Below are 130,939 nucleotides of genomic sequence, written 5' to 3'. Positions count from 1 at the left end.
CGAACTGACGCTCCATTGGTTGGCACCAGAGCCACGGGGATCCTGTTCACGCCACCACTCGAGAAGAAATTCAGAGGCAGCTCCTGCGCTGAAAGGGAAGCCGACCAGGGCGATGGCCCCTGGCCGGGAGAGCCGAACGACATCAGCTCACCTGTTTCCCGAGCCTGCAATTTAGGGGAAGCTTCACGTTAGAAAATTTCACTTAAAGCACAGTAAAAATTAAACCCAAAATACAACACCCTTGGCCAAACCCCGAAAGGGAAAGCAGAAAATCGAAGCCAGGAACCGAAGACACGTCAGCGACAGTTGCTCCCGGTCTTGCGTTCCGTCATCCGACGTCTTCCTCCTCTTGCACGCCCTTCTGGCACGCTGTGCCCTTCTGGCACATACCCTCGTGCGGGTGATTGTCCTAGTTTTTTTCTCCAGTCTTCTCCTCCTTCTCCTTCCTCTTCTTTACTCTTCACCGGTAACTGGCGTCTCACTACAGTCTGGCTGCTTGAACCCTATTGTCACTGCCCTTACATGGTGTCGCCTAGAAGACACATGGAAGGTTGTGCGACCGGCAGCATCAGGTACAACACTGGGGCCTAACGTCGTAACTACACTGGATTTTTTGCAGCACTTCCTGCCTCACCATGTTATCACAAATGTGCGCGTAGCACAAGCAAAAAAAAATGCGCTGCAGTGCAGTATTGCATCAAAATTCTGCACCACGCCCTTGCAATACATGCAAATTAGGTAAGAACATTAGAGAAACCAAACTTAATTGTGTGCCTGCGATTATCTGCAAGGGGGATGTCCCCCTCTCAATTTCAAACATTTCAACAAAGACAAAAAAAAGAAAATGCACGTCGTGAACTTGTTTGCTCTCTGCTGCAGAAAACAATATACCATCTATTGTGCTTGTCGTTAATGCAGTGGAACCCCGCTGATACGTCCCCCGGACTTACGACGACCCGCTTCTTACGACGGATCACCGAGGTCCCGGCAAACTCCCCATAGAAACAATGTATTAAAAACCCCGATGATATGACGCTCGGGTGCACGCAGTCCGCTTCTTACGACAGAACCTGGCGCGGATAAACCGGCATTTTTCCCATATTTTACACCGCTTCGCCGCTTCGCCACATCGTCCCGACTTTCTCTATTCTTAACCCCCGTTTGACGCTGCTTGATGTGCAAAGATCCGCAGGCGGGCCAGACCACTTGCTGAATATACGCAAGCAAGCAGGCGGGTATTCGCGAGCGGGAGTTAAGTCAGTTAACCCGCGGCGGCCCCACGCGGCAGCAGTACGCCAACGCGCCAACCGCGATAACTCGAAGTTCAGGTGGCAGGCTGACTAATTTTGAAGTTCCCGTCGAGCCGGCGACGAACGCGAAAACACCCACGACTCAACCCCACGGCGATGGCCGAACACCCGCTTTTCCAGCCCGCTCGATCCAAGTTTCTTACTTTAATGACGCTCTCTCTCCCTACATCTTTGCTCTCTGCTTATCAGTGTCTTTCAAACCGAATTGTCACTCGGCCCCTATATTTGCTAGAATGCCTAAATTCACGCGCGTCTGCCGCGAGGGTAGAGACATGTACCCGTTGGCACCGCCATTTCGGGTCACTCGCTGGCCGCCGCAGCAAGTCACTGTAGGAAGACGGTTTACTCGCGAAGTTTGAATCATCTTGTATCTCTCGCGTTGCTAGAATGTCTACCGGAATTACAATAAAGAAAAAGTAAACGGGGGAGATAAGTCAGCTTTAACACTGAACTTCCCGAAACACAATTGAAGCATTCAACCAAGAACAACTCAACGTGTGGCGCCGCGGATACATGTTGGTTAACATATTTATCAAATTTACCCCTGCAACTAACAAACTACTCAGCTACTTACTACCACAAATTAGCAAAAGCCATGCGGGCAGCTTGACAAAGCTTGGGGCACGCTTGGGATATGCCAGCAAAGGACGAGTGATTCGAAAGGGACAGCGCAAGCCGCGCTGGTCGCGAAGCAGGCGAAGCGGTCGAAGGCTCGAAGGCGTGCGAACAATTTTTATTTTTTGTTTGCACGCGGCGTGTGAACTAAAAATAAAATTTGTTCCCACGCGGCGTGCGAACTGAAACTAAAAATTGTTCCCACGTGCCGTGCGAATAGGGACACCCGCCAGAGAACGGGCCTACCAAAGAAACGGCTTCGGAGCACATGGTAAAACAACTAACGAAGCAGTACAGGGAGGTATGAAAAAGCGTGGACACGCACTGGTTAAGGAAAACTAGAAGACTAACGATGAAATACGGAAAGAACCGTGGAGAAGCAAAGACAGCCAAGGTAACCAGAAAAGAAGCAAGGCAGATAGAAATGAAATGAATAAATGGAGACCAAAAATGGAAGCTAAAACATCGTTAGAGATGTACAGGGCAGAGAAATTGGGCACCAGAAAAGAGCATTTCTATGATAATTCCAAGGGCAGGGCTTTGCTTTTTGAGGCTAGAGCAGATTGCTTGTAAACTAGGAGCTTAGTGGGGAAGTAGACCGAAAACGATGGGGTCTGCGGAAAAGAAACAGAAACTATGCGGCACATAGTTTTAGAATGTGAGTGTATCCATCCAAATCTTCAAGAGGGAAATATTTGGCTTCCAGAAGCCCCAGGACTTAAAGATAGAACAGAGGGAGTTAACTTCAAGGCTGTCGAGACGACTAAAATAAGATTAGAATGCTCTTGGATGATGAGCAGACAGGAGAATAATGCCTCGGACAGCTACTACCTGCAACAGAAAGAAAAAAACTGATTACAATCTACGCTGTGAAGGTGGTTGGAAAGCAAAGCTGTAAATGACACCCAACAATTTCCCATGCGACGTCACACACACACACACACACACGTGGCTCTACGAAGTGTGAAACCAGAGATTCTTCCTGCCGTTACCTAGAATTCGCAGGGGCGGCGTCCCGAACGCTAAAGCGTCGGCCACGGCCGGGCTAGAGCGGCGGACGCCGCCGCTGTAGCCCGGACGTGCGTTGCTAGGAAGAAAAAGGCGAGGAGCGTCATTCGAAGGGTGAGACAGCGGAACCTATAGCCATCCTGATGTGCTAGCCCGAAGTTACATCACCGCGCATCACAATCACAGACACCGAAACAATTAGGCATGGATTCCCATTTATACCGATTTAAACTAGTTAGTAAGTTTGATAATTGCGAGAAAGCTGGGGGAACTCTTACAATCGCTATTTATCGGAACCAGTTGCTCCTTTCGCCTTTTTTAATAGTACGTGTTAAAACACAACCGAATTGGTAATCATCAATTTAGAAAACGGAGTACCATTCGTGGCAAGCAGTCCGCAAAAGGTAGTGTTAGTTTAGCGGCCAGATGTCTGTATGTGGTCTCTACATTTTGTTTTCGTGCTCTGCAAACCAATCTTTACCGTATCTTTGCCGTACGACCACTTGATTCCGTCGTGTCCTGGTCACCAGGGGGTGCTGGCGAACAATTTAATCAAGCCGTGCGAAGGAAGCGCGCAATGGACGCGAAGCTACGCCCAAACAGGCCCAAAACAACCGTCGCTAAAGCAGACGACAAAGCCGGGTCACGGCAATGCGCCCACCGGCGTGAGCGCGCGGGGAACGCTGGGTAAATTCGCCGCGCAATCCACACTGTGCTGTGTGTGTGAAAACCGCAGCCTTCCGCAGCCGCGTTGGGAGTTTCTTGTCCCGCACGCCACGAAAAACCGTTGGCTGTACGCTTGCCCTCGAGCAACGCTAGTATTAAACGAAGAGCATAAAAAATGGATATATTAGTTTTTTCTTGGTAAAGGGTGTGACACGTCATCACCCCGTTTCAAAGGGGATACCACTAGCAATCAATCAATCAATTAATCAATAAATCGTATTCCCCCAAGCGCCTGGAAAAAGCCGTCCGCCAGTGTTCTGCACTACCGCTCGTCCGCGGTAATAGCTCTTCGGCACTAATGGCCATAGGTGACAGGTAAAAAGCGCAAACGGGTACGTCGTCTGCTCCGGCCTCTTCCGGTTCGAGATCTCTCCAGCCCTCCTGTACGCCGGCGGCTTTCAGGCGCGTGCGGCGTGTGTGCGTGTTTATTTGTCACAGGGTGCTTATACCTGTCAGATAAACCCCTAGTAGCGTCAATCGTTGCCATTTATGGAATTCCCGGTGCATGAGCGTTTTTTTTTCCCCGGTAGAAACAGATAAACAAAAAGTTCACACATCTCCGCGAAGTCAATCATGACGAGCCGGCGAAGCACTTGGAGGTCGTTCTTACCGTAAATCACCCGTGGCATTTCCCACTCGCGCATGTAAATGAGTGACAACGCGTGTGTACAGTATATACCATTCCAATCCAATCCGATACAATTTATTTATTTATTTATTTATTTAAAATCTCTTACAGGCCCCTTTACAGGGCATTGAGTGAGGGGGGTAATTGGTGAAGTGTTACAGATCATACAAAATTAATTCACGCGTTACAAAGCATAGCAGCACAATGAATTGCGACGAGGTTTGCAATATAAGTTCAAGTTAGCAGACGATAACAAGAAAAAAGAAAAGACGATTTCATAGTGCCAACACGACAAAGTGAACCGAATACAATCATTATAGTATATGAAGGCGACATCAACCAAAGATAGCTGGCTTTACCGACCCAACGCGCACCAATGAGAATTTATAATTTGCAGAACACACAATAGAAAGATCACCAGAAAAAACACATAACCTATGCCCATACGCCGAAAACATTTCCAGTATGCAACAATCATAATCGGGCACAAAATGCGACACTGAAAAAAGGAAAGAAAAAGATAAGAAAGCACCTGCTGTGCGACAGAGACGACAGGTTCTGTGGTCTTCAAGTACATTTTTGGGGGGTACACAGGGGGGGATACAGGGCATAACAGAAAAAAAAAGAAAAAAAGAATGTGCAGAACAGTGGTAAGACCTTATTGCGAAAAGAGAGTAAGTAGCAACTGACGGAAAGAATTATTATCTGATACAGATGTGATGTTATCTGGAAGACTATTCCACAAACGTACATATGGCGCGAGGAAGAGCAGATGAGTTGAACGCATCAGTTGCCCCGTATAATCGCGTGAAACTGAAGTGATTATGCAACCTACGTGAAGTAATGGAAGGAACATCGAGATGAAGTGGGAAGGGTCTGTTGGTGTACACGTATTTGCGAAAGAGGCAAAGAAGGGAAATTTCGCGACGAGTGCTCAGGTGTTGAAGAGAAAGGTTGTTTTTAATTTGCGTTATGCTGCTGTGATAGTCATGATTCCGTGAAATGAAACAGGCCGCCCTATTCTGAATCGCTTCAAGCATGTTAATTAAGTAGTTGTGATAAGGGGACCAGATAGGAGCGACAAATTCAAGCTGTGGGCGGACAAAGGTTTGATAGGCTAGTTGACGGACGTGAGCGGGACAGCTATGTCAGTTACGGCGTAGATATCCTAAAGACTTGGAAGCTTTCGCGCGAATGGTGGTGATGTGGTGAGACCAGGAGAGATTGGGTGTGAAATGGACACCAAGGTACTTATATGAAGATGCCTGTGGCAGTGCAGAATTATTGATAATGTAGCGGAAGGTGTAAACGTTTTGCTTGCGCGTAAAGGAGATTATTTTACATTTTTCCGTGTTCAGGGACATTAATCATTTGTTACACCAGTCACTAATGCGGTGAAGGTCGCTTTGTAGAGTTAATTGGTCGTCGGGGGATGATATAGGACGATATATTATGCAGTCATCTACGAAAATTCGCATGCAGGATGATATGTTATTTGGCAGATCATTTATATAGATTAAGAACAATAGGGGGCCGAGGACGCACTCCTGTGGTACGCCAGAGGTTACGTGGGAAAGAGGGGAATGCGAATTGTTAATTACAGTAAACTGCTGACGAAGTGAAAGAAATTTACGAAGCCAAAATAGGGTTAGAGAGTCTAATCGGAGGGCAGATAATTTAAAAATCAGAGGGCAATGGGCTACACGATCGAAAGCTTTAGAAAAATCGAGAAAGATACAGTCAGTCTGAAGGATACTGTTCATATTGGAATGCAGCTCAGTTGTTAGTTCTAGCAGCTGTGTTTCGCAAGAAAAACCCTTTCGGAATCCGTGTTGGTTCTGAAAGAAGAAATTATTTGATTCTAACTGTCGGAAAACATGTGAAGCGATTATGTGTTCGAGAAGTTTGCAGCATATACATGTATGAGAAATTGGACGGTAACCTTTCGGTGAATGCTTATTGCCGGATTTAAACACAGGCACTATTTTACCAATTTTCCAGTCAGAAGGGAGTGACCTGTCGCTAAAGATTGCCTGTAAAGGTGATACAAAATTTTAACAGAAACGGAGGCGGTGTTTTTAAGAATTTTAGAATTGATGTTGTCAATGCCGGCTGAAGTGGATAGCTTGAGGTTATTAACTAGAAAAGCAATACCCTCGGCAGTTATTTCTATCGGTTCCATGTATGCAATGTCAAGTTCGGGAACGTATGGTACGTCGGAATGGTCTTCCAGGGTGAAAACGGATGAAAAAAATGCGTTAAATGCGGATGTGCAATGACTATCTGAAAGGGGGACATGGTCATTCTAGCAAGGATATTTGTTGGCCATTTTGTTCAGGAGAAACAAGGGTCCCGAAATTCTTACAAGTTGATTTCAAGAGGGAAGGTAGATCGACAGAGTAATATTTATGTTTAGCAGATTGTACGGGCAAACAGTAGTTTTTCATAAAGTTTTTGTATGCCTGCCACGCAGAGGGCGTGTCATGGCGTTTAGCTGTGCGGTACAAACGCTTCTTTTTATTTCTAAGTTGCCTGAGAGATTGCGTAAACCACGGGTTTGATTTATCGTTTTTCACTTTTACGAGAGGGACATACTGATTAGTTAGTGCACATAGTTTATCTCTGTACAGCTCCCAGTTATCATCTACTGAACGACGGTCGAAAAATGGTAGGAATGTGTCAGAGTAAAAAGTTTCGAGTTCGGCGTTAATTTGGCTGTAGTTGGCCTTACTATAATCGCGAATTTTTTTGTGGTCGGTGCCGGAGAAAGGTAGCGGAATGTTAAGAGTTACTTGGAGGAGGCTGTGATCGCTAAAAGCATCTATGTTAAGAACGGTACCTACTGTTTCAGGAACTGTCGTAAGAATTAGGTCAAGGATGTTAGAACCGCGCGTGGGTTGGTTCACTATTTGAAATAGGTTAAAATCTAACGCAAGGTTTATAAATTCTGTGGAACTGTGGCAAGAGGAAGACAAGTTGATCCAGTCTATTTCGGGAAAGTGAAAGTCGCCGAAAATGTAAATGGCGTCGGTACGACATAACTTGGTGGTCTGCGTTATGCTACTGCGCAAGTCGTCTACAAATGAATGGTAACAATCAGGAGGCCGGTAACAATTGCCGATAAGTAGTGTGGTGAACATCGTAACACAGGCTACCCAGATCATTTCTAAATCAGAGTGGACATTGATAGCGTATGATCGCACAGTCTTTCTTACTGCAAGAAGTACACCTCCGCCACGCCTATTTTTACGGTCATTTCGATATATGTGAAAGTTGTTACGATCGGGAAAAATTTCATTATCGGTGATTTCTGGGTTAAGCCACGTTTCAGTAAGGGCAAGTATGTCGCAGTCGCTGTCAACTAGAAATGAACAGACCAAATCCCGTTTCGGCATTAGGCTACGGATATTAGTAGATGATAGCGATAATGTTGGAATGGTATGAAGTCACGTTGGGATCTTGCAAGGACTTGTTCGACTTTAGCTATCTGCTTGATAGCACAACTGCGTCCGTGTTGATGTCATCGACTTATGTTTTTTTTATCAATGTGCAACCTGTCAACTGACACTTTGAAAGCCTTGTTTTGGGTTTTCGCAAAGCCCACCAATTTTCACCTGGCCTGTCGCGTCGCCGGCGAAAAATCTTCACCGATTGAATACGTCGTACCTTTTAGTTTCCGGGCCGAGGACAAAATCTGCTGTTTAACTTTGAAGAAGGTTAGTTTGGCAATTATTGGTCGTTTTTTTCCCCGGTAAACTTGCCAAGCCTGTGAACTCGTTCAAACTGTGAACTAGTTGTTATTTCGAGTCGGTCAGAGCAAAAGTGAATTATTTTTTCTTCGGCCTCAGCCCATTCCTCTGTTTCGCTATCTTCAATTTCAAAGAAAAGAAGATTAGACCGCCGCTGCCTATTTTCAGCATCGTCACATCTAGACGTGATTTCCGTCAACCGATCTGAAACTTGCAGCAGAGCATTGCCAGTGGATCCTTCGGCGTTATTTTGCAATGCAAGTGTTGCCTCGAAGGCAGCGATTTTAGCATGGAGTAATTTAATCTCATTTTTAGTCGTTTCGTGCTCGCCACTTAGTCGTTTCAGGTCATCTGACATCACGGCGTGATCAGCTTCAAGTTTTTTTATTGTTTCTAATGCAGAAGCAAACGAATCAGCTTCAGCTTTACTCATTGGTCCCGGATTCGACTCGACGTCACCGGAAAGCATAAGCAATGTTTTCAAGGCGTCAGAACACAACTTATTCGGCAAACACAACACTCGCTTCAGTACATCGCAAAACTCTGGTAGGCACGACACCGCAATAAGACAGGGATGACTACACTTGGTACAGGAAGCACCCTTCATATAACTAAACTGTAACATCAGTGGTCGTGAGTCACCCATCCCAGATGCGGCGCCGTACCCAAAGTAGGCGGCTGAAGGATGGCGCTTATATGCTCCGCGGTTGACGTCACGAGCCGATACGGGAGTTCCGCGTTGCCAGATTGAGGCGCCGATTTCATCCAAGTTTGGCCTCGGAAGGGTTTCGGTAGGCGAAGGAAGAGGCAGGCGGTCGGTGCCAGTCAGCTCGCAGGATCCGGGGACCCAAGAGAAAACAGCCCAGATGACCGCAGCCTGTAACATCAGTGGTCGTGAGTCACCCATCCTAGATGCGGCGCCGTACCCCTCAGTTTAATCCAATCCCAGATGCGGCGCCAATTCAGTTTAATCCAATCCAAATCCAATCTAATCCAATTCAATGCTCCTCGCGCATGCGCAACACTGTGTACACGGACGCCAAGGGACAAGCCACGGACAAAGCGAGGTTCCAAGGTGCTTCGCCCCAAATAAGCACACACGCGCGTGAAAGCCGACGGCGTACGGGAGGCCAGGAGAGCTCCCGAACCGGAAGTGACAGCACTCCGCTGGAGAAAACAATGTACCCATGAGCCTTTGCGCTTTTTAACGGTCACATCTTGCCTATTTACGGGTCACCTATTGAGTTAATACGGACCATTGATTGATGAGTGAACATCGTTGCATACGCGTCATTTGTTTTTGGTAACCCAGTTAGAGCGGAAGAAACTACAAGGACATCCTTTTTTTTGGCCCGGTGGCAATATGGCACGGCCGCTGGCTGCAACGCGCACCGCCTTCATCCAGCGATCGTGGCAATGGTGACATGAGTATTTAATGGCGTTCACCACGTGGCCCGGTACGACCCAACGGGAATCAAACGGGCTCATGCGCGCATGCCGACCCCTCGACTTCTGATCATACATGCCGAGCTTGTCGTCCTCCGGATAGGCCCGACTACCTCCGATTCTATTCTCGACGCAGGCAGGGCGAGCACTTCGTAATGTTGGGCGACACTACAATGCAGCGGAGTACTTCCATTCTACGGCAGCCGCTCTCTTTTATTTCCCGGTGAAAGTTCGATGGCGCCCCATCACAAGAACACGCACGTGGAGTGCATGAATCCAGCTCGTACACACGCGTGTCTGCCAGGTTAACGGGAAGAACGCATTTCAACCATCACCAGAGGTGAGATCTGCCTGCGTTTTATTAAAGAAAACCTTCACTAATCTCGTCGAGAGGTTTAGCCATCGCGGTAATTTGACCTTCATTTGACCGCAGCGGCGCCGTACCCTTGGCACGCATCACGTCACTCGCCGGGCCGAGCTCCGCCGAGGGCCGCATTTGCTTTCCGATGCCACCGTTGCCAACGTTGGCCGTTGCTGCAGGCTTGGCGCATGCGCTCTCCGAAGCTGATTCGCGCCTGGCCACGTGACTCGCCGCGCATGTGCGAGCTTGGACATGGATGGGAGCGAGACGGGGCCGTCTTCTCTGAGCACTGCGCTGGAGCAGGAGTCTTTGAGCCGTCGTCCGCAAGTGGCGTCTGACCACTCCGCGAGATCGCCCGGTGAGCTGCTTCACTGGAGAGTAAAGTGTATGCCAAGCGCGCGAAGCTAGCGTAGGAGGCTATAATAGAGGGCGAGCGAGACATTCGACTCGGAAAACGCCGGAAGCAGGACACCACAACCGTAGGCAAAGGCAGGCTTCGTACGAATATGTATAATAATTGCAGCTAAGTCAAAGGCTATAACCTAATGAAACGAAGACTTAACCAGGCTAAGCCAAGCTTTTGCTTTGCATGTCCAGGCTTATCTGAGCTAATCCGCAGACATTTTTATTCGCTTTTTTTCTAGATCAAATCCGTTCCTAATGTAGTTTGCAACGAAGCCTCCACCCCCCCCCCCCTCCCCTTTTAAGCAAAACAGCGCCGCACCATTTAGCCATGCTGTAGGAGGGTGCGACCAAGCCTCGCTTCCCCGCCCTAATCCCTATCCCATGCTTTGGGAGAGAGCCTTGGGCCGCTCCACCCTCGAGGATCAGCGTCAGCTGGATGGGCGCGTGCTCGGATGGGACGGGTTCGGACGTGGCTCGTTCGGCTCCTGATTTTTTGCCAATTTTCCGGAGGTTTTTCGAAGGTGTTCCCCTGAACTTTTCTGTATTTTTGGATTCGTGAAGTCAAGAGGAACACGCCGATACCCTACTTTTATGGGTAGGTGGGCTTTTGTGACTTTTATGGCCGCTTTTCTAGCGACCACGCCGTGACTGTGTGCAAACGCTAACCGCGTTCGTGCGGCGAGGCATTGCTCGCCTGCCTTTTCTCGCCGGGAACTTTTTTCACGGACTTTGTGACGGAGTGCGAGGTGGAAAGGGAGCCCTTAGCCCCGAGAACTTTACTAAAGACTTCGGGTGGCAGCACGTTGTCTCCCGACGTTCTTCAGTGAGAAACACGGCCATCAACCAGATTGGCGGCAATGCGATCGACCTTAAGCCTAACCCCGATTCGAACGCTCTGGGCCGAGCCGACCGAGCCAACCTTAAAAGCAAGATCATTCGAGGGGGCAGGATGCCTCCGCTGCCCAAAGAAGCGAAGATCGTCGTGCGACCCCGGGGAGGCCTGTGTATCAGCAAGGTTGGACCTACTGTCGTCGCCGACGCCATATGGCAAGCTGCCGGGCTCGGTCTGGCGACGCGGGACACCGACACGATGTGTCCCAACTTTCAACAAAATATCATGGTGATAAGCAGACCCAGCAGGGACAACGCTGCATGCTACGTCGGCATCGAGGGCATCTTCGTCGCCGGTCAATGCTTCGAGGTCAGCGCTTACGAAGCAGCACCCCACTCCACGTGCAAGGGCGTCATTCGAGGCGTTCCTCTCAGCGACGGACCCGCGGAGATTAAAAAAAGCATGTCAATTCCAGAAACCCCACGGCGCTGGGCGCCAAAAGAATCAAGAAAACTGGCACCGTATAGTGGTCCTGTTCGACGGATACAGGGTGCCCAATTTCGTCTCCTACGGCGGCACTATGATCAGGTGCACTTTATTTCGCAAGGAAATGGACGTGTGCTACAGCTGCGGACGTCTCGGGCACCGCTCCGATGTCTGCCCTTCGCCTAACGATGCCATCTGCAGGGGATGCGGAGAAGCAAACCCCGACGCTCAGCACAGATGCGACCCCAAATGCAAGCTGTGCGGAGGCGGTCACCTTACGGCCGCCAAGGAGTGCAAGCGAAGATTCCAGACGCCGTATACCTCGTCAGGCACAGACGGGGGGAACGCTCCCGCGCCGCGGTGAGTTCGTGACAGACCGTCACCTTCAACGACGACGATTTTCCATCCATTGAGCCCTCGAATCAAGCCCAGCAATCACCGTCTCGCAACGCCGATCCGCCCGCAGCCGCTCCCGGTCCAAGGGGAGATCCAGATCTCGTGGCCGCTTCCGGGGCCGTACCAGGAGCCGTTCCATCTCCAGGACCCGGTCCAGGTCGAGATCCCGAGTCCGATCCAGTCCCAGGTCTACATCCGGTTCCAGGGGCCGTTTGGTTTCCAGAACCCAGCCAGCATCTGGACATCAGCCCGCTTCTGTACGTGGTGGGAGGCAACCGCTCCTCGCTTGGGCCGATTTGGTGCGTCCCAATCCCAGCGCCAATACTGGGGCCGCTCCGGACGCTCGTAAAGACCCGCTCCCAAAGCAAGCTAGGGACGCGGAAGTCATTCGCTTACGCAAAGAGAACGACAACCTTAAGAAAATGATCAACACTCTAGTCAACGAAATAGCAGAAATCAGAAAACTCGTTTCGAATACGTTGGGTTACGGTGATGCAATCAGGGCCACCGAGACTCCAGTCCCGGCTCCGGTAGACGGTACTCCAACATCCTCCAAACGCAGGAAAGTGGTAGATCACTCATGCGAGTCGGGAGTGTTGTCCGCAGAAGTCAGCGTGATTAAGCAAACGCTCACTGCGCTGGCAGACGGCCTCGAACAGGTAATTGCTATAGCGTCAGCCTTCTCACCGACAGCGTTCGGCAAATTCTGGTTGCGCTTGGGGATCCCAACAGAGGCCTCGGAGCTCTCGCAGATCGCATCGACGCCATTGAGGCGCGAATGGTTTCACCTGCCACCGTCGTACATCCTCTAACCGTTCCCACCATACTGAGGGAAGCTGAAACGCTTAGGTATCCCACAAACGCGGTGACAGAATGTCACCGCATTAGCGCAACCTTAACTGCCCAGCTAGGCGGTATTCAGTTCAGTCAGCCCCATAATGAATAGGTCCAAATAACTTTTTCGCATCTGGCAATGGAACTGCAGGGGGTATTCTACCAAAAAAGCCTCGCTGCACAGTTTTTCAGGTCTTTGGCAGTTAAACCGCAGGTCGTCGCACTCTTAGTCTCTGCCGCATCGCTTCAAGGCTACAGAGCCGTATCGGGCCAGCCTGGGGGCCGTGGTATTTGTGCTTTGATCAATAAAATATTTACTCATCTTACCCACGACCTCAAGCTGGCAAGCTGTAGACTCGAATACGTCATGGTTGAGGTACTGCTCGACGCGTCGCAGCGGAATCGGAGAAAAAACAGCGTCTTCGTCCTTAATATCTATAGTAATCCTATCAACTCGCGCCAACAGTTCAAGACCATCCTCAAGAAAGCGACCGGCCTGGCCGGTCCTCGACCCTTGGTCGCCGTAGGTGATTTCAACGCCCCGTACGGCCTCTGGGTTATTTCTATGACACTACCAAGGGGCGCAACTTGTGGCAGGGCGCCAACGAGATGGACCTCACTCTGGTAATTCGACAAGGCTTTTCCCACGCGCATCGGCAACTTCGTAACCCGAGACTCTACACCCGACTTCGCCTTCGTCAAGAACGGGGACGACGTGGGATAGGAGAACACCGCCGTGAATTTTGACAGCGACCACTACATTATCGAGACCCATTTCAAGGTCGCTCGGAGTAGGGTCAGGAAATTTACGTTCGCCGATTGGGACCATTTTCGCAAGATTCGGGAAGAGTCCGGGAGAGCGAGTGCACGTGCCAGCCTCGAGAAATGGTGTGAAGGCATCCACAACGACGCTTCCGCGGCCACCAGGAAAGTGGTAACCGATCTCGACGTCAAGCAAATGAATAGCAGGCTCGCCCACCTGATCGAGGCCAAAAAAGCCCTGCTCCGCCGATGGAAAGGTCAAAGACTCAATCGCAGACTTCGAAAGAAGATTTCGGAGCTCAACTAGGTTATCGATGACCACTGCAAAGCGCTCTGCAAGCAGCAGTGGGACGAGCTCCACGAATCCATCGACGGACAGATACCTTACGGCAAGTCCTGGGGCATGCTGAAGCACCTTCTCGACGTAAGCGGCCCCAAGTCAAATCAGCAGCACACATTGGCCCGGGCCCTTCACGAGGCCACACGGACTCACACGGTCGACGAACTCGTCTCCAAACTCCTTCAGAAGTACCTGCCCGTCCGACACGACGGGGATCTGATGACACAACTGTCAGACTACCGCGGCCTTCCTCGCCCCGTACTGAACGAAGACTTCTCCGTTGCCGAGGTCAGACAAGCCATCTTCGCGCTCGATCGCAAGTCTGCGCCGAGCCCCGACGGGGTAACTAACAGAATGCTGAGAAACCTTGACGCACCATCGACTGCCTTTGTGACCGACAAGATCAACGAGGTCTGGAAGAATGGCGTTGTTCCTGCAGAATAGAAAATGGCCTGCACGGTGCTCATCCCCAAACCCGGCAAGGCCCCGAACATCGAGAACCTCAGGCCGATTTCTCTAACGTCTTGCGTCGGCAAGGTAACGGAGCACGTCGTCCTTAATAAGATTAACAGGTACCGGTACCTCGAAGATAACTAGGTTTACCCGTTCAACATGATTGACTTCCGAGTCGGACTATCGACGCAGGATGCCACAACTAATCCAGCATCAGATCGTCGACGGCCGTTCCAGAGATGTAAAGGCTATGCTCGGCCTGGACCTCGAGGAGGCTTTCGATAACGTGCTCCACACCTTCATCGTCAAAACAATTTCGGACCTGGGTCTCGGTTCCAGGTTCCACAGCTAAGTTATCTCTTTTCTAACGGTTCGGAAGGCTAAGCATCGCATTGGAGACCTCCGCTCCGACGATGTGCCCCTCGAAGGAGGGGGCACTCCTCAGGGCGCCGTAATCTCCCCCATGCTGTTTAACATCTCTGTGTTTGGCCTTTCGGAGAGGTTGGCACGAGTCGAGGGTGACAAGCATACCATCTACGCCGACGACATCACCATGTAGTGCTCCGGCGGCTGCTAGGGAAGGGTTGAAGAAGCCATTCAGGAGGCGATCGATGTGACCTATAGCAGTACCTGCGCCCCACCGGACTTCGGTGCTCCCCCGCTAAGTCGGAGCTTCTGCTTTACAGAAAAGAGGAGGGAGGCAGACCCAAAGACTGGAAGCCAGTCTCCGAAAGCAACATCACTCTTCGCACCAGTGACGGGGGCTGATACCCAGGGTCGACGTCATTCGGGTCCTGGGCATGTTTGTCGAATTTGTGGGATTCTATATTTCACACACTAGTTATTTCCCACCCCGCAGCCATCAGCGCTCAGCAAACATGCCTTGCAAGCGCCGGCTGCGGACGGGTCCGTTGTTTGCGGAGACAGACAAAGGCAGGAGGCGGAGAGGGCAAAACACCAATTGCAGTGCTCATTTATTGCAACGTGCAAAACAAATACACTGCATACAGACTAATCGTAGGCTATAACGGTAACACTGTGAGCGAGGCATTAAACAACGCTAGAGATCGAGATGGTTCGACTCACCGATGGCATACCGGAGCAGCGGAGCGCTGCGCGTACGAGCGGTTGCAGTCTCCCAGCTCGCCCGGACGCGTCACATTGTGGCGCGGCCCCCAGGTCCGGACCGGCGCGCCGAAACGTCCGCTCGCTACCGCATCCCGAAGACAAGAGCCCGTCCCCTCGTCATGCTACGTCCCACCAGACTTCGCCTTACGGTGGCGCTAGTGCAAAGGAAGAACTGTTTCTCGGTTAAGGCAGAGGGGAAAAGGGTCAACGCCTCCACCCTGGCGCCGACGGACCCTCCGGTCGCTGGCGCCCTCCCAATGGCTCCCGTCGCGCGAGCGAGGCGCATTGTCTCACGCCGGCCGCGATGAGAAGCTAGCCAGAAAGGGGTTCGCGTGAAAGTCGCGATCCCCACAAATTCAATGGCGGGAATGAAACGGCTCTCCGCAGAATCATCGCAGAGGAGGAAAACGCTTTCCACCTCGTTCGCAGAATTGCAAACCGACACCGAGACATGAAGGAGGACAATCTCCTAGGCTGATCAATGCCTTCGTACTGTTTCACTTCACGTACACGATTTCTATGCACAACTGGCTCAGAGCGGAACGAGACAAGCTCAACGCTCTCATCCGTAAAATATTCAAAAGGGCTCTCGAATTACCCATCAGGACCCATACAGAGGATCTCCTCAAGCTGGGGGTACACAACATCGCCGAGGAGATTGCCGAAGCCCAAGAACGCGCGCAACTCGCTCGTCTGAACACCACAGCCGCAGACAAACGCATCCTCGAAGAGCTAGGTTACCATTCAGCAGGATCCTCGAGGAGCAGTACCCCGATCGCTAAGTGCATTCGAGAGAAGTTCCTAGTGGCCCCCGTGCCCCGAAATGTACATCCTGTCAACAACGAGGGCAGACGCAAGGCGAGAGCAGTAGCGTTCCTCAAACAGATCAAGGAAAAAAACATTAGAGCAAGCTTCGTTGACACCGCGGAGTACAGCCATGGGAAGACCTTTGCCGTCGTTGTGGTCGACTCCAGCGGCAAAATTTCTAACAGCGCTTCCATTCGCACTTCAGACCAACAAGTCACCGAGCAAGTCGCCATCGCCCTCGCCCTGCTAGATGGTCGTGGGTCTGAGATCTGCAGTGATTCCAAAATGGCAGTCAGGGCTTTTCAGAATGGCCTCATAGCTCATGAGCAAGCTGCTCACCTTATTAGCGTTTTGAGTCCAGATGCTCTCACGCATCATTCAATTCACTGGTTTCGCGCTCATGTAGGATCTGTCGCGGGTGCTCCCCCGAACCTCAATGAGTCTGCTCATGAGGCTGCGCGCGACCTCACTGACCGCGCTTCCTCAGTAAGGAGAGCTGACTCCCCTCCCCCTTACGGCCACAGGGATGCTCCCGCTACTTATAACGGGGTCACAAAATTCTTCTACATGTCTAGAAGGGTCTTTCCACTCACTCACCCCAAGTTGAATAGGGCGCAAGCCGTTTCCCTCAGACTATTACACACCGGCACATATCCTTGTCTGGCAGTTCTACACGAAGTTTACCCCGACGTATATAGCGACGACGCCTGCCCGTCCTGCGGACAGACCTCTATACTCTAGCTCACATGCTCTGGTAGTGAGGGTCCGCATACCCGAAGTTCAGCAAGGAGGAGTAGGACTCTCTTCTGCGCAGCCCCGCTCTAGACAAGCAAATCCTGGCAGTCTGGCGTGCCCGCGACCGGACCGGTGGGCTAGACCTGCCGGTCCCGACGTGGGACTATACTCGGATACAAGTCAAGAAAAAAGGGGCGTCGCCTAATCCCCCACTTCCACCACCCCCTTCCAGCCAATAGTGTCGCTCTATCAAGGTGACGTCGTGGCCGACCGCATTGCACCTGCAGGCAGCGCTCGGAGCCACGCTTTCCTTAATGCGTCCGTGCCGAAAAGTAGTTCGTAAGGGCGCGTTCACTTTGAGCGGAGATAAAAACCTTAGCTAAAATTCTTTATCTGCCCGTTTTAATGCAATGCGTGAAAGAATTTATCGTCAGCTGCAGTAGCGAGTTTCAATTATATTCCTGATGATGAATTTCTGCTCTTCCGGGTTTTCCCTCAGCCGCTTGCTTCTGGCAGCTTCTGGTTTTATGCATTGCCGGCCCATTTCCCGCCATGGATCCCGAAGAAGTCGCATCTGAATGTGCTTCATCGTTCTCGACTGAGAATTGTGGTGCGTTGCCATCTACGCCACGCCGATGGTACAAGAAAAACAAAAGCGGCCGTGTCATCTGCAGCTGCGGACGGGAGATGATCCGGAACGCGTACGTTCGTTTGCGGCATCTTCACCCAGAGCGCAGCGTTGAAGAAACGGCCGCGACCGTGAGCGATCTTCTTGGAGTCAGCGTGAGCTTGGTGATGGACGTGAAGAAGGAGATGAAAAATAACGACGGAAATGTTGCGACGCCCTCCCGAAAGCGCCCGCGAAGCGCCGGAAAGAGATGACGCACAGAAGTGTACGACGACTTCACGAAGTGCGCATTGCGGTCGTCCGTGCATCGTTTTTTTCGCAGCAATGAGATTCCGACAGTGAAGGCAATTGCTGCGGATTTCAACGCTAGCGGCGATGTTACTCCTCTCAAGCCATGGACTGTGCGCCGCCTGCTGAATGACATCGGGTTCAGGTATGAGAAGAGGGGCCGGAACTCGCTGCTGATCGAGCGGGACGACATTGTCGCGTGGCAGCAGAAGTACTTCTACGACGTCGCCAGGTACAGGATGGAAGGACGAAAAATCTTCTACCTTGATGAAACCTGGGTGAATGCGGGACACACGCTATCGACTGTTTGGACGGACACGACGGTTGCTTCCCACCACGACGCCTTCATGCGTGGTCTGACGACAGGTTTGAAGCAGCCGTCAGGGAAAGGACAGCGCCTGATTGTAACGCACATCGGCAGCGAGGACGGCTTCGTCAGTGGTTGCCTGGATATCTTTCGGGGTACGAAGACCGGCGACTACCACGAGGAGATGGACGGCACCCGCTTTGAAAGGTGGTTTGGCGCCGTTTTGCCGCAACTGCCACAAGGTAGTGTAATTGTCATGGACAATGCCTCGTACCACTCGCGGCTGGAAGAAGCAGTGCCTACGACGTCTTCGCGCAAGCAGGTCGTTCAGGACTGGCTGACGTCCAAAGGACTTGCTTGGGATGAAAAAATGCTTAAAAAGGAGCTCCTCAGCCTTGTGGCCTCTGTAAAGACACGGTACATCAAATATCGTATTGACGGTGCAGCTGAAAGGGCAGGATGTATTGTGCTTAGGCTCCCACCCTACCATTGTGAGCTCAATCCCATTGAGCTCATATGGGCGCAGATGAAACGAGGTGTCGCAGCCAGAAATGCCACATTTAAGCTGGCAGATGTAGAGGTGCTCCTGAGGGAAGAAGCTGCCAAGGTAACAGCTCAACACTGGGCAAACGCAGTTCAGCATGTGATCAGCATTGAAACAAAGTTCAGGGGAGACGGTGGAGCAAGTGCGCATGTTCAACCTATTATAATCCATCTGGATGAAGATGACATGGACTCCGACAGTGACCTATCTGGTATCGAGTCCTTTGAAGATGTGTAAGGCAACCAGCTATTCGCCAGTGCCGCCTTTGCCCCTTTCAGTTAGTGTGGAGTGCGCAATTTAGCTTAAGTAGGTGTGTTTCCATAGCTGCAGGAGCAAGAAACTCCATCAGACAGCAGAGAAGACCAGACATGCTGTTTGTGTGTGTTATTAAGACTTCTTTCTGGAGTTAACTGAGCAGCCTGTGTGTGCAGCCTAACTTGTTCATGGTTGATTGCTTTGATATGTAGCTATGAGAATCAGAAGATGCAATTGCAGTGTTTGGTTTTTATTTCATTTGCCATTACTGAATGTTGTATGCTGTGTTGTAGAGTCGACAGGGATTTTCCAGTATGACAGTGAGGATGACAAGTTATTTCAACAATCGATGCATGATATCATTTGCTGTAGTGAACCGAGCGGTGTATTGTGTGGTGCTGGCTCAGGACTGGTTGCCTTGATATGTAGCTCTGAGAATCAGAAAAGGCTGTAGCAGTGCTTGGTTTCTGATTTCATTTGTTGCCAGTGTGGTGCAGGAATTAGGCCGAATGAATGCAGTCCTGACAAGACACTGCGTGGCAGACGTATCCATAAAAGAAAATTGTACATCTCGAGCTAGAGGAAACCCACACTGTTCCAAACTATTTTCTGGAAGCAGGGCCACGCTTGCACTATGCGATAGTTTTCGCTGCACAGGGAGGATGGCTATTCGCATGTGTAGCATGAGGTGTGTGCAAGCAGAGTCAAGCGAGTTCGCAAATTCACTTCAAGCAGAATCATCTGCAGTGTGTGGCTCTACGGCTGCTCCTTGTGCGACACTATATAAATGGCTATAAAGGCAAGTTTCACCTACAGGAAAAGACGCTAGCTCGAGTTTTCACCCCACGTTTTTTACATTGTTTGGACACTTATGCGTGTATTGGATGCAGAAACAAAGTTGCAAATTAAATGCCTACGTGAAAGCATGTAACTGAACATTGTGTGTCCGTGTGGCTGGCTGAGCCAAGTTGTCTTCTTGTAGAACATTGAGAACAAATAAATCTGTTTAAGTGTCTTATTGCTCGTTTCATTTGCTATGCATAATTCAGCAGTGCGTCTGTTTAGCTGTCTGAGCCAAATCTGACAGGATACAGCAGTGAGGACAAGAAAAGTTGCTTCGGTGTTTTATTTCTAATTTAATTCTATTTAGCTATCTGCTGTCTTACGCAGGACTTAGGATATATAGGTTTTATCTGTTGCCTACTCCACTGGATAAAATGCAATGTTAAAAACAATCCCCAAAGCTTTGGAAAGGGGAAACAAGGTTGGTTTCAATCGATCCTCCCATGTATGGGAATAATTTCATGTAGTGCATATTTGGTGAGAATATAAATTTCCTTCTGAACATATGATCCGATTTTGCCTTTGCGTAGCAAGAAAAGTATGATATGCATTGACCAGTTTCAGTGCAGCGATGTGTACCATATGTGTGGTTCCATGCATCAACTCAACCGACATGTCAATAATCAGTGCAGATCACTACGTAACCCTTCAAACAGACTTCATTGCCTGTGTTATGAAGTGGGCATCAATTCATGTTCTGTCATTGTGATTTACACTCCTAATATATGTGTAGACATTGCACGAGTTGAGTTGCGAACAGTGCTGTGGCAAGCAGCAGCTTGCTATTTGACTTGGAGCAGCGAGCTTCTAGCTCCAGCGGCCACTTGTGACGCAACAGTGAGAATGGATGAAATGCTGAGCTGTTTTCCACCCTGAATGCTCTATTTTGAATTTAGAGCACGTGCATGCAGATGACCATTGCAGCAGCAGCTTCTTACTTAAGAGACAAACACAAGGCGAGCAGTGTCTATATAGCTTCAATAATGCACATCTCATGCAAGAATTTGATTTGGTGAACAATATGCATGCGCATGTGTAGAAAAAGCTGAAAGGTGGTTTATTTGATTTCAGTGCTGCGTTTCATGTCTTCACATGCATTGTTGCAGCTGGTCATACCGGTGAAATCTAGCTAATGCAATGTCACTATCGCGAACCACAGCTCATTCACAAAGCATAAACGGGACAATGAAATTGAACTTACAGTGGTAACACTCCTGTGGAATCTTAATTATCATAGACAATGCAAACTCAAAGCAGATGCCTATTCGTATTTAATTCACAAAGGTTTTTGTCCGAAACAACAACTTAAGGCACTCCAACAAAAAACAGGCGACAAAAACATACTTGTTGCAATTAATACATTTAACAATGGTATCTCAGCGTAACCGAGAAACAAAATAGAAAAGGTGGCATATTAAATCCCATCACGTAGCTAAGCTACAGCTCGTACGCATTCACGGTCAAAAAGTGCGAAAATTCTGCTTCTTGTATTTGGCAACTTGATCACAATTTGGGCGAATACGCTTGCGCCCGACATGGACTTGGGACACACGGCTCGACATATATGCTTTCACGAAATGCAGCGCGCGCCGTCGCGTGGCTTGCGTTTCGCCCCGTGCATACTGTCCATGGCGTTAGTAACTGCTGGCGTAATCTACGAGAAATAAACAAGGAGTTATCGCCCCCTGTCGCAGACACTGGTGCGATAACGTGGGTAGCACAGACACAGGAGGGACTAAACGGTAGAACGGTACTTCACGCTCAAGGCCAAACGCCCGCACAGGATGACGACGACAGCTTCGTATCACACAGCGTACTGCAGTAACTGCAGCGGCGGCTGCTTACCGGCAACGCGAGCGCTCACAAAGCAGAAGAAAAAAACACCGTAGCGATTGTCATTACCGAGCATGTTAAGAACACTGCACACAACACGCAAACAAGGAATACGACTGAACGGCACTAAAAATCGTCGTCAGAGAGCCCGACGACGCCGACGGTTTGACGCGAACAGCGGAGGCGGCCATTTTGGTAGAAGTCCGGAAGCGCGGAAGAACATGTTTTGTGATTTCTGCCGTGAGCGCGGCGTGGAGGCGGTCTACCGCGACGTCACGTTGATACGGCGACACCATTGGCTGGAAGGGGGTCCTTTGATGAGGAAAAGCCGCACTTTTCTTGAGTTGTATCCGAGTATAGTCGGGTGCGCGACGAGCTCGCTTCGTCGCCGGACCCCCAATAAAGTTTTTTCACTCACTCACTCAGCGTCAGCTGGTCGAGAGGTCTGTGGACGCGGCCCGAGCTCAAGGTGTCCTGGACTAAGGAATAAACAACCCCGAAGAATCAATTTTATTTTTTTTCTCAGTAAAGAAAGTTTATTCTCTCTCTCCCGCCACGCTGCGCGGCAAACGCAGCCATTCCAATTTTTCCAAAAAAGTTTTTCTCAAGTGGGGGCACTGCATGTCTCTCGTAATTTCACTAATCATGCACTGCATTCATGCCTCCGCTAGCATAGACGTGCACACAAGGGGGGGGGGGGGGGGGGCGATCATTTTAGGGGGGCGCCAAATTTGCCCCATACCTTCACCCAATCGATCCTGCTCCGTATGTTATGACCACGCCTGTGTTTTCACGATAATGGCAGCCGAAGAACCCTCGTGTAATCTTACAAAGGCTGTTTATTTTCCGAGCCCCGGCAAGGCGGGGACCAAAAGGCAGGCCGTTGTGAGAAACACGTTATCACTTAATTTTCATTTTTGCATATATTGCGGAGCTTGTCCTCTTTCTACTTTTCCTTGTAAATAACGCGCGTAGCACCGAGCAAAACAGCCGCGTAAAAAGAGCTTCAGAATCGACAATATTAACTCTCGGGTGTTGGCGGGCGGTGGGGGGCGCTGCGGTAATATTAGCTTGTGTTCGTAAGCTTCTTTAACAATAAAACCACAATCAGACTTTGCCAATCCCCCAGAGGGGGTACGTGGGATTCTTGTTATGGCTCCAACCAACCAAATGAATGACTGCAGCTCTTTATTGCTCCTGCATGAATATACTAGCGGACATAGGCGTGCGCAGGGTTGTCGCTTAGGTAGGGCGAAGTCTTGCCAATATATTGCGTACGAGCAGCATGTCAACTGCCGCGTACTGCAGATAACTGAACCTAAATTAGTCACACAAAAGATACGTCAAAACATGTACACTTGTGGTGAAAAAGGTGAGAAGATTACATTTTGACAAGGGCAACAAAAGGGTCACTGTCAACAAAGTGTACATTTATAGAGGTCGCCCATTCTACATGGCGCGAATTTATTTGCAAATTCGCTGCTGTGACGCCGCTTGTGTGGGTCAGGATATGTTTTTTTCTTTCAGAACCCCGGACTTTGGCGGTCCTTTGTGTGTGTGTGTGTGTGTGTGTGTGTGTGTGTGTGTGTGTGTGTGTGTGTGTGTGTGTGTGTGTGTGTGTGTGTGTGTGTGTGTTGTGTGTTGTGTGTGTTGTGTGTGTGTGTGTGTGTGTGTGTGTGTGTGTGTGTGTGTGTGTGTGTGTGTGTGTGTGTGTGTGTGTGTGTGTGTGTGTGTGTGTGTGTGTGTGTGTGTGTGAGAGAGACAAAGTTTATCAACAACAACAGATATTTTTGTAGCTGCGGCAATAAACCGTTTTGCCGCATGAACGACGCCACAGCAGCGAATTCGCAAATAAATATTTTCGTGCCACGTAGAATGGTAGAAAGGCGCTTAGAACCTAAGGGGGGAGTCCACGATAAACCCGACCGGCGCAGCTACTGCACGACCGCTGGATGAGGACGCACTTTATCCAGCGGCCGAGCGCCCGGCCTGCGGGGCAGGTCCGGGAGGTGTTCATGAGCAAAATATCGCGACTCCCCCCACTCTTCCACCGGGATCGGGTGCCACCACCTATGAACAAAATTACGGCAAATGCTTTAAATAAGTGACGTCACTTGAATTCACACACGTGGATCTACAAAGAGTGAAACCAGAGACACTGCGAGGGAGACGTCCCGAAGTCCCGAACGCAGCAGCGTCGGCCATGGCTGGGCTAGGGCAGCGGAAAGATGAGTGAAAAGGGCCCGAAACTGTCTGGTGTAGGGTGCCAACATCTTATCAGGCCCGTGGGGGGTGGGGAAGGAGACATAATAGGAGTGGATAGCGGGAAAGATTAGAAGGAAATTTGAATAAGGTAGGAGACAGAGCTTCAGATTGGGGAGGGCGGAGACTGCAATGTGAGTGCGCGCAGAAAGAGCGGCCGTGCGAAATGGATGCCAGGGAGGCGAAGAAAAGAGCAACGACGGCTCGGGATAGAGGTCGATGACTGGGGGGAATGCAGAATGAAGGAATGAATGAACGAATGAAAGCTTTATTCCATATATCTTTTGCCGGTATAGGTCCCCTCTGTTCGGAACCTCTAGGTTGCCTGTCGTGGCTTCCTAGGCGGCGGCGTGCGGTGGCGTTCCAAGTTTTGTTTGATGAAAGCGGCGAGTGCGGTTTGGTCTTCACGTGACGAGAGTCCGACAATGGTTTCTGTAGAGGACGCCACCTGATGATTGGAGTAACTGGGAGGTGGCGCCCCCACTCTGTATAGAGGCATTGGGGTGGTTTAAACGGGGCTTTTTGCTGTTCGTGAACTGCGCGTTGGTCGTTCGTTCTTCGCGGGCTTCACGACCACATTCGGCCTGGCTAGCGGAGTCCGCGCTACCCGGGCGCGTCTCTACAGTTTCTTGCCCTGGTCCCTTGTTGCATTGGCGAATAGGTGACGCTGCGTCCAGCACTACCAGGCATTTCGAGCACTGTGGGAGTCGTCGTCCTTGGTAAAAGGCCATTCGTGCTGGAGTTAGGAGGGTACCCGTTTGCGCCTGCCTCACTCTTTGGTAGGTGTGTGTGTGTGTTTTAGGGTAAGCTTCCGGGTTGTGTCGTAGATTTTATTAAGTGCGAATAAGCGACCCCAAACCATGCACCGCCGGCGTCGGCGGCGGCGGCGGCGTCCGCAGTGCTCCTCTATATTTAATAAAGAAACAGCATCCGGTGCCAGATTTCGATCCGAGGACTTTCGGGCCGCAGCCCGACGCTCTACCGAATAAGCCACGGACGCGACGCTGATATCGGTGTCAGAACGCGCCTTATATCTTTAACGCATTCAAACTACGTCGTCAGCGGCGTGCGTTGGCGACTCAGCGGCGTTATAGCGGCTTGATAACTGCGTGGTGTACACGTGATACTACAAACCCGATGGAAGAGATGGAAGAGAAGGCGGCGAGGCGGTGGGCTGCGGGGGCCGAGCGCAAGCGCCGCAAGCGGGCCGACAACCGTGCATTCGCACTTTCACATTCTCCCCCTCGGGGAAATGCGGGGCAATTTTTTTCAGTGTGATGGGTTTTGGTGAGATGCGATCTCTCTGCGGCTGGTTGCGGTTGCAGGGAGCCCGGAGTGCGGCGTAGACGCCCGCAAGGCGTTGTCTCGTGGACGATTTGGGAAACCTCAAGGAGGGGGCAGGCCCTCAGTGGCTCCCGCCCACCTCCCCCCGCATAACAATTCAATAAAGTCTTTCTCTCTCTCTCTCTCTCTCTCTCTCTCTCTCTCTCTCTCTCTCTCTCTCTTTCGCGGGTGAGTCGGTTTGCTCTTTCGTTATCCTGCATCCCGACATGACCAGGTACCCAGAAGAGCCTAATCGTTCCTTTTATCTTTTCATAAAGCGTGCGTGCTGTGGGGGGTATTCGATTGTATAGGATGCGTGAGCATGCTTGTTGGGAAGCAGTGTAGATGTTTAGAGGTTCGGTGGAATGTGCGTATTTTTGGATGGCTTGGCCAATGGCGTATATTTCTGCTTCAGGGCTCTGTGTGCGGGGACAGGTGCCCGTTGCTTCAGTTCCTTCGAATTCGACGGCGGTCGATGCCCATTGGTTCTTATGATTGCTAGCGTCTGTGAAGATGTGTCGTTCATTTGGTGTGCGTCGTATTTTCTTCGTAAAGTATGATGCTCTAATTTTTCGTCTTGTGTCGTCCTTTTCGCTGGTTATTTGTCTTGGGATTGGTGCTACGGTAATTCGGTTGTGGTCTTCGTGGCTGATTGGTTTCTCTTCTTCTGGAAGATGGTTGGTGTCGAATTTGAGTAGTCGTAGGCAGTGGCGGTCTCAAGGGGGGGGGGGGGCGATCACCCTTTCCCCAAAGGGGTCTTCAGCTTTTTACTTTTTGCTTTTTTTTAAGCATCCCACTTGTGCGAGGTCGCAAACATGTTGCGACCGTCAGAAATGCGGGCTCGGGCCAGCTGCTGTTCCGAATAAGGGGGGCCAAAAACCACTTTGCCGCAAAGTGATTATGCGCAAGCGGGTTATTCGCATACCCGCGCACGCCGGCATGGTTATAACCTCCTCCGAAAAACTGGTGCAAGAAGGTGAGTGGTTGTTTATTAGCCCCCCACCTCCCCCCCCCCCAAATAATTCGCCCCCTCCAAAACCAATCTCTGGGACTGCTACTGGTCGTAGGAGTCTTGTCCTGGGGTGGCGGACTCGACCTCAAGTCTGTCTCCCAAGTTACTCTGGCCGACACCGGGATGCATCAAGCGGGCATTGCGCCAAACCCCATGGACCAAATCCACATTCATCACGTATCGAACTATGTTCTCGTAAGCACCCCTTGGGAAGAACGAGCCCACAAGTACGCTGCAATTAATTTCCTTGCGCTCCGAGGGCAGCGCTACGAAGTAGCAGCCCACGTTTCAGCGCCTGCTAACACGGTCACAGGCATAATATTCAACATTCCGGAAGAAGACACGCCCGAGCAAATATTCGACAGTGTCCACAACTACAACCCCGACTTGAAGATCCTCAGAGCTAGACGTCTAAAAAACATCGTGCAAATCTTGTTTGATGGCCCGAAAGTTCCTTTTTGGGTCCGCTATCGTTCTGCGGCCGTATACCGATGCAAGCCTTTCCGTCGTAAAACAGAGGCGTGCTCCCTGGCTGGCAAGCCGGTCACAGGCCGGGTGTGTGTCCCAGAGCCCAGTCAATCACCCGGTGTTCCACGTGCGGTACTGTTAACCCACCAGACCCCCACCAGTGTTTCCCTCGCTGCAATGTGTGTGAGGGTCCGCACCTGACGGGCTCAGCAGACTGTCCTCGCCGTTTCCAACCGCGCAAACGGAATCCCACCTACGCCCGGATGGCAGCAAAAGACCAGGACCACGGACCCACCGGCAGCAGCAAACCCGCTACTCCTCCGAACTCCCGACAAGAGGGGCTCGCAAACACCCTTCGATCACAACCCCGAGAGGGGCGGGACTCGATCAACAGCCCGCCTGGGAGCTCCAAGGTCCGGAAGCAGCCACCACCAGAGCAAGCGAACTCCGACAAAGAACTCAAGAAGGTGAGCTACTCTAGCGCACTCTCTCAGAGCTCGTCACAATCAGCCTTCCCGCCCCTTGCCCCCTCTCCCGATATATACTAAAGGAACTCGCTGCCATACGAGCAGAAATCACTCTACTCCGCCAGGAAAACGCGGCGCTTCGCCGAGAAAATGCGTCCGTCCGACTTAACCCGACGCTCACGCCGCTGAATCCTCAATCAGTAACCCACCTCCGCCGAAACCCAAGGCGAAAACGGAAGGCACCTGTTCCGCCCCTGCGATCCCTCGCCAAGACGAGAAAATAGATGCTCGATTTGAAGCTATCGAGAATTCTTGCAGGACGGCGTTACTCGAGCAAAAAACTGAGTACACCAATACCTGTCAAACCCTCCAGACCAGCTTCTCGACGCTGCAGGCGAACATCGAAGAAATGCGCTCGTACATTGGCGGGATGGTCACTGGAGTATTAATCCAATTCCGTATGCCCCCGTTGTCGCCCAGCAGTATGACGAGACCCTTGATAACACCACAGAGTCCCTACGCGTCTGGCAGTGGAACTGCAGGGGCAATAAACAAAAGCGCAGTACCTTGCAAATGCATTCCCAAACGCTAGAGAAACCCCCGGACATCGTAGCTTTGCAGGAAACCGGCACGAACGTTAAAGGGGCACTGACACAAAATTTTGAAGGCGAGATAACTTCGGAGATAGATTGGTGGGAACACATATACATCATCTGCAAAATATCAACGGCGAATACAGCCTAGAACATATTCAAAATCAATTTTGAAGTGTGCGAAACGCAACCGAGCAGCCAGCAGAGGACCACGCGCAATTGTAAATAAACAACATCCAAACACGTCACGAGTTTGTGTTTGCCGCTTCCGCACTGCCGGCGCTTTTCGCCGGCTCTCCCGGCTCGCCGCTCCAATCGGAGGGCCGGAGGGCGGAGCTTCTGCTCTCGAGAACGAACGACGCGATCGTTGGCGGCGGCGGCGCCGTGAATTCGTCAGCTCATCGGGCAGCTTGTAGCGACCAAAGTTCTACAGCGATTCCAGGCACTCTGTTTCTATTACTTTTGATTTACATTGGACGCGAAAACGCGCCGGAGGTACGAAAAGCCCACTGAGCTAGCAGCACGGTCGCTGTGCAGGCGGCGGCCACGGCCGCGAAGTGGCCCAGGCCGGCGCAGGTAGCTCGAGTGATAGCTTGTTACCGCTGCACGAAATTGTCCCCAAGTCCCGACCATGGTGGCTTACATGAGAAAGGAGTTAATGATGCGATGGCGGGTTGCCTTAAAAATTGTCATCTGCACCGCTTACGAGAGCGGCACTCGAATAACCGCCGCAGTGCTGAGCCGAACACATCTGTAGGCGGACCTGTAGGCAGACCGGCCGGCTGCTCCCAGCGCGCGTCTTGCCACCCACCGTCTCGAGCGTCGCGCGTCGTTCTTCAGCCGCGGTAGCATTTGCACTAGCAGCGCCTGCGTCACATCCACGGTCGCTTTTTAATTAAGCGCCTCGCGAGATCAGTACGTGGGGGCATTCGCAGAAACTGCCGTCGATGCGGATTCGACAGTGCTACGGCGGCTCTGCTCTGTGATATCCCTCCGACAGTCACGTGGTCAGCTTTGTTCACACAAAATCCGCAAAATCCATCGTTTCGCGGCACTCGCTGAAACCGAAACTGCGACTGGCCGCATTGAAAATTCCTCTAATTAAACAACCGTCGCACGCTGAAGCAAATGAGGTTTCTACAGGTTATAAGTAGGTCACTAGCTACTTATCGCAACAAAAAAAACAAGATGCAAAATTTTTGTGTCAGTGCCCCAAACTCCCCCGGTACAAAGCTTTCCAAAGCTCTCATGACCCCAAAACGGCAGTTTTAATTCGACGAAATATCCCAGCCGAAAGGCTTGAATTCGAGAGTATTAATATCCCTCATGATTTTGTTGTTCTGTACCCCACGAAGCGTTCCGCAACCAGAGTTTACATACTGAACGTATACAGTAATCCTAAGGCCCACAGTCACAATTTGAATCTCCTATTTTCCCTTGCTAAAAAAGAATTTTAAAAAACATATAATTGTGGGTGATTTCAACGCGCCTCATACTGCATGGGGATACTCGCACTGCAACAAGAAAGGCCGCCTCTTGTGGGATCAAGTACAAGCGCATCGTCTCACTCTAGAAACGGATCCCCTCATCCCGACCAGGGTAGGCAACAGCGTCCAACGCGATTCCACTCCTGACCTCACCTTCACTCATCACGTCACCAGTGTTAATTGGCACTGCACCGACCATTCGCTTGGTAGTGACCATTATATCATTCAGATTGAGCTCACTCTCGCTCAGCGTATGAAGCCGCACCCCAAGCAGTCATACATCACCGACTGGGATGAATTCAGGCATATTCGCACTCAAGATGATACCGTACTTGAAATAGATACTAATAACCTCCAAGGCTGGGTTCACCAGTTACTGACGGACGCGCGCAATGCCAGCAAACAGGTGGATCCTGACCTTCCATCAGACGCTGTGGACTCCCGTCTGCAACACTTGTGGGCGGCATACGGAAGCATACAGCGCCGGTGGAAAGCAAAAAAGCACAATCGCAAACTTCGCCGAAAATTGGCAGAATTAGACAACAAAATCCGCGATCTTGCTGACCGTCTCGCCCGCGATCACTGGGGACAAGTATGTCACCGAATGAGAGGGAACCTGGGCATGAAGAGAACATATGGGCCCTACTTAAACACCTGCTTGTCCCCGGTCGCTCTAAAACAGAACATAATCACCGCCTCACCACGATCATCCACAACTTTCCCGGCACGGATGAGGAACTCCTAGACAAAATGTGTTCCCTATACGTACGTATACCGGTCAAAAACAGCCCCTACCGGAGTATAAATGTCTCACCAATGACAGTCTGGACTCTGATATTACTGAGTCGGAGGTGCGGGGGGCTCTTCTCCAACTCAGACCCGGCTCGGCACCGGGGCCGGACTGTATCACTAATAAAATGGTTCGCAACCTTGACGATAGTTCAATTTCTGCCCTTACAGCATACTTTAATCATTGCTGGAAGCAGGGAACCCTGCCTCGGGATTGGAAGCACGCTAAAATCACCCTCATCCCCAAGCCGGGAAAGCCACTTTCCATCGAACATCTCCGGCCCATTTCCCTCCCCTCCTGTTTGGGAAAAGTCCTCGAACACGTCATCCTCACGCGTCTCACCAATCATCTAGCTTCCACAGACGCGCTTCCGCATTCTATGATTGGCTTTCGCCCCGGCTTATCCCCACAGGACGTCCTCTTTCAGCTATCCCGCGAAGTGATAACTCCCCCCAGTAGGCTCGATTCGGCCGCCATCCTGGCCTTGGATCTCACTAATGCTTTTGATTTTCACACACCGCCATTCTGCGTGGATTAGAATCTGTAAACCCATGACAGCGCACATACAACTACGTTCGCAGCTTTCTCACGGCACGCACGGCAATCCTCCAAATCGGACACATCACATCAGACACCTTGAATTTGCCATAGATAGGTACGCCGCAAGAGGCTGTGCTATCACCCATGCTCTTTAATCTGGCCTTGCTAAATAACCCCAAAGAATTACAAAAAGTTCACCGTCTGCGCTTCAGTATGTACGCCGATATCACTCTCTGGGTGACAGGTGGCAGTGATGCGCACATTAAAGAGACCTTACAAAATGGTGCAAATATAGTTAGCAGGCCTTACATGCTCCCCTAACAAGTCCGAGCTGCTCGTTTGCCACCCAAAAGAGCAGCCCGCACAACGTCAGATATCTCTATCTCTATTAGTGGTTATTCAGTTCCGGAAGTTCAAACACTAAAAGTTCTCAGGCTGCTTATACAACGGAATCGAACCAATACACAATTCGTCACCCAGTTCCAAACAATTGGTCTCATGAAAAGGAGTGCCAACCGCCGGCATGAGCTGTGTGAGAGAGAGATCGCGACTCATTCAGGCCTTCGTGATCTGCAGAATAACATACTCCCTCCCCTACCTTCATGCCGGTGCTGCTGAGTTTCAAAAAATCAATTGCCTTATCAGAAAAGCCTACAAAGCGGCCCTTCAGATACCCCTGTACTCTTCCACTGCCAGATTAGACCGTCTGGGTATCCATAATAATGCCGATGAGCTTGTGGAGGCGCACCTGAGAGGACAAATAGCCCGCCTATCCACTTCCTCAACCGGCCTGCACATCCTAGACCGACTCGGGATTCGTGCCCCTACTTTGCCCGCTCATAAATCCCCCATTCCTCGCGCTATTCACGCTCGACTTGTCGTCCGTCCTGTACCACATGTACCCTGTGTATCATGCGGGTCACAGAATGCAACGAGCGCGGGCTCTTCAGCGACGCCTACCTGTAAGACCAGATATTTTATATGTGGTCGCAGCAGAATACCGCCTCCACGATGCTTATGCTCTGGCCATCGTGAATCGGCCGGACGAGCCCCCGTTATGCTCCCTTACAGTTTGCACCCCTTGCCCTGCCACGGCGGAGGAGGCGGCAATTGCGCTCGTCCTGTCACAAAGGCCGACCCCCACGATCGTAATCTCTGATTCAAAGACGGCCGTTCAAAATTTCGCCCGTGGTCTCATTTCGCCACTGGCACTCAAAATTATCGCTCAAAATCCTCCAACTTCCCCGGTAGAACTGCTATGGACCCCGGCGCACTCGGGACTCGGGGGGAACGAGGCGGCCCATGTCGCGGCTCGAGGATTCACAATCCGAGCGGGCGCCAGCCTAGATCCTTAACACGGGGCCCAATCAGCCAGAGATCGCTTAATCCGCCTCGCCCGCCGAAAATACCCTCCGGCGCATCCCCAGCTCAGCAATGAGCAAGCGCGCACCTGGCGACTTCTCCTGGTTCATTCCTTTCCCTGCAGGGCGGTGCTTCATCCCATCCACCCTTCCCTCTACCCCTCACCTCATTGCCCCGCATGTGGCCAGCGCGCCACACTTGCCCACTCTATGTGGGCATGTCCTTCCAATCCCTTCCCTTTAATCACCCGTGACGAGCAATGGGAGGGTGCGCTGGGTAGCTCCGACCCGGGCGTTCAGATCGCCTTGGTGGAACGAGCTGCCATCGTCGCCGCCAACCTCCAACCGGCGGCCACCACGCTTCCCTAACCCCAGTCGCTCAATAAAAGTCTCTCTCTCTCTCTCTCTCTCGTGGTGTTTCTTGGTTAGCGTGCAATACGGTATGGCGTACCTGATACGTGACGTGATGAGTACGCCATGAAGTTGTAGTAGATCGGCTTCTTTGAGGCCACTATGTCTGTTGGCAATTCTTCTGCTGACTTGGAGGAGCTGGTTCCCTTGTCTTATTATGTTAGCTACCGCAGCGCCTCCTTTTCCTTTGGTGTGTATGTGTAAACCCAGAATTTTTGTCTCCTTCACTGTTGGCAGGAATTGTTGGACGATGTTTAGGTGTATCGGGGGTGGATGCCGTCTTGGGTGATGTACTGGTAAGAGGCTAGACTTTTCAGGGCTGCACAACAGTCCGATTCCTGCAGCTGCCGTTTGAAGTGCATCCAGTGCCTTTTGTGGCGTATCCTGAATCTGTCCTGGCGACCCCTGCGTGACCCATAAAGTAATGTCGTCTGCATACAGGAGGTATCGAAGCCCTTGGATGTCTTTCAGAGCTCGATTTAAGTGCTTAAAAGAGTACCCCGCCTCCGTTGGTCATCATCATCATCATCACCAGCCTATCTACGCCCACTGCAGAGCAAAGGCCTCTCCCATTATTCCCCAATTACCCCGGTCCTGTGCCAACTGTGACCAATTTATCCCTGCAAACTTCTTGATCACATCTGCCCATCTAACTTTCTGCTGCCCCCTGCAACGCTTGCCTTCTCTAGGGATCCACATTGTTGCCCTTAATGACCAACGGTTACCTTGCCTTCGCATTACATGCCCTGCCTCCGTCCATTTCTTCTTCTTAATTTCTACTAAGATCTCCTTAACACGCGTTTGTTCCCTGACCCACTCCGCTCTCTTCTTGTCCCTTAATGTTACACCTATCATTTTCCGCTCCATTGCCCGCTGAGTCGTTCTCAATTTAAGTTGAACCCTCTTAGTGAGCCTCCAAGTTTCTGCCCCGTAGGTGAGTACCGGTAACATGAAGCTGTCATACACTTTCTTCTTCAGGGACAATGGTAGGCTGCTATTCATTATCTGAGAATGTCTGCCGTATGCACTCCACCCCATTCTGATCCTTCTATAATCTCTGCCTCATGCTTGGGATCCGGGGTCACAATTTGGCCTAAGTAGATATATTCGCTTACCACTTCCACTACCTCGCCCCCTATCCCAAACTTCTGTGCTGTCCCGAGGATATTGAACATTACTTTGGTTTTCTGCATATTAATTTTCAGGCCCATGGTTCTACTCTGTTCGTCCAGTGCGGAAAGCATGCTTTGCAATTCGTCCCCCGAGTTACTTAGCAAGGCAACGTCATCAGCAAATCTGAGGTCACTGAGGTATTCTCCATTAACCCTTACTGCTACCTGTTCCCAATCCAACGTTCTGAATACTTCTTGTAAATATGCTGTGAATAACATGGGAGAGATTGTGTCTCCTTGTCTGACGCCCTTCCTTATAGGTATTTTACTGCTCTCCTTATGGAGGATGATGGTAGCTGTGGACCCATTGTAAATATCCTCTAGTATTTTTACATAATGCTCGTCTACACCCTGGTTCCGTAATGCCTGAATGAGTGCTAGGGTTTCGACCGAGTCAAATGCTTTCTCATAATGAAGGCTATATATAGAGGTTCAGTATACTCCGCGACTTCTCTATCACCTGATTGATGGTGCGAATATGGTCCATGGTTGAATAACATTTACAGAACCCTGCTTGTTCTTTAGGTTGACTGAAATCTAAGGTTGCAGAAATTCTGTTAGCGATTACTTTGGTAAGTACCTTGTAGACGACTGACAGTAAGCTGATCGGCCTGTAATTTTTCAAGCCCTTCATGTCACCTTTCTTATGGATTAGGATGATGTTCGCGTTCTTCCAAGATTCCGGTACACTTGCGGTCATTAGGCATTGCGTATGCAGGTTTGCCAGTTTTTCAAGTACAATTTCTCCGCCATCCTTCAAGAGGTCTGCTGTTATCTGATCCTCACCAGGTGATTTGACCCCTTTCATTTCTCTCAAAGCCTTTCTTACTTCTTCGGTCTTACTGGTGGGATGTATTGGCGGTGAGATGTTTGAGTGGCGCCCTCTGGCTCTGACGTCGGCTTAGGGACTCGCGCCTCTGTCGTCTGCTACGCTCCGCTTGTGAGGGGCAGTAGTGCCCAGCAGTGCCTGCGCTAGAAATCGCCCGCTTTGATACTTTAGTGCATTAAAAAGCCTATTTTTAGTAATTCAGTTATTTGTGTCAGCTTCTGACACATCTGAATAATTTCAAGCAGTATCCCCCACAAGTTTGTAACACACGAGGAGAGAGAACAAAGAGCATCGGTCAGAAGACCGTGTCTAACTCGTTCTTTCAAGCTTATTAACGATTGTTCAGCGCCCAGAGCTCCTCGGTAAGCATTCAAAATGCGTAGGCTTCCCTACAGTATTTTTGAGATGCTCTTATGAAGACTAAAGTCGAATGCTACGTACCAAGTAGCGGGCCCCTACACACGCATCGCACAGCAGGAAATAAAGCGGCTGTCTTCTATTTCTTTCGTTGTTATCGACTTGTATCAGATGAAAATTTTTTACTGTGCACAACGCATTAATTTTTCTGCACCGTCACAAACATCTTATTAATAGGGTAGGGGTGTTTGGGAGGCTCACAAAGGTAGTGTCGATATTTTCTTCAGGCTGTGTGGCGTACGTTCCTTTCTTCACAAATTGGCTTTCGTTATGGCTGCGTGCAAGAAAATACATATACGCAGCTGCGGTGTTTATTCACATGCAAATACCAGGAGAAGGTTTGTACTACGCCATCGCGATCTCGCCCCAGACAATGGTGTCCAGAGTACTCGAAGGCGGCTTTCGTGCTCCGAATTTCTATTGTAATTAACCACCGTTATCATAACGAACTGACTCTCAGCCGAACAATTATGACATGATTACGGTGATAAAGGCTTTACACACTCGCTAACGCACGTAATAAAAAGTATACGCGCATATTTTACAAGAATCAAAACCGATTAATATTTCCAAGCAGCTCTTAAAGGGGCCCTGAAAGGCGTTTTGAGCACACTAAATGAACTAGCGCAATCGTTAGATTGGGTCGTCAACGTCATCTGTGCCAAGTATTACTCTTTTACGCGCAGCGGAAAGCTCACACTTTTGTTGCAAAGTTTGTCGCTTTTTTCTCACCCTTTCCTTCGTATTTTTGGACGCCGCCATCTTCACATGTCTACATCACCGATTCCCAGATGTTCGTCATGAGCTAGACATCCTGCTATTGGGCGGCTTTTTCACGCACTTCCGGCAGAGATGAGTCGTCTGCTCAGCGTCGGCTCGCCGGCTGATCTGCCGGCGGAGTGCCGGAGTGCTTGGACATTTTACGACAAACGAAACAAGTGTAAACAAACGTTTAACCGTTTGTATTAAATGCAGCACGGCCATAACACGACATGGATATTCCCTTACCTGAGTACGTTCCGTAAAGAAAGCGTTGAAGCCCCGTGGCACTTCTTTCGTGCAATCGCAGAGAACGCCCTGAGGCGAATGCCCGGGTTTGACGCATACATTTTATTCTACTTCAAAACAATCCAGAGATGGGTTTCGAACGAACACAACGTCACAACATGCGTTGCAAGTCTGAACCGGGATTGAAAGACGATGGGTTGCCTCCTCCTGCCCGTCGTAACTTCGGCACTCACCTCGCGCGCGGTTTGCGGGGACGAACAGCAAGTCACTTAACTCCGGCGCACAAGCCGAGATGGCTTTTAGCCACGCACACTGCACATACCCCATGCGAGGTTGAGTCGTACGTCGCTCGAGAAAGATAATCCAGACCATGGGAAGCACTATCCACCCGCAGAAGCACAACGTCGCATTGCATCGCGAAACAAAGACGTCCACAACACACATACACCATCGCCTCCTGTAATGTCAAACGCATCTCGCACTTCCCAATGGGAGTGGGTGGTACGCCTGCAGTGTCCACATGTCGCGAGGTGGGGCCCCGAGCTGAACCGGGAACACGCAACTGTAACTGAGTTCTACAGTGGTTTGTGCCTTGTTGTCAAGGCAACCGATGTTTGAGATTCTCAAAGAAGTGGCGCTCGCTCCAGCGCTAGAAAGCTCAGAGCCGCGGTGGAGCATGCTTTGCCAACGTTGCCGCTCTCCACCACGCGTCGCCCCAAGCTGAACTGGTCACATGATTGAAGGGTTTTGTGCACGGGTTCTGTATCGATTTAAAATGTCTTTTTCACATGCCGCCGGCAGGAATTACGACCGCCGCAAAATAAGACCCGGCACCAGCGGGGCCACATCTGATACGGCACTTTTTGGATAAACAGTGTCGGTGCATCAAAGGGAACGAGCGCACGATCTTCCCCGTACGGCTGCGAGTTCGCCGCCGATAAAAAGTCACGTGCCACCGATAGCAACTGCACCAACGAACACCGCGAAAGGGCAAGGCCAGGCCGCCGCACACATGCGGCCAGATTTTTCGTTCGGTTTTCCAGCCTTGAGCGAAGTGCGGGATTCATGGTGTCAACAAAGCTTGCCCGTAGCAGACGACGTAGCAGCGCAATAGCGGAAGTACGTCACCGCTGCGGAGCGCAGCATCATGGGAGGCAAAGCTCGCGCGCCGTCAACAGCGGAGAGTAAGTCGAAAGGAGGAGGAAACGCGGAGCGACGATAATGCGCGGTTTTTGATTTACGATTTCTCAGCTAATACTCATCGCTTTAACAAAATTCTTGCGGGAGGAGATTGCAAATACATTGCTTTATTTGGGTACATGTACATCCATGCATCGGCGGAAGGTATTTCAGGACCCCTTTAATTGTTTTCCAACCCTTCCAGGCGTAAAGAACAAGTCCAGGTCTACTTGGGATGGCGTTTTATGAATTGAAGAAAATTACCTTTACTCCCTTGTCCTGGAGTGAGGACCCGGCCCACTAATCAGTTCGACTGTAATTTTCAATAAAGTTTTCTCCTCCTCCTCCTCTTAAGTGCAGTTTTCTTATAACGCATATCCGGCCATAGGGGCGATATGGCTGTGAGAAATGAAACCGAAATATCACCCCATGTCTGAACAAACATAGTGTTACTGTATCTTTACCGTAGACGTGACTCGTTTTGCTCAATAAACCGTCAGAAGCCTGTTATAAAACGAGCACGCGCCTATGCACACATATTTGGAACTCAACTTACATTTTTTGCGCGCTATAGTGCATATCAGCATAATTTCATGCCATGACAACTTAAACTAATGTGATACAATACATTCGAGCGTTAGGAAAGGTTGTAAAAACTGTTTTACCTTACAAATCATTACTGGGAATCGTAATGCCTTTTGCCAAAACCGACAGCCCCGAAGACCTGGAATTTGTTTTGGTCTTGTATTTTCGCTGTTGTCGGTTACTAGCAGCTGGCTGTTACCTTTGTTCGCAAGATTGCTTAAAACAGAAGCTTACGCCCAGCTCCGACTCTTCACGCTCCGCACAGGACCGGCTCCGCAAGGAACGGGGTGACGCAGGCAATGTTTCTTCCGTGGCGGTATCCAAAACTATACTTCAAATCACGCCTTGAGTTAGTGTATGCGATTTTAAGTCTATTATTATGATAAAATTTACGCACACGCAAAATAAGGTGCGGAGAAGCATCAGACGTGAACCGAGTGCAAAGAAACAGCAGGGAGAGCGACCCCGACTGAAGCAGACGACAAATGCGAGAATCCCTAAGCTGACGTCACGGATGCGCGCTTCGCAGCGCCGCCCGTGGTCGCGCTCACCGCCAATAACTCCTCTGAACTACTTTCTCGTTCGGCGTTATCCTGGATGTCCCGGCTACTGTACAGATCCCTATAGAACTCCAAGGAAACTGTGACTATTTTATCCCTATTTGTGATGACATCGCCTTGCTTATCTTTAAGTGCATACATCTGATTTTTCCCCGCGCCAAGACGCCTCTTCACTGCTTTCAGGCTACCTCCGTTCTTTACAGCGTATTCGATCCTCTCCATATTATACTTCCGTATGTTTGTTGTCTTACGCTTATTAACTTCGAAAGTTCCGATAGTTCTATTCTGTCAGCTGGGGTGGAAACTGTCATGGTTTGCCGTTTCCTAATTAGATCTTTCGTCTCCTTGGAAAGTTCAGTCTAGCCATCGTGCCCCCGACTTCTACTGCACACTATGTGATAATGAGTGTAAGGTTGTCGCTGGCTTCCTGTGTCGTAAGCTCGGTTTCATCGTTAAGAGCTGAATATCGGTTCTGCAGCGCGATCCTGAATTCTTCTGGCGGTCATGGCGGCGCGCAAACAAAGCCTCGGGTACAGTGCACTAGAGAGCGCCCCTCTAGTGCACTGTACCTCGGGGGCACGTGGGGAGGGAGAGAAGAGGCGGACGCCGGCCCTCTAGCCCGGCCGTGCGTCGGCAGAAAGAAAATGAAGAGCAGCGTCTTTCGAAGGGTGAGGAGGAGGGCGGCACGCGCGGCTACTGCGTCATCTCTGTCACTGCCTTTCCCTCACTATTGTTTTATGTGTCGCCTCCAGAAAGCGCCCTCCCCCTCTTCGGTCGCTGAGTCAGACCGGCGTCTGTTTCGCCGCCTCCACGGGTGGGCCGCTAAATTCGCGGGGGCGGCGTCCCGAAAGTAGCGTCGGCCACTGCCGGGCTAGAGCGGCGGACGCCGCCGCTCTAGCCCGGAGACGAAGTCGGAAGCTTCGTTAACGCACTGGTTTTCGGCGGCGGCCCTGGTTGCATGGAGGTGCTGAATCAGCCAGGCCTGCGATTTAGACCACGAATCTCCCCTACTTTGTTATGAGCGGCGACTCTCCGTCTCGTAGCGGAGCTCACGCTCAGAGCACCCCCGTGGGTGAAGGCCTTGCATAAGAGTTAGGTAGAGCCTCTAGTGGCTCTAGAGTTAGGCATGACAGAAGGGAGACGGGCCACCGAGGGAGAATAGGTGCACAATCTGGACAGGATTCATTGAGTTTTATACAAAATCCTAGAATAGCTTCCGGCGCATGCACGTGGTTGCCTTCTTGGTCGCCGTACCTGACAGCGGCACAAAATTTCGGGGAGGGGGGAGGGAGAACGGGGCCTGCTGAAGTCCCATAAGAGCCCCCTCGACACGTTCCTGCTTCCTTTTCAATAAAGCTCGCAACAACAACCACCGCCACCACCACTACAACAAGCTCGTTAGGCCACATGACGACCCGCAACCATTGGGAATTCACGGGCCGCGGTTTGCTGCGGCAAACAACTCCCAGTTTTCCCCCAGTGAGATATTTATTGCTTCCGCATAAAAAAAAAAAAAAAAAGAAACGTATGGAGCACCAGCACGCTTGAGGCTTTAGTTTTTCCAGTCCACGCTCTGCAATGATTAGGAGCCGACGCAGGACCTTTCGAACGCGGACAGCTGGCACATTGCTGAGAGACCTGGGTCTGTGCTCTCAGGCTCTTCAGCAAGGCACTTCGAGACGCCGTAGTACAGGCACATGTGGAGGACCGCGCCTGACCAAGCAGACGCGCCGCTTCACTTATCTTCTTTTGGTCTTTCGTTTCTTTTTTTTCTCCCACCGCGGCGCCCGTGCTCCGCCAGCGTCCAAGCCCCAGCAAACGAAGAAGCGAGTGCCATCACGTGACCCACGTGCGGCGCCGGACGCCAGTGTCTAGGTGCTAGCGCGCACGGCGACAGACGAGTCCAAGAAGCAGCGCAGCCGATGCCGACAAACGCGGAAGCTGAACCAAGAACCGGAAGTCCACTGAAACGTTGCCATGGACTCTGAAACCGTCGACGCTCCGCCGGAGCCGTCCGCCGCGTCTTCGTCCCAAGAGACGCAACAGAAACCCGTGGCGACGTCGCGGTACCAGGGAGTACACTATGAGACGGCGCCTCCGCTGTCCACGGGCAAAGAATGCCTTTATCTCCGAGGGGTCCCGCTCGACGCCCAGCCGGAGACCATTATGGAGTTCCTGGGCCCAGACGCGTACGCTGTCGTAAGCCAAGGCGTGCACATAATCTACAACGCGGGAGGACAGCCGTCAGGCGACGCGATCATTCAGATGTGCTCCGAGGAATGTGCCTTTTGGGCTGTCGTGAATTCCCACGGCCGCTACATGAAGGGACAAAAGCCCAGCTGCATAGAGGCCCTTCTGTGCAGCGTGGACGAGATGAAAGCCATGCTCGCGGGTGCCCGGCCGGTACCATTCCCAGAGAGTGGTGCCGGTGAGCCGCACCCGGAACTGGACGGCGGCATCAAACCCGACGACCAATCGCCCGTGTCGGCGCCGGAGCCGGCTGCGGTGCCCACCCCTTCGACGACGTTCAATTCTCCCGGCATGCCCAGTTCATCCTCGACGGTGTCGCCAGAAGCCTGCCGCCCCAACAAGGCGAATCTGATCACCATGGTGCTCGTGACCAACCTGCCGGAGTCCGCTACGGTGGACGACATCAAGGCGTTCTTCGGCGGCTTCCCGGGGCTCGAGGCAGACGCCGTCTACATGAGACACCACGCGGATCCCAGACTCAAGGGCAGTGCCTTTGTGGCCGTCCCGTGCCTTCCGACAGCTGTGCGAGCCGTCCTGGACCGACAGTGCCATTACATCGCTAACCACAAGGTCAACCTCTTCATTGTAGACACTGACTGCGTGCTACGTTGGCTCAGGGCCCCGAGCAGAGCCCACCTGTACAGTGTTCCTGAATAAAACCCGGTTGTGGCCACACTGGGCTTCATAAAAGTTAATTCTCGCTGCACTCCGGCTAACTGATGAGCCAGTCGTTTGTTTAGAAGACGATAGTCTTGCTTGGTGTAACAAAACGCGGAATTTTTTTGTGTGCAAGTCACTCAATTCGGCCGTCCGTTGCTCAGGGATCCACAATCAGCGACCCACAAATTACCAATGCGTCAATGACCCACACGCAGATTCGCCTAGACTGACTGGGCCAAATTTCGAGTAGCGCGCGAAATTTTCGTCCGACAAATGAGGTGCTGGTTCAAGGGGTTCAAGCGCGCGCGCACAACTAGCGCTGGGCCACGGTGTGCTTTGGAGTTTGGACTTCTGGACTGAGATGTGACCCCGACGCATAGAAATGCTCAATAGAAGTTTTATTTTATCTCTCTCACTACACGCTAACATTTCTTTTTTCTATCTGCACGCTAGCAGATGGCGAACGGGCGGAGGACTGGGGAACTATTGGCGCCAATTCTCGACTGCGCCCTCATGCGCTTTCCTCGTACAACCGCCGTACGGACATTTTAGAGGAGGCGTAGTTGGTGCCACTAGGTTTATTTATTTGGAAAGCGCGGCCGCTGCATGAAATGTGCGAATGGGCCGCGATCTGCTTTGCTGAATTGTGCGCGGCTCATCTGTCGGGCTTCGTAAGACAAAATGAGCAACATATACATTCAAGAGCCGCCGACCAGCGGAAAGGTATGTCATCAAGCGCATGGAGCCTTCATAGATGCCACTGGATCGGTATCGTGGTACCGATTTGTTTACTGCGAAGATCGGAAACAGCGCTGTTGTAGTTTGCCCGCAAACACGAATGTATTTTTATACATGCTGAAAAAACCCCTTATGAAACGTTTTATGTGTCAAGTCAAGCGTCGTAGCTGCACTATATGACTGGAGCCCGTTTCACAGCACTCAAGAGCGGACTGTTGGGCAAGAAAAGTACCAACTCGCTAGTATCATCACTTGTCTGCAGTGTTTCTAAGATTACTTTGCCGAAAAAACGACCTTGTAAAATCAATTACAGAGCTCCTGTGTTCAGTCTTTGCATTAGTGGAAAAACGAAAGGTAGACATTAATGCGCTTGAGACACTCACTAGTCTTGAGCGAAAGAAGAAAGCGCTGATCGACAGACGACCTCTGGCGCCATCGATGTGGCCTTCTTCAAAGCCATGTCGCACCAGTGAGACATACATCACACGGAAAAGCACCTTTAGCTTGGAAGCTGCTTATGCCACTGTTGGCCAGTGATCGTGACTTGACACCTCTTGGTGCAGTACACATCTTGTTTGCTTAGTTGTGTGTGAGCCGATGTTTTTGTGATGCTAACACGCTGGTGCGGTGGGAACAGTGTGCTAGCAGCATGTCCACGAAGACAAAGTGCAAAGCTGTGGGTATCACCTAACCTAGGTTAGCTAGCCAAACGTATGTTAGCTAACATTAACTAACCCAACCAAACCCAGCCCAACCTAGCATAACCCAACTCAACCCAGGCTAACCTAACAGCTTGCAGGAAGTGGACCTTCGTGATGTTTGCAGTGGGTCCCATTGTGTCAGTCTGCAGTCATAACTGAAGTGAATCTATTTGGTAAATACCAAAGGAGCAAAAAATTTGCCCCGTATCTGCTTGCTTGGCTGCAAATAATATCAGAAATGTGCTGGAATGGCAAACCACGTGACGTCTTAACACGATTAAGGCTGTGAACAAAGTGAGAAAGGAATTAAAGGGACTTAAAAAGTCTGGCAGATAGTGTTCTTTTCCAGGCCAGTTGGTGCATGCTAAAGGGGAAAAACATCTTTCCTGTATCTGCTCCCTTTGCTGCAAATTATCTCACAAACAAGCTCGCACGGCTAGTCATGCAACCACGACTTCTGTTGAGGCTGGGAAAAACGTACAAAAGGAACGAAATTAATTGAAAAAGTTGATTAGGAAGCCATCGCAGTTTTCTTTTTCTTCTATCGCCCCACACCGATGAGCTGTGTTTGGGCACTGAGATACAATACACGGCAGAGGGCTTTCAAGTTGCAAAGCGTTTGCGACGTTTTAGAGGTTCCTGAGCAGTGAGGTGATACCACTCAGCTTTCATTTCATTCCAACGTCCCTTGGCCTAGTTTGTTTGGCTCAAATTGTGGTACTATAAACATTGTAATAAAGAGAGGAGCCTATCGTGAGATTTGCAGCCATAGCGCTTTTTTCCCCAGCTGTATGGTACGGGTCTAAATAGAAGATCAATCTCTCTCTTCAGGAACACACGTGATGACCGCTTGCTTACTCGCTGCTCAGCATTAGCAATTGGCTTGCGGAGATAAGGCTGAAGCATGCTACAAGCTACACTATTATATGGTCCAGATGACATCGCATCCTCTGCTTTGAATGTTTCCGCATTTGCACATACCCCTACCAAACACCGACGGCTCACTAACACGCGTGTCTCCTTTCTTCTGTGAGGCGTTCATTTTTGAGCGTTCGAAATCAAGGAGAAAAGAGACGCGTGTGTTTGTGAGCTGCCGGTTTCACTTCTGGAAAAGGAAATGGTATGCTTATCACGAACGTCTGACTCTCTACTGGCACGTGGCGGATTATGTTTTGTCATGGGATATCGTTTTTTTCGATGTGATATCTTTCTCCGTTCTTTATCACTCTTTTTGTTCTTTCTCGTTCTTCTATCTTTTTCTATATATGCGTTCCTGCTGCAATAAAGTGCTCAGTTGTTCCTCAGCGCCTGTGGTTTGTGGCTCCTTTCTTCGTCCTGTCGTTTGCGCTGTTTTTCTCTTGTAATTCTCTATATCAGTGTTCGTTATAACGATGTTCGATTGTATATTGAAGAGCTCGGCCTTTGCCACCCTTGCGCCACAAAACCCTGAAGCATCATCATCATCATCATGTGACTTCACAGGTGCTACTGGTGACTTCTGTGGGGGACATTGAGGTGGAGCTGTGGTCCAAGGAGACGCCCCGTGCCTGCCGCAACTTTGTGCAGCTCTGCCTGGAGGGATACTACGATGGCACCATCTTCCACCGCGTCGTGCGGGGGTTCATCGCCCAGGGTGGGGACCCCACGGGTACGGGCGAGGGCGGGCAGTCCATCTACGGGGCCCCCTTCAAGGTGATGATGCCTTACTTTCGTAAGTCAGTGTAACCAGAGTCCTTCAATGCTTTTCTGGTCACGAAACTCTGGCTAAAGTTTCATTCCGGGACAAAGCTGGCCTCTGGGGGCACCCCTGTCAATGAGGCTTGGTAAGATGATACGTAAGGTGATATGTCATTGCCCCATTTCAAAGGGGATACTACTAACAATCAATCAATCAATCAATCAATCAATCTGTGCCGGCCTTCTGCGATGCTTGCTGGCCAGCTGTTTCTGCATCGGCAACACGCCTACATTCTTCTTTTCACTTCCACTAGTAAAAGTGCGAGCAAACTATGCATATTTTTATGTCAGTTATTGTCGCAAAGCTTAGTAGCGAGATAGAGGCAAGACCATGTGTGTTACAAAGGCATGTTGCGGTGCTCGTTAGTTGCGACAGGCATGGCTAAGTTTTCGGTTTGGGAGGGCGGACGTTTAGTGTTTTCAGTTTTTCACTAGCCTTTGATTTGCCGCCTAGATGATACGAATAACAGGGCATCTGTAGGGGCTAGTTGGTTCTGCATAACTTGAACGGAGAGCGCTTAAACTCCTGTGTTATAGTCTTTCTCGTCCTAGTTTACTGTCAAAGTTTAAGCACTCTCCATTCAAGTTAGGTGATACGAGTTAAGTAGAACCAGAATTAAAGTGGTATACAACGCTGGGTGACCTGGTGCGCCGAGCAAATAGGTATACAAACCCAGCCTTCTAGCATGTAGATTTAGTGCTACATCTGTGTGATTTTATAGCGAGGAAGTAATATTGTAGTCACAATAATAGAAATCTATAGTTTGAAAGCGAGCGTGAACAGCAGAACGAAATGCTAACAAAATGGAAGGAGCATAATCGGCATGCCAAGAGGGTGTGGAAGTGGTGGGGGGGTGTGAGCGGTCGACATTACAGTCTTGGGTGACTGCTAGGCCGAGCACATAGGTAGGGTGTTAAACTCAATGTGCGGAGCACCTGCCACCCACCCAACCGAAGGGCAAGATAAAACACAGGCAAGGCTAGCCATGCACAGCTTTTCAGAACTCAAATTAAGACCACCGCAGAGTTTGGGTGTGCAGCACAGGTGACAGGAAGCTGTGACTGCTGGCTGGTTGTAGCAGGCAGCTTCCAAGTGCGCACAGAAGAGGCGACATAAGGTCACCACGGCTGTCCTGTTCACGTGTTCATTTACATAAGTTTGGGGCAATAGTGGGATGGATGCCGGAAAATGAGAGACATACTAATATCTTAGAAGACATCATACATACAGTAGCTCCCGTTTCTTCGATGTTAGGCGACGACAACCAATGTCGTTGTGCAGGTAGGTTTTTACTCTTTGTGGCAACGATCGTGTCTTTGGCTTCGTCATATGTGCTGGCGGTTTATCGGGTTTCTGGGCAATGGCGCCGGCGCGGAGCTTGGGCTTTTTGTGCTGGAGACACAGACTGGCTGCTTAATGGGAACCCATCGGCTGGAATAACATTTGCGGAGTCGAAATGTTTTTCACATATGCGCCCGTGCTTCGACTTGAAACTGAAAGTGTCGGCCTGTGTCATGGAATGGCTCACTTCCACCTTTAGCGCTGTTCGCGGTTGCTAGGGAAGCAGAACAGCGAAGATTTTTCCTATGCACTTCGATTTCCAGAGCGGCAAGCAGGCACACGGCACTTCTGAGGCATCGTAGTTAACGTGGTTTGGCCTTTGCGGGGAATGAACCAAGGGGAATGAACAAGCACCACAGCAAGATAGTGATTGAACGCACTGTGAATGCAGCCGCAGTTGTCCAAGCCACCCGCAGTGGACTCGCAGTACTGCCGCGCGAGAGTTTTGGTCAACATATGAAGCTCTACCGTAGCGTTGTGCAGAAGTTTCGTGACCAGGAACGCATTGAAGGACTCTGGTGTAACTAACCAAAGGGCTAAGTGTGTGGGCTGCTGAGATATTTGTTTTTTAAGTCGTAGCCATCATTGATGTAAACACGAACGGTACCAAAATGGCACCACTGTAAAGGTAAAATAAATAAATAACACTTTCGGGTTCGTGTGGCATTTGAACTTAGGCCACCAGAGTAAAAGGCAAGTGTGCTAACCTGTCACTACACCAGAATGGAACAAGAATTCGTCTGATGCGTCCCTCGTGACAGGTGAATGTGATGGCACGGGTCTTGAACATGTGTGTGACCAGTCTGCCTGTGACCAGTCTGCCTGTAGGAGTAATTTGCGTCAAAAGACGAAGAAACAAAAGTGACGAAAGAGATGCAAACATCGTGCAGCAGTGGGCAAGTCTTTGATAATCATTGGCTTTCACTTCCAAGTCACATGAGGAGTCTTACAAGGTTGATTTTGAAGCGAAGCTTTAGTTTTCTCACTAATGGTGTCTGTAACATGAATGCGCCTTGCAGGAAAGCCAACTTTCTCTTCCAGTGATCATTGTGGGTGAAGCGTAACACTTCCCTGCGAAGCTTGGCGACAGCTCCGTTACGCCCCCCCCCCCCCCCCCCCTTCCCTCCCTCATCACCCCCCTCCGCTAAAGATTGATGTGCAGCAGAGGGAGGAAGTGTTGCAGGCAAGCGACAGGGCGACTTATATACGCCTCGAGTGCGGCCTGTAGGGGCGCCACTGAAATCCCCCTAGCGGCCCGTTTCGAAAGCAGGCGCGGGAGTCTCCGGCCCGCTCCCCCACGTCGCCGTTGCTTTTGGGGCTCGTTCAAGACAGCGATTTACCGTTTGTCCGCGTTCGAAATACCGAATAACGTGGAGCAGGCACTCCGTTTGCAAGTGTAGTATGTTCACGAGAGTATAAACGTTTATGACGCGATCTTAGTGAGATGTATATGAGCGCCGCGCGTGTGTCACAGGCCGGCGTCCCGAAGCCAGCATTTGCATGCAGCTGATTGCAATTCCGCTGCCCTGAAATTTAGTGACTGTGTCTCCGTAAGCAGTGTTTCTACCGATGGTCATGTTGCGGCCATACACACTATGATGTAAATCGACTTTGTGCACTTACAAAATCGAGCGGAGCACTCATACCTGACAGCACGCAAGTTACGCCTGCCAATATCACATATCAGATATTGATCAGTACCATGAACAAGTCAATGGGGCATAAATTTCACAAACATTGTACCAAAGAAGTACGATGGATAATGCAAAATTACACTCCATAGTCAGAACACGACGACAAATTTAATGCTGGGTCGTCTTGTCCCGATGTGAGCGCTCGCAAAGATTCATCTGTTACATTTATCCTCCACGAGAAGCGCGAAGATGGGCTTATAGAGTAATCCGCGTCCGTGACCAAACTCTTCTTCGAAACACCGTCATATGAGTCATGACACAGGGAGACTGCAGATCTAGCATAAACCGAAATCAGAGACCCTTATGAGATACGACACTCTTCCAACGAGCCCGTGTGTACGAGATTTCGGCGCGCGTTAAGGCTCTAGGTAGTCAAAATTAATCCGGAGCCCTCCACTACGGCGTGCCTCATCGTCTCCGTTGCGTCGGTGCCTTAAACCCTGCAATCAATCAATCAACTCTTCCAACGACACCTCGTATCGCTTGTGAACTGCCTACCCTGTATTTTTCAAAAAATGAGTCCGCCGAGTGATAAGCCGTTTTTCAAGGCGAAAAACAAACGAAAAGTGAACACGCAGCTTGTGTGTGTGATTACTAGAACGTTCATTCGTTGATTTCGCTCCGCATTTGTAAACAACGATAGTTGAGCGTCCTCCTCCTCATCGCCCCCCCCCCCTCATGTCTAGCGAAATATCAGTGCATTTCGCATCTAGTTGGTCTGGTGAATACTACCTTGCTCAAACAAACGTCTTTAGCACATTTCAGAAGCTGCACTCGTTTTTTTTTTTTTTTTTTCATTCCCGTACGACTATTCTATTTACTCCTTACTTGCAGACCATTCATTTTCCCGTGATTTCATTAACATATACCTTGGTTCTTACTATAATTAGGGCATGAGTGGGCACATATCTGACTTAACATTTTCTTTTCTGTACTAAACATTTTCGCGTGGCTTATATTCCCATAAAAGGCACAAGTTTTTGTCAGCTATTGGGTTATCACGTCCCCGAAACATATTTTTCTACGACGTACATATTCGAAGCAAAGCCGCATTTGTTGTCTGCGCTGCAAAACGAACCAACCTCTTACAGTGCCAATATCAGGTCTAAACGAGGCGACAATAAATAGAATTCACTTGTGCTGACGTGTTCGAAGGTGACAGCGGTGATATGCTGCTGCCATCGCCGACGCCCGCAAGAGCGGCCAAGATGCGCGCAGAACCGCCTCCCCGGGTAGCTCTTGTTGGCGTTAGAGCGCTCTACCAAGACGCAGCTGTTTTTTTTTAAGTGCCCTAAACGTGCAGTTAGCTTACAGACGTCACCATAACAAGTTGTTTAGAGCGCGGAAAGGCAAAGAGAAGCGAAAGAAAACCAAAACACTGCATGACCACCTATCAGCCACGCAGCGCTAATCCCGCAAACGCCGTGGAGAAGCGGCGGCAGGCGGCGCAGCGATCGCGAATCTCGAGGCGTATAGGCCTAATGTCATGTTGTGTGGTGAACATCGACACCTATTACCCACAGGCCGACGTAGGACAAGAATGGCGCCGCTCTGTGTTAGGCCTAACGTTAGGCCTAACACCATATCTTGGGGTTTAACGCCTCAAACCGGCACCCACTAAAAAAAAATTACCCCATCTTCCCGCGAGGGGAACCCTGTGGAGATGCAACGCATCTTGGGGGTTCACTTGGTGTTTCCGTTGGGTTGATTCTCTAATTGCGTGAAATGTGTGAGGAACGCGTATGATGTATTCTTTATTTCTTTGGCTGGTGCTGGAACAACCGCGGCTATGACGCAACGTGGCGCGGCTATGACGCAACACAATTAAACACAATCCACTTTAATCCAATCCAATGCCCCTCGCGAGAGAGTGTTCGCTATCGGAGAGGAGAGGGGGTGAGTGGCGGAGAGTGCAGCTCGCGCGGCGACGAGAATGGGGGAGGGGTGTGGACGGACAACAACGCTGTATGGAGGGACAAGGCGAGTGAATGAGATGCAGTCGCATCTAAAAAACACACACTGGACGCCAAGCAGCGTGGACCGATTGGTGCCGTACAACCCAAACGCAAAGGTTAGGCCTACGGAGTGCACACCTGAGTGTTGCTGTGGGTATTCTAGAAAAAAGGTGCGTACCTCCAGAGTAGCACATACCTGCAGTGTGGGATTGGCCAACCAAAGAACCCATCACAGGAAAGCTTCGCGTTCAACCATCGTTGTCGTTAGGCGGAGGTGCGCATGATTTTTTTTTTCCATTTACGGCGTTTGGCAAGTTATATGAGGTAACATTGGGAATTCTGGGATTTCTTATTTTTGTAATTTTCCATGTGGTTTTTTTGTAATTGTGTCTTTTTTCATGAACATTAGCATGCTGTATTCCATGTTGTGGCAGAACTAATACTTTATAGAATTGGTTTTTATTTTTTCGCCCCCAAGTACAATAGCATGACAAAAGAAATTCCATGACATCACATCCTTTTTTTATTTTTTCAATACTTCATACAGTGAATTTAAGTTCATTGCACAGGCTATAAAAAGAGCAAAATGTTGAGACAGTAGAGCAAGTGAATTGTATCGCTGCCTGGTAGCAGGTTTCACACTTTATGTTGACATCGTTAGGCACAGTCATGCACAAATGAAATGCAAACATTAAAACATGAACCAGAACACACAAATAGTGCAGTTTCTTCCCATGCAATCGTATAATTACAAGAACAAAGTTAAGAAATGGGCTTTTCAAATATACCAACAGCACGAGCTTTTTAAACCTCAACAAACAGTATCTCTCAATTTGGCTTGTTCTGGTTCATATTTTAGTGTTTGCATTTCATTAGTCCATGACTGTACATCTGCTCACTATTGAAATTGAGATAAAACTGATTTAACTTGGTAAGGTGACGTGAGGTAACATTAAAAATTATGCTGACAGTCGTCGCTGTCATCACAATTCAGGTCCCTGAACCAGCCTAAGCCGAGGAACGAAGACATCTTAATCTGCCTTTGATTGGAGGGTCTGTTGGGTTTGGTTTCCCTGTTCCTTTTTATTCTGCCTTCCTTCTGGTCTAATTGGTGACTATTGTGCAGCTGTGTCTGTCTATGTGTACATGATAAGACATTGTCTACCTATTAGTTGCTGATTTGGCTACAGGTTTAGTCCTCTGGAGTAAGCTTTTAGTGCATAGCCGGCAGCATCAAGTCTCAAGATATCGAGAGTCTTTCACTAAAATGGGGCAGTTATGTGGGGGCCTGGCTACCGTATACGAAGTGGCCACTGACGAGAGTGCGCCACGATGGTCGTTGCAGGACGAGTTCCACTCGCGGCTGCGATTCGTGCGGCGCGGCCTGGTGGCCATGGCCTCGGGCGGTGCGGACGACAATGGCAGCCAGTTCTTCTTCACCCTGGGCTCCTCTCCCGACCTGCAGAACAAGCACACCATCTTCGGAAAGGTGGGGGCCACATGCATTGCTGAGAGAACCCACGCACCCTTGACTGTTGCGTCCACTTTCTTCTTGGAGGTGCACTGTACTCATGAGAGGTGGTCAGTTGGGGGTTGAACCACGTGACGTATGTCGCCTTTCGCTGCAAGTGTTTACCTCGAGGGCCACAAAAGAAGCAAGGGAAAAGCGGGCTGAAAACAGAGAAATAGGAAAACACTAGAAAACTGGAAAACACATTCACCATGAGACTTAAGAAATAGAGCAGGTGGTGCTTTAGGGCTGTAGTGGTTGATAAGCCTTTTTGTTATTCCACTCACTTAAAACAAAGTTTGTGCACTCAGGCTTGACATTTCTTGTGTTTCTTTTTTTACACTTTTTTTTCTGAGACCTGACCTAGGGCAGCCAGGCAGAAGCAATGTGGCTCAGGATACCAGGCAGCAACACAGGGGTCGCATCTGAAAAAGCGAGTGGATTGAAGTTCACCAGCGTTGTGCTTGGGGACCTGCCACTGAGTGCGCTCAGTTGTTGCCGAGTCTGGCGTAAACGTGTTCTGTTGCCCCTCTTCTTCACCCAAACTCCAGTTATTATTTGTTACCTGCTCCTCCTCCCATCAGGTGGCGGGGGACACTCTGTACAACATGCTGCGGCTGGAAGAAGGCCTGGTAGACGCTGACGACCGGCCGCTCCACCCGCACCGCATCATTTCCACGCAGGTGATCACATCCCTCTCCTCCTCCAGTTCAGCGTTGCCACGAATTCCTTAACTCTGTGGCTGATTCAGAACAGCAAACCACAATGGCTGCTGTGCAGCTTTGGTGTTGGTATTTTTTTTCTTTACCGTGACTACTGGTTGAGGAAAAGCATTGTGTAATAGACTACTCCTTAAAAAGGGGCCGTGCAGACAAAATACAAATTCGTTTTATTCTAAAGTTTTCGTGTTTTATAGTGCCCCCAGCGCTTGTCCAGCACCAAACGATGCTTTATTCATTGAGCAATTAATCAATCTAAATTAAAATTTTGGTCCTCCCGCCAAATCGTGTATTTCAAGATGTCTCGATGACGTGTCCAGGACAGGAGTTCAAGAAAACATTGGTAGTTTTTAGACTGCAGCAAACTGGGAAACGCCTTGTTTGCTGTCAGTCCTCCTAGATGGCAGCACATTACTGCTCAGAACAGCTGTTCGCACTCACGTTGTCTCTGATCGTATTTGTACCTGGCTTGTCATTGCTACGGTAGAAACTAATCGTTTCGTGAAACATGGGGTATGCTCGACAAAAACCGAGTCGCGTAAGGCAATGTCACTTACACCAATCAGCCAGTGTCGTGTGAGACAACGCCAAAGCGCCGGACTGCTGTGCAGCTATAACAAGCATGGTGTACGCAGTACCAACAGCGGTATGCACTGGAGCTTTTATGTGTACGTGTGTGTTCATAACTTTCATTTTGTTACCCCACCATTCTTACTGCTCTAAAACGAACATGCATTAAATTTAAGCGCAAATAGCTCGTTCTTCAAGCTTATAAGCCTTGCCTAACTTGCGTTTGCTTTTGCTGGCCTTGGCCAATTGCACAGCCATGCATATTAATATTGTCATAGGTCCTAGTGCGGGAAATGAGCTAGTGGGTCACATGGTTGTTCCCTTTTCTCTAATTATGTAGCTTATTGGAGCGAAGTTTACATTAAAAGTGGTGTCGGTTTTACTCTAACGAGTCAACCTTTCGAATAAACCAAACTTGTATTTTGTCTGCATGGCCCCTTTAAAGGCAGATGGAAGTGCTTCTAAAAAAATTGATGTAAGAGGTGGCATTTTGTCATATTTCACTCGCTGATTTTATTGTGACCAGTTATATTGCAAAGTTGGGGTAATTAAGCGAGATAACAGTAAGTCAATATTGGGTATGTCAAACTCCAATGGGATTGCTAAACGTAAATTAGTTCGATATATCAATGACACGAGGATGCGGGTTCGATTCCTGGCTGCGGCGGCCACCTTTCTGATGGAGGCAAAAAGCGAAAACACCCGTGTGTACAAGATTTCGACGCACGTTAAAGGGACACTGAAGTGAATTTGTCAAGCTCCCGTTTTTGCTTGCACTGCGTAGACTGGCTCAAATTAGCACACTTTTCATCGTTTATCCGGTTGACAAATCGGTAATTATTTTACAAAGCGCGAAAGAAGAAAAACTACCATGCGCGGTTTGCGGCGGCCGCACCAACTAAGGCTGTGACGTTGGGAGGAGGGGCGCCGTGATTGGACGATGCCCAAGGTTAGCAATCACACAAGTTTCGGTTTCGGTTTCGGTTCTGTAAAACATAACCAATGGCGTTGTTGGATGGGCATTCTCAATATCTCAGTAATCATCGTACCGCGCTTCTGCCATGTTGTCGGCTGTAAAATGCACAAGATAAGCCTCCCAGGACGGCTTGTAGTCGTAGCATTCACTAGCCGAGACCTAAGCAGTGCATGAACGCCCTCCGCGTACCCGCAGACGCCCAAATGTCATGCGCTTTTCCCCCATATTTGGAGCTTGCCTCCCTCATGCCTGTATCGTAAAAAGCGTGTTCGCACCAGGCCAAGGGTCTGTTCATTCTGGCCTGTGCCCACTGCCTGCAAGCAGTCGGTGCTTATGGCAACAGCACGCCAACGAGAACTCGCTAGCGCGCCAGTGCCAGCCTGCGCGCGTTTTGTGAACTAGTTCGTGTAGCCATGAACATTGCGGCCCTAAAAAAGGTGAACTCAATATAGAAAACATCGGAAGAAAACAAAAAAAGTTAACTTACAAAAAAAAAAAAAAAAAAGCACGCACCCGCGGGGATTCGAACTCGTGACTTGCAAAACATTTGCGGGGACATACCCGGCGCCCCAAACCACTGAGCCACGGAGCGGGACGCGAAGGTCTTGCTAATATAGGGTATATATTGTACAACCGCTTTACACTTTTATTTAGTTTTGGCATTTCAAGCAGTTTAGGTGACTATTTGTTGTACTGCGATCGTGCAGTAAGCATCGCCCGAGTTTCCACAGTAGCTCACGTCTAGCAATTGCACTTCGTAGACGGAAACGCGTTCGCAGATGCGTAGTCGTGCTGCTGACCGCTGTGCTTGTTCGCCCAGCGCAAAAAAGTGCTTCCCGCACCCTAGTTTTACGCTGTACGGTAAAAATATCAGTTGATTTTATTTCCTTAGTACCTATATTGACTTCGCTGACTCTTCTCCCGCCTTCAAGAGGCCTTATATTTTCCTACTGGCGTACCAGTCAACGAAGCGTCGCATGTGCGCTTGTGTGAAGCGACCTTGACTTGGAGCTAGATACAGTGTACAAACAAACCAAGTAAAGAAAGGCACATTCTTCCATTCACAAACGTGTCCTGGCTTCGTTTCAACTAAGCGAACGAATTGCGACCAAGCAATTTTTTTTAACCTCCTTGATTGCGACGACCGGCCGGCGGCCGGCGGACGAAACGCTGGGCCGACTGACTCTGTCGGCCGGGGAGCCGTGCAGTAGCGCAGCCAATTGCCAGCTCATCCCCTCCTGACGTCACACGAAAACGCCACAGAAAATGGGCGAGCGTAAAGAGAGGAGGACAGCATTTTCGAATTAGTTTTTCTACTAAATAAAATCGCGTAAACGCGCCTAGAGTGGTCGAAACATGGCCTGGGGACTCCGGACTACAATTTGCGCTAGTAATCCCGCAATGTTTACATATCACTTCAGTGTCCCTTTAAAGATCTCCACGGGGTCAAAATTAATTTGGAGCCCTCCACTACGGCGCACCTCATCGCCTGTGTTGCATCGGCGCATAAAACCCTACAGTCAGTCAATGTATCAATAGTTTTAAATATAAAATATGCCCATCTGAAGCTTATCTGATAACTGCACAGCAGTTAGAGCGTTCCTAGATTGCGGGAAGCGATACTTTATGTATTCATTCCTCAAAGCATAGAAAATTCGAAATGCAGTGAGGTAATCCCTGCACTTTACTTGGCATGCAAAAACTTTGTGAGCTCGGCTTGTTTCTTCTGTGTCATGAAGTCCAGCAAACCGTATTTAGCTTTGTTGACGCCATTCAAACGAGAAAGTCCATCAGCGTCCATTGTGCTGGGGCACCCGCGAATGACGTTGACTGCTGGCGCAAGATCAGCTGCTACTAGTAGGTGGTTGGCAATCGTCAGGGTGGCTACAACGGTTTTTTGACATCGGCAGTGTCTGCCCCGGTCCCTGCATTGTGGCGATCCGCCAGAGCCTTCACCTTGTCATCAGCACTTATGAAACCGTGTATTGCTGCGCCATCTGCGCTTGACGCATTGCAAGGCTGGTAGCTCTTGAAATTCACTCTTGAAGCACTAAAAGCCATTGTCCTTAGTGTTCAAACACCTCTCGTCTGGAGCCACTACAAAGCCACTCGGCGGAACCAACTGCAGGAACGCACGCATGACACACCAGAACAGCCGAACTGCAGGGCGCTTGCCTGCCTTTTTATCAGCTTTGCAATGCAGTGTTGTGCTCAAAAGCGGCGTGAGGAATTTCAAATACCTTTGCAAGCGATGACTTCTTTCACCCAGCTTCCCCACACACATGTAACACACTCCCACCTGCTCGTTGGGCCTCCAAGATCCCTATGTAGCAGGTGTGGAGAGGGCCCATCTGTAACCCACTTGCTCACTCAATGCAAAGCACTCGACACAACAAGGCCCAAACACTTCCCACAAGTATAGAGACAGCACATTCCACTACACCGATCGTGCTTTTTAGGTGACGACCCCATAATTTTCCTTAGGCACACTTTTCAACTGCTTAGCAACGTAAAGTTTTTGCTTCTCATTTCTTATCATGCATATTAACAACCTGGACATTTACATCGGTCATCTTCATTGCTTTTTGTTTAAGTTCACTTTTTTGTTAGTGACAGGCCTTAGTATGCGTTTACACCACCGTCATTAAATAACTCTCTTGGCATTCTTTGCCCTAGCTCGCCTTGCACCATTGAACACAAACCATCATCATCATTTCACCCGGCCTCCATTTATTGAATGATGTCCGCCTTTGTCGATAAATCCAAATTCTTCCGTTTTTTTTTCCTTGACCATGGCTCCGATACGCGTGACTTGGTGCAGAAAACAAAGTAAATTTGCACTACGGCACACTGGTATCTTTGCACCAGCAGAGCCACCACTGGGTCACAGCTCAAGCAGGCGGAAACTGACCGCCTCCGGTTAATCTCCCCTCTTCCTCGGAAGACATAATGAAGAAGGCGCCGACCACAAGTGAAAATAAAACAGTGACGTTTCGTTTAAATGACTGTGAACAAGGCTCCCGTTTGGGGGGCCGAAACAGCATTGTTTTACTTTCTCTTGTGGTCGGCATTTTCTTTGTTATGTCTTCTGTGATCATTCCCTACCCGACGGCTGTCCGTCGAAGCCTCGATTTCATTCCCCGTTCCTTGATTGCCCTTTGCACTAAGTCACTCCTGGTGTTCTTGTTACCATGGGACCATCCCTTATATGGTTGTTGAAGGCTGCCCAAGCAATGCGACGAGCGCGGCAGTGTGCGCCAGCAGTCATTGCGGGTACCTCATCAGGAGAAGCGCACTTGCAGGGGCGAGACGTAAAGTGGGAAATGCCGAATGCTCCGGTGAATGAGAGTTTGACACACATGTACGCAAGGGCTACACTTCTGCGCAGGATTTCCAGAGGGTTGTTTATAGGTGGTTCGATGTACACAATAAGTAGCCAAGCTGAGTTCCTACATTGACTTGAGGGATTAAGGTTGACTTTTTTGTATAATTCTGTTGACAGCCGGTTATGGGGATGCTGCGATACTGCTTTAGGTGAGAGGGTTTTGGTGGAAACAGATAATGCACTGATGCTGCTATTCCAAACGTATTGAAGTAACATGAGTGGGTGTGGTGACGCCTCCTCTCATCTTCCTGCCTTGTTCTCCTTTTTGGGTGCAGGTTCTGGTGAACCCGTTTGACGATATCGTGCCCCGCACCACCAAGACACAAGAGGCCGCCCAGGAGGAGAAGAAGCCAAGATCGGCCGCGGCTGCCACCAAGCAAGTAACATGGAAAACTAAAAGGAGGGGGAGAGGGTACTGAGCTCAGTTCTAAAGGAGCAGTGAACCGCTCTCCTCTTGGAAACCAAGAGGGGGCAAGTGAAGTTGGAGAGCAAGAAAAAAAAATATGAGGGCTTCTCTGTCCAGCTGGCGGGGGTGTTCCTAAACACTGTCATGTGCCTGGGTCTTGGTTATTGTGCGGGCCTGCTTACACAAGAGCACTGCTTAGAGGTTACAGCTTCTGCACTCGTGGGTTCAGATCAAGCTGGAAATCATCTCATTGGCAGGGAAGAATTTGGGCCTCTCAGAATGTCACCCCCCTTGGGGCGCTGACACGAGTGACTGTTTTTGGAGCTTGCAGGAAGGAGCACAGAGCCCAGCCTTGGTTAAAAAAAAAAAAAAAAGAGCGCATTGCGTTATGTAGATTGACTTCAGATTGACTTCATCTTTACTGCTACAAAGTCCTCATCGTGTAACTTGAATGCACGTCTTTCATGAACATTTGCGCACTTGAAATCCTAAATGCTCCCTTAAGGGGGTCCCGAAGACAAAATGCAACTTGTTTCACTTTGAATTAAGTAGCCTTTGGTCACTCACTCGGCTCCATTCCACCCATGAAAATGTTTTTTTTTTTAAATTTAGAAAAACAAAGAAATATTGAAAAACTTTAAAATATTGCGCTACAGTAACGTATTGTGGTGGGGAGTTAACGTACTATGGGCCAGCACTAAAAGCATAGTTGTTCAAGTTGTTCAATCAAGCGGAAGCGTACAAACGAGAATCTGTGACGCCCTAGAGAAATCGCTCAAAGTGACTGCGAAGTCTCCACTGCCTCATTTGTTTTCTTTTTAATATCTCTGTTATTCTTCTGAAGTTTTCAGTAAGATTGGCGTCACGGTTCTTGGGACAAAGTAGTCGTTTTAACGGACTAAGCTTGTACTTTGTCCGCATGGGCCCTTTTAAGTGCTCGAGGTTCGGGTACTCCTTTCAGTGTTCTGTAGTGAACCTCTGTCGAGTGTTCTTGTTGTCCTTCATTCTTATTTAAAAGAATGGTAAAGTGTGAAAGCTTGCACCCTGTATCAGCAGATTGCAGTGCCGTCAGTGCAGATAGCACTAGCAGCAGAATGGGATGTGCACTCCTCAGCAGGGTACGGGGCCACTGGCAAAGCCTGCACAGGAGTGCCGCGTAAACAGAGCCTACGAGGTTACAAACGTCCAGCTACGCACACTGGCGTGTCATCACGCTGTCTCATCCCGCGTACTACAGTTGAACCTCAGTGTAATGAACTTCAACGTAACGAAACCCCCGATATAACGAACCATGTAATTTTTTCAAAGTTCAAGTGTATGCACACCGTGTATTTTTAACCTCGGTGTAACCAAGTCCCGTTGCAGAAATTTTAATATAACGAAGTTTCACGGACAATTAGGCACAACATTTTTGTTGCAGAAGTAGATTTTAGGAGACGCAAGTGCCGAAACACGGTCTCGATAAACCGCGAACGGCGACATGCGAGTCACGGAGTCCGTGAGCGAGCGTAGTGCCTACAAGCTCCTTGCCTGTAAACTACGCCGGCACCGCCGCCGCGTGCTGCTGCTTTGTTCTTCATTTGGGTTCGCTTGCTCTTGTTTGGTTTCATCGTTCCAGCAAGTACACAGCGCAACATTTGTGGGTCACAATGAGCTTTGTGCGTGCGTTTTTTTCACGCCCGCGTGAACAGGCCCCACCAGATACAATTAGGCTTAGCACTGTGGAAGTTATTTGATGGGCGCTTTCTTAAACGGCGTGTACGACGTTTTACAGTGCAGTTTTCGCCCACATTATCGGCTTCTTTCCCGTATGAAGAACTTTGTTTGCCCCGCTTATTGTGTTTCAGCGAGCGGTCGCTGGAGCTACCCGCACCACGCGGGTAGTTTTTGCGGCTGTGTCAGTGCGCCTGTGCCTTTTGCGGCATGTTCTTGCATGCAGAAAATGCTCCATGCAGTTCACGCTGGCATTAAGCTCCGACGGCGCGTTGCCCTCTTTTTTTTTTTAAGCGAAGAGTTACATTCTGGCAATCGTAAGTAGTTTGAGCTACCTGTTTCGCTTCATGGCTGCAGCATCGTGCAAGGGTTACCCAGAGCGATGTCAGTGCGCCAGCCGTGTTTGCGCGCCACGTTTTCGCTTGCATCTACTGCTTCACGCAGTTAATCGTTCATTTTAATCGCGAATTTCAATGTAACGAAGTAAATTATGAATTTTACTGACTTCGTTACATCGAGGTTTAACTGTATATATGCAGGAACTTCAAGCTGCTCTCATTTGGGGAAGAGGCGGAGGAAGAGGAGGAGGAGCTCATGATCTCCAAGGTGATGGATCGTCTTTCTTGTCTTTGTCTTTTCTTTGCACTGAGGTCTGTGTGTTGCTGGTGTGCAGCTGGTGAGTTGCACTTTTAAGTGCGAGGCTGTGGCATCTGCTGTGCAATGCTGAACCCTGTTAGTAGCTCGGCGGAATCAACCAACCACTAATGCATTCAGCGACCTTGCCAGAATGCCACAGCAAGTTCATTGGGTCAGGGAAAACATCACAAGAGAGACAAGCTGAAAGCACGTAGTCATTGACTCAATGCAGATTCCACTAAGGTCTGCAAGTGCTATTCAGCAGTATTCAGCATCCCAAGAGAAAATATTCTGCTGTTTTCTACTGGTCCCCGTTCAGGTGGTTTATGGCCAAATTCCCAGTAGGGACCAGCAAGCAGCTGGGACCAGCAGGCTGCTGGTCCCAGCAGGCTGTTGGTCTCCGTTGGGACCCACAGGCTTGCTGCTGGGTGGGTGAAATATATATCGCCAGTGGCATGTGCCTCCAGCTAGAACAGCATGATGTACACATTACACATGATGCACTCAGATACATTTTATTTACCAGCAAATGTTGCAACTGCCATGCACACTTCCCTTGTCGCTTTTACAGCGACTTAATTTCCTGGCGTCTACAACTACTCTGGACAACTTATACAATGGCCATTGAATAGCATTCCCATTGTGAATTTATATCACAACGGCATTCACCTTTTCACAGCAAGCGATGCAGGTAGCGTCTTTTCGTCGTCATCAGGCACTTAGTACACAGACACACGACCTCTAACAAAGACCTTCGAAGCAGCGAGTCCTACGTACCACATCATGACGCCGTGAAATGCGGCCGTGTTCACGTTCACAAAAGTTCGGTGGGCAAAGAAAAACGTCTTCGGCAACACTCGATGACATGACACCGACTGTTTTGATGTCGAATTACACTACAAGAAGCTCAGTTGGCGCCGGGTTCGTCCCGCGCAAGCACACGATCACACCACCGCACACCGCATTTTATAATCGTCGCCATGTTGGCTAGGAAACAACTAGCTTGGCATGGCTTCAGTTGGCTTCGCGGCCGGCTTATTAAATAAGACGTTGCCAGTATGTTAACGAACAATCAGCGACAAAAATACATTTATATCTTGAAGCTGCAAATTCAGGTGCCTTGTACAATTGCCAGCTTTTAGGTCCGCTCCGACTTGGCTGATTTATGAAGGGCAAAAATGTTTGTTAGGGCATGGCCGATTTTTGCAGTGTTGGTGGGCTACTAAGGGGTCCGTTTTTCTTTCTCTTTCTCTTTCTCTTGGGTTAGAATAGAATATTCGGCGAGTATATTATGCCTAGATATAGCTATAAAACCAGGACTCAAGAAACGAAGTGGGCACATACACTGCACCTCTCCAATTATTTCGGGACCAGGCTTAGATTTATTCGTTTTAGGAGCAGAAAGTTGAGCTGTGGACGTCCTAGATGACCTTCGGCTAATGATTTTCTAATTCCAGTAGGTCCTTATAGCAGAAACCATCTGGGTACCAAGGAGTCGTCCTGGGAGCAACTGTTGGTCTCAACAGCAGCCCTTATGGTCCCAACAGCATCCCAGCTGGTCCCAACTGAAGCCTTGCTGGTCCCAATAGCAGCAGTTGGGAACAACTGGAGCCATTCTGGTCCCAACTGAAGCCCTGTTGGGACCAACAGTGGCCTAGCTGGCACCAGCAGCACCCTAGCTGGGACCAGCTAAAACCAGCAGCGGCCCAGCTGGGACCAGCAGAAACCAGCAGAGACCAGCTAAAACCAGTTCAAATATTTTCTCTTGGGATATCAGCAGGATTCAGCAAACCACTTCTTCCTTGCCGCTTATAAAAGTTCAAGCATTTCTCTTATTATTTTTTGCCAGTGCATTTCATTCTGGTGCATATGTACCTGCATAGCTCAGTAAGTCTCTCGAATGCAGAAGACACCACACCCTCCTTAGGCTGGCTTCGTTTTTTTTTTTTAGTTGTGTGCGATTTTTATGAAATCTGTAGCTCAGCTGGTCTGTCGGCTTTGTCTGTGCAGTTTTTATTTCCAAGGATTCTCAGTGCAGCACATACTTATCCACATTGTCAGGTGTGAGGCCCTTTAGGATAACTAAAATGCGTGACATCGTTAGAACAACTGTGGCACTAAGATGCTCAGGTGGACACTAGCAATCGCAAATATTGGGGTGGTGAAAGTACTTGGACAAGCTCTGTTCAGGCATAGAGTTTCATACAAATGCATACTCGAGGAAGATCTGTCGCTCCAATCGTGTGCCGTTGTGGGTGCTGCCATAGCACCTAGCAGCTTTCCTCTCCTACTGGGCTTGGTTTGCCACATGGCTTCTTTATGCTCTTGAAGCAAAAATCAACAAAAAGATGTAACCCCATGCCTTCACCAGAAACGCCACATGACAATATTTTTTTCTCGTTCGTCTCAAAGTTTCTGATTAATTGCAGAAAAATATTTTGGAGCTCCTCCTTTCTATTGATAAAACAACTTTACACCATCTTGTACAGCAATATTGCTGTTGTTTTTTTGTAGCCACAGGCAATATTTCAGTTTGTTGACGAGCCATGCTGAGTAACAAAGGACTCTTTCACTGCAGTACATGACGGCACACTTGCTTATGTGCAGCTTGCCGAGATGCTAGCGCTAGGTTTTCCACTGGTACGTAAAGTCAACTCTTGTTATTACAAAGTCCACGGGGGCCGCAAGAAACTTTGAATTAACTGAACTTCTAATTAGTAGACAGAAAGCCCATTGTTATTAGTCTGCAACACGTCTCCTTTCTTGGTTTTGTTCAGAATCTCGGCTTTCGTTGGCAGTTCGAGTGTACGACAGTGTTTGCCCCGATAGTTGAGAGTTACTTATCACTAAATTTGAAACCTGAAGTGTCCACCATGCAAAGGGCTCACACAGAGCTACGCGCAACAAAGAAGGTTGAGGACCTGAAAACAGAGAGATGCGTACACCGGTGCGAGTATCGGCTGACCTGCCCCTTCACGACTGTGCACTGCCTCAGTTGCAATGGCGTCGACACAGTGCAGAGCACGGCGGTGTTCCGGCGCTTCAAAATTTTGAACTTCATCGAGAGATGACAGTCACCTTGATGCTATTTCAACCATACTAACCCCTCAAATATTTTGTCGCAATTTCACACACACACAGACACAAAGTCAGCAGCAAATAACGCGATAATAACTTTTAAATCTTGTGTATGTATCTGTGTTCTTTGGTGAGTTAGTTTCTGTGTAATTATCTTGTGTAATTACCTTTTTTTACATTTGTTTCTCGATTTTAAATCCAAACATCCAATTTCGATGTATATATGCGTTGGTGGTAAGGGAAGGGTCTCTGTGCACGAGCCCGTTTAATAGTCACCTTGATGCTTTTTATTCAAAATAACTTCCGATTAACTGATACAATGGGTTTTAGCTTCAAATTAGCGAGTGAGTTGTTCAATTGAATTTCGTGTAAAATTGCTGGACCGGAACATCGCTTCCAAACTGGAAATTCCAATAAAGCGACTGAATTATTGAGAGTCAGGTGTAGTACTACAGTGTAGACCATTTATAACGTAACCGCTTATAGTGCGGGACCGGATATAACGCGGGTTTTTGCGACCACCGGTTTGCCTCCCATAGAACTCAATGCATAAGCATACCGCTTAAGATGCGGTTGGTCGAAGCACAATACCGTTTATAGTGCGGTTTTTCGGCGGGTCTGCTGATCGACCGGCGCAGCTGAGGCATCGTTTTAGGGTAGCAAAAGAAAAAAGAAAGGATGAAATCGGCCATCTGACACAGCGTGCACCCCTTGCCCTCCTCTAACGTAGACACCTAAAGAAAAAAAATAAGCACCCCTCGTGCGTACCTGATAACCACAACTGACCTTGCTTGATGCACCTTGGGAGATAGCGACAGACTCCCCATCCGCGCGCGGCAAGTTGATTTTATTAATCGTGAACCGCATGGCCCGTTTTCGAGCACGAATCGTGCACATCGGCGTTGCGTGTGAGTTTTTCTTTCTTTCTTTTTTTTTTTTTTTCGTGCTCGTATCGACGATTTCGCGCTCGCGGTGGCTTCGCGTGGCAGTGGGAGGAGCTTGACGACTTGCACCAATGGGGAGACGTGTACCTAATGGCGGGAGATTCGAAGCGCTCCGAGCCGGCTAGCCGCGCCAGAGATGTTTAGGCTTACCACCGCGGTATTTTTTGATGGGCGCTTTCACAAGCAGCGTGGATGGCAGTTTATATTCCACTTTTCGCCCACATTATTAGCTATTTTCTTGCATGAGCATCTTCGCTTGCGCCCCGTGCGGCATTTCAGCGAGCGGTTAGAAGCGGTCGCTGGAACTCACTGGAACTGCCTGCACCGCTTCACGGCCAGTGCCGACGCCATGTTGCCGCCTCTTACCGCGCCGCCCACACCATGCCAGTTGTATCCGCGCTGGCGTGCACTGCACGTTTCCGCGATACCAAGTCTACCACGCGGTTCACGCTTTAGAATGTTGTTGCAGATAAGCCACCGCTCTTTCCCTTTCTGAACATTCGAGCCGCGCGAAGCCGCAGATTTCCACCACCAGTACGTTGCGCTGATAAGCAGCCGCCTTCGGCATCGTGAACACAAGGTGGGATAAAAAAAAAAAAAAAAAAAATCCCGCTGGCGTTTTTATCACGTCTTGCGGCATCTGTTCATAGACTCTAAAAACGCAGCCATGGTCTTTCAAAACAAACACAACGGAAGTTAAAGCCGCGCTCGCCGTTTGTGACACTGCGCTTTTGCCCTGCAGCAGCGGCTGATGTTAAAAATAATACGAAATATAGACCGTGCCTTCGTTTTTAAGTGCTGTGCATTTGAGTGATGATAAATATAGGTTGACTTGAGAGATAGGTGGCGATGTGGTTGAATTCGCGCGTGTTTTGGTTATAGTGCGGTACCGCTTATAGTGCGGATTTTTGCGGCTCCCGCGACATACGTTATAAGCGGTCTACACTGTAGTAGTAACTCTTTGTTTCCAGGTATGCACTGTTAGCTGTGGAACACTCACCTACCTGTCGTGTGCAGCACTCAATGTTTAAGTGCTTCCTAGTATGGTGCTGAACTTGATTAGGGGGGTTAGCTGTTTGCTACTGCCACAACACGTTTCACTCCCGATAGTTTGTGGTGTAGTATAGTTCCTGCTCCTAGGTTTCAACGCCTTGTTTGCTGGGAATGCCTTGCATGACTTTGTACGTGGTATCTCTTCACAGAAAAGTGCCAAAGCAACAAGCGAGAGAAATGCCTGCTGTGATCATTTACAGTGTAAACCATTTAGTATTATAAAGTAACCGGTTGAATTGAAGGACAGGATGTAATGCACGTTTTTGTGACCACTGGTTCGCCTTCCATAGATTAAATTTCCATTGCCTAAAGGACAATATTGGTTATACTAGTGTGGTTTCCTGACAAGCCCACCGCTCAACAGGGGAAGATGAGGCATCGTTTCAGGGCAAGGAAAGAACAACAACAAAAAAAAGTATCACCATAACAAGCAACGCGCACTCGCCTCTCCCCTATGATTTGGCTGTGGAAAAGTGAAGATAAGAAACCCTTTTACTCACACATTCTCTTTGAAGCCATGTGATAACCACAACTGTCTTTTTCCCCTTTTGCACATGTAGTGATAGCTGGCCGGTGCGCCGTAGTGTTCTCTGTCTGGATGTTGTGCCGATAAGCAACTGCCTTTCACGTCACAAACGAAGAAGGTAGGGCCGCAGTCCACTCGTCTGAAAGATGGAAGAGATGCGAGGCGTATTGTGGCTCGTGGCGCATGCTGTCGTCGCGGGAAGCCGGCAGCAGCTTGCATTTTTGGCGCACGCTGTGAGCGGATTCGATCGTTATATCCGATACCGCGGCACTGGGGCATTGCAATAAGCAAATTTTTTTACTACAGAAAACATACAAAAGTGGACGGTGCCATACCTGTTCATTGTCATATCCGGTATATTGTTATAAACTGTATCGTTATAAGTGGGCTCAACCTGACGTGTGGGTCTCAAAAAGCCCTGACGATTATTAAATCATCAGGGCTTTTTAAGACAAACACATAAAGTACTTAAATTTAATTCACAGACAAGGGTGCTCTTAAAAAGGCCTGAGAAAAGCATATTGTTGTGTTGTTTATATGTTTGACCTAGCTCTCGTTGATGGGCGTGCAATGCTGCTTCTTAGCTGAGAGCTGAGGGGTTGGTGGAGGTGTTCTTGGAAGGTCCGCTTTGCCGTCTAATCAATGAGACAAACTGTGTTGTTGTTGGATTGTCTTGACTTGGATTGACTTGGCTGTGCAGGGGCCTAAGGGGCGCAGCAAGAGCAGCCACGACCTCCTCACAGATGACGCCACCCTGAGCTCAGTGCCGGCGGTGGTGACGATGGACATGTTGGACGCACCCGCGGTGGGACAGCAGTCGGGCGCGGCCGAACGATTGCGTCAGCGATTTAAGAACGCGGCAGAGCCCAAGGCGTCACCCAAGGCGGCACCATCCAAGGTGGCAGATCCCGAGATGGCGTCCGAAGAGAGGAACCACTTTGAAGAGGAACGCCAGAAAGCGTCTGCGCAGCGCATGTGAGTCACACCCCCTTGGGGGCTCGAGTGGGAAATATTGCAAAGAAAGCGCTCCGATTTGGTTTGTAACAAACTGTTGTAGTTGGTGTTATAAAGATTGTTTTACCGTCAAGTTCCGAAAGAACACCCACCCAAAGTACAGAGATTAGCGAGTGAAAAATACTTGATTGGCAATCTTTCGGGTCAGGTGCGAAAAACTAGAAAAAAGTGGCCGCACCGCCAACCAAAACTGTGGAGATATCAAGAGAAAATACTAGGTGGGTGAACTTTCGGCTCAAGTGCGGGAAGGACAACTAGGTGACTGCATCAAGACATGAATAGTCGATTCGCGTATATTTTGTTCACTCATTCGCGCTAAAGCCATTGACTGTAGGGAGTGAGCGATCTTTGGAGTCTTTTAGTAAATTGAATATTTCACCCCTAAAGGGGGTGGGCCATGTTTCGGGGGTGGCCGTTCGCTCCGAACTTTACGGTAATACAATGTAAACCACTTGTAACCATGGGTCAGTGTTGCCGCCACTTGTAGTGCTCTTTTTGTTTTGTATTTTTGACTCATATTCTTTGTTTTTATCATTGCGTCTATGTGCAGCTCGACACATCTTTTTTTTTTGTGTGTGTGTGTATGAATATATTTCGTATTTACTTGATTCTAATGTGCACCTTTTTCCAAGAAAATGAGTCCTAAATTCGCATCCTTTATCTTTCGTGTGCACTTTTTTTTTTTTGACCGTCCTGATGATTATCGGGGAGAGACTACAAGAAATGGCAACATGGAATGGTACCTCTCCTTAGCGGGAGGAAAGCTTGTGCAAAAGTGTTGTGAAAACAAGAATTAAGGAGTTTCTGGGTGCTCCCTTCAGTACACAAAGCACTACCCCCACTCCCCTCATTCCTTCCTTCGCACCTGTCGGTTGAAAAAAAAAAACTACCTTTCCTAGTTAAACGCAAATTCAGGAAAATAAATTAATCAGTCTTTTAATGCTTTTTCTTTGTTTGAAGTGAAAATGCCAAACGCTGAGCAATCTGCAGCACGTGGTGATGCACCACAGCCTCCTACGTTTTAAGTGTTCTTTATTTACCATCATTCAAATGCAGGCAAATTTTTAACACAGATCTAATGTCTGTTTAGAGAGAACTTAAGGTGAAAGTTACACGGAATGGCGGGAACAAGACGTGCACAGATGCATGCGCGCCCGAGTGTTTGTTCCCTCTTGTCTTCATTGTTTTGTGTAGTTTTAAGTGCAAAGTTCCTTCTAAATGTACCGACTAGCCTCAACCCTGGAATTACTGTCAGGATGGTGTCTATTTCAAGTTTTATTATTATTATTTTTTTGGTAAGGTTGTGCAAATATTAGAAACTTTCAAATATCAAAGGTGGGAACAACACGGTATTTAGTTGAGCAGTGATAGCACTGTTTGAGAGAGAGAGAAAGACGTGCTCTATTTGAGGCCTATGCGAGAGCACTCCTTGCTGTCTGCATCAGTGCTGGCCTGTGAGGGTGGTTGAGTCGTCAGGGAGGGCAGGTGGGATGGTAGGAGTGTCTGTGGTAGGTACCCAATACACCTCTTGGACCCTCGTCGGCATAGACAAACGCGGCAAGAGAGGTCCATAACAAAGTGAGCGTGGGCACTGTTATGTTATAACAAAGTGAGCACTGTTTGAAAACTTTGAATATTTTCGAAGTACTACTATCACAAAGTTCGGAAACGACGAGGATGGGCAGTTTTAGGGAACTTGAAAGCATAAAATTATGCCCTGTTAAATACGAGAAGTGCCACGCTACAACGCATGTACAATACATTCTTTGCAAAAAAGTTTAAACTAGGCAAGCATTGGTTTTATGACACGTTGAGCGGTTATGATCTACTTCCGCAAAGGTGCTTGTGGAGCACGTCTCCGTGCCACTCGGGAACCTCTGCGTATCTCTTGTTGTCCTTTTCCCACACTATGTCTCTGTCGTGTTGATGACATCTGGTTGGCCCTCAAGAATGCTCGTTCGAAATACTTTTTGTGCCAGTATGGGTCGTCTCATTCCAGCCACGTCCTAGCTTGTTTTAGAGGTGCTGCTCTAAGGAGTGGTATGTCTGCTTTCACGATGAGCTGATCTGTCTCTGTCTAGACCGGCGAAGGGAATAGTTTTTTCTGGTTACTTGTCTTTGCAGTGGCGAGATACGCAAGGAGTTTCGCGAGCTGAGACGACAGATGCGGGCAGAAGACAAAGCCAAGGTGGTGTCTGACTCACAGTCTGCAGGTGAGCACGTCTTAAGATGCCCACGTCCCTTAAACGCCCTTTCCCTTAAAGACCCTATGTCAAGTATTACATAAAGGGGGGGGGGGGGGTGGGGGGGGCAGGTCAGCTTACAAGGGATAATAATAACAACTACAAAGAGAAAAACAACACGACAACAGCAATAACAAGAAAATTACGTAAATTGGGGAGCGGGAGAACATGGCAGCTTACATATGTTCGTCAAGAATAGAGAATTAGGGAAAGACCGTTAGTATGACATATGACATGATGCAAAGGAAAGTTTGACATCCACCTGAATGCAGCCGTACGGCTACAAGGGAAAGCTAAACAGCTTCCTCAGAAACTTCGCAGGTGAAGAAAAATTCGTCCTGGTCCAGGATTCGAATGTGGGACCACCGCTTAACCGGAGCAGTCGCTCTACCAACTGAGCTAACCAGGAGGCTAGTCGTTCGTAGCACGAGAGTGAATTGATCAACAACTCAAAGCGAAGGACAGGTGTTAATCGACGAGATTTAGGGGAAATCCCCTAGGTGGATTCCTCTGAATCTAGTCGAATGACACATGACATTCAAAAGGATGTAGAAGGGGGCTAGTTGGTACTGCTTGACACTGAAAATGCACTGGGTATAGTTAGACTAAATAAACGGGACAGCAAAGGGACTGGGTCAAAGTGCAAACTTGCAACTGTTTATTAAAAAAGACAAAACCGGGAAACGTGTAAAGTATATGCAAGAGCGTGACTTTGGGCTTGCGCAGCAAAAACCGATAAGAACAAAAAAGGAACAGGAAAGTGAAGATAGAAGCCTATCACATAATCACGGAAGCGGATGGGTGCATTAGCACTCCGCCAATCCTGCTGTATAATAAGGAACGAAGCTCCAAGCACCATGAGAGAGATAGCATCTTGCATGCAGTCATTCCCACCTTCATCGTGCTGGTTGTTGCGACCGGCGGGGGCACCCGATCCGAGCTCCGTGGCCTCCGACATACGAGTTGTAGCGTGTATGATGCGAGCGGCCAGCCGCTGTTGCAGCCGTGAAGAAGTCCAAAAGCCGTAGGCTAACGTAACTGTTTACTTCATAGCGAGAGGTGAGCCGAAGCCAAAGAACAATGCCCCGACGGGCGAGGTTACAATACAGGACTCGAGCAGGGCGACAGCATCGATTCGCTGCTCTAACAGGAATGGTTTACAGCGATTGCGGGGGTCTATTTATACCCAAAAGCGGTAACGGTCAAACGCCAACAAGCGGCAACACGCCACGAACGTCACAGACACACACAACGCTCTTTCCAGAGTTCGTGACAGTCGGTAGCCTCGGCGCACGTTGAGTCCGAGAGAGGGGAGAGAGGAGGACTCCGCTGAGTTCGCAGGGCCTCTGTGTCCTTGAAGAGCGTTGAGACGAGCCTCGCCGGCAGCCGCCGAAGTTTCGAAATGCGCCGAAAGCGAAGCGTCTCACTCGGCTTGTCGAAACTTGTCACCGACATGGTGGCGCCTGACGGCAGAAAGGCGCACGCAGTGGCTTCGCCGCACAGCCGAGGAATGATGCGGGAAAGTACGGCGGTGCTGGCCGATTCGTAACATGGTGTTTACACGCATTGTTGTCTTCTAAGTAGTTTTGTTATCCTAACTTTGCGGTTCTTATTTGTTCTTACCGGGTTTTGTTGCCGCGGAAGCACAAAGTCGTTCGTGTGTATATACTTTATGTGTGGCCCTTTTTTGTTGTCTTTTTTAATGAGCAGTTGCAAGTTTGTGCTTTCTCCCAGTTTCTTTGTTGTCCCGTTTGTTTAGTCTAAGTATACCCAGCGCATTTTCAGTATGTGTAAAGTATGAGATGAGGAAATTCGGTGGCAAAGAACGAATCCATACAGTACAGGATGGGCATAGTTGGAAGTCCATGGCAGAGGCTTCATCTGTACAGTTTTATACTACTGTACACTAGTGGGAAATGTAGCGGTAGTGCTTAGGCGAGCAGTGCTGCAGTGCAGAGTTTCGTGCTAATATATAGACGGTATTCGTTGAAAAGTTTAGCGGTCAATTTCTTCGTTTGGCAACACTGGAAACGGCCACAGACATGGCCAATGCGCCACGGACACGGCGCAGCATGGGCCACTGCAGCCGCACGCCGAAGAAAAAAAACACACCAGCGTGTGTCACCTGCTCCGTTCCAATCCGATTCTAAACTGTGGTGCCAATAGAGATGTTATTAATCGCACTCACAGTGAACTCGACGCAATACTTTGTGTTCGGCGAAGAGTTCGTAACGTGAAACACAATCATGTGTTTCACAGTCGTGCTTAGCACAGACAAGTGCCGCGATCCCGCGGAGCCCGACGTAACGAGTGGCGGCGCACCGTGGCCTTCGCGATCGGCTACCGGCGGCGCGCCGCCGGCAGCAAATCGTGGAGGCCACGGGCGCACTCACACGGTTACATGGAGGAGAAGATGGGTGCCTGATCTGCGGGCCGTGCGCGCAACGTCGCCTAGCAACAGACGCTTGGCCACAGATATGACGGCGCACACTTGGTTGCCTGCATACATTCCACGCCATTGAATACCGAGGATACTAAAGGGAAATCTGGCACCCCTGTCTAGGGGAGCTGCGTTTCAGTGAGCGTTCTGTCATGTACCGGGCAGGCATGTTCCACTTGTCCTTGGCATGGCTCACGAACAGGCTGATAAGTTGACTCTGGCTGCGAAAAAGCAACAATATTGCTGTAGAAGATTATTCAACTTTGTTTTGTTGTTGTAAAATTGAAGCTGCAAAAATATTTATGTCAGTGATTATTTATAAGCCTCGTGGACGATGGACAAGGAAAAAAATGTTACCCTTTTTTGTTGATTTTGGATTCGAGAAAGAAAAGAAGCCATGTATGGCTAGCTAAGCCAAGTAGGCATAGAATGTAGCTAGCTGCAATGGCGCCGTCTACAGCGGCCCTCAATCAGAGCACCAGGTTTTTTTCTAGTATATATTTGTACGAAACTCTATGCTTCAGTGAGCCTGCTGTCCTGTCATGTACTGGGGAGAAGCGTTTTTTTTTTTTTCATTACTCGGTTCGGCCTATGAAGAAGCTCAGAAAGTTGTCTGCGGAAACAACAATACTGCATTGTTTCAGGATTGTTTGAAGCTGCTTTTCCGATAGAAAAAGGGGAACTCCTGCAGATTTGTCAGGGGGATTATTCAGAAACTTCATGCAGAACAGACGAGGAAAAAGTTACCATTTTTTGTTGATTTTGGCCTCGAGAGCAAAGAGAAGCCACATGACTCGCCAAGCCAAGTTAGGAGAGGAAGGTTGCTAGCTGCAACTAGCGTCACTAAATAGTCTTTGAGAGTATCGGCACTCTTTTCTCCGCAAGGATTTTCATTGGTCGGTCGGCACCACGTGATATTTGTTTACATATGGGCGCACCCATTTTGTTTCTGCCCCCCCCCCCCCCCCCCCCCCCTCTCTCTCTCTCTCTCTCTCTCTCTCTCTCTCTCTCTCTCTCTCTCTCTCTCTCTCTCTCTCTCTCTCTCTCTCTCTCTCTCTCTCTCTCTCTCTCCCTCTCTCTCTCTCTGCTGTGCAGACGCTAGAGCGGCTGGTCGCACTCTGCCCGCCACAACCGGCGGCGGTTTCGTTGAGAGAGATGGCAACACTGCAAGCCACAAACAAAATGGCCCCCAGACGCTTCCGGGCGCACGAAGTGGCAGTACTCTTAAACGTAGCTTATTTAGTGATGCTAGCTGCAACGGTGGTGCCTATGATGGCACGCAATTGCAGCGCCAGGTGTTTCCTCATATGTTAGTATGAAACTCTATTCCTTCATCCCGCTGTAGATGATGATGGTGATGATGGTACTGCTCCTCTTCTGCCGCCTTTGCAACAGGAGGAGACGCCGATCGGCTTCTGTCGGCAGGCGGTGGGGAGGGGAACGAGCTGATGCAGGCCTACCGCCGGGAGCAACAGCTGTACGCCGAGAAGCAGAAGAAGGTGCTGCCCAAGGGGGCCCTCAGGCAGCAGCAGGTACGCACTACTCGGGCTTCAGTGCTTCAGTTCGTGCTCAGTGGAACGGAGGGCTGAGGAAGCGGTCTAATTACCGTAAAGTTCCAAGCAAACACCCATCTACTAAGAGACCCCAAACATCGCCCACCCCGTAAAATCGATGGCATTAGCACCGATGAGGGAACAAAATAAACGCGAATCATCTGTTCATGTGTTGATGCGGTCACTTTGTCCTTTCCGCCTAATGTTCGCCCATATGGTATTTTTTTCTTGATATCTCCACAGTTTTGGCTGGCAGTGTGGCCGCTTCTTTCTAGGTTTTCCACCTGACCCGAAAGAGTGCCCGTCCCGTATTTTTCACTTGATATCTCTGTACTTTAGGTGGGCGTTCTTTCGGAACTTTATGGTAGATGTTTGCAGCAGAGAGAACAGGGACGCCACAGCTACAGTGTACTATACTCGGTTACAACTCAAGAACGGCACCACCTCATGTAGTGTATCGCTCCGCCAAAGTGCCGGACCCGTTGCATCCATGCGCGCGCGTTTTCAAAGGGGTTTGCTATGAATGCGTGATATCGTCTGCCTTGTCTCACGCAGTTTGTTTGTCATCACTGGATGCGCTTATAAGCATATTAAGTCCAAAAAATCACGGGAACGGCTCATGCCATCTTCAAAATATTCCCAGTAATGCCCTACTTGTGCCGCGCGGAGAAACATCTGGCTACGGTGATAAGGCACAGCGGCAACTTCCAGTGCCGTTCTTAAGTTGTCACTGAGTATAGAAGATAGAGGTGTGTCATGTGGGGAACGAACCAATGGAGAGGGCAAGTCCTTTCTGCTATGAGAAAATTGTCTGGAGCAGAGGCATATGGAGCTGAGAGCTCCTGTTGCAGCCAGCGCCACTTGCAATTTTTATAACCGCCGGCTTTTAAACTTTGGAGTTCTCAAGGTGCTTTATAAAGCTTTATGCCATAAAGTGGTGAAGTAAGACTGTGTGAGGCAATAAATAAAGGTAAATTTAGCAAGCAAAATTTGTGAAGCCAACTGGTGAGTTGGCGGCCTGCCAGGGGCGCTGCTTACAACAGGAGTTGCCCAGCAGAGATGTTCATCACAGATGATCCGCCCAACCAGTCCGTGACGGCACACTTCTCTCTTCTAGTAGTACACCATAGTGCAGTGGCCGCCCCCACCACAGACAAAACAAACATCGACACAGATGTGTTAACAAATGCAAGCCACAGTTTCGTAAAATGGCAATGCAGTGGTGTCATAAATACCACTGAATAAAAAACAGTATAAAAAGGAAGAGCACCAGTAATATATTACAGGGAATGTGGAAATAAAAGAACAGGCTTGTCTGTTGCAACATTGGCGTGCGTAAAGGTGGCATTGGCATCGTTCTTTAGTTTAGGCAGCAAAGTCATTGTTGGGTCAAATGCTGCCTTCGCAAAGCAGTCTTCACTGCTCCCTTCACTGGGAATGGAATAAGGCCTAAAGAGGCCATGCAGACGAGATACAATTTTGTCTTATTCGAAAGATGTTATGTTTCATACTCTGGTCCGGCAGTAAACGATTTTTTATTCACTGAGAGAGTAAACATTGTAAACAGAGTAAACAAGAAAGTAAACACTAAAATTTCAATTTTCCCGCTAAATCATGTACAGTTACATCTCGTTATAAAAAGGTGGGCTATCCTTGTAACGTTCCTTGTTTGCCACACCATTCTTACTGCTATAGAAAGAATGTGCAATATATAGCTTGTTCTGCAAGCTTATAAGCCCTGCCTAACTTGCGTTTGCTTTTACCGGCCCCAGCCAATCACACAGCTGCCCATAATAACGTCATAGGTTCTGTTGCGTGAAACGAGCTAGTGGGTCGCATGGCCATTCCCTTTTTCCCTAATTAAGTAGCTTATTGGAGAGAAGTTTACATTAAGAGTGGGGTCAGTATGATTCTAATGAGGCAATCTTTCGAGTGAACAAAACTTCTGTTTTGTCTGCATGGCCCCTTTAATGTGAGTGCGGTGTGTTAAGACGGCAGCAGCACTGTCTAGAGGGGAACTGGGAACGCAGCCTGGGTCCAGGGGTCGGAGCCCTTTTCTTGCGTGTGCGTGCCCTCGGTGCAGGCACTGGAGGCCTTGGCGCGATTCCAAGCCAAGATGGCCGAGCACCAGTCAGCCCACAAGGAAGGAGACAAGGAGGGCGGCGAGGAGGGCGGCGAAGAGGAGGACGACGAGGAACACTGGTGAGCAGGGCAGGCCGGGTCAGCAGTGGGGGCTGTACATTTTCGTACTAATTATGTTGCGTTCGGGTGGTCACTTTAGCGCTCTCGAGCACCGTGAAAACCGGCTGCATGTTTGGTTGGTCGAAATCGAGCGCTCAAAGTATGTTCGGTTAGTCATGTCAAAGTGCCGTCGCTTGAATCGGAGCGCCTCCGACTGCTCCGAATCTGAAGTGGGAGTACCTTCGCTGCTACTGCACGGAGGCCTTGCCAGCTGCTTGTCGTCGGAGTGTTTAGTCGAGCGTGGTGTTTTTGCTTTCCACTTCAAAACATGTCGCGCACACGACAGATGCACTGACGTGGCTGCCGATGCCGCCTGTGGTGTGCTGGTGGTGGCGGCAACGTGGTTTCAGCCATGAAATGGCGCAGGTAGCTCCACCTACAGCTTCGTACTATTCTCGGAGATAAACTTTAAACCACAAACACTGTGACGCAAGTGAGAAAGGAGTCGATGGCGAGGCTAAAAACGGCAGTACAGATCGTCATTCGGACCTCTTATGAAAGCGGCCTTCAAATATCTGCGCAGACGCTAAGACGAAAGATCCCTGGGTAACAAAGCCAGCTGCTCATAAGGCATTTACACCTCTTCGAAAATGGCGCCCGTGGCACAAGGAGTAGTCCCCTCCCACTGCCACGGAGACAATACTGGCCGCGCTGCGGCACAGCAGTCACCTGCTGCTCCGAAATCGGGTAAAGCGTTCGGTTAGGGAGCAATGTCTTTTGCTCGTATTTGGAATGGCCTCCACATCCAAGTGCTCTGAGCGAGAGGATGAGAGTGACCATAGGAATACAGCATGGTATAATATACTGGAGGGAAATATGGCACTAGTATCTGGGCGAATCACGCTACAGCGGCTGTGACATCACGGACAAGTGTCTCATTTCTATTTGGCATGGCTGATAAACAAGCCTGAAAAGGGCCTTCGGCCGTAAATTTTCTACTGTTGATGGTAAACGAATGTTTAAAGCTGCATTATCATATACAGGTCTTATCATTATCATTATAAAGAAACCCCGATGAATGAATCTCTGAAAAGGTTTATTAGCAGTGAAGCTGTTTAGCAAATAGTAATTCTTCATGTCCGCAGTTAAAAATGCCAAGAAATTGCTGAGCACACGCACGTGAGTGTGGGCCTCGCGGCTACCACCCGGCAGTTAACAAAACCAAGAAAGTGATCAGCGCTCCTGTGTGCGTGCTTGGCAACGACCGCCCACCAGCGTACCCTGCGAAAGCTTGTCAAACCAATCAGGGAGATTGGCCAAGGTTGTGGCGAGCACCCTGTAGTTGAAAAACTAAGAAAATGCCTTCCGCTTGTGTGTGCGTGCCTCGCACGCGCAACATCCCTGACGCACGTACGCATGTTTGTCAAGCCAAGCATACCCGCCTAAAGAAATTGGCCCAAAAGAAAGAGAGAGAAAAACTCAAGCATTTGCCGCAATTGTGGCAACACCTGCCTGGAACGAGGTACGTCTCTCCAAGGTGATGTTCAATGATTATCTCTTCCAAGAAACTGAATGAAGCTCACACTTATAGCAAGAATGATGGAGTGAAGGCCGTTGTGGCAGCGAAGGAGAAGCAAATCGACTGCAATCGCGGACGTAAACCGTCCTGATGGTCAAGAAGGTTGCGTACAGCTTCGCTACCTTTAAGTGTTATGCGTCAATGTGAGCTTCCTTCGTTTTTTACAGCAGGGTTGCTTTAAAGCTTCACGAACGACACACAGGGAAGACAAATGTCCCTGTTGTTGCTTTTTTTGTTGTGAGGAGCCAGCCACGTTGCAGGCCAGATCAAGTATGAATGAAACGCTGTCAGTTATCATGGCAGCTCCCATGGCAGCATAGCATTTAAGGGACCAAGGGACCAATAAACAATACTTAAGGGACAGTTTTATCTCTAGTAAGTATGAGTAAGCATGCTTGGAGGTGCAAATTGCATGAGTGAGGGCGTACTCAAAATTCCCTGTCAAGATTTCTTCCGCTGAGTTTGTTTGAAATTTGATGGAATTTGTAAAATGAATGAACCTCGGCAGTAGTGCAGTTGCATTGGTTCTTAGCCGACAAGGAATTTGGAGTAGCCTCGTGTTCGTAATGACCGTGTGCCCTCTTCGGGGAAAACTGTCTCTGTTTCTATAGCAGACGTGAGTGCAGTCAGTGATGCGAGGCAGTGGCGACCGCATTCATGCCACACCAGTCGTGCTGATTTTTGGAGCGAAGCTGGTAGTACATGACAAGGGAAGGGAAGTTGCGACGTGCAAGTGAAGGAAGGCAACAGGACAAAGCGCCGAAGGGACGTGACAACAGAGCAGAGCAGGTGGACGCTTGCAACTTGGAAGAAAAAAAGGGAAGCAGTAAGTAGGCATCTGTGGGCAACTGGTAGGCAGCTGGACACGCAGCTTACACTAAAGCTGAGAGTGGCCAGGCAAACTTGGTGCTCGGCAACTGTCTGCGTTGGGCATACAGCATTTCCTGTACAAGAAGCTTGGTGGCACTGCTTGGGAGGCAGAGGTCGCTTGCACCAAACAACAATTTTGTCAATGCAAAGTTGTCTCTCCATTTCAGTTTATCCCAACTCTGCTGTCACAGGCCTTGTTAAGTTCAGAGTATAGAGAACATTGCTTCATTATATCGAGGCTGAATACAGAGAATTAAGTGGTGGTAAACTTATGTAAATGGTGGTAAACTTATGTAAGCCTTGTGTGCATTCGTTATATTGGGGATTTCATTAACTTTTGTCCCGCTTTGATGGAAGCTTTGAACAACGGCCTAATCCTTGACGCAGCTGGTCCCAGAAGTGCCGTCCATTCAGAGCTGTGGAAATCAACTGTTTGTGCGTAGTGTACGTGCCTTGCCTCTTTCACATCCAAGCTCACATTTGCTTTGGGTAAAGAGTTTCTGCAGGCCAATGTGTAATGGTCTTGCCCCTTGCAGGCTGGCCCACCAACTGCACTTCGAAGAGCAGGGTCCTGTGCTGGCTAAGGACGCCAGTGCAGTGGACGCTGAGGAGGCCTACAGCATAGATGACCCACGTAACGCCATGAACCAGCGACGCCGCAAGCGGAAACAGCCTGAGAGCAGCAGCAGTAGCAGCAGCAAGAAGCAATCATTATAACAACCACACAGACAATGGGGGGGGAAAGGGATGGCCACAATGCATCGTTCCAAGGACAATGGCTTGCATTTGTCTCGCAGCAGCAGCCGCCAATTGACTGACGAGAATTGGTCCTAATGGCAGGCCTTGTGGAATGCCTAGTGGTTGATGGACTTTGAACTGACTGTGGGCATCCGTACATGTGTCTTTGCCGGTCACTGGGGAAGTGGAAGTGCACGTGTTGGCTTCTTTCTGGTTCACGCGGCTGTCCACTCCCATGAAAGGTGTTTTTACGGGACTGTCAGGTGGCGTAATAAATAACAAAAGAAAATACAGTGTGAATTCGTTTCAGATTGACATTTATTGTATAGTTAGGCAGGTAATAAGGGGCAGCATCAAGATGCTTCCAAGAGTCAAGATTGATTTTACTAGTTAAGCTGGCATTGAGCAAAAATTGTGCGGGCATAATGCACATGCCCGCACAAAGAATACTTGTGCGCATATGTCGGCACTACAAGAAAGGTTAATGGCACTCGGTGAGTGTTTGTTCACTCTAATATAGAAGGCCAATGTTGTACCCTCCTTTTTATGTTTAATTAAGGCATTTTATTTCAGTGGTGGTAAGTACAACGGCTCACTTGTCTTATTGAGGGCACTTTTCTCTTCGTTGTTGTGCACAATTAATGTTTGTGTCTCAGCAGGACCTTTGGTTACTCAACAAGAAGTCTGGAGCAAGGAGAAAAAGGTGGCAAGGTTAAGTATTTCCCTACATTCTCAATGCATTTTGTACATCCACTGCGAAGACAGCATATAGCTTTACTTCAGTCTCTACAGTGCTGGAAAAGAACATCCAATATGTCAAGTTTAATGCAAACTGTATTTAATTGGGTTAGAAAACTGGGAGGGAGGAAGATAGAGCTTTGGAGCATTGACACCAGCGAGTGATTACCACATATTTTGTTTAAAACAAACACCTTTGAAGGCAGCCAAAAGACGGAACGCCATCTCTACATGGCTCTTGTAACAGTGCAACATGAGAACACCAGAAACGACCCACCGCGGTGGCTCAGTGGCTAAGGCGTTGTGCTGCTGAGCACGAGGTCGCGGGTTCGATTCCCGGCCGCGGCGGCCGCTTTTCTGATGGAGGCGAAAAGCAAAAACGCCTGTGTGTGCGAGATTTCGGCGCACGTGAAATATCCCCAGGTGGTCAAAATTGATCCGGAGCCCTCCACTACGCCTGCGTTAAACCCTACAATCAAATCAATCAATCGAGAACACCAGAAACTTTACTGTGGCCATATGGTGTCAAAAATGGATAAAAAATCGGTTGATTGTTGATTTAAAATTAAGTTCCTTGCTTTCTGAGACTGGGGGGCACTGGTCTTAAAACAACTTCCTTTAATTTTCAAGTAAACTTTGTGAAACTTGTCAGCCTTGCTGTTTTTTTCCTACTGATTTCAAATATGCCATTATTTTTTCAGTTGGTCAATTAGTTTTTAAGATAATTAGAGACAATTAGCCATTTTTAGTCAAACAATAGACAACACAGTGTTGGTCATAAAACTGTAGTATTTATGTTTTCCAATACTATGAACCCTGGTGAATGCAATAATCGCAGCATTTTTTTGATGCATCGCTTGTGACTAATTTTACAGCTCATTAAACGTTGGTGGCACCAGTGGCAAGGAACAATTTTGAGTGCCCATTTCAAACACCAAAGTTTGATGGCTTGAAGGTTCCCACTCCTCTCTGTTGTAAGATGAATATTCAGGGACTTCATGCCAGAAAAGTATCTTGGCACGACCCTGGTGGTTCACAATCATGGAGTTGGTTGCAAGTCTGCGAGCACCACTCAGAACGTTAGCGTCTCTGCGAAGTCCCGCAGACAGCTAGAACTTCAAACTAGGTGTGTGCAAATATTTTAAACTTTAGAATATCGAAGCGAATTACGCAAAGTTCGATTCAGCTTAGAATCGAGTAACGTTGTTTGAAAATTTCGAACAAATTTTTGCAGTATTTTGAAGTTCTAAACCATGCACCGGCGTTCTTCGCTAGTGGCGATGGGCTTTCCCGCACTGCTGCGTTGACGTGTGGCCAAACGGCAAGAAGAGATCACCTCGATTTTTAATCTTCTCGGCGTCGGGTTAACTCTGCCCTTGTGCTTCTCACACGGAAAAGAAAAATTATGTACTGCAATGAAAAAGAAAAGTAACATAATAGCTCTACGAAAAATCACTTCAGCAAATTGGGGACTCGGCCGGGGGGGCCTACGTCTGTATACAGCTGGGCTTCTAATCTAGAGGGTGTTGATTGGGGCAGCTTCAGCACTTACGCCTTATCAGGACGCGAAAAAAAGTCTGTTTCTGCTTCCCTACTTCCAACTCGTTGCACTCAACCATCGCCTCCTGACTCAACGCAGCTGCCTAAATCCAGTTAAAAGGAGAAGAGATAAATATATATGCCAGTGTTTCGTAGAGCTGTTTCAAATAAAATAATTGTCTTCTGCAGGCATAGAGTTTAAAACTCCGCGACCCCAGGGATATGTTTTTTTAAATGCAGAGCATTTCTTTAACTCACGATGTCACCCGGCGTTGTCGGCGTCCGCAACAGCCGTTCCAAGTGCGCCCTCTCCACCACTCCTCCTCGCTCTCAACAACGGGTCCGCACCCCTCCCCCTACACTATATAAAAAAACAATACTTACCGGCGCCTGGTTTCGATCCCACGACCCTGCGGGCGGAGCGCAAGGTACATGGTGCTCTACCCACTGCGCCACAAAGCCGACACAGAATGGAAGGCTACGAACGCGCCTTATATCCTTGACTCATTCAAACTACGTCAAGAAGCTGCTGATACAATGCATTCACTACCTGTGGGCGGAACGCAAGGTACATGGTGCTCATCCCACTGCGCCACAAAACCGACACAGAATGAAAGGCTACGAACGAGCCTTATATCCTTGACTCATTCAAACTACGTCAAGAAGCTGCTGATACAACGCATTCATTACCACCAACTCCCCAAACACTAAACGTTAAGGCAATACACCCACCCCCTATGCGACGCATTTACTCGAGTCCCCCTCGCGGGGAGATGGGCCCTTTTGTGTACTCATCCTGCACTGTCGGCAAACCGAAGCGAAAGGCACTGGCGCCGCACTCTGCATTCGAAAGTCGAGGAGGCGAGTGCCGCACTACCTCAGTGCAGGTAAGCCGAAGACACCTAAGGTACTGCAGCAATAAATGGGCGTCTTTAACTAATATTGGTTCATAAATCGCTCAATCCTTGTTTTGCCTAGAATAGCGCGGACGGCCTAGCTGTTTTTTTTTTTTTTCAGATAAAAAAAACAAGCTGTACAGTTGCCTGAATTACCGCAGAATAAAATATACCACTGAATTCAGTTTTCCTTTTTGCCATTAATTTATTTACATAAACCCTCCATTGATCGTTCCTTCGTTGGCTTGAAACATACAGTACTCTTGAAGGACTTTTTTGTTGCGACTGCAGCGCCAGTGTGGGCGGCGTCAGCATTTGCGTCGCTGCGCGCGTACTGCGCGTTCACTGTGTTGTCGGTGTGGTGTGTTTACAACCAGTTCTGTGCTACCGTCCGGACGACGAGCGTGGAAGCATGTCGGAACGCCTCACCGTCTGTGTTCGACTGTGCCACTTGCGAGTTTTGAATGCAGAACTCTCACCGTTTGACAGCAGAGAACATCGCTGAAAATGGGACAGACGCGTTGTCAACGTTGTCAAAGGGACGGTATGTACCGATACGGATAGAGCCGAACTCGTTATCGGTTGGGCTAAGCCTAACTGGCCGGCGGCATTTTTGAGGAAACAAAAAGGTTGTATCATCTATGGCCTCCCGTGAAAGCCCCGCATGTTCTCAAGCGAAAAAATACAATGAACGAACAGGTGTTGTATTTCTACATCGTATTGTATGCCCTTCAGGCTGGCTGTACCTGAAATGCACGGAAGGCGGTCTTCACGCAAACGTTCAGCGTGTTCGACAGTGATCAGTGCGGTCGTGTACGCATGTATGGCGGATCTTTTGTTTTTGCTTGATTGGCATAGCGCCTGTTGTTAAAAACTGAAGAGTTGTTGAACTCGGCGACGGCTGCACTGGGAGACCAGCAGCAAATGGCAGAACCCATATTTTTTGTGTGCGTATACAGTGGCTGCAGCCGGCATCTCACCATTTTCGAATAGTTGGCCGATGTTTTACGACGGATGTTACGCCGCAGGGAAAATTTGTTCTATTATGCCGTGCGGAATAATCGTAGTTAATATAAAATGATCGCGTTATGGCTGCGATGGTTAAAAGGTTGTGGCAGAACGCTGCCTGCATGCATATCTGCACACAGGGACAACCGATTTCAAGGACTTTTTCGCGAGAGTAGAGGCAAACACGTTCGGCCGTTGGCGCGCCGGAAACGTAGTACACATATGGCGTAAATGATAACCTATTGAGTAAACCACACTCACGGCCAAGTTGCAGTGTAAACTGTGAGCGGCCTTTGCCCGGCGTTAACTTATCCGTATGTTAGCCGAAGTAGACAACTATGCATGTTTGCCCTATAAACAAGGACAGTGTAATCACAGCTTGCACTAGCGCTGGCCGTACATGAACCACATTTTTGTTTGGGCTTCTGGGTCAATCCAACACATGGGAGGTAGTGCCACGATAAATACCAGTCGCACAGATTCACAGTCGTGCGAATCTGTTTTGCATGCATTCAGTGCATTTCCACTCCCTTCCATTTTTGGTGCTCCTGTCCATTAGAGCAGCTTTCCAAGCATTATCAGTGGAAAAGCAGTGCACCAGGTTAACCCCTTAAACGCTGCAGTATGAAGCAGTATTCAAAAGACTAATTTTGGTGCTGGTAGTTTACATTTGACTTCTAAAATACTTGCGATAAAAAAAAAATACAGCCACATTTACAATGGCTAAGCACATTTTTTTTTTGTTTGTTTGCATGTTACATAATTGGAACAATGACGCTTCCCATACGGAAAATTCAAATATCTGGTGCAACTCCTGTTGACAATAAATGCGGATTGTTGGTTCTTGCTAACTTAAGATGCCTCTCAAGAAGACCCCAAACATTATGTCGAAAAATTCTCCCCCTTACTCTGTTGGTGATCCCTTCACAAGCTGTAATAAGGTGCGAAGAATTTGTTGTGCAGCCGCTTTTGGCGGTGTTGACACTGGCTGGTTGCGTTATTAAAGAGGGGACGGGACGGGGTCATCCAATCGTGGTTGTTCATGTCCGACAGGAGGTGGGCGAAGTAATACTCGATGTGGGACAAGACTTTGTTCACCATGCTGCATATCACCGTCCCGTGCGACCAAACTCTACCTCAAGCTCGCACAAGCGGTTCGGGTACGCGAGGCGCTGCAGCTTCATGCATAGGGCCTCCATGCCCGACACTCTGACATGCTGGGCGCTTATCACATCATCCGGAATCTTCAGGGTGGTGAGCAGCTCACAAATGTCATCTCTCTCGAATCTGAAGAGTTCCACGAAGTGGCGCGAAGACGGCAAAGACAGGACCGACAGGACCAGGACGAGCACGACGCAACGCTGTTACAGGCGCTGCAGCATGCCGCTACCTGTCAACTGCTTTTATAAACGAACTCAAGTATTTGCAAATACAGGCTAGAACAATGCTTATGCTTTTTTGTAGGATGGCTTTTAGACTTCAAATGCTTTACGTGGAAACGAATTGCCATTTTTTGGTAACTGCGCAAATGGATTTTTTGGCACACCCCGCTCCGCTACCGGCATGTGGAACTCGCGCTACGGCGGCCCGCTTCGCTAAAACACGTTTTCCGCGCCGACCGACGGAAGAAATAGCGTGATCGCGCTTGCATGCGCAGTCGGGTCCCGCTACCCGCTAACCTTAGCGTAGCGTATGGAAGCCGCTATGCTACAACTCTCTATTCTGGCACTTCGCACACTTCTGCTGCGTAGCTGATATGAGGTCGTGGCCATAAGCGTTCCCATCCTCGCTTCCCGGAAAACCCAAGGTCATGAGTGCCGTTGTGTATATGCCCTTTGGCCTGCTTTCCAGGTGGTCTTCATTGAGTACCCTGCCTTCGAGAGCTTGTACTGCTCTCTCCTTCTTAATGAGCACGGCTTTTTTTTGTTTTTTTTTTTGTTTTACTGCAAGCTCAGGGGGGATGGCCTCCGAAGTTTTCTTGAAGGTTCACCAACAGCGTTTGGGCAGCCACATTTTTGCATGGCAATCGGCACCCTGGTGTTTGCAATTTGGCTCGTAGTGCAGGCTTGCGGGAGCAGGCCCCACTGCTATCCTCTTGCTCATTGCTGCGTAGGTTACTTAAACTCTTGAGAATGTTTGTTTCTTTCTGGGTGCTTGTGACCAAGTCCCTCTTCTGCAATTGTACTAGTACTCCCAGTGACAACAGCAACTTCCAAGTGATACGAAGGCTTACGTGGCGTGATGTCAACTTCACAACCATTCTTCCAGTGATTGAGAATTGTCTCGAGAAGGGACGGCGTATGTTTAATTGTTTGTGTGGGGCATTATGACGGCATGCCTGCAAGCTTCGATGCAATGCCAGCTGCTTTTCTGAACTTTTGGTGGGTTGACAGTTTTTTCTTTTTTCTGTTGCTGCAAGTGCCGACTTGCACATCGTCCATGTGACTGTACATATCCCTCTGCCTTAGCTGGCTGTTTTCCATGTAAGCGTCTGGGAATCGGCGCTTGTCGCACATTTCTATGCCTCCTGTACGACAAAAATGTGTTGGCATGGCAATAGCTTTGCTTTTCAGAAAGCACAAGGACAATCTACAGTGGTTGCACAAGTTTTGCCATCAGTAGTGGCGCATTGGATTTCTTCTTTAGCCACCACTGAGGCACAGACGTCATTGTTTACATAATGAAATGTGTGGAGGTCACCCAAAAATGGCAGCATCCGTGTTCGGAAAATTAAAAGCAGGATAAATGTTGTCGTTCTGGAATTAGTGCGAATTTTCTCCACTACACTATTTAAATATAGGGTAACTATGCCCCAGCAGTAAGACCCTGCTTGTTCAACACATGCAGCTACGCGTAATGTTCCGGCCCGCACAGCTAAAACCGTCAATAATGGCCGACTAAACTGAAATTCAGTTCCAATAAACCTTTCATGCGAACATCATTCTATCTGTTTGCCATAAGACACGAAAACATCTTTCTTACTTTTGGCTATTTTCCACGATTGTGCGGCAGTGGCCAGCAGCAGCAGCAGCTAGACGAAAACGTGCAAATGCGACATAAAGACATACAAGTAGAAGCGTAGAAGGTGGGATGAAAAGGCAACGAAGTTGCCATTGCGCCTCATCACAGCAGCCTTCTCACCTTTTCATGAGCATATAGTGTAGTATTTTGTCGATCACTTGCCGGGCGTCCAGTGCAGTCGTTGCATGCATTTGTACCCGAAAATGTTTGGAACAGTATTTCCACATTTACTGACTGCTGATGTCCTTTTACATGTGGTCGTTGTTCCGAAACTTCAGTTTCAATGTACAGTGCCCCGTTGGTTCCTCCCATGTCAAAGTATTCCAGTGACCTGGGCTCCACAGCAAGATATGAGATGATATTGTGAGCCAGCGCACCGACTACTAGCGACACCTGCCCGACACATCAGAAGCCAGCGCCGCAAGCGCACAGACTACGGCGACACCTGCCTGCCACATGGAGAGCGAGCACGAAGCCGAGCAGAGCGAGTGTGCGGCGCGCGGCCGGCGGTAGTAGCTTGAGAGGCTCCTCGAGGCGTCTTGCCTCGCTAATAAAGTTAGTTTTCTGCCTTCGAGTGCCTTGGTCGCGTCTCGGGCCCTTGCTGGCCCGCGTCGCCCCTCACAATATAATGGAGGTCTTGGGCGAGTGGTTTGGTGTTCTATCGGTTGCATAGAAAATGACACATCAGCGCACTTCTACAGGCAAGCTTCCCTTGAGTAGTGTGTACTTGTTTCTGACCATTCTGATGACTCTTCTACGTGTATACGGACATTTGCTATTTCTCTTGTTCGCTCAACCTCAGAGCTCGAGAGTTGTCTCTTGCATTTCGTGAAATTAGACACTGCCATTGCGGCAGAACTCATGCCAACGCTCTCTTCAATCAAAATACCTGTGTTAGCAAGCAAGCACAGTGTCACCCCTATGTAAAAGCTGAAGAACATCACAGTCTTCTGCGACGAACTTGTCACCTCCATGTCCACCGAAAGCCTGGGAAGTGAATGTGACAGCTCCCTAGGGACGAATTGCTACCAGGAATTTCACTGTTTTGTGGTGTTTGTATTGAGGCCATGTTTCCGCACATGGCTGCATTAAACGTGTCTGGTCAATGGAAATTTCGGAGCAGTCAAGGGCAGTGCGCGCTTTCAGTCCAAAATTTTCCACGAATGCAGTTGGCATTTGCATCACGTCCTTTTCTGGCCAATGCACAAATGAGCTAAGGCAGTCGTAGCACACGTCGAGTCACTTCTAAAAAAATTCTTGAGGCTGTGCACTCATTTCCTCAAACCGCGTGAGTGCATTTCTGTGGGAATGTGCGACGTACTCCTTCAACAGCAAAGACAGGGAAAACACTGAGAAAGGAAGGCAGAACACTGTAAAATGCCACCTTTTCATCGTCCCTCCGGGCACCTTCTGCTCAATCGTGTTGCAGTGTAGTTTTTCTCAGATGCAGCCAATTCTTTCTGCAACTTCTCTCTGCATCTGTACCAGTAATATCACTCTGGCATGAGGCTTCTGTGAGTAAATAAATAATAAAAAAACAGTAAGGAAATAACTGCTGCGTGTAAGGTTCCCTTTGCTGTAGTTTCCATGCAGAACTCATAAATGAAAATAAGCCATCCAAGCTCCCTAGGACCAAAAGGTCTCCCTGAGGAGCGGCAGTCGCTGGTGCTTCTTGACGGAGCGTGCTCCGTCGACCTCAACCACGGTTACCATTGGCAACCGCGATTTTGGGCTGGCCTCGGGACCAGGGAAGTCGGCAAGCTGGATGTACGGCTTCAATCGAAGCATCGCAGTCATCCAGGGTTTCCAGCTCATCGCTGTCCACACCTTGATGGAATCATCAGCCTCTGCGGGAGGCTGGTAGACGTATCGGTGCCCTGAGATGGCACCGTCCAAGGAGTTGGAGATCAGGTGGAGACCTCCGCAATTGTGAGAGGCAACTTAATGCCTCTGGGGAGTGGCACCGCAAGCGTGTTTCCCTCGGTGACCTGCGCTCTGCGTGACTGTTGACACGCACGCGCGTAAGCTAACCTTTGTAGGGCTAGCGCACACTCCGCCTCGGTGATGGTCAGACGGACAGGTGAGTTGTCCACTATACTAGCGTATAGTAGAGAGCCGAGAGTCTTGAACGGCTCGAGGTTGATGGAGAGGTCCACTGTACGGAAGTTGGCCTCGGTCCGACCCCAATATGTTCGGCGCTCGGCGGTCCAGTAGTCATCGGCGCTTTCAAAAGTTTCTGCGCCAGTACTTGGTACTCCTAGGGCTTCGCGATTTCTCGCAGCTGCCTTTCGTGAGTCCACGATTCCACGAATTGCAGACTCCTCCTTTGGGGTGGTGTCCGGGTTTGCGGGCCGTGGGGTGCCTTCTGTTCCGGCCATGATGCTGGAACTGTGTTGGTCTACTGGTCTCGTTGGGTGAGAACAAGTGTGTAGCTTTTGGCTACGTGCTCCTAGACTTTTGTCTACGCGAGTTGTCTTATGAACTCTAGCGCATCATGCAAGCGAAAGCTGAAGATGAGAGCGGCTTCTAACCTAGTGAGTGAGTCCTAAGAAGGACTGGCCCTGTGGGCCTAAGAACGCAAGAGGCGCTCCTCCCTCTATATGATGAAGACGAGTGACCGGGACGACCTACTCTGCACTAACCTATGACGGTTACGAAGGAAGCCTTGCTGGGAAGCGAGCTGGCAGAAAGCTTGGAATGAGAAGCAGGGACTGACAGCACAGGAATAAAACACGGAGGATTTATTCCTCCATATTTTGAATGGCAATATTAAGCGGACAACGTGCCTAACTCGGTTGTAAAGTGGGTTGTTTTAGTGATGGAGGTTAAGGCAGAATTTGCAGAGAACGATTCGGGATGACATAGGACACGGACCGAATGTATTCACAAGAAGAATTAGGAAACACGCGAATGAAAATGCAAGTAATCTAATAGGTACAGTTCTATGTAGAAGTCTCGTTCACAAAGGTTCAGGCTCACGTGTGGAGTCGATGGCTTCGGATTACAGGGGCAGTGTGCTGGCCATTGCTGCGATCAAGGTGGAGTGTAATTATAGAGTGGCGTTCTACCGGGAGCTGGTGGTTCGAAAAAGGCGTACGGCATTGTCTATAGTCCAAGTTACCACTTGTCCGTGAAGCATCTGTATTGTTAGTTGCAAACCTTGTCCTCTAGCTGCCGTTTGAACCTCAAATAGGCATCGGCAAGCCAGTTTGGCACGTGCGCGATGCGTGCTAGTGGAGAGAGACTGTTTTCCAAGAGGTAATTGTAAATGGATTCCTCCTAGGACTTTTTTGCACGCTCTTCTGAGGAGTGCTTCTCACCTTTTCATGACCATAGTGTAGAATTTTGTCGACCACTTGCCGCGCGTCCAGTGCAGTCGTTGCATGCATTTGTATCCGGAAGTGTTTGGAACAATATTTCCACATTTACTGACTGCTGATGTCCTTTTACATGTGGTCGTTGTTACGAAACTTCAGTTCCAATGTACAGTGCCCAGTCGGTTCCTCCCACCTTAAAGTATTCGAGTGAACTGGGCTCCACAGTAAGATATGAGATGATATAATGGAGGTCTTGGGCGAGTGGTTTGGTCTTCTATCGATTCCATAAAAAGTGACACATCGGCACACTTCTACAGGTAAGCTTCCCTTGAGTAGTGTGTACTTGTTTCTGACCATTCCGATGACTCTTCTACGTATATACGGACATTTGCTATTTCTCTTGTTCGCTCAACCTCAGAGCTCGAGAGTTGTCTCTTGCATTTCGTGAAATTAGATGCTGCCATTGTGGCAGAACTCATGCCAATGCTCTCTTCAATCAAAATACCTGTGTTAGCAAGCCAGCACAATGTCACCTTTATGTAAAAGCTGAACAACATCACAGTCGTCTGCGTCGAACTTGTCACCTTTATGTCCACCGAAAAGCCTGGGAAATGAATGTGGCAGCTCCCTAGGGACGAATTGCTACCAGGAATTTCACTGTATTGTAATGTTTGTAGTGAGACCATGGTTCCACACATGGCTGCATTTAATGTGGCTGTTCAATGGAAATTTCGAAGCAGTCAAGGACAATGCGCACTTTCAGTCCAAATTTTTCCAGAAATGCAGTTGGCATTTGCATCACGTCCTTTTCTGGCCAATGCACAAATGAGCTAAGGCAGTCGGAGCACACGCTGAGTCACTTCTAAAAAAATTCTTGAGGCTGTGCACTCATTTCCTCAAACCGCGTGAGTGCATTTCTGTGAGAATGTGAGACGTACTCCTTTAACAGCAAAAACGGAAAACACAGAGAAAGGAAGGCAGCCCACTGTACAATGCCACCTTTTCATCGTCCCTCAGGGCACCTTCTGTTAAATTGTGTTGCAGTGCAGTTTTTCTCAGATGCAGCCAATTCTTTCTGCGACTTCTCTCTGCATCTGTACCAGTAATGTCACTCTTACACGAGGCTTCTGTGAGCAAATAAAAAAAAACAGTGTAAGGAAATAACTGCAGCGTGTAAGGTTCCCTTAGCTGTAGTTTCCATGCAGAACTCATAAATGAAAATAAGCCATCCAAGCACAAGTCCCTGGCCCTCAAGTAATATCATTACTTACAAAAGGAAAGCTTACCTTGCAGGTTTTGAGCTGCTTTGCTTACTGAAGCATCTGACCCCATCCACGGCAATGTCTTCAGGAGCTGCGACATCCAAATGTAAAAGTTTTGTTGTGCATTAGGGCTGGAAGTGGTCTCACCAGTTCTTGACTGGTGTAGGCATCTTGCCTACTGCTCCTTCATTCGTCTGTACCTCCCGCCTTGCCTCTCGTTGATAGCATATTCAAGGCGGAGGGTCAGAGACAAGTCTGGGTCGTACCAGTCAAAAAGACTGGAAGGTTAGCCTGTGGTTGAGCAAGGCGGTATGAGGTCCCTTCGTAGGTATGGGCGACGTTGTTTTCCACTTCTCCCCCTCCTGTGTTTCTGCCTGTTCTCGTGACGCATTCTCATTGAAGCGGAACACAGCGAGCTGGATCCTGCAGCAAGTGTTAGTCCAGCTCAGTGAAGTTCATCATTCCATGAAGTTTATTAATCAGATCACTCTCATGGCTTTCACCGCATCTTGAGTGCAAGCATTGGATTTTGGGGTGAAGTGTATGAGCACACTGTGGAAGGATTCCAGGGAGAAGGTCTGCACTGCGAGTGCTATCTGTTTCAGGTCGCGGAGCAGGGAGAGGCTCTCCACGATGCATTTTAGGGCAGCAGAAGCTTGGGACGCTGGGGAGGAGACGCCAAAACGAGGCTTACGATCTCGGTACTGTATCATCATGTGCACTGGCCGTCATTGAACATGTGACGGTGACATTGCCAGTGTGCTGCAAACTCCCCCCTTGCACATTTGATGGCAGCTGCAGGTGTAGGGCTGCGATCCCCCTAACCACTGCATGCAAGATCAGAACAATGTTGACCCACTAATGTGGTCGGTAAGCTGCGATCCAGAGAGTTCTGCCTCTTGGAGGCACCTGCGGATAGCATAGGAGTCGTTGAAGCGTCCCATGAATTTTTTGGTAAATAGTTGTGCGTCTTGATCCAGTAAGCAAGGTTGCTATGCGTCGGGTGCGTCGCAAGATAATCAGCGGCGGGGAAAATAGCGCAGTTGATTGCGGTAAAGGAGCGCTGTTAGGCTTGCGACCTTACAATACTAAAGAGGTTGCATGTAAACGGTGCATCTGTTTTTCTGTCTCTTTTTTTTTTTTCATCTGGCATCTGCAAACACGGTAAAGGTAGAAAGTACAGCTGGTACACTGTCAAGCAAATGCCCGAGGAAGGGCATGTCCTGACAGTTTGGAAACGCAGCAGCGGAGGTTTTATTTTTATTTTCTTGCTGGAGAGCCGGCGAGTGGGCGGAGTTACCGCCGCCTCGTTCGAGGGTGTTCCAGGGTTTTCCCGGGGCGAATAGAAAAAGAGTTGAACGAATCGGACTACTTGGTAACCAGAATTAGGTGCTGTACAATAATATGAAAAAGCTATACGATACTTTTAAACGCCGTACGCTCGAGTTTGTGACAGTCGTCAATAGAGCAAAGGTTGCAATCCCTGTGTAAAACAATACTTCACGTGAGCGTGTATCTTGCGTGTATCAAGTGTATCAAGCTTGATACACGCATGCTTGATACACTTGATACAACAAAGCTTGATACAACAAATTTTCTGTTGCTTTGAGCCGTCGTCTTTGTTTCTCCAATGCGTGGAAGTTAAATGAAAGCCGCTGGTTGTTGGCTTTGATCGCTTGCAATGCTGTATCCAACTTTTTCTTGGTAACAAACCTGATCGAGTCACAGAACTTGTGACTTGATCTGCCGTACAGCACAACATGACGGTGAAGCGGTTGTGCTCATTCCCTGTTGTTAGGAGTCAGACCTGACGCTCTCCCTTTTCGGCGACGGTTCTCCTGCTTGGCATATCGAACCAGACCGGGGTTTGGTCTGCATTGCCGATCTGGCTGAGCAGGAACTTCCGCCGCTTCCTCAGGTCCTCGACGTACCGCCGAAACTCGAGCCACTTTTCGTCGTACGTCTCTGGGAGCTTTTGCGCAACCATTGTGCGACGCTGGAGACTCAGCCGTTCCGCTTCATAAAGTTCGTTATCCATTTCTTGGATATTTTGAACTCGTCGCGGTGGATCTTTAACTTGTTTGCAACGTCCCGCGACTTCATTTCGATGTCCTCGTAGGGCATGCTGAGGCTTTCTTTCTGCTGCAGCTGTACCCACTCGAGCACTTTCTCTTCAACGACGGGGTACGTCCCTGCTTCGGCCCGTGAAACGACCGACGCGTACCAGCGCATGCAAAGATCCGGGCCCGCAGGGGCACCTTGTACGTTCAAGGTGACGGTAGTGGCGACACCGCGGACCCCGAGCCCATGTGGGTTGGACCCACCCACGCTTTAGGCTGTGCGTGGCTTAGCCGTGTCCAGGGAAAAGGGGATCCTGGTGGCTGAGCCGACACCGAGGTTGTTGTGGACCTTAGGGCCCCTTGGTGGAGGCAACACGCCACTTTGGCCCTCGCTTCTTGTAGACGGCACCCCCGGACTGACCCGGCCGAGGGGGAATCAGCCAGTCGCCCTTTCCTGTCCCCCTCTCCACTCTTTCGCTTTCCTGTCTTCTTTCTCCATCTTTCCTGTCCTCTATTTTTTTCTGCTTTCCGATCTCCTCTTCCAGGCGGCAAGGGTTAACCCTGTGTGAATGGCCACCCTAGGTTTCTTTATGCAGGGTTATAGTGGCCACGTATGGCTAACGCAAGTTTGCGTTCCCGTGTTGGGCTCCGAGGTGGGTGGCCAGCATGGCTGCTGAATGTTTATTTGCTAGTTTATGGCTACGACAAAACCTCCTCATGATCGGGCTCGGAAACGAGTTCGCACCGCAGTAAGCTACCCTGTATCAAGGGTCCCATTCCAACTAAAAGAACAAAGCTTTCCAAGATTTCTTGTTATCGAATCCACCGACAGCCAGTGCCCCCTACGAAAGGCCTCGCCATTCGTAGTCGCTAAAGAACTGGAAGCTGTCCTCGGCGGTAAATGCAAAGCTACAAAGATGTCCTCTGGAGGTATCCTCATTGAATGCGAAAACAAAGCCCAGGCTGATGCAGTGTTTGCAATGCAAAGGTTAGCAAACCTAACTATAAAAGTATCGGCTCACCGAAGCCTAAACTCATGCCAAGGAGTGATTTCAGATCCTGACCTCGCAGACCTCACGGAGGATGAAATCTTAGAGGGCCTGCAAGAGGAAAATGTTACTGCTGTCAGGCGTATCATGATCCGACGTAACGACATCGACATCCCCACTAATCACCTTGTCTTGACTTTCAACTCCACCAAGCTTCCTGAATCCCTGAAACTTGGCTATGTAGTCCATCGAGTCCGTCCATACATCCCAAACCCACGCCGGTGCTTTAAGTGCCAGAGGTTTGGTCACACACTGCAGAGCTGTCGGGGCAAAGAGACGTGCGCCAAGTGCGCGAGTACTGATCATCACGCGAACTCCTGCGCCGCGCAGGAAGTAAAGTGTGTCAATTGTGCAGGGCCACACCCTGCGTACTCACGGAAATGCCAGAAATTCCAAAATGAAAAAGAAATAATGTCTATCAAGGTAAAAGAAGGTCTGTCAATACAAGAAGCGCGAAGACGCTTCTCGTTTGTGCAAAAAGGCACTTTCGCCGAGGTGGCGCGCCGGGGGGCCGGGCCGCCTCGGGCATCGGTAGGGACGCAGTTTAGCTCTGCTGACCTGGCCCTTGCCCAGTCTCCCCCCGTGCAGCAGCCAGCACAGCCACAGCCGACTGCACGCGCTCCGGCCCCTGAGGCTGTGCAACCACCGGCCCTCTCTGCTCCGGCTGAGGAGGCCATGGACGTTGTTCCCTCCACTTCGTCCCTTTCAGGGCCCCAAAGGGGCACTGGAAGACACTCAACATCTCTCCTACCCGTGCCTTCTAAAGGTACTGGGAAGAACGCATCCAAGATCCCTGCAAGAAGTGAACCTCCTGCAAGGAAACCACCTGACAAAAAGTAAAAAAAAAAAAAAAAAAAAAAGTAATTGTACCTCATCCAAAAAACTAAAATGCCGGTTCCCTTCATCCACTGGAACTGTAGAGGTTTAATTCACAACATTGACGACATACACAAGTTGTTAGATGAATATGAGCCCCAAGTGGTGGCATTGCAGGAGACAAATTTAACAAAAAGACACGATAAAATTCTCCGCAGTTATCACCTCCTCAGAAAGGACAGAGAAGAGAGCACCCGCGCTTCAGGGGGTGTGGCTTTGGTTGTGGCACAGGGCACAATTCTAAAGTCAATACAACTTGACACTACACTGGAGGCCGTTGCAGCACAAGTTTATGTCAACAAACTGGTCACTGTTGTCTCACTTTATCTGCCACCATCTGATAATGTGTCATTACAGGAACTTGATGATCTTATTGAGCAACTGCCTGCACCATTTGTTATTATGGGGGACTTTAATGCCCATCACTGCCTATGGGGAGGTGACAAAATCGACAGTCGGGGAAAACAAATCGAACAGTGGTTGATGAATAACAGTCTTTTTGTGTTCAATAATGGAGACAAGACATATTTTTCTGCGGGTACGGGAAACTTTTCTGCGATAGACCTTTGTGTTGGGTCGCCAGAGCTCGAGATGGACTTTGAGTGGAGTGTAGTGAACGATCCACACGGAAGTGACCACTTTCCCGCCTTGTTGCGAGACGTGCAGCCACTTCCAGCCGTCAAAAACTGTCCACCCCGATGGAGGCTCGAGAGAGCAGACTGGGGAAAATTTAAGGATCTGGTCAGTTTTGAGGGAGTTGACATGAGCAGTATGTCCATAGATGAAGCAAATGCCTACATTTGCGAGGAACTTGTTAAAGCTGCTAAAGTAGCCGTCCCACAATCATCTGGCCGAATCCCTAAGCAGCCAAAGCCGTGGTGGAATGATGCCTGTCGCGAAGCTCGGAAAAAGCAAAACAAGGCCTGGGGTGTGTTCAGACGGTACCCTACCATGGACAACTGCCTGAGCTTTAAGGCTGCCCGAGCTGCTGCCAGAAAAATCAGAAAAGAAGCAAAAAGAAACTCGTGGCAAAACTTTGTAAGCACAATAAACACTACCACTCCCGCAAAAAAAGTCTGGGACCATGTACGCAAAGTCAGAGGCATCTACAGACGGTTTACGGTACCACTTTTTTCTACCGACGGTGGGAACGATTTGTTGCAAACGCAAGCGGATGTTTTAGGTGCCCACTTTCCGGATGTTTCTAGCGATACAAATTACACACAAGAGTTCATGAGACATAAGGCTAGTGCTGAAAAGCTCAGGATTAAAAATACTAGCAACAACACTGAAGACTACAACCAAGAATTTACATTGTACGAACTTAAAAGAGCACTAGCTCAGTGCAAGGCTACTTCTGTTGGCCCTGACCTCATTCACTACGCTTTTCTACAACACCTAAATGATAGCTGCTTAGAAGTGCTTCTGAAGTTCTTTAATAAAATCTGGAAAACGGGTAGGCTGCCCAAAGCATGGAAAAAGGCTGTCGTAATTCCGTTACTGAAAGATGGGAAGCCACCCGACTGTCCATCAAGCTACCGACCCATAACGTTGACCAGTTGTCTGTGCAAGACATTTGAGCGGATAGTCAATTTTAGATTGGTCTTTGTTCTCGAACGTTCAGGTTACTTAGACAGGTTTCAATGTGGTTTTCGGCAGTTTCGGTCTACAACTGACCACCTTGTTCGGCTTGAAACAATGATACGAGATGCTTTCGTTAACAACCAGTTTTGCCTTGCTGTCTTTTTTGATATGGCTAAGGCTTATGATACCACTTGGCGGTATGGAATTCTGCAGGATATGGCAGCAATGGGAATCAGAGGGCGAATGTTTTCATGTGTACAAGATTTTCTTCAAGAAAGAACCTTTACTGTTAGACTGGGCAATGCAGTCTCCCGTTCTTTCAGCCAGGAAAATGGAGTACCTCAGGGCAGTGTGCTAAGTGTGACACTCTTCGCCATTAAAATAAATTCCTTGGCAAAGGTTATTCCTCGACCAGTTATGTACTCCCTTTACGTCGATGACCTGCAGATTGCCTTTTCATCATGTAACCAATCAGTCTGTGAAAGACAAATCCAGACCACGGTCAATAGGTTGCAACGATGGGCAGATGAAAACGGTTTTCGCTTTTCTCCTGAGAAGTGTGCATGTGTGTGCTTCGCGCGGAAACGAGGTATTCATGCCAAGCCTGAAATAAAAATCAGGGATATGCTCGTTCCAGTACACAGTGAGCACAAATTCTTGGGCATCATTTATGACTCCAAATTAACGTTTGGGGCTCACATAAAGACACTCAAAATGACCTGCATGAGGACACTTAACATATTGAAAATTTTGTCGCACAAGTCATGGGGGGCCGACCGCGCATGTTTGCTCAGAATTTATGGCTCACTTGTACGGTCTCGTCTTGATTACGGCTGTATTGTTTATGGGTCAGCTCGCCAATCTGTTCTCACCTCACTCGATCCAGTGCACAACTTGGGCCTCAGACTTGCCTCAGGTGCATATCGTACCTCCCCTGTTGATAGTCTTTACGTTGAGTGCAATGAGTGGCCTCTGCAGTACCGTCGAGCGTACCTAAGTGGAGTATATGCAGCCAAAATAGCATGCATAAATGACCATCCTTGTGCCGAAGAATTGTTTGAAAATAAGTACAAGAAGCTCTATGAGAACAAACCAAGAGTGGTCCACCCTCTTGCCCTCCGTTTGGAGGAGTACATGACTCTGTACTCATTCAAGATATGCCCGCCAACTCTTCTGAGTTTATCGGATGCTTTAGCCCCTTGGGACTATAGTGCTGTCAAATGTGACCTGTCGCTGTTAAAATACGACAAGAAAGCTTTTCCACACCAGTTTTTGCGCCAAGAATTTCTTGCACTTAAGGATAAATACAGTAGCTATTGCCACTACTTTACTGATGGTTCAAAAACTGCTGGTCATACTGGTTATGCTTTTGTAAACTCGTCGGCAGTTACTGTAGCTGAGAGGATAGCTGATGAGGGCAGTGTCTTCACTGCAGAGGTTTTTGGTATAACCTCAGCTATTGAAGACGTAATAGCAAGTGGACTACAAAAAGTGGCGATTTTTACAGATTCCTTAAGCGCCATAAGTGCTTTGACCTCCCTTGTCCCTTCAAAAAATGCGGCTGTAGGTATGCTAAAAAATCGACTGTGCTGCCTTACATCGGGAGGGGTTAGTGTCGTCTTTTGTTGGATACCAAGCCACATTGGCATTCCAGAAAATGAAACTGTCGATAGAGCAGCATACGATACTAAGCATTGTGCAATAACGAAGTCCAAGGTTCCTTACCAGGACCTTCGGAACACCATAAGAAAGTCCATTACAATGTACTGGCAAACTGAATGGGACAGACAGACTGAAAATAAGTTACACCTAGTGAAACCATACCTATCTGAATGGAAAAGTTGCAGACACAGAAATCGTTTTTATGAGGTTATTTTATTCCGACTGCGAGTAGGTCACACTGTGCTCACACACGGCTTCCTGATCCAGAAAGAACAGAAACCCGTGTGTGACCACTGTGGAGATCCTCTTACCGTACTCCATGTTTTAATAAGCTGCCCACACCTTGAAGCAGCACGCATTAGACATTTCAAAGCATTATACACCTTTTGCATCCCTTTACACCCTGCGCTTTTACTTAGTGATGAACCGTTGGTGGATTTTAGTAACGTTTTCAAATTTTTTGAGGACACCGGCCTTCTACACCGGTTTTAGCTATGTGCATCTTTGAGTCCTTTTAAAATGTTTTTAATCTTCACAACACCTTGAATAACATCGTTTAACCGTTGCATAACTATTCTACCCTGCGTCTGGCGCATTATAACCGAGAGGTTGCTGTGCCAAAAAACCACAACTTCTTTCTTCTTTCAAAGATCCGGTCTTTCTGCTGCCGCCATCCCTGAACACAGTTTTCGGAGACGCCGAACTCTTGTTCTGCAGTGACGTTGTTGTTCTCCTCGGCAACCAAAATCACCTTGCATTTGAATGCTGCGCTGTACTGGCGCTGATCTTGCGGAGGCATTGTAACGGCAGGTCAGGAACAGTCACCAATGCTTCAACCGTGCCGCCCGCAACTCAAAGAGCGCTTTCCAAAACGGCGAGTGACTCATGTGACTGGCTAGTGCTTGCTAGATAAGGCTTCCTAGTGGCTCTAGTCGGCTCCAGAAACAACTTGAGCGGCGACAAAGTTGAATTTTTAGCGGATGGCAGCTCATGTATAGGTCGACTCCGCGTATCAGTCGACCCCCCTAATTTTGGAAGGTCATTTTTTAAAAGAAGGTCGACTTATACCCGGCAATATACGGTAAGTGGCACCATGCTGCACTGCATTTTCATTATAAAAACGTAGGTGGCACCATGCTAAGCTACACCATATAATGTCGCCCAACCTCCAGCGTTCCGGATCGTCATCGTTGCCGCCATTTCTGGCCAGCCGGTCAAATTGGAAGGGATCATCCGCAGCAATAGCGGAAAACTCGGGTGGCAGCGATTAATCTGGGTCTGACCCTTTGGACAACGAAATGTTGGCTGCACGGGCCTGTGTGTACCAGGTGCAGGGATAACAGATGATGTGGCAAACACGCCTGATGTCGCGGGTTCCATTTGGGTGCAGAGCTACTGAATGTTGAACTATTGTAAATGATTCTGTGCTGGCCGCTGGCTGCTTTTGGTTTGATTTTTGTTATTACTGGTTAATGAGGCAATGTGTAGAGTGTAATCATGAATGAATGAATGTATTGTTATAGACCATGGAAAGGAAAGTCTTCCAGCAGGCGTAATTTGTCTCGCCTAAGAATGGACACGGGAACGCTTGCTGGTTTTAGGGGGGTGAGAGATGGGGAAAAAAACTGCCTGGCAGAAAAGGGAGAATAAAGAATGAGAGGGAAAACATACATATACAGACAACACACTAAAAACAAAAAAAAATATGGCCACAAAATTACGGTTCGCTATCTGGAGAGAAAGCAGAGCATCGGGAGGACCCTTGAGGCATCCAGGTAGGCATGTCAAAACTGAAATTGAGTTGTTTTGTGTCAGTACACTTAACAAAACTAGCAACTAAGAGTTTGAAGTAAGTTTTGTGCCAGTCATAGTAGCTGCTTCAGCAAGGAAAAGCTCACTGTGCTTGTACCTTTGAAGCAGTTGGTGGTGTTTAACAAGAGGCTTGTGGGCATTTTTCTTTGTTTTTATTCTTGCCGCAACATTTTTGAAGTACTGGTGTTTTGCCTTGGATCCCATGCCACAAACTTGGTTGAGGGGCCCATAAAGGGAGATCATCAAGGGAGCGAAGCTTTTAATGGAGCTGCACCGAAGTGTGGCAAGCAAAAAATGCACGTGGGAACTCCCAAAATTTCACCTTTGGTACGACAGACACTGTGCAGGCAGCTTGTCAGCCAAGGCAGGGTAGGTGCACTTCCCGCAGTTGTTTTACTTCAGGAATGCTGAAGACGAACCACTTTTGTGGATAGTGTTTTCTTGCGAAGCATTAAGGCTACCCCGAGCTCAGCAGGCCACTTTGCCCTGTTGTTGCTCCCATACTGGAGTGTAACTGGGTCTTCATTTTCAAGGTATTCGTAGCCAATTTGAGCTATGGAAAGTGTCTAGAATGGCTTCAGCCATGGAGCGCTTAAGAAAACTCGCCTACATTAAGTTTTGGTGAGTGGCTATCGTTCATCTGTCGAGAAAATATTTCCATGAGGCACCCAGAAATTTCTAGACTTCAGTTCTATCTTCAAGGAAAACCCCCGAGAGATATGCACAGAACAGTGCGAAATAAGATACCTTGCAAGAGGTGACATTCTGTAACACTTGAGAAGAGTAGCGACGCTGTTTCCACGAGTTGACACAATCTTGCCTGCTCGAATCTTTGAATTCACAGATCAGAGATTAAGGTGTGCAGCTCTGTGGACACCGGAGGCGGGGGGCAGTCTGTACAAAGAAGTATCTCCCAGGCTCGTGTTAATTGCAGCACCTCAAACCTAGCCACCACTGCAGGTGCAATGCTTACAAACTTGGTCAATGTTGGTTTATGAAGCACTGAGTTCATGAGGGGGAGGAGGTAGGAGGGAGAGCGAAAGGCAACCCATCTTTCTGCCTGTCTGTCGTTTTCTGCTGGGAAGCGGCAGCTGGCTGTGGCGCGCCTATAGTACCACCGTCTTGGAGAACCGGGAGGTCGCCGACGAGGAATGCAGGAGCGCGCTAGTCACAGGGTGCCTTGATCTGCTGCTCTGTTATCTTCTGATTGGCTGGCGCCCCAGCTTGCTCCACACCGCTCATCACTGCCAGCCTGGGGAAATGTTCATTGATTTTGGGTGTGGCCTGTGGCCGAAATTTCCCCGTGCAGGCTTGAGAGCATTTGTGCGGGGCTGGGCCGCTGTCCTCAGTGGTGCCCACTTCATGGCCCCAATGGCTGCAGCATGTGTGGTTTGGGTTGCCCAGCCTGGTTGGGTCCTCCAGATGTCCAAACCATCCTGCAGCAAAAACAGGCAAAACAGTCCTCTTGTAGTGTCGCGTCATGGTGACGATGCAGTTGGAGTGTACGTACCATAGCACCTTGCAGCGCATATTAACTAACTCCATTTTGTATGAATCATCGCCAACTTTCATTTACAAAATGTGAGATGGTAGAAGTAGGACCAAGGTGTTTTTTTTTTCTTTCTTGCTCGTACTGGGTACACCTTAATATTTCTTGGTAAATGTGTCCCACAGGCCTGCGAATTTCAGCCATAATTTGCATCTTGCATGCATTGGGTGGGATGTGCATAGCTTTGGTTGCCCGTCTGCATGTAGCATTGGGCATTTCATTCTCTTCATGATTAAGCGGAATCACACGTTCAGTTGTCCAGAAACATTCTCTACACTCCTGTTAGTCTTCGAAAGATTGTAGTTCAGTTTAAGTACTTCAGTTTTTCACATCTTCAGTTCCTCGAGTCTCCAGTTTGTTGTTTTTATTGCTTTCAAATGTGATAGAATACAATCTGTTTTATATACAGACGAGGGTCCCAAAGTCAAATGACTGCAATGGGATTCTCGATTAACTATTACAGGATGCAAAAATACAGCAAACACATTAGAGATCAAAGTAAATCAAAACAATGAACACAGCACAAATGAAGAATGAGTGCAAAAAAAAATTTCCATTTAACAATAAGTGGCACATTACTTGTTCTTCTTCTTCTTGTTCTTCAGGATCGGAAGGCATCGATTCGGTGTCCTCATCATTGTTCTCCACACCCAAGAAGGCCATTAGTTCGTGAATATATTCAAGCAGAAGTTCGATGCCTGCAGAATGAGCTCTATTAATATAATCCACAAATCCGTCTGGTGGATATTGTTGTCCAGCTGTTTCTTCCGCATCCATAGCCACAAGAACGGAGTCAATCGGATCACCAGGGACCTAGAAACAAACGAAAAACCGAAAGGCACGTTTGAATTTCGCGCCCAAACGATGGTGATGATACTGTCGTCGTCAGTGTTGTCGGAAACACTCAAAGGGAAAAAGGTATAGGTATTCTTTTTCTGAGTGGAGACGAAGGCATACAAAACAAAGGCATACAAAAGGTATACAAAGCAAAGACATACACAAGGTATGGGGAAAAAAGAAAAATGAACTGTAAACTTGCACCATACAAAAATTCTCCCTCGAAATGCATAAAACTGACAGACTATAAAAATTCAAGGTAACAGTAGTAGAGATTTCAAAAGCAATAGTCACATAAGCAACATCGATTCCTTAAGCATGTCTTTAAAGGAAGACAAGGATGACATTGATTTCAGTTCTGTAGTTACTGTTACAATATGAACTAGCAGAAAAACAAAATGTCATCCAACCATAATTAGTGCATACTATATAGGGAATGAAACTTTGCCTCGAGTGTGTCAACGTGCCTCGCAGCTTCCTGCCAATGGTTGGCTGCGACTTCTGCAACCTTTTCCTTCAGCAGCTGTTCCACATGCGTAATGTTGAACATTGTGTTGGCTGTGCACAGATCAGTTCAACGGTATTGAATTCGCAGGGGTAAGGTAGCAGCCTCAGCACGATAAAGCATGCTTTCTGTGCAGCCGTATCGAATCGGTAGCTGATGAAACGTGGCTTCATTCGAGCAACTATCTCTAGCTGCTGCATCTTGGTCAGCCCAGCACTGTAAGCGCCATACTGGATGCCTTTGCTGTCCAACCACTTTGTGATCATTCTCTTAAGGGAATTCGTTGGTGGAACTGCCTCATTTCGCCGTGAGTGGCAGGAGGCATTGCCCATTACTGTGACGCTACCACTTGGGAGCCTCTGCAGCACACCACCGAACCAGTTCTCGAAGCGGGGGCCGTCCATTTCTTCGTGGTAGTCCCCAGTCTTCCTGCAATGGAACACGTCAAGACAGCCATCAATAAAGCCATCCTTGCTGCCACTATAACCTTCTTGGTAGGTTTGTAGGTTCGTTGTGGTGGCGTAAGAGCCCTTCACTTGAATTCGGCAGTGTTAGTGAAGAATCCAAAGAAAGCAATGATGATGACATGGTCACAAACAAAAACTTTTTACAAATATATACACAAACATATTTACAAAGAGATGAGAAAACCTTGCTGCCTTGGTGATCGACTAACTAGGTTACACCTTAGGTGTGCAGTCTTAAGGATCCACCCTTAATTACGCCCCAGACGGCAAAGTTTAACGTGCACTAAGCATAGAGGCTCGCTGGTCTCCAGCCTCAGCAGAGTCTGCTGTTCCCATCTTGTGTGGGAATGTCATCTCTCGCAGCCATTGTCTGCCACGCGGAAAATCCGATTGGTCAGCTGGACCTCTCGAATCACCCAATCGTGGAGCCAAACGCCATCTACACTGATTTCACGCGTTTCCCTCCTCCCCAGACAGGGCGGACGCGTACACGGGGATGAGGCAGCTTTCCCATGGTCAGGGTGGTCAGTAGGCGCCGTGGTGCTGACAAAGGTCGCCACCCGGGCTTGCACACTGTAAGTGTAAAATGGTGGCCCTGAGGCACGCAACTCTGAAATGGCGTTTTGTTGCCCTAATTGGGCGCGTCCTTTCGAAGCCTCCTAAAAGGGAGCCACGCTTCCCAAAATAAAAACCTGTTACGGCGGCAGGCATTGCTAGAAACGGGGGTGACAATGCTTGACTCCCACACGGAGCTTCTGGTGTTCCCTTGCGCAGCCTTCCGGAATGCGCATCTCCTCCACTGGCATGACAAAAGGTGTCAGAAGCCCTACACTGCCTGTGTGTAGCGATGACCCGCTGACCTTTACCTGAAGGCTGCTTCAGCGCCGTTGTCAGGCCACACGATGAGGCATGTGCATTGGACTTCACAGTGGCATCAGCCCATGTTGTGTGTCCGGCCGTCACCCAGGTCTCGTCTCAGTAGAAAATCTGATTTTCCAACCTGTACCGCTGAACATCACGCAGGTACCCATGCCGCCTGGTGAGCTAAACTGTGAAACGAACTTCACCTGCCAGCGTTGACGCAATTGTCCTGCCGTAAGACTTGGCGGCTCTCGCTATACTCCCAACCCATCGTGCGTAAAGTCGCGTGTGGCTCAGCGTTCGGGTGAACAAGGACACCACGGACTCGTGACAAACAGGTTTAATGAAGGGAATATCGTTGCGCGTACAAACAGAACAGCTGCCACAGCAGGATGGATAGTCCGGTCCTACTGCGACGGTCTCGCTAGGGAAGACAAAGGGTTTGGCTTTCCCAGTGAATGTTGCAGGTGCGGGTGGAGGTTCCAGTGTCGGTGCAGAGGGGTTCTTTTTCCAGGAGGTCGTCCGGTCGAAAGAGGCCAGGCCCTCGCTTCCAACCCCCGACTTTGGCTCTTGCCGAGGACCGGTTTTCCCCAACCTCCTCCCGGAGCTACGAATGTGCCTTCCGAGGCGTCGCGGAGGAAACGGGAATCGAGACTCGAAACGGGTTGTTACTAGGGCGGTTGGAAAGAGGCAGCGTCAGCTCCTTGACCATAGCCGCCAGCGTGCGCTCAAACTGGGAGAGGGGGCTGGGCGCAAGTGCGCTCCCCACATCCTCCCTCCTTAAGAATCCTCTCCACCCTTCACGGCTCCGCAGGCAACAAACTTTTTTTTAAAAAAAGGGGTCTTTTTTTTTCGCTTCACTCTTCTAGCATAGGTTCCAAGAGATCGACTTCACTGGCCGACAGCCCCTCAATCAGCTCAGCCTCGAGGCCTGCCGGCTCCCAAGGTGCTGCAGGCAGCAGGGGCCCAGCAGCGGCTGGGCCCCTATCCGTGGGCGGTAAGGTCAGGGGCGGGGGCCTGCCGCTGCATACTCGCAAGTGGGGCGTCCGGCGGCCCGTTCGTGGCAGCAGGCCCGGGCGGCAGGACTGGGGCGGTGGCCAGAGGCCGCGGGCATGTAGCTGGAGCCGCCAGGTGTCCCTGGGACGAGGCGTGGGCGGTGGCCACCTGCAGGAGCCAGGGTGCGAACTCCTGCTCCTGCGCCGCTCTCCGGATCATCAACTCAGCAGCGGGCCCCGGTCGTGATCCCCGCACAGTCCACGCCTTCAGAGGCTGGTCACCTGTAGGCACCGAGAACTCCTTTGTGATTTTAGCCACCATCGGTATCTCGTTGTGGCAAAAAAAGTCGTGCATGCAAAAACCTCGGCACGTTCAACGTGAAGCTGTCTTACAGGGCACTGTGTCACCTTTTTGTAGGAATTCCGTGGGTGTTTCCCAGTCGGCACTGACAGCACTCCCCCAGTTACTTGTGCCTCCTTCCAGACCATAAACACAGTCTGCGAGCCCATTCCGAGCATATTGGCGACAAACACAGCTGCTTCTTTCATGGTGCATTTTGGCTCTCTGTCCCTCTAGAACTCGTAGCAGTGGAAGATCAATTTCTGTGCAGTCCTGTTGAACACAGGGCCGTTCTTGTTCTTCGTTAGGGTCCTTGGTGTGCAGTTGAAGCTCCACCAGGCTCGCCAAGGAAGAGTTGTATGCCAATGTCACCAGTTGTGGGGATCTCTCGGAAGAAAAGCCACACAATGCACTCAGAGAGCCGATGAAAGCAGAAAATATGGGGAAATAAAGAAAAGCTAAGTAGAAATAAGTTATTGCGTTAGATTTTCGGTTTTGACCTTGTGAAGGCCGTACATCAGCAAGGGTGTCCAAGCTGTCCATTCTGAGAACAGGTACTGGGTGGTGCATAATTTAATTCGTTCTGGAACCGCGCGAGTTGGACAAAGGCTCGAGCCGAGGTTCTTGGACCCCGAGGTGAGGCAAGTCTCCCCTCTTGAGACGGGCCGAGTGGTTGGCCACGGATGGCTTACCGAGCTCGTGGGGGCTCCATCCACCCATGCTAGGGGCAGCCTGTCCAGTGCGTGTCCCATACTATGACCGAGCAATAACGCCTGGTTTGTCAATATCGTCTGTCTCTGAGCGCGTCCTTGGCACTTCCCGGTGAGTCGAATGAACCCTCGGCGGTATCCTCGTGACGCCGCGTAGTGGGTTCTCATGTTGTAGCTAGCTAGCCGGGTAATACAGTCCATTTATAGCTGCGACCCCCATATGTGGCGCCCAGCGGCGTCCATGCACACGTCTGCATTGCAGAAAGGACTTGCAGATCAGTGACGGGCTCACCTTTCTATTTGATTTTCGACTTCAAACTTCTTGATCTTCTCCATGCCGGTCAAGTGTTTAGGGGGGAGGATTGGTGGTTTTTTCTGGGGAAGTGGGCCCGGACTTTTAAAATCATAGCTTCAACAGTCCAAACGCTACCTTGGTGGCATCTCTCTACTGGCACTGGCCACTTGATTTATTTCCTTTTCTAGGTTGAAAAGGGTTTCTAGGTGGAGAGGCTCATCACAGTATCCTTGTAATGCAGCCATGGTAGCAAAGGATAGGCCAAACTTGTTAGAGTATAGCCTTTGCTGCGTTTCGGGGCGGCCTCTTCAACAAGTTTCTCTTTGGGCACACTAGTATCGTGTGCCTAACTGGGAAATTCTTTGACTGCACGCTGTTGCATGGATGTGTATTCCTGCAGGATCAATGTAAGAAACTTCTTGCAGTTTAAGTACGACTTGTCAGATTTACAAGTGCTTATCTCAACGTGGTATCCGTTTTGTGGCTTTTGCCAGTGTTTGTTGATATTGCTATTGCTAGTTCGGCCACATTATCATCTCTTCACTCGTGCTTTGCTTGAGGTTGAATAGAAACAAGTGAGGTTCAATATTGTTCTCTTCTCGTGTGGTGCTTTGCCGGCATAGAGCTGGCAGTGTTATTCTGATCTTGCACCTGATGTGGGTCCTCATCCGTGGAGTACATGCTGCGTATTCCCGCGGCTGGCTTGAAGAACCACAATTCTTGATAGTTATCGATTGCTGGTAGCTGTCTACTTTGACTCACAAAGGCACCAAAGAGCCAGATAGCCTGCGGCACACACTACGCTCTTAGTAGCACAGTGGTGTTCCCAAATGATAAAGTGCTATTCCATGCATTTGGTAATAGGAAAGTTTGCTAGGCGAGGGTATTTTGTATCTGCCCTCCGTATCCTGTTCATACATTGTTCCACCCTGCACCAAGGCCAGCTAATTAGTTGAGAGTTAGCAGTCCTTGCTTCTTGGATACCACAGTATTGGTAACGCTGCTGCAGTCACAGGACTGACGGGACATCGAGTGCCTTGGTTGGGCCAGGCAGGACGATCAGCCAACTATGGCAGGGCTTGACCCAGCCTGCTTGAACTCTGCCAAGGTACCTAACCCATTCACTAACGGTGCCCGCACGTGTAGCACACTCACCTTTTTTGCAGCCTGAGCACCCAAGTAAACGATTTCCTGAAAACGTGCGGTGCTAACATTTTAGAAGTACCCAGTAGATTCCGTAATGTTTTTGGAGGTCAGAGAAGTTTTCATGCTGTGAAAAATTTTGAAGTACTCTGGCAGGTAAAAAGTGGCACCACGCTTCTCGCACTCCCAGTGGCTTTCACTTTTTTTCCTCTAGCCGTGCAGACTTGGCATTGCCTTGGTGGCTTCTCTTTGACAGGATTCGTAGGCATCTACTGTTCAGATGCCTCAAGACATTTCGGGCAACAAAAGACGCTTCGAACCACACTGTGAATTAAGGAACGACATACTGTTGGGCGGGTCACAGGGGTGGAACCTTAGCGAGGAAATAAATCGCCTCCTTGAACACTGTGCGGCCGCAGCATGGTCTGCGCCCAAGTATGATGCCATGGTCATCTCTTTGCTCGCACCTTTGCCTCCACGAATGGGTCCCAGCTGGGAACTGGGGGACACGTAGCACCATACAGCAAAGCGAGGCACATTCATTACAGTCCACCAAATCATTTGTGCCCACTTGCACAAAAATTGTGGTCTAGGTTAGCCCTGGTCTACATGAACCCGCAATTTCAGACCTTACTGGTGTTGCGACCGAGTGGGGGCACCCGATCCGAGCTCCGTGGCCTCCGACATACGAGTGGTAGCGTGTATGATGCGAGCGGCCAGCTGCTATTGCAGCCGTGAAGAAGTCCAGAAGCAGTAGGCTAACGTAACTGTTTACTTCATAGCGAGAGGTGAGCCAAAGCCAAAGAACAATGCCCCGACGGGCGAGGTTACAATACAGGACTCGAGCAGAGCGACAGTATGGATTCGCTGCTCTAACAGGAATGCTGCTCTAACGGCGGCGCTGGCCGATTCGTAACACTGGCCTCCTGGCCTGCTGGTCTATCGAGGCGTATAAAGTGAAACTTGTGGTCTGCTAGCCACTTGGGGGTTCTCACATTGCTTGTTAACGGCAATACGGGGTTTTCTCGGAGGTATTCGTAGATGGACTCAGCTTGCGAAACTTTTGCAAGTTTTCGGCTTGGCGGAGCTTCTTGTGCGCAAAGCGATGCAGAGTCTGCACCGCCTTGTGGACTTCGGGAGGGGACGTTACATGAAGCTGTTCACGGAATTTCGGTTTGCAATACATCCAAAATTCTTGATGGTTGGTGTCCTTCACTTGCGAATTGTCCCAAAACTGCACTTCCAAGGTCTGCACCCCAGTCCGCTCCTCCCACCTTAAAGAATTCCAATGATCTTGGCTCACGATACAAATACTCGATAAGATGGGTGAAGTCCCACTCGTTTGCGCTTGAAGACCAAATTGACGAGCGGTTAGGTCTTCGAATGTGTCCAGCGAAGCAGTGCATCTGCAACTCCCATTGGACCAGCTGCAGTCATGGATGGTGTGAACGTGTGGAATGCTTGTTTCTCTGACGTGGAGGGACATGACTGCAACTGCATATTTGGTTGGTCCGAGTTCGAAGTGCTTAATAATTTCGAGAGAAATGTCCCCAGCCTCTCTGCAACTTCTTGCGGGAAAGATATCGTGCACACTTCTTCGTTTCGGAATTGCGAGTAGTTGCAGTGCCCAACTTGGAGCGTAGAGTCCAGAGTAGTGTACGAGCACATTTCATCATTAAACACTTGAATAGCGTTCTGCAGGTTTTTGTCATCGATGCGTATAAAGCGAAAGTTGGGGTCTGCTAGCCACTTGGGGGTTCTCACAATGCTTCTTAACGGCGATACGGGGTTTTCTCAGAGGTAGTCGTAGATGGACTCAGCTTGCGAAACTTTTGCACGTTTTCGCCTTGGCGGAGCTTCTTGTGCGCAAAGCGATGCAGAGTCTGCACCGCCTTGTGGACTTTGGGAGGGGACGTTACATGAAGCTGTTCACTGAATTTCGGTTTGCAATACTTCCAAAATTCTTGAGGGTTGGTGTCTGTTGTGTCGTGGGCGACGGCGAGCGGCCTCGGCAGCGACGGAGCGAGGGACGGCCGCCGGGCCCACCCACAAGCCCAAGAAGAAAGAGTGCGGCCTGCTCGTACCAAGACCAGAACCCAAAAAAAAAGTTTATTGTTCAACAAGACGGCACCGAGACGCATACGCACGTGACCCGTCACGTGCGTCCACAGCAACGACATCTAGTTACAATTTATACAACCAAGCACACACAGTGAGCGGGCGCTCCACTAGAGGGCGCCACTACACCACATCATCTCCCCGTGCAAAAGAAGTTCGCACACTCTGCGAAATACATACAGCATCTTAAATGCACAATCCACATCATTCTCCTGTGCTTTGAAGAATGTCTGCATCTTCCTTTCACTTGACTCACACAACAGGCTATCAGTCGCTCACGACAGTTCTATAAGTCCCAAAAAAAAAAAACCCGTCCAAAACACTTTCAGTGATGATATACGATTCAACACAGACATAACACGTCCAACATGACGCAAAGCATGACCCGTTTGTATACCCCCTACCGCACATAGTCGCGAAGCCACTGAGGCTGCTTAGTCTTCCGGCGTGGACGCGTAGACGATGAACTTGAATTATCTGACGACCCAGACGCCCCCTCATTTTCCCTTGTGTTGTCTACATGGCTATTTGGATCTGTTTGTTCACTATTTTCTTCCTGACATTCTACCGTTTCCTGAGGAACAACGGATCCAGACCTTGCACTGGAAGGAAGTTCTGGCAGATCAGAGTCTGTCTGGACACTGGGGTTTGCCCCATCTGTCAACGGTAGACTAGGGGACTGACTGTCACAAATGTCTAAGTTAGACGAAGAGTATAAAAACTCTTTATGCCTCGAAGAGAGTTCAACATTTTCAAAGGAATACGGTGCCGAGCCAATCTCAATTCCTTTCGGAACGACTGTGAGTTTCGAAGCGTTCCAGATCTTTCCATCACTGAGCTTAAAGGTGAAAGGTGCAACCTGAGCTTGCACTGTCAACGGCTTACCATACTTCAGAAATCCTTGCTTACGGAATTTTACTTTCACGACATCTCCCACCTTGATGCGGGTCTGCTGCGCACCTTTCCTTCTGTCAAAGTACTGTTTAGCTTTATGCTGCTTCGTGAAGACCTGATTCCAAACATGAGGCAGGAAATTGTCCGATTCTGCTGCCTTTTTACGTATCCTGAAGTTGCTAATATCCACTTTGGAACGAGGCTGACGTCCATGCAGCAAAAAAGCTGGAGAAAGACCTGTCACTGAATGTGGTGTGACCCTATACGACCCAAGAAATTGCGTAATGCTTTTCGAAGCATCCTTGCCTTCAAGTCTGGCTACCTGTAAATGTTCTTTGAGAACTCTGTTAAACCGTTCAATCTGGCCGTTAGCCTGAGGGTAATAATTCGACGAGAACACGTGGCGGATACCTTTCTCCTTTAGATACTCTTGCATTTGTTTGGAGACAAACTGGGGTCCATTATCCGTCACTAAAACCTCAGGGAGCCCTTCCCGACTGAAAGACCAGTCCAACAACTTAATGACATCCTCAGTTGAAATGGAATTTGTGCCCAGAACCTCAGGCCACTTAGAGTAGTAATCGACTAGTGTAACAAGAAATCGGGGGTACGACACATCTAACGGACCGACGATGTCCATTCCGAACTTTTGCCAAGGCCCTTCAGGCCATTCCACTGCCTGCAACGGAGCTACATGAGGCTTAGCAGACTTGTCTGCCAGCTGACAAACGTGACAATGCTTTACATGTTCTTCAACATTGCGATCCATTAGAGGCCACCAGTAACGTTCCCGGAGAAGTTGTTTCGTACGTACTATTCCTTGATGATTTTCATGTGCTAACTGGAGGAAGGTAGGTACAAGTACACAAGGGATAACTACACGGTCATCACGCATGAGTAATCCGTCCACAACAGAAAGTTCATCCCTTACATGAAAGTAAGCTGTTAAGTCACTGTGTACCTTTTTCTTATCAGGACAACCCTTTGACACATACCCTGCTACCTTCTGCAACGTCACATCGGCCTTCGTTGCCAGCTGCACGGTTTCTTTATCGACTACTGATGTTACTAGTGACACTATCTCTTCCTCCTTAACAAGTTCTTGACCGGTCTGAATGGGTAATCTCGATAGAGCGTCAGCCACCAGATTTTCTGACCCCTTGCAGTACTCAATGTCAAAATTGTAATACAGCAAACGAGCTGACCATCGTGAAATCCTCAAAGGTCTCCGACCTGAGTCTCCTGCGGCTTACAAAGCAACTACAGCCTGATGGTCAGTTCTAAGTGTTAACCCTCTGCCCCAAAGAAAAATGTGCCACTTTTCGCACGCGAACAAACAAGCCAGCGCTTCGCGCTCTCCCACAGAGTATTTTCTCTCAGTCTCCGACAAAGTTCTAGATGCAAAGGCTACTGTTTCAAGCCTACAACCATACCGCTGCTGTAGTACCGCGCCAATTCCCACATCAGATGCGTCGGTAGTAACTACTACAGGCAAGTCAGGATTAAAAACCTTCACAACCGGAGAACATGTGAGGCACGCTTTCAACTGATCGAAACTGCGCTGAGCATCATCAGACCAACAAAACGTCTGACCCTTCCTGAGCTTGAGGCGAAGTGGTTCAACTATCTCTGGATAGTTCTTTATGAACTTAGCATAGTATCCTGCAAGACCTAAAAATGATTGCAGTGACTTTATGTCCGTAGGAGCGGGAGCATGAACTATAGCTTTTACTTTGCTCTCCAAAGGTGAGATGCCCTCAGCCGAAATCTTGTGACCCAAAAAATCAAGTTCCTTGACCGAAAAAAGACATTTGTCGTTCAACTTCATGCCACTGTTTGCTATACATGTTAAGACTTCAACCAGGCTCGCGTCATGCTCAGCTTGAGTCTTTCCCCACACAAGAATATCATCAAGATAGCAAACAACATTTTTGCAATTTTTTAAGATCTGAGACATCATTTTTTGAAAAACCGCAGGCGCCGGCGCCAGACCAAAACACACCCGCTTAAACCTGAATAAACCTTCATGAGTCACGAAAGTAGTTAATTAAGTCCCTACTGCCCTCTTCCAGCAACAACTGATGATAAGCCGACGCCAAGTCAAGCTTAGAAAAACAAACAGCACCATGAAACATCTGCAACAGCTCTTCAACATGCGGTAAAGGATACCCATCAATGATAATTGCCTTATTCGGTTCCCGGAGGTCCACACACAGCCGAATGTCCCCGTTCTTTTTCCGGACGACGACGAGTGGCGAAACCCACTCCGAGGCGTCGACACGCTCAATGACATCATTGTCCTCGAGGCGTCGCAGCTCGCTGGACACTGGATCACGGAGAGCAAGAGGCAATCTTCGTAGCTTAGATGCAACTGGAGTCACACCTGGCCGCCGTTGGATCTTATGCGAGACGTCCTTGACAAGACCCAACTCGCCGTTGAAGAGATGTTCGAAACCCGGGGGCACGTTCACGGGACACTGCACTGCACACATCGATGCTAGTCGACACGTAAGAGACGCACCGTCGATCTGAATGCCCAGTTGCTGGATGGCGTCGAGCCCCAAAAGAGATGTCCCTTTGTCGGTGACGTAGAATGTGACGGAGCAAGACCGTTGCAAGACTTGAACAGGAGCTTGGAATGAGCCGCGGATGCCGATACGTTGTTTGGAAAAATTCCACAAGTTGACGGAAGCCTTGGACAGCGCATGCTGTTTACTGAAGTGACGCTTGAAATCTTCGACAGTCATCAACGACACGGATGCTCCGGTATCGACTAAGAGTTGCATGGTCACTCCGCTGACTTCGGCTTGAACGACTAAGTCCTTTCTTGGAGGATTGTTGACGCTGACTTCCACTTGGACGACTAAGTCCTTTCTAGAAGTGCTGACTGTTAAGACGGAAGGTCTCGAAGATGAGTTGATCTCCGTGGATGTTGGATGCTCTACAGGTTCCGGTGTCGAAGCGGGTCCCGTAGCTTCCTTCGAAGAAACTCGATGCACTGGTGCCGGCTTACGGCACATCGATGCGAAATGTCCCCACTTATTACAAGAGTTGCAGCGCCGATTTCTGGCTGGACAATTTGGAAATGCTGAATTATGCCATTTATTTCCGCATCGTTCGCACAACTGAAGCTTGCCTGCAAACTTCTTCGCCTGGACTGTACCGCGAAACTCTGCAGCTGACTGCGAATGGAAACGTCCATCTTGGGGGCCACCATCTTGCCTTCCCGAACCCGGTGGAATGACGTCACGGCCTCCCCGGCTGGCCAGGCCATCTTGAATTCCTGTGCCGCCATCTTGAGCGCGCCAGCCTCCCCGGCGGCCCACGCCATCTTGATCGCGGCGGCTTCCCCGACCGCCATCTTCCGCGACGCCACCTTCTCCTCGTCGGCCTACCTCTTGTACTTGATGATGCGAACTGAAAGCTTGGTTCGCCAACGACAACGATTCAAAACTCCGACCAATCTCTTCAGCTTTCTCCAAAGACAACTTTTCGCCATGTGCGAGCAGCTTTTCTCTAACCTGGGGGTTAGACGTTCCATGTATGATTTGATCTCGGACGCGCTCCGCGTACGTCAGCCCGAACTTGCAACGTACGGCTTTCTCCTTTAGAGCGGTCACGTATTCTAAAAAACTTTCCCCCCGAAATTGACGACGGCTTGTGAACTCATGTCGTTCAACAAGCGTATTTGTGGACGCAGCGAAGAGCCGGTCCAGCTGCTCCAAAAGTTGGTCGAATTTCGAAATGGCCGGAGCCGAGGTTGCGGTCACACTACAGTCGGTCGCGGAGTCGGTCACGATAGGGCTGGTTACATTAGCGTCGGTCACGTTACTGGCGGCGTCCCTCCTTGCTTCGTCCTGCTCCGCCTCAGCAAAATACCTTCGTTGCCCCTCCCTACCCAAAACGCTGACGAGCGCCGACGCGCGTCGTCCGTCATTCCAGTCGCTGCCGCCAGCCGCCTCGAGATGGGCCTGAAACAATTTTTTCCAGTTATGCCACGGAATCGGAGGCGGCCCCGGCAATTCGAGGAAAACGGGCAGGTTATCGAAGAGGCCCATGCTGCCAAGCAGGAAGGAGAGAGATGCAGGAGCAGAAGCAGAAGAACGAAGTAGGGCGAGGCCTAAACGACGGTTCGACAAGCGTCAGCACAAAAGAACGCTAGGCCTCGCGACGCCAGACGCGCCGGACAGTCACACTCGAGCGAGGTCAAACGCACTCACGTTTTCATTCTGCCGGACCCGTCGACGATGTCGTCGCAGCAGAAGAAAATGATCCCATCCTTGTCGCCAAAAAGATGTTGTGTCGTGGGCGATGGCGAGCGGCCTCGGCAGCGACGGAGCGAGGGACGGCCGCCGGGCCCACCCACAAGCCCAAAAAGAAAGAGTGCGGCCTGCTCGTACGAAGACCAGAACCCCAAAAAAAACGTTTATTGTTCAACAAGACGGCACCGAGACGCATACGCACGTGACCCGTCACGTGCGTCCACAGCAACGACATCTAGTTACAATTTATACAACCAAGCGCACACAGTGAGCGGGCGCTCCACTAGAGGGCGCCACTACACCACAGTGTCCTTCACTTGCGAATTGTCCCAAAACTGCACTTCTAAGGTCTGCGCCCCAGTCCGCTCCTTCCACCTTAAAGTATTCCAATGTTCTTGGCTCACGATACAAATGGTCTGCTGCTTCTGCTGCTCCGCTGTCACTGTGCAGTCGCTTTGCTGCTGTTGAATCGTATTCCCCTTGATTTCCACGTTTCCGTCCACTTGGCATTCCATATAGGCTGCGGCCGAGAATCTTTTGTTCGGCCACGTTCTTTATGCCCAAACCTGCTGCTCCCAAAGCAGAGTGCCAGTTGCCCGTGCGTCCAAAGTCTGATGCAAAGTCACGAACAGAGGTCTAGTCTGCTGCGAAAATGTCCGAGTCACTCTGTGCACGGCTGTACGCCTGATCGTGCTGCTGGGCAATGCGATCGTCCTGGTCCACTGGCTGTCCGTTGTTCAGGGGGTTGCTGGGGCCCAAGTAGCGGTGACCTGGGAAAACAAACGTGTTCGCGCTATTGCTCACTCAGAAACACACACGATAGCGGTAGCTGCAACACCACTTTTATTCAGAATGATCCCCTCCCCCCCAATTTATAACGCCTCTATTTAATCGAGTAACCTAACCTAACCATGATGGCCTATAAACTTGTGACCAGTCAAAAAATTTCTCGTTTGACGTGCTCTGCAAACTCGTCATGCCAAAGGAGACAAGTTTCAAGCAGCAAATTGTTTTTATTGCCCATAGGCACTATTTTCGCTGCATATCACCCATCTTCTGGCACAGGCACCTCTGCACAGCCTTCAGACTCTTCGCCTTTTCGTCTTCGGGAACACCTTCACCTATGTAGATGTAGAACAGGGCTGCATAAAAGAAACAAGAAAATGAGCGGGGTGCCATTTATGTGCACCCAATCATTGACACATAGACTTCATTTCTTTTTCGGTGTGTCCATTTTTTCACATCAGAAGTCCAGCCATAGCATAAACCTCGCCTCTACTTTTGACTTCGCCAATGACCGTTGCCGTAATACTATGACACCAGAAAAAGAGAGCAGGAGTCTTGTTTTTGGAACAGGTAAAAAAGCCAATATAATAAACAGAACATAGAACAGCCCCTGGTCCTTTTTAGAAGTACTTTAAAAGGTAACTGAATAACTTTTCCTTTAATTGTGCTTTTCGTAACTATTCTGGCTTTCGTTCAACAGCCAGCAATACCTTGTTTGCTGAGAAATAAAGAATTAAAGCTGCCATTTCCCTGTGCTGTTTTCTTGTCATTTTAGTAATATACTTTTAAAATGTCATTTCTGTAGCAGTATTTTTAGTAACACAGCAGAGTAACATACTCATCACCTGCATATAATTCCAACGAAGTACCACCACATTTGACATCCAAGGCAGAAATTAGGTTTACCATTACAGTAAAAGCTGGCAATGACCATTTTTGCCTCAATTTCCTCTCTGCAATGAATTTTCAAAACTGCGCATGTTGTTTTATGTGCTGGTATTTGTTTTGCTAACCACCTTTGAGCTTGCATGCACTGCATGCTTTTTTTAATAAACTTAAGGACATAGAATGTTAATGAACCCACCAGAGCAAATGAATCCAGTAAATGGCTTGGGCCAAAAAGTAGCTGCCAGCATGCATGCGCATTATGGAGCTTTGAATAGTACGCAGCAATAGAGGTAATGTAAAACCTTGCTGAATCTTTCAGAGAAGGCACCTTTTTTGGGGTTAGCTTAGGTTTTGGCATCGTGCGCCGCAGGGATCGGCACTTGTTTGACAGTGTGCCGGTTACACTGCGGTTCCTAAGTTGGTCCGAGGTCCAGGAGGGCAACATTACAAAGCGGTAGAATGTTGATTTGGTTGGGGCCCGCAGTAGGCTGCCCTAGTCTGCTGCTCCAGACACCACTTCCAGCATAGACTCAAAAAATATAAAGTTTTACATGAATATTCATATCCGAATCCGTATTTGATATGAAATTTCATTAATGTGAAAGGGTTAAATGCCCAGTCGAGAAAAAAATGCAACATTTGGCATTCTTGTGACCTTAACGTGGTCTGAAAAATGGCCAACAGCGCAGACAGAATGAACGTAATTGAACAAAATAAAATTAGGTGGGCTTGGGACTCGAATCCAGGGCCTATGAATGCAAGTACAGCAGGCATCCCCAACACTATTGCTGTGCAGTTGGCTTCAGCAAACCAAGGGTAGACTCTTTGAATGTAGAACTGCTGGCTGTGCCAGGTTGTGATGGCAGCACAAAAGTGGCCATGCCCGTGGCAGGAGTGGTGGGTAATTCAGCTATGAACTGCGGGGAGTTGGGCTCCTGATGATTGGACTTGCGTCTAGCCATTCCCGACTCGCATCGATTGTTCAGCACAGTGTCAAGTGTAGCATCGATGCAGCTGCAAAGTGCATTATGGTAGCACAAGAGTGGCCGGGCCCGTGGCAGAAGCGGTAGAAAATTGGGCTACAAACTGCAGTATGTACAAGCACTGGGAATGACTATGTGGTCACCATGCATGAGTGAGCCGTCAACAATAAAAAGTTAATTCTTAACATGAAAATAAGCTGTTAAATTACTCTTCATGCTTTTTTTATGGTACCAGCCCTTGGGCGCACTCAAAAACTTCTGAAGCATCACATCTGCATTGGTTGAAAGCTGAGCAGTTTATCAACTACTCATGTCACAAGAGAAACTATATTTCATCCTTAATCAGTTCCTGGCATGGCAGTTCTGAATTGGTAATCTGGACAAAGCATCAGTGATAAGATTTCCTCGTCCTTTCCAATATTCTATGTCAAAGTTATAGTACATAAGTCGAACTGACCACTGTGAAATTTTCAAAGGCCTCCAGCTGCATCACCTGGAAGCAGAGGAGATGCAGGTCTCCTGGAAGCCAGGAAGCAGGTACTTCAGATTTATCATGAGACTGTAGTCTTAAGTTTTTGCATCTGAATGCACACCTCGAAGATGCTTGCGGCCTTTCTTTGCCTACATATTCATATGCCATACTGCAGTGGTGACGGATTGAGCATTCTTGCGTTAAAAATTGTTTTCCGAGGTCGTTCAGTGTGGCATTTTTGATTGGCAAACATCCTCAAAAATTGATGCAGCTATGCATCCTTTCCGATGGCAAAACCAAAGTGGTGCACTCCACTGGTAACAGTTATCCTGCTATGGCCTTTGCATCCTGCTCAATCATAATTGTCTTCTCCATCACCAGCATTGCTAACTCCTCTAAGTTTTCACTTTGCAACCATGTATCGGCTAACACCCATAAGCACCGTGCTGCTGCTTAGGTAGGAGATTGTGACCAGCAAAGTGCCCACTGGAAGTGCCACTTGAACATTGCCACTCTTGCCCTTTTGCACCAACGCCAGTCTCGACAGTACTTGGGCTCTCATGATGTGTTTGGCTTCACTTGCCTAATTGCCATCCAGAATTTGCTTCTCGAGTATTTCTTTCTGATGCTCAATTGGCTTGAATCCTACTAGGCGGGGCTGCCAGTCTGAGCTTTTTTGTTGAGTAAAGCCTAGGCTGTTGCATAACCTCTTAGTTCACCGGTTCTTTTGGCAGACCTGGAAATATTACGGTCCTTTCTCACATTTTGAATCCAAAGTACAAAAGCTTGCTCATCTCGTCTTAAGTTTCTGAAGAGGTCGGAGGTCCATAGCATCCTCCATATGCATCCAGCTTTGTTATTAAACGCAACAGTATGTTCTGCACTGGTAGGTGCATTTGTTTCTGTTATGCTTTCAAGGATACACTTTGCCTCATGTTCTTTGAATACATTGTCAGGTAGGCCCTGTCATTCAATTCGGCAGCCTTACTTCCCATGTGCACAGCTTGAATGTGCACATGGGATGTGCACCACAATTGCAAGCATACATGTGCATACAAGCATGCATACATGTGCATACAAGCATACATGTGAATGTGCACCACAACTGCAAGCATACATGTGCGCATGCCTGTTGCATATGTCACATTTGAGGGGATGGCAGACTTCATCACTTACTGTAGAAACGGTACAGGTGACATCTGGGACCACCTGGAAATAACTGGACGTTTCATTCTCAATCGGTTGTACACTGATGAATGTTCAGAGTTTTGCCCATTTTCTGAGTCCTCTGACCATTTAAATGGCAGTGGCTCTGTTCCTGAGTTTCCATGCATCATTGTCATCAGAGCAGAAATTAGCCTGTCAACGCGTTTTTTCCCCACGTTTTTTCACATCGTGCTTCAAAGATCGAGGCATCCACTGAAGGTGCACGTTGGTTTTAACACCAAGCCAAAGTCTAAAGCAATAGGGCCACAGTTGCAGACAGCCTGGAACTGCAGAATTCCTACTGCATGGAGTCTTTGAAGGTAGGCTTATTTTCTTTCAAGGCTATGAAACCCTCCAGCAGCCTGTTGAGCTTGTTGATGTTAGTGCACGTCATGAGCACACGAACAATTGCTTGATGCTCATAGCCCAGTGCGCGTCATGAGCACACAAACACAATTGCTTGAAGGTCATGGTTTAGTGCACATCATGAGCACATATAATTGCTTGGTCATCGCCTAGTGTGCGTCATGAGCACACACAAAATTCCTTGGTCATCGTCTAGCCGTGCGTGACCTTCGTATCTTTTCTCTCCAGCTCATGTCCACGTGCCATGTGCAAAGAAGCCTTTGGACATGGTCGTAATAGGGAGGTCAAGGCAATTTGCTCTTGAGAGAGCAGGGCTCCGAACATGGCCACGCCAATCATGACGGCTGAGCCAGAAAGCCACCATGTTAGGCATCCTTCCTCTAGTGGACCGAACTTGTCTGAGTCCGCGTCCACGAGCTCAAGGCCCCTCGCCATCCTGAGGAAATGGGAGGCCTCGCCCACACGAACAGAGCCGCCGCCCCTGGAGAGGTCAAATCTCCAGGGCCAGGACTGTCCGGAAACGTCGGAGTATGCCTCGGAGAGCATACCCAACTGTGCGACTTGATACCACGCCAGCCATTTGAGGAAGTCCAGGCCCGCGGTAGGAAGCTCATCCAGCGCCGGCCATTTTTTGACCTTCGGGGCTTGGCTACCGAAACGGGCCTCACCCGAAGGAATGGGCGGAAACGAACAAGCCTAAGGAGTCTCCCCCGGCTGACAGGACGATGACAGGATCATGGCGAAGACTCGGGTCAACTCCGACGCGGCTGACGGTGCATTGTTGATGCACCCGGCAGTGCCGATGACTTTGGCCAGCTCGCGCCAGGCGCGGTAAACGACAAATTGGGTGATTGGAGCATTGCCAGTTGCACCAAAGTCAAGGTCGCAGACTTCGCTTACCTTGGCTGTGGTGACAGACTGGGTTCAGTGTGCGGAGCCGGAAGTGCTCGTTTCGGGCGGCCCTTACGGTCTGGTCAGTAAGTAGAAGAATATTCTCGGCACCAGGCACCACAGCGCAAGAAGCAACGGGCGCCGCGGTGGTGGTGATGTCTGAGTCGGTAGGGGCGGCTCTCTCGAGATCTGCACAGTCGGGCGCACCACACTCGCAAATTGTAGTATGCGGTGTCTACAAAGGATAGGGCCTATGGGAGGGCAAATGATTGCCCGGACATGTGGCCCTATACAAAGACCACAGTGGTCCCCGCCTCCCAGGTCTCCGGTGAAAAGCATGCACAAATAGTCTCTGGAAAGCGGTTGTCGCCCGCGAGGAGTTGCGAGTATAGCGCGAGATCAACCTTAAGGACCCGGCTATCTGGTGAACGCTCCCCGTAGTCTGAAACAGCCCTAGTGCAGTGGCGCGCGGAATATGACATCGCACATCGTGTTGGAAGCTGTGTGGCCCGCTGTAAAATGGCGGTTGTTGCACACAGCTCCTACATGAGCACACACCTCAGGAAGGGTGCCTTATCAACATCGCTGCCGACGGCGTTGGAGATCGTAGCTACCGCGAGGGTACTAATGTAGGCGGGGTAGGAGAAAAACCTCGATGCAGAGTACTCGCCCAAGGGCTTCTTGATGATACCCTTGATTGTGTTGAGTCGGGGGGTCGCTTTGATGTGGGCTTCCCTGGGGGCCAGAACAGTCAATGCGTCATAATACCCTCTTTCATCATCTTACATTAAAATGCTAGTTGTGATCGCTCCTGTGGCTAGCATCAGACTTTCAGAAAAGGCTGTAAGTGTTTTCGCTTTGTTCTGTTGCTTACCAAATGAGCTACGGGCACACCTTCCTTATAATCATCTAAAACTAGAAGCGTGGTTAGCTGGAGGTCATGAACGTTCTATGCGTGGAATCAACACACAATGACAGACCCATATTTTCTCAGCATCTCCTGCTCTATTTCTGTCATCAAGGCTAGAACCAACATTCTTTGGTGGACTGTTGCCTTCCCACTGCTTTTCTTGCTGCTTATACAGCTGAACATCTGGCTCATCTTGTGTCTTCATGGCTTCCACCCAAGTGTGCACGCTTGTTGCATTATCAAGGTGGCAGTGCTCTTGAGCAAAAAGGTTGAATTCACAGCTAATGTTGTGCAACCCCATGTGCTATGCCAGTGTATTGGCCGCGAGGGCCACCACTGGAGAGGCCGGCGCTGCGATCGTTTTGACGTCACTCATGGGATCGCCGTTCCTGCCTTGCTCCGGCTCGCTGGCCTTGCTGCGTAGTTTGCGTGACGCACCGCGAACACGTTTGTGGTCGCGCTTTCTACGTGTGTTTTCGTGTCAATTTTCGGCGTTTTGAGTTCGTTCTCAGTGTGTGAAGCGTAATTTCATAACCTGGTTACTTTGTGAACGTATCAACAGTGGTGGGTTGGCCGCAAATGTAAGCATGGTAGCGTATTGTTCGGTGCCGCAGTGCCGGACGTATGCGGCCGAACCCGGTGTAAGCTTTCATCATTACCCCAGATGCAAAAAAATGCGGGAGACCTGGCTAGTGAAGCTGAAAATGGGAAAAGATGCCAGTGCTCACTCACGGGTCTGCAGCAAGCACTTCCGTGACGAGGATTTCGTGTACGCCACCACAGCTAAGATGTTCGGTAAGTAACAGCTGACGTGTGCTCGCCAGCGCGCCCGGCAGCTTATCGCGGCTGTTCATCAACCGTGTCACTAACACCAGTTGATTTGTGGCAGGCTGGAAGAAGCGTGGTCTTGCACCCGAAGCTGTGCCGTCCCTGAATCTCCCCGTCCGGCCCTTGGACCGCCCGCGACGCCCTGAACGCCGTCCAAACCGCGCGCAAAACAGTGGTGAGTGAGTGGAGTTTATGAAGAATGAAATATCGAGAAAAACGAGGACGCGTAGTTCCGACAAAAATAATGAGCGCCCGTCTACCCAGCCACTTTCATTACTTCCACTAACCAAACCATAAAAATAAACCAAAGCGGGTCTCGTATGCCAATCGATTTCATTAGGATACATTTCATATCTCCGTAAAACGCAGTAATTACGGGAGCAGGCTCGAAGGGGCTTTTCACAGATGCGTCCAGAGGCATCATCAGCGCTTTTTTGACAAATGAGTTAAGGACTTGGTGATGCATGACAGCTAGAGTGAGAAACGAAAGATATGCAGTACCCATGCCAATGATACAATTCGCAGATCTAAATTTTGCCCTACTGAACATTTTTATGTTTATTCAGGCTTTTTCTCACACGTGGAAGTTTTTTTTTTTTGGGTTGGGGGGGGGGGGGTTGTCGCTGTGTTGCTTCTGCCACTTGATGCACGTTTAGGACTCGTTTGTTTTTTATTATGCCTGTCTAGAGGCAAAGTTCTGTGCTTTCGCATCAATTTAGGCTACTGCCTATCGTAAGTGGGTAGTGTTTTTGTGTGACAATGTAATGGGCAACGAGCTTCTGATTGATACCTTTCAATAATTTCACATTTTTTGTAAATAGAGCGTTTGTTTTGATGGTGCATTTGCCTCATAATGGCACGCATTAGCTTATAATGCAAGCTAATGCTACCGTCATTTCTTCTGTGTATACTGTTGCAATGTTCACACTATGTTTCGATGGTTTTCCCTGTTTCCAACGTCCTGCCTGGGCCATATAATTCAAGGCTTGTGAAAGATCTCATGACAACACTGTCTTTTCAACCAACCTATTGTATTCAATCTTTAGTCACGTAGCCTTGATTTGTTTTACTATTTGGCATGTACGCTCTGAAAGGTTGAGAAAATTCGGGTGGGGCAGACAGGACCTGTTTATGCAAGCTTCTCGACCTTCCTCAGCTTGGGGGAAAAGGATAGCAACTTTTTTTTTATTTCAGTGCCTTTAGGTACTGCACTCGGCAACGGTGAAGAAGTTCCTTTGGACTTCAGACGGAGCGCTTATGTTCGGCTAACTATCGAACACTGTACATTGATGAGAGAGTGGTGTCAACTAAATGTGCTGTGGTTATTCAGTCATCAAGTGGGCTCCAAACGAATAGTGCCTTACAGATGCACTCACTGATGGCATTTGTGTGTACGTACAGCTCAATAGCTTCTGGATTACCTTCAATCCGCCTTGCATGCCAAAATGTGTGCTTTCATGAATGAGCTGTATTGATGTTTTGTTGCGTAGATATCACGTGTCGCTCTAAAGAAACTATTATTCTACTCACTTAAGCTTACATGGTCAACAGAAATCTGATTTCTAAAAAAGTCAGTGTATTGCATACGAAAAGCCTCAATTTCTTAATGAAACGTGCAATCGGTAGTTGTGGTCGAATCCTTATTACATGTGCATGCTGTGGTGACATTAATGAAGTACTTTCAGTGCTAATGGGTGCTGCTCCGACATTTGCAGAGGACAGACCACTGGCTCTTGTCTTCCCCAAAAACCCGTTGGACGTGTTGCCCACTGACGAGGCCCAGCCCAGCACCAGTTCAGGTGACCCTGTGGATCATGCCGACCTTAACTTCGTTGAAGATGGCAATGAAGGTAACCAACCCCACAGGCAGATTTTTCAACCACACTTTTATTCTTTGTTCAGTACTTGTAATAATTCTGCATTGTGTTCTTCAGGTGTCCCTGCTGACGTCATTGCTGTTTATAAGGAAATAGGTGTTCAAGTAGACACATCGAGCAGTCAGCGTAGCCAGCCCTTGAGCATTTCCAAGCTCCAAGACTGAAAAGACCTGAACGTGCTTACAGGGATTCCATGTTTTCAGCTCTTTTATAACATTACTGACCTATACACAGAAAGTCGTGTACTTGCACGGCCCAAAAGCTTCTGTATTTCCAACGAAGATGCAGTGCTCATGTCTCTGATGAGGTTACGCCACAATATGTCATTTTCAGTTCTTGCTGTGCTCTTCGGTGTCCATTGCACCACAGCATCTGACATATTTAAATCCACCGTGGTGGTCCTAGCAGAAATATTAAGGAAAGCTGTGTACTGGCCAAGTAAAGAAGTTGTCGTGGATAATTTGACCGTGCACTTTAAGGAGTACACAAATGTGAGGGCGGTGTTAGACTGCACTGAGGTGCCGCTGCAGCGGCTAAAAGACCTGGAGTCACAGTTACTGATTTATAGCTGGTATAAGGGCACCTACACAGCAAAGGTGTTAATCTGTGAGACACCAGGAGGCCACATTAGTTACGTAAGTGAGGCGTATGGTGGTAGAGCATCAGACTCTTTTATAACAAAAGAGAGCAAAATCATGGAGAGGTTTCTCCCATCCATCGACAGTGTGATGGTTGACAAAGGTTTTTTAATCGACCAGCTGTGCCTCGATTACCATGTCGAGATGGTGAGACCGCCGTTCTTGCGTAAAAGCAAGCAACTTTCAAAACGTGACGCTGAAAGGAACCAAAGTATAGCAGCTGCCCGTGTGCATGTTGAACGTGCCATTCAGCGCATGAAGCAGTACAAAATTCTGACTGGTAACTTGGGCGTTGAACTGTTTCCCTACATTGACAACATTTTGCACGTTATCGCTGGGATTGCAGACCTTTCAAAGCCTATATTCACCAGCAACAAGTTCTTGGCGCAGCAGATGAGCACGTAGTGTTACTGGCTGAGAAAACTTCATTTCCTTGAACATACTATAGCGTTTAATGGGACCCTGCAATGCCTTCACAACTTTTTTGAAAATCTGAAATGCTTTCAGAACGTGGTCAGCAAATGCATCCAGTATGTTAGGTCAGATAGCCACGAAGTACCCAAGCCAAATATTACTGCTCTACAACTGTCAGATAACTTTAACTTGCTCAAAAGATTTTTAAGCGAAGCTTATTAGTCCAGGTGCAAAACCAGAAAACAGCTCTCGGCATGAATTGCATCTGGCCTTCAAGCCAGTGCCTTGTGCGCTTGCGTGGAGTTATAAGCGTATAATCGATGTCCAATCTGCGCGCGTTCACTGTTTAAACAGAGCTATCGCTCGACAAACTTCGGCTTCCCTCTGCGCGTTCATGCTGACTGTGCCGAGTAGTGTATGTCTGCTGCCTGTAGTGCAATTGTAAATGCGGTAATTGCTGCTACAAAAGCTTCGCTGGTCCTCCACCTTCACAGTATGAATTTTTTCGCTCTTTCTCTGACTGGCATGCTACACGCACTTCAATGACGTCATTGAAGTGATGTTCTTATACTTATTTTTATTGATCAAGCATGAATATGAAACGTGAATGGGTACAGATGCACTGGGAGGTCCCAAGGTAAGAACGCCATGTGGGACCTCCCGTGATGATTGTAAAAAAAAAGAAAGAGCAATCATTAAGCAACACTAGAATACAATGTCAGCAAATAAACACACAGTATAAAACAGAACGATGAATACAAAAACCAAAGAAAATATTACACTAAGAAGCAGGAACACTAAAACCAAAGAATACAACTAAAAAAAAGCAATCATCAAGCAACACTAGAATACAATGTCAGCAAATAAACACTCAGTATAAAACAGAGAACGATGAATACAAAAACCAAAGAAAAAATACTACACTAAGAAGCAAGAACACTAAAAAACAGAATACAACTCCAATCTAGTCAAAAATGGGTATATGAATGCCACATCAACAAAAAAATATATACTACAGGGGGTGGTTGTCCAGCTTTCTTTCGGTTGCAGCAATTAACGCGCTCTATAGCCACTTAAAAAAAACCATAACAAAAGCAAAACAAAAAAAACCGACAAGTCTTGCTGCGAAGAGCAAACCACGTTGTGCCGCTCTGTTCTGGTGATACATATATCCTTTCAAGTGCTTTCAGGCTTGAGGGAAAGCATTTATCTGCCACACTGCGGGGTCCCTTTAAAGAATGTCTTTCTTGCCAACAGTGTGAAACCTTATATACCTGTAGCAGAAGCGAAGCTATCCGTACTTTGTGCACACACGAATAAAACTTGCTGCTCAACGAGCTCTATGTAAAACCCACTGAACTCTTAGCTGCAGTTGTGTACTGTTAAAGCACTCTGAACTCCATCGACTAGCATTTTTTTTCGGCGCAGTGTTTCATTTTCTTGTTTGGTGCATGCTGTCAAGTTTTGTTGCTCTGATGTGACAGCCCTTTGCTTATGTTTTATCGTCATCATTTCCATTTTGGTAATAAAACTGCACCAGAAATGAAGGCTGAGTTTACTTCTCTTCACTGTGTAATGTGTGGGAGTACATATGCTTTAAAAAAGTAGACTGCACGATCCACGACAGCGTGGAAAAAGGACTCGTCAAACATTACAGAAAACAACAGAAAATTTGTGCTATCCTGGAAAACAAACGTCAGCACTTGTGAGCTCGGCAAGAGCCATCTGAACTTGAACCTGGCAAAAATATTTGCTGGTTTTCTTCAAGCACAAAGTCTCGTCTTTTGTCATTTCTTTTGCTTTGAACTTGTCTAAGTTGAGAGGGCACTTCACCTCCAGTATCCTGCTAGTGCAGCAGTCGCAGGTTACAATCCCATCTGGGCTGGCCCCAATGCAGGGGTGTTCTGCCAAGATGAGGAGCCCGCTGTTCTTCACCTGCACATTTTTATGGCACGATTGGGCTGCCGCGTATGCCTCTTTTGCTGCTTCTTCTAGCAGGGCACCTCTCGCCATGGCAGATGTTTGCACATTTTGCTCCCTCATTACTGTTCTGAGAAGTGGGCGCATGTCGTCATGGCCCATTTTGGTTCTGACAGTGTTCATTCTGGTGTAAATGTTGTAAGCAATGGATGCGGTGATTAGTCCCCGCCTGTACAGCATCCAGAGTGGTGAGTCTGCTTGCTGTTCTGTGAGTTTTTCTATGCTTTCTATACATTCTTTCGAGTAAGTCGTTTGGATCTGAACGTACACGTCATCCACTGATGCTCCTGTGGCAGCTGCTGCTTTGGCGGCTTCAGTAATTGCCGGTGGGTGTGTTGAGCACACCTCACCATAACGCGTTTCTGCGTTTGGTAGTTGCTGCTGTTGAGCCTCGTAGCAGCTCTCCTCTGCAGTGACGCTGGATGTCTCCAAAGACCTGCTGACAATAGCAGTGCTGGCACTAACACTTCCTGCAACACAACACATCCAGTTCATAAGTTGCAAAATCCAGCGCTAAAGGTTTTACATGACACAAGCCGCGCTAAATATTATTGCATGAGCAGTGAACAAAAATCTGCGCAGTCGATCCGCAGACAGAGCAAGAAAGGAAGAGAACAGCACACGTGCGGAGAAGGAACATCAAGCTGAGCACCGAGCCGGCAGTGGCATTGGCTGTGGTGGCGCTGGGTTCGCTCTGCTGGATCGGCCCCACGTGCCGGTTGCCTGACTTCTTGACGCATTCCCTTAACCACTTGTACGCGAGTGTGACACAGGCGCATGCAGGGATGAGTAGGCAGGAAAACAGGATGGGATGGGAATGATGGCGACAAAATGCTGATACTGGTGGACTACAAAAGGAGCGCTAGGCGGCCAATGTTGCTATTAAGTGACGTGACCACTCAAATGGTTGCAATGCAAAGCACGGTTGGCACAGTGTGCGAGGGGCATGCGCCCCGGGCCGAGCCTCACATTCACAAGAGAGGGATGGGAGCTTAAAAATCTATGAATGAATCTTACATTAATTTTTTTTCCTCCTACATCATGCATCTTTAAGTCCTAGCTTGTTTTACACTGCTGTTTTCCTGTAAAACCAAGCAAATGTATTCACTACTTTTCTTTTCTGGCTATGCTTAGTAGGTGCGTTATCACCTTTATGACTGTACACACGAACTAATGTTGCTTGGATTGTAGGGCATGCACCACCAGTGAGGCAGCCTCAAACATGACTCGTACTATGCCGCCGAATTTGGCATGACGTGTTATCTACACTGACACGGTGCAAACAGGCATAGTGTACATTGCAAAACTGCTGGCAATATAGTACATATTCTTACTGAATTCACTGTGGCTGAGTGCGGATGGCATGTAGGGCAAGCCATGAAGAAGCCTCTCGAGTATGTCCCCGTCAGGCAACTTGATGGGCTCTTTCTTGACCTAAAACAGAATTGCGATCACGTACAGTCTTTAAGTATGCACAAAAACAAAACGGGTCGCTTCAAGCACACAGTGCGCTTTCTTTGCATTGTGATGTAGCTGAATAGGTAGAGCATGCAAACTTTTGTGCATTGGCGTATGTTTATTTGCTATAGCTCGAGGTTTGGAAAAATTCGGTTTGTTTCTTGTCTATAATGTACACAGAGCAAAAAAAAAAAGCTCATATGGCACAGAGGACACAAGCACTTTTTTTTGCAGTTCTTCACTGGGAAGGCAATTATGCATGTCGTTCTTGATACCCAATAATGATTGCATACACATAAATGTTAGCTGAACTAAAGTTTGAAGCCGGGCTAGTTGGTTCGTGCTAGGTGGAAAAACAGCGCAAAGACTGGACGAAAGCATGAGGAAACGACAAACACGGGTGCAGTGTTTGTCGTTTTCTTATGCTTTCATCCCGTCTGCGCTGTAAAGGTTTTAATATTTATGATATTTAGTTCAACTGGGTTACTCACTGTGAGATGTTGCGTTTACAATATCATTAGTGTCCTACATGTATTATTTCATGGACAGCCAACAGGAAAATGAACATGGCTTGCTTACCCTTTTGGAGCTTGGCAGGTCCACAATCTTTTTCGGCTCGTACTTGCTCCTCACTCCTCCTTTTTGGGCTTTGCCCCATTGCTGTGGCAAATCAGTTCTGGACAGCACCGTGAATGTCTCCCTCGAATTGATGTGCAGGAGGAGTGCAACCATGTGTTTGCACTTGTGCTGGCTAAATAAGGACACATTTCCATCTGTTAGCTTAAAAGTAACGCGAATAACCAAAAATGTTACATCTGAAAATGCAATCTGTCAATACGCATTTGTGTTGAAATAACTGCAATGAAATGAAGAAACTTTAACATGGACAGATTTTAAGGAGTATAGAACCACTGTTTTTTTATGTCATGCAAATGAAGATTATTCCGACCCCTGTGATTTTGCCATACCCTGCTTTGCACGTACAGGACGCTGCAGCCACGTCTCTTCCTTCAATGGTGACCTGAAGTTCGTGGGGATCCTTGTTGAGGCTGGAACTTTGCAGGACTAGTGCAGCCAGCGTAACGTCTTTCGCTCCCCGTTCCTTCACGCTACACACAACAACGTGCTTCGCCTCGAAGACAGCTTCGCCTTCTGTGAGCAGTCGCGAGGTCTCGAACTGCTTATCGATGAATTTCAGCACTCTGGAGAAAGGCAGGCTCACTGTAGACGGACAAAAAAAAAAAAGCACACGTTCCAATTGTAATTTTCCACGGCGAGGTCTTAACGAGAAGTAAACGTCATGTCTACATTCGCCCCGTAAGCACTGAAAACACGTTCTTACGTTGCCAACAAGGTGTCGCAAACCGTACGGCAGTGATCGTTAATCAGATCATCAGAGCGTAACTAAAATGAACAGTGGAAAGGAAATAGGCACTGGTGAATCCGAATTGCAGATCCTACGAGCACTTTTAAGCACGTGTGGCGAAGCAATTCGCTCACAGCTGCCGCGTTCATTGCCAGCGCCGTACGCGCGGCGAGATTACTACTCAGCGGCACGTTTCCGCCGCTGTTGCAAGGCGTGTTGTTTTCATTGCATACAGTACAGTGTGATACATGTCACGTCGCAAGTATTTCATCATGAATTTACGGCGTACCTTTCTCGACGTCCGTTGTGTCGTCCTCCATGGCGTCTGCAGTGGTAGCGGCTACCTAGGCGGGGTTGTGCCGCCGCCGGCACGCGACTCGTTTGGTCGCCCGAAGTGTCGCCGGGAACAAGCCAGTCGTTAATTACTTGCCCGTCAGTACGTTTAAAGCAAAACCACAGAAGGCGGATGGGTACGCGGCGGCCACAAGAACACACTTTTTCGTGCGGTCGCCTATGCACGGAAAAACGTGGTCAAGCAGACGACGCAACGACCCGGCATCCCATGAGTGACGTCACTCGTAGGTGGCGCCACGGTATGTTCTCGAGGCCAATACGTGTCCAGAGATATATCTCTGGATATGCTCGCACTGATCCTGTCCATAACAGTGCCAGTGGGAACGTCTTTTGCAGACTGCTGCGATTTCCGCGTTTTCAGCAGAGCTCATCAAGTGATTAACATATCTGTCATGCCAATGTGGTGCTTTTGATATGACACTTCAAACGAGTGCTGTCAGCGCTCGTGGTAGCTGTTATAGAGGCTAGAGCAATCTTGCCATACTAACCTTGACTTTTCATCAAATGCACTCCTGTGCCTTGCCTGGGCGCAGCCGTTCCTGGCCTGTGGCAGCGATATCTCCGCAACTTACCGCCGGCAATGCTTGAGACACACCATTAAGGTAGGTCACCACCTTCACAAAATTAATTGTAGTCCAAAAGTTACTATCACATTTTTGGATTGTAAAGCTTAAGTAGTTAGAACCTTTAAAAGGTAAAACTACTAAAATTGTCTAATAAAAATATATATAAATAAAAATGTCCGAAAATACTCATGTTGCGCAGTCATAACTGCACAATGGTCAGTGAAATTCAAACGTGACTTGGCACGAACGTAATGAAGCCAATGACCTGTGCAACTAACCTCCACGATCAATCCATCTTTTTAAGCTAAGTGACGTAATCACAAAAAACTGTAAAATTTGATATCCGGCATGTTTGGTTCTTGCGCAATTGGCGATAGCATAAAAACTTACTAATATTTCTCAGTCATTCTGTTTTAATGCATGACTCTGTATATAAAGAAACAGCACGCAAAATTTCGTACGAAAATATTTATTAGAAAGAAAGTTATCACTGTTCGTGTGACTGTGGAACGCAAAAAAATCAAGTTTTTCGAAAAATGGCTTCAAAGTGTTAGACCACTCATACATGTAACAAAAAAACAGTCACTGTGCCTAAAATCTGCCAGGCTCATACCTTGCACCCTCCTTCGAAGCGGCACGATCTCCTTTTGAGCGAGCTGAAGCGCGCATTTTTTTTCTTGCCTGTTTTGTGCCTCCAGCTGACGCACGTGCGGCTTTCGTCATACGGCGACAGTCACTGGTGAGGCACGCGGTCTTCGTGTAGTGGCCAGGTTCGATGCCGGCCTGCTGCAGAATGTCCAGTATGCCCCTGTTCCCATCATTGAATTGTATGCCAGCACCATACAACCCAAACAAAAAAATCGCCAGGCTTACATATACGTCTTTCGGGACCCTCTGCCAGACCATTCCATTGAAGCACTCGGCATTTTGAGTTTTGCCGTGCAGGCACTTATTCAAAAGTTCATCGGAGCAAAGGTCACTGTACACAGTTTTCACCTTATTGAGGATTTCGTTGGGAAGTCCTCCCTTGTGCTTGTAGCCAACCCTCTTGAGTGCTTTCGCTTGGTTGAAGCCACACCAACTACTTACTCCCTCAGGGCAGAGGCCATGTCTGCGGCAGTTGTCTGTGTAGCTACACTGAAATAGGCTTGCGAGTGTGGCTTGCTTCATTGCTGTCAGATTTCCCACATTAGCCCTGATGGCAATTCTGTAGTAATTTTGCAGCCGATCAATCAGGGCATCTGTCAGTTTTTCTTTTCCTCTGAGTCCGCGCGTTGCTTCTTTAGCTTCCTTAGACGGCAGCCGACACGTTTCTGCACATGTCCTATACATTCCAGCTTCTGGACGCTGCCTTTACCATATATGTCTTTCACTGCAATGTGGAGTCTCCATCACCATAAAACTTCACGTACTTGATTTGGCCGAGTTGCTTCCGACCTCTCAAACATGCAATACAAGCCGACTGCTTCAATGGCTCCAGCAGTACCAGCATGTTTGGCGTGACAGTTTGTGTGATCGGTTTTCCATTCGAGGTACTCCTGGCTTGAAGTACTCAGGTTACGCCTCGATTCACAAGCTCTACATTTGCTGGAGAGTCCTACGTCGATGACTTTCCCCGTACGGACAGAAATCAATGACACACCCATTCAGTGAGCAATGTCCGCGTTTCTGCCTTGTGCCGTCCCCTGACACGCCGCACTCCTCACTGTCGACAAGGTTGCGCACTTCACTGGCAGCATTAGCCATAGATTTAATGGCAACC

The 130,939-nt window shown here is 48.8% G+C and overlaps 4 protein-coding genes across 4 annotated transcripts; all 4 read left to right on the top strand.

The window, feature by feature from the left end:
* The first annotated feature begins 39,807 nt into the window (after positions 1 to 39,807).
* LOC144173593 (epithelial splicing regulatory protein 2-like) lies at positions 39,808 to 41,107 on the top strand. Its single transcript, XM_077701950.1, has one exon. The coding sequence runs from the start codon at positions 40,161 to 40,163 to the stop codon at positions 41,088 to 41,090; it is 930 nt and encodes a 309-aa protein (XP_077558076.1). The 5' UTR covers positions 39,808 to 40,160; the 3' UTR covers positions 41,091 to 41,107.
* Positions 41,108 to 41,647: 540 nt separating this feature from the next.
* On the top strand, positions 41,648 to 77,694 carry LOC144175840 (spliceosome-associated protein CWC27 homolog). The gene is made up of 11 exons (XM_077704853.1): positions 41,648 to 41,816; positions 44,015 to 44,224; positions 50,606 to 50,749; positions 51,355 to 51,453; positions 56,696 to 56,796; positions 59,079 to 59,145; positions 65,477 to 65,751; positions 67,915 to 68,003; positions 71,869 to 72,005; positions 74,110 to 74,228; positions 77,193 to 77,694. Exons 1-11 carry the CDS (start codon positions 41,775 to 41,777, stop codon positions 77,371 to 77,373), a joined length of 1,464 nt encoding a protein of 487 aa, XP_077560979.1. The 5' UTR covers positions 41,648 to 41,774; the 3' UTR covers positions 77,374 to 77,694.
* A 3,183-nt stretch (positions 77,695 to 80,877) lies between these two features.
* On the top strand, positions 80,878 to 122,589 carry LOC144175839 (uncharacterized). Its single transcript, XM_077704852.1, has 5 exons — positions 80,878 to 81,111; positions 120,361 to 120,491; positions 120,586 to 120,699; positions 122,240 to 122,374; positions 122,459 to 122,589. The coding sequence occupies exons 1-5, from the start codon at positions 81,032 to 81,034 to the stop codon at positions 122,563 to 122,565; spliced, it is 567 nt and encodes a 188-aa protein (XP_077560978.1). The 5' UTR covers positions 80,878 to 81,031; the 3' UTR covers positions 122,566 to 122,589.
* A 105-nt stretch (positions 122,590 to 122,694) lies between these two features.
* Positions 122,695 to 124,996, top strand: LOC144175838 (uncharacterized). Its single transcript, XM_077704851.1, has one exon. The coding sequence runs from the start codon at positions 122,695 to 122,697 to the stop codon at positions 123,442 to 123,444; it is 750 nt and encodes a 249-aa protein (XP_077560977.1). The 3' UTR covers positions 123,445 to 124,996.
* Positions 124,997 to 130,939: the final 5,943 nt, after the last annotated feature.

The sequence above is a fragment of the Haemaphysalis longicornis genome, unplaced genomic scaffold, assembly GCF_048455015.1.
Source record: "Haemaphysalis longicornis isolate Haplotype H1 unplaced genomic scaffold, Haemaphysalis longicornis Haplotype H1 scaffold_3, whole genome shotgun sequence".
NCBI classification, from domain to species: domain Eukaryota; kingdom Metazoa; phylum Arthropoda; class Arachnida; order Ixodida; family Ixodidae; genus Haemaphysalis; species Haemaphysalis longicornis.
The sequence above is the reverse complement of the archived record's forward strand: the minus strand, read 5'-3'. Positions and strand labels throughout refer to the sequence as shown.

What these genes read in the sequence shown, in the direction of transcription:
- LOC144175839 (XM_077704852.1), top strand. Translation starts at nt 81,032, where the DNA reads ATGCAGAACTCTCACCGTTTGACAGCAGAGAACATCGCTGAAAATGGG. An exon ending in TCAACGTTGTCAAAGGGACG is followed by an intron (nt 81,112 to 120,360) that starts GTATGTACCGAT and finishes TCATTACCCCAG; the next exon opens with ATGCAAAAAAATGCGGGAGA. An exon ending in AAACCGCGCGCAAAACAGTG is followed by an intron (nt 120,700 to 122,239) that starts GTGAGTGAGTGG and finishes CGACATTTGCAG; the next exon opens with AGGACAGACCACTGGCTCTT.
- LOC144175838 (XM_077704851.1), top strand. Translation starts at nt 122,695, where the DNA reads ATGTCTCTGATGAGGTTACGCCACAATATGTCATTTTCAGTTCTTGCT.
- LOC144173593 (XM_077701950.1), top strand. Translation starts at nt 40,161, where the DNA reads ATGGACTCTGAAACCGTCGACGCTCCGCCGGAGCCGTCCGCCGCGTCT.
- LOC144175840 (XM_077704853.1), top strand. Translation starts at nt 41,775, where the DNA reads ATGAGCAACATATACATTCAAGAGCCGCCGACCAGCGGAAAG. An exon ending in AGCACACCATCTTCGGAAAG is followed by an intron (nt 50,750 to 51,354) that starts GTGGGGGCCACA and finishes TCCTCCCATCAG; the next exon opens with GTGGCGGGGGACACTCTGTA. An exon ending in TCGGCCGCGGCTGCCACCAA is followed by an intron (nt 56,797 to 59,078) that starts GCAAGTAACATG and finishes GTATATATGCAG; the next exon opens with GAACTTCAAGCTGCTCTCAT.